Here is a 140065-nt window from a genome sequence, read left to right on the forward strand (position 1 = left end):
AAGTTTTGCCTCACACCAGTCAGAATGGCCACCATTAATAAGTCTGCAAATAACAAATGCTGGAGGGGGTGTGGCAAAAAGGGAACTCTCCTGCACTGTTGGTAACAATGTAAGCTGGTACAACATTTATGGAGAACATTATGGCAGCTCCTTAGAAAACTAAGTGTGGAAATACCATATGACCCAGAAATACTACTCTTGGGCGTATATCCTAACCTTCTTCTAACCATTACCACAGTTTTGACTCTTCCCTACCTTCTACCAGAGCCCTAAACTAATCTAACATTGATCAAATTCTAATCCAGTGGTTAGAATTTTAGGAATGAGCTCATGCATGTTTTGGTGCTGCTTAATATCTGAGAGATGGAATATGTAGTCTAATAGGGATATTTGCCTCACCCAAATCTGTCCCATTCTTTGGCATGAGAGGGTCTGAGGATGTTCTCTTGGGGTCAAGGTGAGTAGGAACAGTCTCACTGGTCATGCAGAACCTTAAAAGAGCAAAAGTATGGAGGCAATTGTAGGCCACAAATCGCTTACCTGGTATATCTTGGAATCAGCCTCTTAGAAGTACAGTTGGTGGGAGTTTCCTTGTGGCACAGTGGGTTAAGGATCTGGGGGTGTCACTGTAAAGGCAGAGGTTGGAACCCTGGCCCCGGAACTTGCCTATGAAGTGGAGGTGGCAAAAAAAGGAAAAAAGGAAAAAAAGATGAAAAATACAAATGGCAAGTAAACTGAGTATTGCACCTGATAACAAGCAGGAACATGCATTTTTTGAACACTGAGGAACCTAAGGCAGCTTAACAGCAAATTAATCTTGGTTCTGTTGCTAGGTCTAGAATCCTTCAGGTTCCTGCCTCCTGTCTGTAAGCTTCAGTTTCTCCCCCTTTTCAGCCCCTCAAACAATTTAAGACACACAGCCAGAGGAACATCCATCTTTATCCACAGTGATGGGGGCCAGGAAGGATGTCCTCATTTCTTCAGGGTCAGTCCTAACCAGCCTGCTGGGATCTCTCACATGTGCACTCACCGTGGATAGCAGCACCAGCTCTGGGACCTTCTGAGTGCCTCCTTGATCTCTATGTTGCAGAGGCTGTAGATGAGTGGGTTGAGGGCTGGGACGACAAGGGTGTAGAACACAGATGCCATCTTGTCGCTATCCAGGACATAGCTGGATCTGGGATGCAGGTAGATGAAAATGAGTGTCCTGTACAGCATGGGCACAGCTGTGAGGTGGGAGCCACAGGTAGAGGCTGTTCACCAGCAGCCCTGGAATGAGCACTTGCACATCACAGCACCAGCGATGAACCTGTAGGACACAGCAATAGCCAACACCATGGCTGTCTGGATGAAGCCACAGATAGGAAAGAGTAGGAGTTCATTGAGACTGGTGTCATTGAAGGAGATGGCCAGCAGTGGAGGGATATTGCAGAAGAAGCTGTTCACCTCCCGGGAGCTGCAGAAGCTCAGGTGAAGGTGAAGGTCGGGTGGACCATGGCACTCAGTGCCTCACCCAGGCCTGATGCTCCCAGCAAGGCCAGGCATAGATGCCATGATATGGCCATGGTGTATAGAAGAGGGTTTCTGATGGCCACATAGCAGCCATAGACCATGACTACCCAAAGGCAACACCCAGCATCTGCCAGCCCTGAAAACACAAACATCTGGAGGGCACAGGCTGCATAGGGGATGGTGGCGAGGGGCAGCAGCAGGTCCACCAGCATCTTGGGGGCGATGGCTGAGGAATAGCAGGCGTCCAGCAGGGAGAGGTTGGCCAGGAAGAAGTACATGGGTGTGTGGAGCTGGGTGTCCATGCAGATCAGTAGGTAGCATCATGCCCATGTTTCCCAGCAGGCTCACCAGGTAGATGGGCAGGAAGACCAGGAAGAGGGTGATGCACAGGTTCCAGCAATCTGTGATGCCCAGAAGGATGAATTTGGCATGAGCACCCCTGGTCCAGGTGAAGTTCTCTGGCCTCATCCTGCTGAACAGAAACGGAGGAGAGACAAAGCGGAGGGAGCTAAGGGAAAGGTCATGACCTTCATGGTGGAGAAAGCATTTTGTACTGGTATCAGGACTTGGGTGTTAGTCCTACCTGGTAACAAGATTGCTGTGTGACCTTGGACAAGCCATATCACCTCTTAAAACCTTTGTTTCTATCACTGAGAAGTCACTTCCATTTAACCTTCATGGGGGAGGAAATCTTGCCTGTTTTTATCAATTTTGTATCCACAGTACTGAGAACATAGCCTGGGACATAGTGCTCAATTGCTTTATTGCACTTTGCTTTATTGAATTTTACTTTATCGTGCTTTACAGATAGAGCTTTTTTTTTAACAAATTAAAGATTTGTGGCACCTTTTTCTTTTTTATATTTAATTAATTTAAAAGATTTTACTGATTTCTGCTACACAACAAAGTGATTCAGTTATACATATACACACATCCATTCCTTTTCAGATTCTTTTCCCATGTAGATTATCACAAACTACTGGGTAGATTTCCCTGTGCTGTATAGGTCCCCACTGGTGTGGCACCATTTTTCCCACAGCAATTGCTTACTTTGGGTCTTCGTGTCACATTTTGGTAATTCTCACACTATTTCATTATTAATTTTGTTCTTGGTGATTTGTGATCAGTGATCTCTACCACCATCAGTGGGTTCCCTGAAGGCTTAGATGATGGTTAATATTTTTTTTAGCAATGAAGTATGTATGTATGTATGTATGTATGTATGTATGTATGTATGTATTTTGCTTTTTAGGGCTGCACGCACAGCATATGGAAGGTCCCAGGTGACAGGTTGAACTGGAGCTACAGCTGCCAGCCTATGTCACAGCCACAGCCACAGCCACATCAGATCTGAGCTATGTCTGCAGCCTACACCACAGCTCATGGCAATGCTAGATCCTTAACTCACTGAGTGAGGCCAGGAATCAAATTTGCATCCTCATGGATACTAGTCAGTTTTGTAACCTGCTGAGCCACAATGGTAATATCCTGACCTATGTTTAAATTGGTTCCTGGTCAGATTCCTTTCCACAGTGCCACAACAGGAAATCTAGCAATGAAGTATATTAAAGTTAAGTTACGTATATTGCCTTCTTTATGCATGATACACTTGCATACTTAATAGACAGCAGTATAGCATAAAAGTAATTTTTATATGCACTGGGAAGCCAAAATATCGGTGTAACTTTCTTGCTATATCACATTTGTCTGGAACTAAACCCACATCTATGAAGTCTGCTTGATTTATTAAATGAATGAATGATGAATAGGGTAGTAGTGTCTAGCCAAGGATTGAAACTTCATGATTCTTTTTTTCTTTACTTTCTTTCTATTTTTTTTTTTGCAGTGCACTTGTGGTATATGGAATTTGCCTGGCTAGAGAGTGAATCTGAGCTGCAGCTGAGGCCTATGCCACAGCCATGGCAACACCAGATCCAAGCCATATGTGTGACCTACCCTGCAGCTGTGGCAATACCAGATCCTAATGCAAAGAGTGAAGCCAGGGATCTAACGTGCATCCTCACAGAGACTATGTTGGGTCCTTAACCTGCTGAGCCACAAGGGGAACTCCCAAACCTCATGATTCTATGTGCCTTCTCCTCTCCATTTTCTCAAGGAGGAAAATAGACAATGAAATGGGCAGAGTCTCCTTAGACAAAAGGTAACTAGCTATGGGTCTGGAGGTTGGCTGGTTGGCCATCATCCCATTGGAATAAGAGCTGGGATGGGATAGTGCAGCAGTGGCTGGCATCTGGGGGAGACAGCCAGGAGGGGAAAGAACAGATTTGAAAGTATTCCAGGGCTGGACTCTTCTTCCCTCCAAGCCTCAATTTTCTCATGTGTTTAATGAGAAAAAAAAAGATGCAAGGATCAATGAAATAATGTATATAGAGCATCTCGCACAAAGCCTGGCACACAGCAGGTTTTTAATGAAGGGTCAGTTAATTGAACTGAATTTAGCTGGATGTCTTACCTTGATCCCGGAAGGAAGCAACTTTATGGCAACCAACTAGTTTCCAGAAAATGTGACATTGCGTCACCCTCCTGTGCCTTTTCATTGTTCCTTTTGCCTGGAACCCATTTCCTCTTTTTGAGTTTGACAAAAAAACTACGACGGATGTAAACCTTCCTTCAAATGACCCAGAGGAAAGTAAATTCTCCCTTCTTTGTGCTGGCTGCACTGGAGCCTATATCTATCACAGTGTTTATTCTATTGCACATATTACTTATGTGACTGTCTTTCCTGTGGGCTTTGAGCTCTTTGGTTCAATATTCATTCAGCAAACATTTATTGAGTCCTTGTCTGTGCTATGTATGGCCCTGTGATTCATTTTTGTGCCCTCCAGGGTCTGGTATGTAATCGGTGCTCATAAATATTAGTTGAGTATATAAAACTGAAAAGAATGTGAATGTTAGTAGCATGCAGACTTGGTTTTAAGACTGGGTTCTACCACTTTCTGGTGTGTAACTTGGGGTAGGTCACCTCACCTTCCACAGGCTCTTTTCTGTTGTCAAGTGGGAGACATAATATCTCTGTAGGAGAAAAGCAATGTGCAGCACCTGGAAGTGAGTAAATGCTTTCTTCTTCCTTTAAGCAGAGTTTAGGAGTTCCTTGGTGGCTCAGAGGGTTAAGAACCTGGTGTTGTCACTGCTTTGGCTTAGGTCACTGCTGTGGCACAGGTTGGATCCCCGGCCTGGGAACTTCCATATGATGTGATTGTGGACAAACAAACAAACAGACTAGTTTAAATGTTTGGGACCTTACCAGTGGCTGGTGAGGATGATGAAGAGCTTCCTCCAGAGCACAGTTTGGATAAAAAATTTGATTATATGGAGCTCCCATTGACTTAGGGGTAACAAACCCAACTAGTATCCATGAGGACTCATGTTTGATCCCTGGCATCCCTCACTGGGTTAAGGATCTGGTCTTGCCTTGAGCTGTGGTGTAAGGCACAGACACAGCTTGGATCCCATGTTGCTTTGGCTGTGGAATAGAGTGGCCTCTGTATTTCTGATTCAACCCCTAGCATGGGATCCTCCATATCCTATGGGTGCAGCCCTAAAAATAGACCAAAAATTGATTATATCACGTGTTAGCGAGGTTGTGATGGTAGAATGTAAACTATGCAATTTGGAGGACAATTTGGCAATGAACTGCCCACAACCATGCATACCCTATGTCTTAGGTTGCTTGGGCTTCTGTCAGAAAGTACCACAGACTGGGTGACTTAAGCAACAGACATTTATTTCTTGCAGTTCTGGATGCTGGGAAATCCAAGGTCAGAGTGCCAGCATGGTTGGATTCTGGTGAGGGTCCAATTTTGGACTTGCTAATGGCTGCCTTCTGACTTTATCTCATATGATCTTGAAAGACAGAGATGGACTTTTCTTCTAAGGGCACTAATTCCATCATTAGGACCCCACCCTTCTGAACCTCATTACCTCCCAAAGACCCCACTTCCAGATACTATCCCATTGGGGTTTAGGGCTTCAACATATGAATTTTGAGGGGTGGTGACATATTCAGTCCATAATATCTAGTAACTCCACTTCTTGGTGTTTTGAAAACTCTCCCACATGTGTACAACTGGAGAAATGCATAAGGATGCCTAGAGTCTTGGACTCTTTGTAATGGCCAAACACTAGCCAAACCTAAATGTTTGTCTGTAGGCTTATGGGAGTTAATTGCAGATTCGATGTCTATGTATCAATATGGAGAGATCTCATAAACATATTGAGATAAAAGCCTAATTTGTGGAGAAATATATATATTGAAGAAAAAGCACAAAATATTGTATGGTTTTCTTTGTACACCAAATGTACTGCTGGTTGCTCCAAGCAGAGACGAGGTCCCAGTTTAAAGGGCCTCAGGACATCTCAAAGGATTTCATCAGCTTTGCCTCATCTCCATATTCATAGGTGATCCTTCTTCTCTGTTTTTCCTTTTTTTGGCCCCATCTGTGGAACACAGAAGTTCCCTGTCCAGGAGAATCATGTCACAGTAGTACCTTGAGCCACAGTACTGACAACACCGAATCCTTAACTGATAGGCTCCCGAGGAACCCCCTTCTTATCTTTTCAAACTCAGCTCAGGGGTCATCATCTTTTCCCAAGAGACTTTATGTGACATCCAACCACCCAGCCTCTCATTCTAGAACCCCCCCCTCCCTGGGATCTCTCTATTATAACCCTACTTCATCATTTTATAATTACCTAAGTGATGTTCTCCCTCACCTAACTGGACAGTTGGGACCATGCCCAATACTTTCCTCTACTCCTCATGATACAGAATTTTAGAAGAAAAGAATTTTAGGGGTCTTCTCCTTCTCCTTGGTGGGGATCACTGATAGAGGTCAGACAGTGTCTGGGGGTAGACAGCTGTGGACCTCCAGGTCCACTCAACCACACATTCTCCACCAATGAGATCAGCTTGGTGGCTGAGGTTCTGCATCCAGAACCCGTCTGGAAGCAAAGCCCTTGCGTGTTTCCATCTACTCACATGGAAGCAAACACTAGTTACCATCACAAAGTGAGGAGCATCTGTAAAATGGGGACCATGAGACTTCAAGGCTTTGAAATTGCTTTCAAATTTGGGGGTGCAATGAGCCCAAAACATTAGTTAAGCAGTTACTATGGAGTGTGTGTGTGTGTTCAGAAAACATAGAGTGAATTCTCCATTAATTTCTCTCTGTTGCCTTACTGCCCATGGGGAGTAATCCTGACATTCAGGGTCATTCATTTCATTCCTTGCAGGAAAGAAGATGGAATTCCAAAGAAGAAGGGAGATAAGACACACAGCTATGAAGGTATGGAGTTGGGGCTTGAACTCAGATCTAGCGCCAAATCCAATTTTCTTTGTCTCTAGGCAGAGACTCTAATTAGCTCTCTTAAAAGATTATGAAGTTAGAGTTGCCACTGACTTGCCTCTATTGTATCATATTTATGAAGCATATTGGGTCAGATTGGGGGTTCCCAGTCTACTCTTTGGACCTCTGTCATTGGAATTACCAGTGGAGCTTTGTGAAAAACTGTATGGCTCTCTGCAGTGGTCAAAAACTCTGATTCAATTCATCTAGAGAAGGGCACAGAAAACTGTACTTGTAAGAAAATATTCCAGGTGATTCTGATATGTATCTTGATTTGGGACCCCTGAGGATCAGAGCTTCTCAATCTTTAATGCACCTAGGAAGCTTGCTAAATGCAGATTCTCCTTCAGAAGGATGGTGAGGGGCCTGAGATTCTCCATTTCTAACAAACTCCCAGGAGACACTGATGCTGCTGGTTCGGGTATCACACTTGGGGTATCGAGAGCCTAGGAGATATTGGACATCATTCCATGTTCTGACATATTTATTTCCTCTTTTTTTTTTAAATTGCACTTGCAGCATATGGAAATTCCCAGGCTAGGGGTTGAATCAAAGCTGTAGCTGCTGGCCTGCACCACAGCCACAGCAACACCAGTCTGAGCTGCATCTGTGACCTATGCTTCAGCTCATGGCAATGCCAGATACTTAACCAGTGAGTGAGGCCAGGGATCAAATCCACATCCTCATGAACCCTATGGTGGGTTCTTAAGCTGCCAAGCCACAATGGGAACTCCCCCACCTCTGACATCTTAAGATTCTAGCAAGCTGGAGGGTTCTCAGCCTCATCCTTCTAGTTCCTGTCTCTCTGCTGATGGCTTTATTTTGACTCCTCCTCTCTTCTCAGGCCCCGCTATACTCATGAACATATTCAGTGTGGTGAGGCTGGACTCCTGTTATTTGTCATGATGTGGCCTCCCCATTTCCTAAGGATCCCCTGTTCTTAGCTCATTCCCCCTCAGCACACAAGCATTTGATATGTCTCAGGCTGCTGTCACCGTGATGGCGCAGGTCTAGGGGGTTGGTAGGACATACCAAGTAGTTGGAGGTGGGTAAGGTGTTCTTCCCACAGAGCAGCTTCAGTCCAGCTGTGGGGTGATGATGGCAGGGGTGGTTGCAGGGACATGCCCCACCTCAGATGTAGGAACTGTGAGACTTATCGTCACCTTGTACCATGATGGCATGGTTTATATTTAGCTCCTGACTCCTCAAGGAGTGGTAATATTGCAGCTGTAACTCTGATTATACCCCTATCCTTGGAACGTCCATATGGCATGGGTGCAGCCCTAAAAGATACTCTCTCTCTACAGCCTTTGGGGATTCCATGAGAGCTGGTGGCAGGGGAAAGTCCAGGATGACACATGCTTTGGAGCCTGTGGAGGTTGGAAAGGTGTGGCTGGGTGGGTCCCCAGGCTCTGTGTGGGGATGACAGTCATGCTGCTTGTTTAGAGTTTTCCCCTGGGCTCCTCTTCCCCATCCATTCTCCCTGTCCCTACCCCAGACTCCAATCCATTCTTGGGACTCTATGTTTTTCTTATGCTTTATGACCTTTTACACAACGCAAATTCTCTTCACATTTTCCTTTTGCCTGGAACACCTAACCTCTTTCTTTTTTTTTCTTTTTCTGTCTTTTTAGGACCACACTGGTGGCATATGTGGCATATGGAAGTTCCCAGGCCAGGGCTCTTAACTGAGCTGTAGCTGCCAGCCTGCACCACAGTCACAGCAATGCTGGATCCTTAACCCACTGAGCAAGGCCTGGGATCCAACCTGAATCCTTATGGATACTAATTGGGTTCATAACCTGCTGAGCTACCATGGGAACTCTGACTTTGTGTTCATTTCCACTGTACAGCAAAGTGATTCATTTATGCATATGTACACCTTCATTTTCATATTCTTTTCCTTTAGTTTATCACAGGATATTGAACCTAGTTCCCTGTGCTATACAGTAGGACCTTGTTCTTTATTTTATGTATAATTGTTTGCATCTGCTAATCCCAAACTCCCAATCCATCTCTCCTCCACACACTTCCCAAATGGCAACCAAATGTCTGTTTTTCTATGTCTGTCAGTCTGTTTCTGGTTTGTAGACGAGTTCATTTATGTCATATTTTAGGTTCCACATATAAGTGATATATGGTTTTTGTCTTTCTCTTTAAGACTACTATTGGTCCCTTTGATACTACATGTACTGATCCAGAATCCTGGCATGGGACACACGTAATCAATAACACTAGGCATGAATATTCTTTTTATGCCAACCCCAGTTTACAGACAACCCACCAAACTGCTGACTGGGGAAATTTCTTGGTCGTTCCTCAGGTTATGCACCTGGCTTTATCACTGTTGTGGCATATTCCTGGCCTGTACCATCCCCAATAAAAATGATGGCCTGTACAATATTACCACTGCCTTGAAAGGAGGCGCCTGTGCCATTACCTAATGAGTGTATGAATGTTTCATTTTATTAAATCACATAAGGGCAGAAGTGGCTATTCTGAGTCCCCAGCCTGTGGGACTTCATAAGTGATTCAGATCATGGGCTTGTGGTGGAAACATTTGTTACTTGCTTTGGAAATCATTATCCTAATCTGTGGTTTTTCTTGCATGAGTTATGCTGTTGCTGTGATACCTGCCTCCAAATGCAGCCATACAGCCACAAAAGGAGCCACCTCCAAGCCAGTGACACCCCTTGCTGACCATTCAGGGCACACTGCAGAAGAGGGGGACATGTAAAATCATAGGAGCTGGTCAGCAGAGTGTTGGTGTCACCAAGTCAAATTTTGGTCTGTTCACCTGTGGACAGCAAAACCTCTCCTGACTCTGGGTTGTGGTGAAGGAAAGGGCAGCATTTGTTGTGGGGTGCCAAGGTGGCTAATGCTCAAAAAACCCAGTGGATGGGAAGTTCCTGTCATTTCTCAGTGGAAATGAATCTGACAAGTAACCATGAGGACGCAGGTTTGCTCCCAGGCTTTGCTCCATGGGTTAAGAATCCAGTTTTGCAGTGAGCTGTGGTGTTGGTCACAGACACACTTGGATCCTGCATTGCAGTGGCTGTGACATAGGCCAGAGGCTACAGCTGCCATTTGAACCCTAGCCTGGGAACTTCCTTATGTCACAGGTGTGGCCCTAAAAACAAAAACAAAACAAAGCAAAACCCAATGGCTTTTAGTGAAAAGTTTTTAAAGACAGAGTGAGGGAGAGGGTTGCAGGTGCATGACCACCTGGGGGACATTCCTCTCATTGGTTGGTGGTGAGGTAATCAGGAGTCAACATCATCAGCCTTGGTTCCACCCAGTCCACATGCTTGTCTTGAGCAAGCAGTTAACTTTTCCCACCTGTTAGGGGTTTCAGTGTCTGCCAAGCAGCTCAAAAGATGCGGCTCAGAATATTACCTGTAGCCCATGAGGAGGAACCAAAAATCCTTGACTTTGTTTCATGGCTAAATTATTCTTTTTTTTTTTGTCTGGCTTGATTGTTTCCCTTTCTTTCTGTATTTTTCTCCCTTCTCTGATTAAATGTATTCTTTGGAACTCGGGAAAGGCCTAGGAGGCTAATGTTTGTCTACAAACCAGCAGAAGGCCAAGGACATGGGGTGGAGCAGGGGAGGGTGGCCTTTTCTAGGAAGACCCCCTAGAGTCCGGTTCAGTTATATCGAGAGAGGACACAGAGAGGACAAAGAAGAGGTGACTACTGATAGACCTGCAAGTTGGGCTTGGCTGATTGGAGGTACATTTACCCCACCTGTGTCCTTGAAATGTACACTCTGCCTGTGGTTCCCAGGCTGGGAGCCACTTTGGAGGAGGCAGGCTTGAAGGAACAGTGTGTTGCTGAGACTCTCTGGACAACATGCGACTCTGAACCCACTGAAAGCCTCTGTAAAAGCTTTCAAGATCCTGGCCAGCAAGGGTGGAGAGCTGATTTTGGCTACCAAGACAAGCCTTGTAGGTAGGTTGCCTTGCTTATGAAGACTGCCTTTTACCATTCTGGGGCAGGGGGATGGTGGCTGGCTCTTTTTCTCAGGGCCCAGTTTGTGAACAGACAGTCTGGTTTTCTTCCCCCTGCCCCCATGGCAACTGAATTATGCTTTATGTGAATGGAGAGGCTTGTGTGTGGGTGTCTTTCCTATCTTCCCTAATGTATTTTTCCCCTAATTATGTTTTGGCATTTGTTTATTGTTGGACTGAACTGATACTAGAGTTAACAGAAAATTTTCAGCAATTGTGTATTTTTTCAGGAGGTTTCCACTCTTTGGTTTTTAAGAACAGTGCTTCTATAAATGTTCATGTACCAGCTTTTATGTGGATTTAGGTTTTCTTAGTTACACACATAGGAATGGAATTCCTGGGTGGTGTGATAACTCTATGTTTGAACATTTTGAGAAACTGCCCATGTTTTCCTAATTGGCTGCATTGTTTTCAGTTCTTACTATAAATATAGAAGGGTTCACTCTCCTCGTATTCCTTGCTACCATTTTGATATTGTCTGGTAATTTTTTTTTTTTTTACAATTTAACCATCCTAGTGGAAATGAAGTGGTATCTCATTGTGATTTTGATTTGTATTCCTTGATGATTAATGATGTTGAGTATTGCTCATGTGATAATTGGCCACTTGTATTTTTTTAATTTGGAAAAAATCTCTTTAAATCCTTTGCACATTTTAAAATTGGGTTATTAGTCTTTTTGTTGAAGTGTAAGAATCCTTCATATAGTCTTATGCAAATGTCTTATCAACTATATGGTTTGCATATATTTTTCTACCTTTCTGTGGGTTGTCTATTCACTCTCCTGATGGTATCTTTTGAAGTACAAAACTTGATTATTTTGATGAATTCCTGTTGGTCCATTTTTTCTTTTACCACTTGTGTGGACAAGCAGTTTGGTGTCATACCTAAGAAACCACAGCCTAATCTAAGGTCACAAAGCATCTCACTCTCATGCTTTTCTCTAAGTGTCTTATAGTTTAAGCTCTTGCACTGTGCCCTATCATCCTTTTGAGTTAACTTTTGCATGAAGTGTGAGGTAAATGTCCAGCTTCATTCTTTTGCTTCTTGCTATTCAGTTGTCTCAGCAGGGTTTGGTTTGCTGAAAGCACTATTCTTTCCCCCTTGAATTTCCCTGGAAGCCTTCTTGAAAATAAATTGCCCATAAATGTGAAGGTTTATTTGTGGATTCACTTGTATTCCTTTGTCTAGCATTATGCTAGTATGGCATTGTCCTTTTTAATTGTAGTTTCCATATGATGATTATATAACTTACAGGCGTACAAGATAGTGATTTGTAATTTTTAAATGTTATACCTCCTTTACTCACATGAATTCTACACAGAGAAGGATTTCCAGTGATAACAGTGGCAGAAGAGTCACAAAGAGGAATTTTTTTTATTGGTTTAATTTTGTAAACTGAAATCCCATTTAGGTCAACAAATCAAAAAGAAAACTGAAGGATGAAATGTGACTGGGTACAGTTTGCACTAGGAGTAGGATAGTGCAAAGTTTAAATCTTTAATATAAAGAGGACCTACACAAGTCTTTAAAAGAGTCAAACAACATGAGGAAATGATTAAGAAGAATAAACAAAATGTATTTATAGGGAGTTCCCATAGTGGCACAGTGGAAATGAACCCGACTAGGAACTGCAAGGTTGTGGGTCTGATCTCTGGCCTCACTAAGTGGGTTAAGGATCTGGCATTGCCATGAGCTGTGGTGTAGGTTGCAGACCTGGCTCAGATCTAGCATTGCTGTGGCTCTGGTGTAGGCCAGAAGCTACAGCTCCCATTGGACCCCTAGCCTGGGAACCTTCATGTGCCACGAGTGCAGCCCTAAAAGGAGAAAAGACAAAAAAAAAAGAAGCAAAAAGAAGAAAAAATTTACAGAGGTACATATGTATCTGCCTGGATACATACCCACACATCAAGTCACCCTTTAGGGACTGCTGGTCACTCCCTCTCTACAGACTGCAGTTCTGACCTTGGTCAGTTGGCCCTGTTTCAGTCCTCAAAAGTCTAGGTGTTCATTTGCTTACACTTGCTTGGAAGGCAAGGCATCCATTCTGTATTGAATGAGGTTTCCACATCTATAGTGGACACATGGATGGAAGAAGGCACTTTGAAAGTTTGGGCCTCTACTTCAGGGAAGGACTTTTTATGGGGTGGAACATCTTCCATACCCAACAAGTCTCCACAAGGCTTCCTTCATGTCCCTGTTCCTCAGGCTGTAGATAAAGGGGTTCAGCATGGGGGTGACCACTGTATATATCACAGAGGCCACCATTCCAGTGTCTGAAGAGTAGGAGGAGGAGGGCTGGACATAGACCAGAAAGAGGGTCCCGTAGAAGAGAGTGATGACTGTCAGTTGAGCGCAACAGATAGAGAAGACTTTGTGCTTTCCCCCCGTAGAGGGGACCCAGAGGATTGTGTGGATAATATGGGCATAAGAGACCAGGATAAAAGTGAGAGGGGCCACACATGACAGTGTTGCCTCTGCAGACATCTGGACCTGAATGATATGGATGTCTAAGCAGGCAAGTTTGAGGAGTGGGAGAAGATCACAGAAGAAGTGTGGGATGGAATGAGGGGCACAGAAGGAGAACATGAGGAGAGTAGGTGAGAAGGCCAGGAGATGGGCACAGAGCCAGGGTGTGGTGACCAGCAGCAGGCAGTGCTGGGGACACATGATCATGGTATAGTGAAGAGGGAGGAAAGTGGCCATGTAGCTGTCATATGGCATCACAGCCAGCAGGAAGTCATCCAGCAGGGTCAATGCTATGAAAAAGTACATCTGCATGAGGCACCCAGTGTAGGAGATGGTGTGGTGCTGTGTCTGGATGTTGACCAGCACCTTTGGGACAATGGTGCAGGAGAAGCAGGTGTCAATGAAGGACAGGTTGGCCAGGAAGAAGTACATGGGGGTGTGGAGGTGAGGGTCAGAGCCAACGGCCAGGATGATGCACATGTTCCCCAGCACAGTGACCAGGTACATGGCTAGGAAGAGCCCAAGCAGGAGAGGCTGCTGGTCTGGGTGTGGAGAGAATCCCAGGAGCAGGAAGTCAGAGATGCTGGTTCAGTTTCTAAATTCCTTCTAAATTAGAGAAATTACAGCAGAATCTTCCTCAAATAAATATAGGCTGTCAAATATACAGAGTCCAAGGCCTTTGATCTATCTTCCTCTATCCCTTGAAAAGGTCACTGATATTCACTAGTACGTATAACTCCTGATTTGCAAAATGTTCAAATAGGAGGATTGTGAACTCTGATGAGGTGTCAGGGTAGAGTGTAATTTGAAGTTATAATTCCTGTAATATGGAAAGTTTTCACCATGGATGTTCTGAATGAGACTGGACTGGGGTTCATCTGGAAAAATGTTTCCAAGTTCAATTCCCTTTAAAAAACTTATAGAACACTCATTTAAATATCTTGTCTTATTGCTATGCTCACCTGTGGTTCATGTATATACTAGGATTTATTGGGCAAAATCAGGAGCTGTGTGTGCACACATACCAAGGGAGATCGAGGAAAGAATAGTTTCTTCAGAGAGGGGCCAGATGGGCCTTAGGGTTCTCTAGCTATGCTGGCAAGGCTCTGGCCTCCTTTCCTTTGAAGACCGTTCCTGTGTATTAGTGTGGCCAGCAGAACACTGAAAACTAAAAAGCACTTTTTTATGAAGGGCACACCATTTTCATTTAAATCATCAACTTCCTCTTCCTCATGTTTTGTTTGAATACCTGGGCTTTGGCCTCTGGAGATGGGGTGGGAATTGGTTGTGTTCCTTATGCTCAGTCTGTCTTTGGTTAATTACTTCCCGCTGAATCTCTGATTCTGGTTTTGTACCATGTGTATCTACCTCATAGACTCATTGCCATCATTCCTGAAATAATGTATGTAGAGGGTAGGCTGCTAGCAAGGGCAGTGATGTTACTGTCATTGTTAGTCACAGGTGAAGAAATGTGAACGTGGGACACAGGATGTGGTGACGAAGCTCTGGGTGACGTGCTTTACTGCTCTGGTCCTCATGTGCCTTTTCAATTGGAATTTTTAGTCCCTTTGAGCTTTGCTTTTCTCTTTTATAAGATATAGATAATACCCCTACCTGAAAGGATTGTTGAAGAGACCAAAGGCTAGAACTTGTGTCAGTTTCTTCATGAATCATGATGTGCAGTTAAGATGTGGAATTCAAGTGACCTGTGTGATGGTGTTGGGGGACAATGTGATCAGTCAGTAGTAGCCGTGTTTGATTAGGGTCATGAGGAAAAATATATATGATACCTCTGAAGTCTTCAAGTTTTCATCCTCTTTACACTTGATGAATCTTGACAAAGTCACAAACTTTTTCAGGTTTAGTTTCTTCATTGGCTCCAGTAGAATAATGCTGGTGTTCACTGTATAGTGTGGTTATGAGGAGTAAATTTGATAATGATGACAATGTTTAGATCAAGACTGACAGATACTAAGTGCTCATTAAATATGATCTGTTATTATTATTGATTATTTACTTTTAAAATTAATATTTAAAAAGTAAATAATTAAAATATTGAATTATTATTATCATTATTAAACATGTTTTAAAAATGAAACTGTTGTGTTGTTTTTGTGGTCCTGGTCACTGCATCATCATCATCATCATCATCATCATCAGCCCAGCAGCACCACACTGGAAAAGTTTGGACCCTACCTGTAACTGTCTGTTGAAAAGGATTTATTTTGGCATCTGGAGATCAAAGTCACATTTACTGGGTTGAATAACTTAATCATAAGAGCCTCCAACTTATTAAGTATATCATAGTAATAAGTAACTCTATCTTAGGGAATTATTTGCTGGATCAAATTTTAAGGAAAAGGAAGGATGTGAATGAGTTTGATGCATGTTAAATAGAAGTAGAGGCCTAAATTAGTGGTGTTTACATGGTGTGGTGGCTGACAGTGATTCTGGGAGGCATGCTCTTTCCAGTGGACTGAGAATGAATTATGTTCTGTGATTGCACAGGTGCTATGTCCTGGTCATTTATAGGGCTCGTGGAAGGGTTGTCTGAGACCCATTTTCCACAAAGCCTTCAGTCTATGCCTTCAGGGATGTGATGAATCCCACACTAGCTGCCCTGCATGGCGATCATAAGATCCAAAAAATGTATGGCAGAGAGGGTTGTAGAAAAGAAGGCAAAAAAGTAAAGGAAGAGGCTCTATGGAGTGTGTGTGTGTGTGTGTGTGTGTGTGCCTGCGTGTGTTCACATGCATGCTATTTGAGTGGACCCACAAACACATGGACTCCTTGTCCCCTTCCCTGTGCCTCTATCCTCACCTGGAGGTGCTGTCCAGCCTCAGTCTGTGACACTTGCCTGAAGGAACTTGTGTTTGCTGTTCCATTGTCTCCCTAGGAAGACATGGCTAGAGTCACAGAGCCCTTCTTTATGTGTAGCAACCACAGAGATGGAAGACTCAGGTCACTGGTGATGCCCCAGGCTCAGGAGCTGGGAGGAGCTGCTGTCTTTTCACAGGCAGTTTCTTTTGGGACCCATTCTCAGACCTGCTAGTTAGAGACCAGATGGGATAATTGGCTAACGTGCCAGCTATCCCCTCTGGACATTGTCTCCCTGTGTCCCAGCAACATCTGTGATAATTCTATTCAGGCAGACCAGGCTGGTGTCCATGGCCACACCCTGGTTTCTCCCCTGGGTGAGGAGCCACTGTGATCCATCCTCCCAGCCTTAACCATGAACAGGTCCACACTCTGTTCATGGCATCCATGCTTCCTACTTAGTCCTGTCCCCATGGGGGATTACTTGATGTCCTAGGAAATAAGTAAAAAATAAGAGGCTAGTTCAGAGGTCACAGTCATTGTTTTAAATGTCATGTCAAAGAGGAAAGATTCTTATTTAATGATCTCAGAGAACCTAGATATGAATAATATTTGATTCTGCCTTGGGCCCAGGGTGCCTAATAATTTATTTATGAAAGTAAAATAATTTCTGGCATGATTCATTTGCTTTTATTTAAATATATGTTACATATAAAAGAGTGTGTGAAACATGTATGGTCTATTAATAATGTTTATAAAATTGATGCCTATTCCATCACTCAGCTTAAATAGTGTAAGTGTCAATCTTTAATTAATAATTAATTTAAATAAGATGGGTTTTAATTTTTTAATTTTTCTTTTTTTGGACTTTATTTATTTATTTGTCTTTCTGTTTTTTTATTTCTAGGGCCACACCCACGGCATATGGACGTTCCCAGGCTTGGGGTCTAATCGGAGCTGTAGCCACAGGCCTATGCCAGAGCCACAGCAACACGGGATCCGAGCCGCATCTGCAACCTACACCACAGCTCATGGCAACGCCAGATACTTAACCCACTGAGCAAGGCCAGGGATTGAACCTGTAACCTTATGGTTACTATTCAAATTGTGTTCTGCTACACCACAAAGGGAACTCCTGGATATCATTTTTTAAAAATTCTATTATAGTTGATTTACAATGTTCTGTCACATTCTGCTGTACAACCAAATGATCCAGTTATACATATATGTACATTATTTTTCTCATAGTATCTTCCATCATGTGATTCATCACAAGTGATTGGATATATCTCCCTGTGCTATACAGCAGGACCTCATTGCTTATCTATTCCAAATGGAATAGTTTGCATGTACTAACCCCAGACTCCCAGTCCATCCTCCCCTCCCGGCACTCCTTGGCAACCACAAGTCTGTTCTCTATGTCCATGAGTTTGTTTCTTTTCTGTAGAAAGATTCATTTGTGCCATGTATTAGATTCCACATAAAAGTGATATCATATGGTATTTGTCTTTCACTCTTCTGACTTATTTCACTTAGTATGGTCTAGTTCCATCCATGTTGCTGCAAATGACATTTTTTTTATGGCTGAGCAGTATTCCATTGTGTATATGTAACAAATCTTCTTAATCCACTTGTATTTTGATGGACATTTAGGTTGTTTCCATGACTTGGCTATTGTGAATAATGCCGCAATGAACATAAGAGTGCATGTATCTTTCTGAATGAAAGTTTTATTGGATATATGCCCAGGAGTGGGATTTCTGGGTCATATTGTAGTTCTATATTTAGTTTTCTGAGGTACATCCATGCTGTTTTCCATGTGGTTGTATCAATTTATATTCCCACCAACAGTGTAGGAGTGTTCCTTTTTCTCTGCACCCTCTCCAGGTTTTGTTATTTGTAGATTTACTAATGAAAGCCATTCTGACATTGTGAGGCAGTACCTCATTGTAAATTTTATTTGCTTTTCTCTAGTAATTAGTCTTGCTGAACATTTTCCCTGTGCCTGTTGGCCATAGGAATGTCTTCTTTGGAGTAATGTCTATTCAGGACCTCTGCCCACTTTTCAATTTTTTTTTCTGTTGAGTTGTATGGATTGCTTATATATTTTGGAGATTAAACCCTTGTTGGTTGCATCATTTGAAACTATCTTCTCCCATTGTGTAGGTTGGTTTTTTTTTTTTGGTGTTTTTAATAATTTCCTTTGCTGTGCAAAAGCTTGTAAGTTTGAGCAGATCCCATTGGTTTATTTTTGTTCTTATTTTGATTGCTTTGGGAGACTGACCTAAGAAAACATCTGCATGGTTGATGTCAGAGAATGTTTTGCCCATGTTCTCTTCTAGGAGTTTTATGGTGTCTTGTCTTATGTTTAAGTCTTCAAGCCATTTAGAATTTATTTTTGTGCATGGTGTGTGGGTGTGTTCCAGTTTCATTGATTTACATGCAGCTGTCCAGAAAAGACTGTCAATTTCCCATTTTATATTCTTGCCTCCTTTGTCAAAGATTAATTGACCATAGGTGTCTAGGTTTATGTCTGGGTTCTCTATTCTGTTCCATTAGTCTGTATGTCTGTTTTGGTATGGGTACCATACTGTCTTGATTCCTGTAGCTTTATTCCTCAGGATTGCCTTGGCAATTCTGGGTCTTTTATGATTCCATATGAATTTTTTAATTAACAAATTTTAACACAATATTTAAAAGTTCCTTTCCATTTACAGTTATCACAAGATATTGGCTATTTCCCTGTGCTGTACAATACATCTTATAGCCTATCTTACACCCCAAAATTTGTATCTCTCATCCCCCCACCTTCCCCCTTCACCCCCTCCTTATCAGTCACCATTAGTTTGTTCTCTGTGTCGGTGAGTCTGAATTTTTTTTATTCAATTGTTTGTTGTATTTTTAGATTCCACATGTAAGTGGTATCATACAGTGTTCATCTTCCTCTGTCTGATATATTTGTCTTAGCATAATGGCCCCCAGATTGTTAGAATCCAATCACCTGTGTATCACTTCCCAGATTTAAAAGGAGAACATTATTACTGAATCTCCTTTTGTGTATCTTGTTAGTCATTCCTCTTCTCTCCATCTCAAAGTAAACTATCCTTATTGTCTTCCAGATATGTTATTTTAGTTTTGCCTGTCCTGGAAGGCTATATTAATGCCCTCAGACCTTATGTATTCTTTTTCTGGATCTTTTGTTCAGTCTTACAGTTGCCTGGTCATCAACATCTGTTCTGCAAAGAAGTTCAGTCTGTCCTTTTTTTCAGATTCCACATGTCAGTGAAAGCATTTGATGTTGGTGTCTCATTGTATGGCTGATTTCACTTAGCATGATAATTTCTAGTCCATCCATGTTGCTAAAAATGCTGGTATTTCATTCCTTTTAATGGCTGAGTAATATTCCATTGTGTATATGTACCACTTCTTCTTGATCCACTCCTCTGTCAATGGACATTTAGGTTGTTTCCATGTTTTGGCTATTGCAAATAGTGCTGCAATGAACATCAGAGTACGTGTGTCTTTGCGAGTCATGGTTTTCTCTGAATAGATGCCCAGGAGTGGGATTGCTGGGTCAAATGGTAGTTCAGTTTTTAGTTTTCTGAGGAATCTCCATACTTCTTTCCACAGTGGTTGCACCCATTTACAATCCCACCAACATTGTACTAGGGTTCCTTTTTCTCCCCACCCTCTCCGGCACTTCTTGTTTGTAGACTTTTGGATGATGGCCATTCTGGCTGGTGTAAGGTGGTACCTCAGAGTGGTTTTGATTTGCATTTCTGTCATAATGAGTGATGCTGAACATCTTTTCCTGTGTTTTTCAGCCATCTGTGTGTCTTCTTTGGAGAACTGTCTGTTTAGATCTTCTGCTCATTTTTTGATGGGATTGTTTGTTTGTTTTTGGTATGGAGCTGAGAAGGTGTTTATAAATTTTGGAGATTAATCCCTTGTCAGTCAATTCATTTGCAAAGATTTTCTCCCATTCTGTGGGTTGTCTTTTCATTTTGTTTAGGGTTTCCTTTGCTGTGCAGAAACTTTGAAGTTTGATATGGTCCCATTTGTTTATTTTTGTTTTTATTGTCAATACTCTAAGAGGTGGATCTGAGAAGAGGTTGCTGTGGTTTATGTCAGAGAGTGTTTGGCCTATGTTTTCCTCTAAGAATTTGATAGTGTCTGGTCATATATCTAGGTCTTGAATCCATTTGGAGTTTATCTTTGTGTATGGTGTTAGGGAGTGTTCTAATTTCATTCTTTTCCATGTGGCTGTCCAGTTTTTCCAGCACCGCTTATTGAACAAGCTGTCCTTTCTCCATTGTATATTTGTGCCTCCTTTGTCATAAATTAGTTGGCTGTAGGTGCATGAGTTGAATTCGGAGCTTTCTATCCTGTTCCACTGATCTATATTTCTGTCTTTGTGCCAGTACCATACAGTTTTGATGACTGTTGCTTTGTAGTAGAGTCTGAAGTCCAGGAGCCTGATTACTCTAGCTCCATTTTTCTTTTTCTGGATGTCTTTGGCTCTTCTGGGTCTTTTGTGCTTCCAAACAAACTTTAAAATGTTTTCTGCGAGTTCTGTGAAGAATGTCCTTGGTAATTTGCTAGGGATTGCATTGAATCTGTAGATTGCCTTGGGTAGTATAGTCATTTTGATAATATTAACTCTTCCAATCCAGGAGTATGGTATGTCTTTCCATCTATTTGTGTCATCTTTGATTTCTTTCATCAGTGTCTTATAGTTTTCACAGTACAGGTCTTTTTGTCTCTTTAGGTAGGTTTACTCCTAGGTATTTTATTCTTTTGGATGCAATGTTAAACGGGATTGCTTCCCTAATTTCTTTTTCCACTGTTTCAGTGTTAGTGTACAGAAATGCCGTCAATTTCTGTGTGTTAATTTTGTATCCTGTGACATTGCCAAATTTGTGGATGAGCTCTAATAATTTTCTGGTAGTGTCTTTAGTATTCTCTAGGTATAGTATCATGTTATCTGCAAATAGCGATAGTTTTACTTCTTCCTTTCCAATTTGGATTCCTTTGATCTCTTTTCCTTCTCTGATTGCCATGGCTAGGACTTCCCAAACTTTGTTGAAGAGTAGTGGCAAGAATGGACATCCTTGTCTTGTTCCTGATCTCAGTGGGAATTCTTTCATCTTTTCACCATTGACAGCGATGTTAGCTGAGGGTTTGTCATATATGGCCATTCTTATGTTGAGGTAGGTTCTCACTATGCCCACTTTCTGAAGGTTTTTTTTTTTTTTATTAGAAATGGGTGTTGGATTTTGTCAAAGGCTTTTTCCACATCTGTGGAGAGAATCATATGGTTTTGATTTTTCATTTTGTTAATGTTCTGTATCACACTGATGGATGTACGGATATTGAAGAACCCTTGCATCCCTGGGATAAATCCCACTTGGTCATGATGTACAATTATTTTGATGTATTGTTGGATGAGGTTTGCTAGTATTTTGTTGAGGATTTTTGCATCAATGTTCATCAGGGAAATTGGCCTGTAGTTTTCTTTTTGTGTGTGGTATCTTTGGTTTGGGTTTCAGGGTGATTATGGGCTCATAAAATGATTTTGGGAGTATCCTTTCCTCTGTGATTTTTTGAAATAGTTTCAGAAGGTGTTAGCTCTTTTCTGAATGTTTGATAGAATACACCTGTGAAGCCATCTGGTCCTGGACTTTTGTTTGGTGGAAGTTTTTAAATCACAGTTTCAATTTCAGTACTTGTGATTGGTCATTCCTCTTTTCTATTTCATCTTGGTTGAGTCTTGGAAGATTGTACGTTTCTAAGACTTTGTCCATTTCTTCTAGGTTTTCCATTTTATTGGCAGATAGTGGCATATAGAAATCTCTCGTGATCCTTTCTATTTCTGTGATGTCCATTGTGACTTCTCCTTTTTCATTTCTAATTTTATTGGTTTGAGTCCTCTCTCTTTTTTTGCTTGATATATCTGGCTAGGGGTTTATCAATTTTTTTGATCTTTTCAAAGAAGCAGCTTTTTGTTCCATTGATCTTTTCTATGGTTTTGTTTCTATTTCATTGATTTGTGCTGTGATCTTTATGATTTCTTTCCTTCTACTAAGTTTAGGTCTTGTCTGTTCTCCCTTGAGTTGCTTTAGATGTAGTTGGCTTGTTCAATTATGCTTTTCCTTGTTTCCTGAGGTAGGCTTGTATTGCTCTGATCTTTCCTCTTAGAATGGATTTTCTGCATGCCATAGATTTTGGAGTGTCGTATCTTTGTTGTCATTTTCTTCTAGGTATTTTTAAATTTCCTCCTTGATTTCTTCAGTGATCCATTGGTTGTTTAGTAGCATGTTGTTTATTCTCCATGTATTTGTGTTTTTTTGCAGTGTTTTTTTTTGGTTGTTGATTTCCAGTCATAAAGCATTGTGGTCGGAAAAGATGCTTGATATGATTTCAATTTTCTTTTTTTTTTATTTTCCCACTGTACAGCAAGGGGATCAAATTATCCTTACATGTATACATTACATTTACATGTTTCCCCACCTTTGTTCTGTTGCAACATGAATATCTAGAGAAAGTTCCCAATGCTATTCAGCAGGATCTCCTTGTAAATCTATTCTCGGTTGTGTCTGAAAAGCCCAAGCTCCCGATCCCTCCCACTCCCTCCCCCTCCCATCAGGCAACCACAAGTCTTTTCTCCAAGTCCATGATTTTTTTTTTTTCTGTGGAGATGTTCATTTGTGTTGGATATTAGATTCCAGTTATAAGTGATATCATATGGTATTTGTCTTTGTCTTTCTGGCTCATTTCACTCAGTATCAGATTCTCTAGTTCCATCCATGTTGCTGCAAATGGCATGATGTCATTATTTTTTATGGCTGAGTAGTATTCCATTGTGTATCTATACCACATCTTCCAAATCCAATCATCTGTCGATGGACATTTGGATTGTTTCCATGTCCTGGCTCTTGCGAATAGTGCTGCAATGAATGTGCAGGTGCACGTGTCTCTTTTAAGTAGAGTTTTTTCCCATAGAAGCCCAAGAGTGGGATTGCGGGGTCATATGGAAGTTCTATGTATGTAGATTTCTAAAGTATCTCCAAACTGTTCTCCATAGTGGCTGTACCAGCTTACATTCCCACCAGCAGTGCAGGAGGGTTCCCTTTTCTCCACAGCCCCTCCAGCACTTGTTATTTGTGGATTTATTAATGGTGGCCATTCTGACTGGTGTGAGGTGATATCTCATGGTAGTTTTGATTTGCATTTCTCCATAATCAACAATGTTGAGCATTTTTTCATGTGTTTGTTTACCATCTGTATATTTTCTTTGGAGAAATATCTATTCAGGTCTTTTGCCCATTTCTCCCTTGATCGATTGGATTTTTTTGCTGTTGGGTTGTATAAGTTTTTTATATATTCTAGAGATTAAGCCCTTGTCGGTTGCATCATTTGAAACTATTTTCTCCCATTCTGAAAGTTGTCTTTTTGGTTTCTGTTTGGTTTCCTTTGCTGTGCAAAAGCTTTTCAGTTGGATGAGGTCCCATGGGTTTATTTTTGCTCTAAATTCTATTGCTTTGGGAGACTGCCCTGAGAAAATATTCATGATGTTGATATCAGAGAGTGTTTTGCCTATGTTTTCTTCTAGGAGGTTGATGGTGTCCTGTCGTATATTTAAGTCTTTCAGCCATTTGGAGTTTATTTGTGTGCATGGTGTGAGGGTGTGTTCTAGTTTCATTGCTTTGCATGCAGCTGTCCAGGTTTCCCAGCAATGCTTGCTGAATAGACTTTCCTTTTCCCATTTGAGGTTCCTGCCTCCCTTGTCAAAGATTAATTGACCATAGGTGTCAGGGTTTATTTCCGGATTCTCTCTTCTGTTCCATTGGTCTGTCTGTCTGTTTTGATACCAGTCCCACACTGTTTTGATGACTGTGGCTTTGCAATATTTCTTGAAGTCTGGGAGAGTTATGCCTCCTGCTTGGTTTTTGTTTCTCAGGATTGCTTTGGCGATTCTGGGTCTTTTGTTGTTCCATATAAATGTTTGGATTGTTTGTTCTAGTTCTGTGAAGAATGTCATGGGTAATTTGATAGGGATTGCATTGAATCTGTAGATTGCTTTGGGTAGGATGGCCATTTTCACAATATTGATTTTTCCAATCCAGGAACATGGAATATCTTTCCATTTCTTTACATCTTCTTTGATTTCTTTGATTAAAGTTTTATAGTTCTTGGCATATAGGTCGTTTACCTCTTTGGTCAGGTGTATTCCGAGGTATTTGATTTTGTGAGGTGCAATTTTAAAAGGTATCGTATTTTTATATTCCTTTTCTAATGTTTCATTGCTGGTATACAGAAATGCAACTGACTTCTGAATGTGAATCTTATATCCTGCTACTTTGCCAAATTTGTTAATCAGTTCAAGTAGTTTTGCGGTTGATTCCTTAGGGTTTTCTAGGTATAGTATCATGTCATCTGCATACAGTGACAGTTTTAGCTCCTCTCTTCCTATATGGATGCCTTTTATTTCTTTTGTTTGTCTAATTGCTGTGGCTAGGGTTTCCAAAACTATGTTGAAGAACAGTGGTGAGAGTGGGCATCCCTGTCTTGTTCCAGATTTGAGTGAGAAGGCTTTCAGTTTTTCCCCATTGAGTATTATATTTGCTGTGGGTTTATCATAAATGGCTTTGATTATGTTCAGGAATGTTCCCTCTATCCCCACTTTGGCAAGGATCTTGATCATGAATGGATGTTGGACTTTGTCAAATGCTTTTTCTGCATCTATTGAGATGATCATATGATTTTTGACCTTTTTTTGTTAAAGTGGTGTGTGATGCTGATGGATTTGTGTATGTTGAACCATCCTTGTGAACCTGCGATGAACCCAACCTGGTCATGGTGTGTAATTTTTTTGATATGTTGTTGGATTCGGATGGCTAAGATTTTGTTGGGAATTTTTGCATTTAAATTCATCAATGAGAGGAGAGAGGACAAGAAGACACGCTCGCCCTCTCCCACAAACACAACAAAAAAAGCACATCTACAGAATAAATGACTCACACAGAACAGCAACCAATCGCTGGCAGAGGAACCTAAACTCCAATAATGGCAAGAAATTTGTGACATTATTGGGCAGAACAGGAGAAAAGAGGAGAGTGAGAGAAGGCGAATCCGAGCTAGACGGGGGCTCCAGAAAGGGAACTGCAGAGGAGAAAGGAATCCCGCACCCTGGAAAGTCACCTACCGGGCGAAAGATCAAACGAACCGGAGGAATCTCCAGATGCAGAGAAGAGTGTAGCAGTAAGTTGGAGTTCGGAAAAGCCGATCATGAACCCAACGGACCATCTGAACTACGGGCAGAGTCACCAAAAATTGAGACGCCTGGGTGGGGGCTGGGCACCGAGACCTCCCCTCTGAAGGTTAGTCCCCGAGAGGGGGCCGGGGGATGCCTGGGTGGGGGCTGGGCACCGAGACCTCGCCGCCGAAGGTTAATCCCTGAGAAAGGGCCGGGGGATGCCTGGGGGGGGGGGCTGGGCACCGAGACCTCGGCTCCAGAGATTAGTCCCCGGGCTAGGGGGGCGGGGCAGAGCGGAAACTGCTTGGGAGGTCTAGAAACCAGTTGATGGGGCAGAGACTGCCTGGGAGACTAGAAAACAAAGCTGTCACAGAGGAAGGGAGCAATACTCCAGGAGTGGGTAAGGGGAAAGCCACATCAGAGGGAACCTGGGAGAAGAGCCTGGTCTGCGCCCTTGCTGGGGAGGGGAGAGAAGAAAGGGTGGGTCCCCATAGAATACCCCCCACACCACAGCAAGCTTACAGGCCCGCTAGCTAGCTGAAAACTCTGCTTCCCAGTGCATCCCCTCCCCCCACCCCCGCCACGCCCTACGTTCTCATGGACCTGGGGCTGTCTGCCATCCGGGAGGGCTGGCCTCAACAATTGCCTGAAGCCTACCACCGCAGGGGCTGTCCCTGCACAGGCCTGCTTGCCCTTTGGAGGGGCTACACTTCCTCAGAGCAGCACCAAACAGCACCAGCCCCAGAGAAAAGGCCTGCAGCCTAGAAAAGCTAGAACAAGCTTAGCCAGGCTGTGAATAGATCGGCCTAATTCTCGGACAGTTTTTTCTGAGTCGGGTTGCCCCGGGGAGGAGCCTCTTCGGTTTCCAACAGCCCTGCTACCCGCCCAAGCCCCCAGGGGATGCTCTAGTGGACCAGCTGCATAGGACTGCCAGCTCCAGGCAGGAGCCCCTGCAGCCCAGAAAAGCTGCAACAAGCTCAGCCAGACTGTGAAAAGATCCGCCTACATTCTCAGGCTGTCCTTCTGAGTTGGGCTGCCCTATGGAAGAGCCTCTCAGGTTCTCAGTGCCCCAGATAGCTTCTCCAGCACCTAGGGGGTGATACACCCCTAAAAAGCAGCTGCCCAAAACCGCCAACCCCCTGCAAGAACCCCACAGCCTAAAAACACCAGAGCAAGCTCTGCATGACCAAGTGAAATCTGCTACCATCGGGGTGTGGACCTCTCAGTCCTGTCGGCCCTCAGGAAGTCCTCCTTTGCTTCAAAGAAACACTGTTAGCCCCATCAACACTCCAGAAAAGCCACACTGCCTCAAAAAGGACTGACCAACAACTCCAGCCCTCAGGAAATATTCCACGGCAGTGACAAGGCAAACACTGCCCAATCACGGAGAGTACAACTCCCTCAGGAGAAAGAAAACAACAAGCAAGATGAAGAAGCTGAGAAACCACTCCCAGTCAAACCAACAGGAGAACTCACCTAAAACAGTCAACAATGAAACAGATCTCTGCAGTCTGACAGACCTGGAGTTCAAAAGAGAAATAGTGAAAATACTGAAGGAATTAAGAGAAGATATGAACAGTAATGCAGATACCCTCAGAAAGGAACTAGAAAATATAAGGAGGAGCCAAGAAAAACTAGAACATTCATTTGCAGAGATGCAAACTGAACTAGGGGCAGTAAAAACCAGAATGAATAATGCAGAAGAACGAATCAGTGATATGGAAGATGGAATAATGGAAATCACTCAATCAGGTCAGCAGACAGAAAACCGAATCAAAAAACTGGAAAGCAATATAAGAGACCTATGGGATAATATGAAGCAGGCCAATCTACGCATAATAGGAATTCCAGAAGGAGTAGAAAAAGATAAGGGAATGGAAAATATACTTGAAGAAATTATTGCTGGAAACTTCCCAAATCTCAAGGATACTGGGTTCAAGATACAAGAAGCACAGAGGGCCCCAAACAAACTGAACCCAAACAGACCCACACCAAGACACATCAGAATAAAAATGGCAAAAGTTAGTGATAAAGAGAGGATCCTACAGGCAGCAAGAGAAAAACAGAATGTTACCTACAAGGGAACCCCCATAAGAATATCAGCTGATTTCTCTACAGAAACACTACAGGCCAGGAGGGAATGGCAAGAGATATTTAAAGTGCTAAAAGGAAAAAATATGCAACCTAGAATACTCTATCCAGCAAGAATATCATTTAAAATAGAAGGGGAAATAAAAATATTTCCCAACAAACAAAAACTTAAAGAATACAGCAACACAAAACCCAGGTTAAAGGAAATATTGAAAGGGCTTCTCTAAACCAAAAAGAAAGGAAGGAAAGGGAAGAAAAAAGAAAAGGAAAAAAAAAAAAGAAGAAGAGGAAGAGGAAGAACTAGGACTGAGGAAACCGCAATCAGAGAGCAGTCACTCAAATAAGCCAGCATACAGACTTCATCATGAACATGCTTCAAACAAAATAAAATTAAAAAGAAAAAAATAAAAAAGAGTCATCAAAACCATAAAATGTGGGCAAGGGATGTCAGGAGGTAAATAACCCTTTTTGTTTATATGTATGTCTCTCTTCTTAATTTTAATATAGTAATGAAGTGTTTGAACTTACAGGACCATCAGGCTAAAACACACATTTATGGGAAGGGGTTAGCATTCTTAAAAAACAGGGCAATCACAAGCCAAAACCAAATATTGCATTTGCAAAAAATGAAAAAAAAAACACTCAAGCAGATAATAACAGGAGACCATCCAACCAAAAAAAAAAAAAAAATGGAGAACCTTAGAATCAACTGGAACACGAGGTTCAAATGGCAGTAAATAATCATCTATCAATTATCACCTTAAATGTCAATGGACTGAATGCCCCAATCAAAAGACACAGAGTGGCTGAGTGGATAAAAAGGCAAAAAACTTCAATATGCTGCCTACAAGAAACTCACCTTAGGACAAAAGATACATATAGATTGAAAGTGAAAGGGTGGGGAAAAATATTTCACGCCAATAGACATGACAGAAAAGCAGGAGTTGCAACGCTCATATCAGACAAAATAGACTTTAAAACAAAGGCATAAAGAAAGACAAAGAAGGACACTATTTAATGATTAAGGGATCCATCCAAGGAGAGGATGTTACTATTGTCAACATATATGCCCCAAATAGAGGAGCACCCAGATACATACAACAAATATTAACAGACATAAAGGGAGATCTGGATGAGAATACAATCATAGTAGGAGACCTAAATACCCCCCTCACATCAATGGACAGATCCTCTAGACAGAAAACCAATAAAGCAACAGAGATCCTAAAGGAAACAATAGAAAAGTTAGACTTCATTATTATCTTCAGGACACTACATCCAAAAAAAGCAGAAGACACATTCTTCTCAAATGCTCATGGAACATTCTCAAGAATCGACCACATATTGGGACACAAAGCGAATCTCAATAAATTTAGGAGCATAGAAATTATCTCAAGTATCTTCTCTGACCACAACACCATGAAATTAGAAATCAACCATGGGAAAAGGAAAGAGAAAAAAACCTACTACATGGAGACTAAAAAACATGATACTAAAAAACCAATGGGTCAATGAGGAAATCAAGAAGGAAATTAAAAACTACCTTGAAACAAATGATAATGAAGACACAACCTCTCAAAATCTGTGGGAGGCTGAGAAAGCAGTGCTCAGAGGGACATTTAGAGCAATACAGGCCTTTCTCAAAAAAGAAGAAAGATCCCAAATGGACAACTTAACCCTCCACCTAAATGAATTAGAAAAAGACGAACAAAAAAGTCCTAAAGTCAGCAGAAGAAAGGAAAGTATAAAGATCAAGGAAGAAATCAATAAAATAGAGACTCAAAATCAATAGAGAAAATTAATAAAACCAAGAGCTGGTTCGTTGAAAAGGTAAACAAAATGGATAAACCCCCGGCCAGACTCACTAAAAAGAGGAGAGAAAGAACCCAAATAACCAAAATTATAAATGAAAAAGGAGAAATCACAACGGATACAGCAGAAATACAAAAAACCATAAGAGAATACTATGAACAACTACATGGCAACAAGTTTGACAATCTGGAAGAAATGGACAATTTTCTAGAATCTTACAGCTTGCCAAATCTGAATCAAGCAGAAACAGACCAACTGAACAGACCCATCGCTAGAAATGAAATTGAAGAGGTCATAAAATCACTCCCTACAAACAAAAGCCCAGGACCAGATGGCTTCACAGTTGAATTCTATCAAACATATAAAGAGGAACTTGTGCCCATCCTCCTTAAACTCTTTCAAAAGGTTGAAGAAGAAGGAATACTCCCAAAGACATTCTATGAGGCCACCATCACCCTCATTCCAAAACCAGGCAGAGATACCACCAAAAAAGAAAACTATCGCCCAATATCATTGATGAATATAGATGCAAAAATTCTCAACAAAATCTTAGCCAACCGAATCCAACAACATATCAAAAAAATTATACACCATGACCAGGTTGGGTTCATCCCAGGTTCACAAGGATGGTTCAACATACACAAATCCATCAGCATCACACACCACATTAACAAAAAAAAAAGGTCAAAAATCATATGATTATCTCAATAGACGCAGAAAAAGCATTTGACAAAGTTCAACATCCATTCATGATCAAGACCCTCGCCAAAGTGGGTATAGAGGGAACATTCCTGAATATAATCAAAGCCATTTATGATAAACCCACAGCAAATATAATCCTCAATGGGGAAAAACTGAAAGCCTTCTCACTCAAATCTGGAACAAGACAGGGATGCCCACTCTCACCACTGCTCTTCAACATAGTTTTGGAAGTCTTAGCCACAGCAATTAGACAAACAAAAGAAATAAAAGGCATCCATATAGGAAGAGAAGAGATCAAACTGTCACTGTATGCAGATGACATGATACTATACCTAGAAAACCCTAAGGACTCTATCCCAAAACACCTTGAACTGATTAATAAATTCAGCAAAGTGGCAGGATATAAGATTCACATTCAGAAGTCAGTTGCATTTCTGTATACCAGCAATGAAACATTAGAAAAGGAACACAAAAAAATGATACCTTTTAAAATTGCACCTCACAAAATCAAATACCTCGGAATACACCTGACCAAAGAGGTAAACGACCTATATGCCAAGAACTATAAAACTTTAATCAAAGAAATCAAAGAAGATGTAAAGAAATGGAAAGATATTCCATGTTCCTGGATTGGAAAAATCAATATTGTGAAAATGGCCATCCTACCCAAAGCAATCTACAGATTCAATGCAATCCCTATCAAATTACCCATGACATTCTTCACAGAACTAGAACAAACAATCCAAACATTTATATGGAACAACAAAAGACCCAGAATCGCCAAAGCAATCCTGAGAAACAGAAACCAAGCAGGAGGCATAACTCTCCCAGACTTCAAGAAATATTGCAAAGCCACAGTCATCAAAACAGTGTGGGACTGGTATCAAAACAGACAGACAGACCAATGGAACAGAATAGAGAATCCGGAAATAAACCCTGACACCTATGGTCAATTAATCTTTGACAAGGGAGGCAAGAACATCAGATGGGAAAAGGAAAGTCTATTCAGCAAGCATTGCTGGGAAACCTGGACAGCTGCATGCAAAGCAATGAAACTAGAACACACCCTCACACCATGCACAAAAATAAACTCCAAATGGCTGAAAGACTTAAATATACGACAGGACACCATCAACCTCCTAGAAGAAAACATAGGCAAAACACTCTCTGATATCAACATCATGAATATTTTCTCAGGGCAGTCTCCCAAAGCAATAGAATTTAGAGCAAAAATAAACCCATGGGACCTCATCCAACTGAAAAGCTTTTGCACAGCAAAGGAAACCAAACAGAAACCAAAAAGACAACTTTCAGAATGGGAGAAAATAGTTTCAAATGATGCAACCGACAAGGGCTTAATCTCTAGAATATACAAGCAACTTATACAACTCAACAGCAAAAAAGCCAATCAATCAATGGAAAAATGGGCAAAAGACCTGAATAGACATTTCTCCAAGGAAGATATACAGATGGTAAACAAACACATGAAAAAATGCCCAACATCGCTGATTATAAGAGAAATGCAAATCAAAACTACCATGAGATACCACCTCACACCAGTCAGAATGGCCATCATTATTAAATCCACAAATAACAAGTGCTGGAGGGGCTGTGGAGAAAAGGGAACCCTCCTGCACTGCTGGTGGGAATGTAAGCTGGTACAGCCACTATGGAGAACAGTTTGGAAATACCTTAGAAATCTATACATAGAACTTCCATATGACCCTGCAATCCCACTCTTGGGCATCTATCCGGACAAAGCTCTACTTAAAAGAGACACATGCACCCGCATGTTCATTGCAGCCCTATTCACAATAGCCAGGACATGGAAACAATCCAAATGTCCATTGACAGATGATTGGATTCGGAAGAAGTGGTATATATACACAATGGAATACTACTCAGCCATAAAAAAGAATGACATCATGCCATTTGCAGCAACATGGATGGAACTAGAGAATCTCATACTGAGTGAAATGAGCCAGAAAGACAAAGACAAATACCATATGATATCACTTATAACTGGAATCTAATATCCAGCACAAATGAACATCTCCTCAGAAAAGAAAATCATGGACTTGGAGAAGAGACTTGTGGTTGCCTGATGGGAGGGGGAGGGAGTGGGAGGGATTGGGAGCTTGGGCTTATCAGACACAACCGAGAATAGATTTATAAGGAGATCCTGCTGAATAGCATTGAGAACTTTGTCTAGATACTCATGTTGCAACAGAAGAAAGGGTGGGGGAAATAACTGTAACTGCAATGTATACATCTAAGGATGACCTGACCCCCTTGCTGTACAGTGGGAAAATAAAAAAAAAAATTCATCAATGATATTGGCCAATAGTTTCCTTTTTTGGTGGTATCTCTGTCTGATTTTGGAATGAGGGTGATGGTGGCATCATAGAATGTCTTTGGGAGTATTCCTTCTTCTTCAACCTTTTGAAAGCGTTTAAGGAGGATGGGCACCAGTTCCTCTTTATATGTTTGATAGAATTCACCTGTGAAGCCATCTGGTCCTGGACTTTTATTTGTAGGGAATGATTTTATGACCTCTTCAATTTCATTTCTAGTGATGGGTCTGTTCAGTTGGTCTGTTTCTGCTTGATTCAGTTTTGGCAGGCTGTAAGATTCTAGAAAATTGTCCATTTCTTCCAGATTGTCAAACTTGTTGCCATGTAGTTGTTCATAGTATTCTCTTATGGTTTTTTGTATTTCTGCTGTATCTGTTGTGATTTCTCCTTTTTCATTTATAATTTTGGTGATTTGGGTTCTTTCTCTCCTCTTTTTAGTGAGTCTGGCCAGGGGTTTGTCCATTTTGTTCACCTTTTCAACGAACCAGCTCTTGGTTTTATTAATTTTCTCTATTGTTTTTTGAGTCTCTATTTTATTGATTTCTTCTTTGATCTTTATAATTTCCTTCCTTCTGCTGACTTTAGGACTTCTTTGTTCTTCTTTTTCTAATTCGTTTAGGTGGAGGGTTAAGTTGTCCATTTGGGATCTTTCTTCTTTTTTGAGAAAGGCCTGTATTGCTCTAAATGTCCCTCTGAGCACTGCTTTCTCAGCCTCCCACAGATTTTGAGAGGTTGTGTCTTCATTATCATTTGTTTCAAGGTAGTTTTTAATTTCCTTCTTGATTTCCTCATTGACCCATTGGTTTTTTAGTATCATGTTTTTTAGTCTCCATGTAGTAGGTTTTTTTCTCTTTCCTTTTCCCATGGTTGATTTCTAATTTCATGGTGTTGTGGTCAGAGAAGATACTTGAGATAATTTCTATGCTCCTAAATTTATTGAGATTCGCTTTGTGTCCCAATATGTGGTCGATTCTTGAGAATGTTCCATGAGCATTTGAGAAGAATGTGTCTTCTGCTTTTTTTGGATGTAGTGTCCTGAAGATAATAATGAAGTCTAACTTTTCTATTGTTTCCTTTAGGATCTCTGTTGCTTTATTGGTTTTCTGTCTAGAGGATCTGTCCATTGATGTGAGGGGGGTATTTAGGTCTCCTACTATGATTGTATTCTCATCCAGATCTCCCTTTATGTCTGTTAATATTTGTTGTATGTATCTGGGTGCTCCTCTATTTGGGGCATATATGTTGATGATAGTAACATCCTCTCCTTGGATGTATCCCTTAGTCATTAAGGAGTGTCCTTTGTCTTTCTTTATGTCTTTTGTTTTAAAGTCTATTTTGTCTGATATGAGTGTTGCGACTCCTGCTTTTCTGTCATGTCTATTGGCGTGAAATATTTTTCCCCACCCTTTCACTTTCAATCTATATGTATCCTTTGTCCTAAGGTGAGTATCTCGTAGGCAGCATATTGAAGGTTTTTGCCCTTTTATCCACTCAGCCACTCTGTGTCTTTTGATTGGGGCGTTCAGTCCATTGACATTTAAGGTGGTGATTGATAGATGCTTATTTTTTGCCATTTTGTACCTCGGGTTCCAGTTGATTCTATGGTTCTCCATTCTTCCTTTCTTTTTTTTTGGTTGGATGTTCTCCTGTTATTATTTGCTTGAGGGTATTTTTTTTTTCATTTTTTGCAAATGCAATATTTGGTTTTGGCTTGTGATTGCCCTGTTTTTGAAGTATGCTAACCCCTTCCCATAAATGTGTGTTTTAGCCTGATGGTCCTGTAAGTTCAAACACTTCATTACTATATTAAAATTAAGAAGAGAAACATACAAACAAACAAAAGGTCTATATTTCCTAACATCCTTTGCCCACATTTTATGGTTTTGATGACTCTTTTTTGTTTTTTTCTTTTTAATTTTATTTTGTTTGAAGCATGTTCATAATTAAATCTGTATGCTGGCTTATTTGAGTGACTGCTCTCTGATTGCAGTTTCCTCAGTCCTAGTTCTTCCTCTTCTTCTTTTTTTTTCTTTTCTTTTTTTTCCCTTTCCTTCCTTTCTTTTTGATTTAGAGAAGCCCTTTCAGTATTTCTTTACCTGGGTTTTTTTTTTTTGCTGTATTCTTTAAGTTTTTGTTTGTTGGAAAAAATTTTATTTCCCCTTCTATTTTAAATGATATTCTTGCTGGATAGAGTATTTTAGGCTGCATAATTTTTTCTGTAACACTTTAAATATCTCTTGCCATTCCCTCCTGGCCTGTAGTGTTTCTGTAGAGAAATCAGCTGATATTCTTATGGGGGTTCCCTTGTAGGTAACATTCTGTTTTTCTCTTGCTGCCTTTAGGATCCTCTCTTTATCACTAACTTTTGCCATTTGTATTCTAATGTGTCTTGGTGTGGGTCTATTTGGGTTCAGTTTGTTTGGGGCCCTCTGTGCTTCCTGTATCTTGAACTCAGTATCCTTTAGATTTGGGAAGTTTCCAGCAATAATTTCTTCAAATATATTTTCCATCCCCTTATCTTTTTCTACTCCTTCTGGAATTCCTATTATGCGTAGATTGGCCTGCTTCATATTATCCCATAGGTCTCTTATATTGCTTTCCAGTTTTTTGATTCGGTTTTCTGTCTGCTGACCTGATTGAGTGATTTCCATTATTCCATCTTCCATATCACTGATTCGTTCTTCTGCATTATTCATTCTGGTTTTTACTGCCCTTAGTTCAGTTTGCATCTCTGCCAATGAATGTTCCACTTTTTCTTGGCTCCTCCTTATATTTTCTAGTTCCTTTCTGAGGGTATCTGCATTGCTGTTCATATCTTCTCTTAATTCCTTCAGTATTTTCACTATTTCTCTTTTGAACTCCAGGTCTGTCAGACTGCAGAGATCTGTTTCATTGTTGACTGCTTTAGGTGAATTCTCCTGTTGGTTTGACTGGGGGTGGTTTCTCAGCTTCTTCATCTTGCTTGTTGTTTTCTTTTTCCTGGGGGAGTTGTACTCTCCATGATCAGTGTTTGCCTTGTCACTGCTGTGGAATATTTCCTGAGGGCTGGCGTTGTTGGTCAGTCCTTTTTGAGGCAGTGTGGCTTTTCTGGGGTGTTGATGGGGCTAACAGTGTTTCTTTGAAGCAAAGGAGGACTTCCTGAGTGCAGACAGGACTGGGAGGTCCACACCAGGATGGTAGCAGATTTCACTTGGTCATGCAGAGCTTGCTCTGGTGTTTTTAGGCTGTGGGGTTCTTGCAGGGGGTTGGTGGTGTTGGGCAGCTGTTCCTCAGGAGTGCAGCTATCTGGGTCACTGAGAACCTAAGAGGCTCTTCCCTAGGGCAGCCCAACTCAGAAGAACGGCCTGCGAATATAGGCGGATATTTTCACAGTCTGGCCAAGCTTGTTGCAGCTTTTCTGGCCTGCATGCGCTCCTCCAGGGGGCTGGCAGTGCTGAGCAGCTATTCTCTGGGAGTTGGGCACACCCCGAATGCTTGAGTGGCTAGCACGGCCGCTTAAAACCCAGGAGGCTCCTCCCCAGGGCAGCCTGACTCAGACAGACAGTCTGAGATCTTTTTACAGCTCAGCCAAGCTTGTTGCAGGTTTTCTGTGCTGCAGGGTGTCCTGCCTGGAGCTGGCAGTCCTATGCAGCTGATCCGCTAGGGCTCAGCACCCCCTGGGGACTTGGGCGGGTAGCAGGGACACTGGAAACCCAAGAAGCTCCTCCCCGGGGCAGCCTGACTCTGAACAACCATCCAAGAATTAGGCAGATCTTTTCATGGCCTGGTTAGGCTTGTTCTAGCTTTTCTGGGCTGCACGCCTTTTCTCGGGGCCTGGTGGTGTTTGGTGCCGCTCTGCGGAAGTGTATCCCCTCCAAAGGGCAAGGAGGCCTGTGCAGGGATAGCCCCTGTGGTGGTAGGCTTCAGGCAATTTTTGAGGCCAGCCCTCCCGGATGGCAGGCAGCCCCAGGTCTGGCGAGAGTAGGGGGTTTTGGGGGTGGGAGGAGGGGATGAACTGGGAAGCACAGCTTTTGCAAGCTAGTGGGCCTGTGAGCTTGCTGTGGCATGGGGAGTATTCTATGGGTACCCACCCCTTCTTCTCTCCCCTCCCCAGCACGGGCGCAGACCAGGCTCTTCTCCCAGGTTCCCTCTGATGCGGCTTTCCACTTCCCCACCCCTAGAGTATTGCTCTCTTCCTCTGAGACAACTTTGTTTTCTAGTCTCCCAGGCAGTCTCTACTGCGTCAATCTTGACAGACTGGTTTCTAGACCTCCCAAGCAGTCTCCACTCTGCCCCACCCCCCCCCAGCCCTTTCCTGGGGTGCCTAGCCCACATCCAGGCATCCCCAGCCCTTTCCCAGCCCCCACCCAGGCGTCTCAATTTTTGGTGACTGTGCCCATAGTTCAGATGGTCTGTTCGGTTCTTGATCGGCTTTTCAGTACTCCAACTTACTGCTACACTCTTCTCTGCATCTGGAGATGCCTCCGGTTCATTTGATCTTTTCCCCGAGTAGGTGACTTTCCAGGGTGTGGGATCGTTTTCTCCTCCTCAGTTCCCTTTTGGGAGCGCTGGTCCTGCTCGGATTCATCTTCTCTCACTCTCCACTTTTCTCTTGTTTTACCTAGTAATATGAACTTCTTGCCATTATTGGAGTTTAGGTTCTTCTGCCAGCGATTGGTTGCTGTTCTGTGTGAGTCATTTATTCTGTAGATGTGCTTTTTTGTTGTGTTTGTGGGAGAGGGCGAGCTGTCCCCCTACTCCTCCGCCATCTTGTCTTCTCCCTCCTGATTTCAATTTTCTTAAACTTACCAAGGTTGGTGTTGTAGCTCAGGGTGTGTTCAATCTTAGAGAATATTTCATGTGCCCTTGAGAATAATGTGCATTCTGTTGCTTTTGGATGGAATATCCTATATATATATATATATATCTATTAAGTGCATCTGGTTTAATGCATCATTCAGGGCCTGTGTTTCCTTTGATTTTATGTCTGGTTGATCTGTCCATTGTTGCTAGTGGGGTGTTTAAGTCCCCCAGTATTGTTGTGTTCTTGTTGATTTGTTCCTTTAAGTTTGTTAGCAATTGCCTTATATATTGTGGTGAACCTATCTTGGGTGCATAGACATTTAAATTTGTTACATCTTCTTCTTGGATTGATCCTTCAATCATTATGTAATGTCCTTCTTTGTCCCTTAAAATATTCTTCATTTTAAAGTCTATTTTGTCTGATATGAGTATTGCTACTCCAGCTTTCTTTTGATTCCCATTTGCATGGAATATTTTCTTCCATCCTCTCACTTGCCATTTGTATGTGTCCCTAGAAGTGAAGTGGGTCACTTGAAGACAGCATGTATATGGGTCTTGTTTTTGTATCCATTCAGCCAGTCTATGTCTTTTGGTTGGGGCATTTAGTCCATTCACATTTAAGGTAATTATTGATATGTATGTTCTCATTGCCATTTTATTAATTGCTTTGGAATGTTTTTGTTGATCTTTTTTCTTTCCTTCTTCTCTTGTTCTTTTCTGCCTAAGAATTTCCTTTATTATTTGTTGCAAGGATGGTTTGATGTTGCTGTAATCTCTCAGCTTTTGCTTATATGTGAAGGTTTTGATTTCTCCTTCAAATCTGAATGAGAGCCTTGCTGGGTGGAGTAATCTTGGTTGGAGGTTTTTCCCTTTCATCACGTTAAGTATATCATGCCACTCCCTTCTTGCCTGCAGAGCTTCTGCTGAAAAATCTGCCGATAACCTTATTAGGTTTCCCTTGTATGTTACATGTTTCTTTGCTCTAGCTGCTTTCAAGATTTTATCCTTATGTTTAATTTTGGTCCATTTGATTAATATGTGTCTTGGTGTATTCCTCCTTGGGTTTATTTTATATGGTACTCGTGCTTCTTGGATTTAAGTGAGTGGTTCCTTTCCCATGTGAGGGAAGTTTTCGGCTATTATTTCTTGGAATATTTTTTCTGTCCCCTTCTCTTTCTCTTCTCCTTCTGGCACCCCTATAATATGGATGTTGGTGCATTTAACATTGTCCCAGAGTTCTCTGAGGCTGTCTTCATTTTTTTAAGTCTTTTTTTCTCTTTTCTGTTCTGCATCCATGATTTACACTCATCTGTCCTCCACCTTGCTTTTTCATTTTTCTGGCTCCTGTATTCTGCTGTTAGCTGCTTCTAGTGAATTTTTTTATTTCAGTTATTGTATTTTGAATCTCTTCTTGTTTAAGTTTTATATCTTGTATTTCTTTGCTCAGTGTTTCCTCTGAGCTATCCTTATTTTCCTCCAGTTTATTTCCCATGTCTTGCTTCATCTTCAGCGTCAACAATCTAAACTCTTTCCTAGAGGCTGAGAATCTTCTCATTTCTTAGCTGATTTTCTTGGGGTTTTCCTTTCTCCCTCATCTGAGTTATAGTTCTCTCTTTTCATTTTTATAGGTTTTTGGTGTGGTGACCTTTTTATAGATAATAGAGCTGTAGCCTCTCTTATTTCTGATGTCTGTGGCTGAAGTCAGTATGGGGGGGGGCTGCTGATGGGAGGGGCTGCTGCCTGCCCCCTGGTAGGTGGGGCTAATTCTAACCCCTCTGGATGGGATTAGAGGCAGCTGTGTGCCTGAGGGGTCTTTAGGTAGCCTGTTTACTGAGGGGAGGGGCTGTGATCCCACATGGATTGTTGTTTGCCCTGGGGCTTCTCAATGCTGACTGATGATTGGGTCCAGAATTCCCAAAATGGCCACCTCCAGAGAAACACACAGCTGCTGAATATTCCTGAGAGCTTTGCTTTCAATGTCCTTCCCTCACAACAAGCCACATTCACCTCTGTTTTCTCAGGATGTCCTCTAGGAACTGCAGTCAGGTTTGACCCAAATTCCTATGGAGACTTTGTTTGCCCTGGGACCCAGTGCACGTGAAAGTCTGTGTGTGCCTTTGAAGAATGGGTTCTCCATTTCCCCTAGCCCCATGGAGTTCCTACACACAAGCCCCAATGACCTTCAATGCCACATGCTCCAGAGACTCTTTCTCTCAGTGCCAGATCCCCACATGTGAGTTTGAAGTGTAGCTCAGAACTCTCACTCCTGTAGGTAAGTCTCTGTGAACCAGTTACTTTCGAGTCCATGGGGCTTCCCACCCAGGAGGTATGGGGTTGTTTATATCTTGAAATTGCCCCTCCTACCTCTTGATGTGGCCTCCTCTTTGTCTTCTGGAGTAGGATACCTTTTTTAAGGTTTCCGGTCCATTTGGGTGAAGATTGCTCAGGCTTTAGTTGTGAATTTTGTTGTTTTTAGGAGAGAAGTTGAGCTCCAGTCCTTCTATTCTGCCATCTTAATCCAGTCTCCCCAAGGGCGAGCATATTCATCCCTATCTCATGAATTACATATTACAGAGAAATTTGCAATTATTTTGAGATGTTGGTTATTTAAATATCCTTGAGCACCACAAAAATCTCTACAGGAAAATACGTATATTATGAAAGTGTTTAAAAATATTTTTTTGATGCAGCATGTTCTTTCACACATTTCATAAAGTGTTTTCTTTCTTTTTTCTTTTTTTTTTATTTTTAAGGCTGTACCTATGGCATATGGAGTTTCCCAGGTGAGGGGCCAAATTGGAGGTGCATTGCTGGCCTATGCCACAGCAAGAGCAATGTCAGATCTGAGCCATGTCTGCATCCTACACCATAGCTCTGGGCAACAACAGATCTTTAACCCACTGAGGAAGTCCAGGGATCAAGCCCACAACCTCAGCATTCCTAGTCAGATTCATTTCTACTGCACCATGATGGGAACTCCTTTTTATTTATTTTTCTTTTTTTTTCTATTTAGGGCCATACCTGTGGCCTGTGGATGTTCCAAGGCTAGTGGTCAAATCAGAGCTGTAGCCAATGGCCAAGCCCACAGCCACAGAAATATGGCATCCTATCCTTGTCAGCAACCTACACCACAGCTCAGAGCAACACAGATTCTTAGCCAACTGAGCAAAGCCAGGAATGGAACCTGGATCCTCATGGATACTAGTCAGATTCATTTTTGCTGGGCCATGATGAGAATTCCTGTTTTCCTCATTTTGATAATTTCCTACATGAATTACCCTTCCATCCCCCTTAACTGACAATATTTCTTCTTCCATTTTTAAATCTCTCCTCGTAGTTGTACGAGATGTGACCTATCTTTCTATGCTGTAGAGATGGTAGAATTTGAACATTTGAATGTGCATGGTAACTGGCCCAAATCAAACAGATGTAATTGGCTGTTCATGGCTGGGGTGTGTGGAGCTGTCGTTATGCAGTGGACACTGCCCTGGAATGAAGATGAAAAGGAGGGGTTGGATTTGTCCTTCATCACCTGCTCCCAAGCTGGTTCCTGATTTTTTTATGAGCAACAAGGAGATGCCATGTCTGTAAAGCAGATTATCACACACAGATCAACATTCAAAGATGAATCATTTGTGAAAGGGCTGCCTGGAGAAGGTGGAATACAAAACTCAGTGGTGATTTGGTAAATTAATTGGAATGGATGCTCCAGGTGGAAGATGTCAGGAGCACCCATGTGGACAAGTAGCAAAAAGGAGGAAGGTTTTGGAGCTGAGAATCAGGAAGAACAGTTCTAAAAGCACAGGGTGGGAGGCCAGGAATACCATATGCATTTTTTTCTTTTCTTTTTTTCTACTGATGGGTTATGCTTCCCTGAAAACATATAGTACAGGTGGCCTAGAAGTCCAGCTGGATGTTCTTAAAACCAAGAGCCACATGGAAATTTTACTTGGACCTTACGACTTCTCAATCCATGAAATATGCGAAAGTATCAAGGAATAAAGATTTAGGTACCAATTGAGTTGGGGAGCCCCTGGGTGGCCAGCTCACTGAAGCTCACCTCCTTGTCCAGATGCTTTTCTTTCCTTGCCAGCCTCCCCAGAAGCTGATGGGCATCACATCCGCTCATCAGGTTCATGTCTCCTTTTCAGCCAAAGCTCAGCTTCTTCCTGTGTCTCCCATGAAATCCTGGGCTGATTGGAAGGAGAGAAGCAGGAAAGGAGGGAGGAGCTGATATCCTCCTCCAAAGGGATAATGCTTATCCCTCCCCTGTACTCAAATGCATATCACTTTCCTGCTGCCTGGTCCCCAGCTCACTGCTGCTTTTTGCATCTCCAGATCTCAGAAGGCAGAGATGCCCTGACTCAGGGGGGAGGGCTCTCCTGGTTGTGGAAGCCCTGCCAGCTTCCCAGGAGTCGAAGGTCTGCTCTGCTGGCCTCTTGGGGCACTTGTTAGGCTGAGGGTGTTGTGGTACAATGACTTCTCAGGGGAGTTTGTCCTGGATCTCTCCAGGCAGAAAAAACAGAATGGGAATCACAGTTAGTACAGCTGACTCCAAGGGGACAAGTGGATCCCTGAGGCTTCTTATTTAGACATTGAGATGAATCTCAGACAGTCTTAACCCCATGGTAACATCTCACAGGCATGCTTCTGTTGCCCCATCTGTGAATTGGCAAGGGTGGACAAATACTTATGTGACTGACTGTTTCCCTTTTAGGGGATTCCAGTGTGGATTGAGGTATATTCCAGAATCAGACAGGTCCTAAGTCCATATGGGGAGGTTGCAGTTTTCAGGGGATTCGGTGGGTGTTGGTCAATGATGTGTATGCACTTTGTAGTGTCTAGGAAGGTTTGTGGACAAGGTATTTTTCTATGTGAGTTGATGTTTATGTTAGTTTATGTAAGTTTAAAGCACAGGATCAGGCCAAGGTTATTGTTGTATTTAGGAAAGGCGCTTTGGAAAAAATAATATGTGTGCTCAGAGTTTAGGCTCAAACAGTGTTTTGAAGTTTAGCATGGAGGTAATGAGATTCCTATTAGAATGCTTGCCTCCTCACTTAGCGGTTGTTTTTATCAAGTTACTGAGCCTCTATGAGCCTCAGTTTCTTCATCTGGTAAATGAGAAAAGCTACTCTTCTTTGCGCTAAGAGCAAACACAGAGATTTCCTTTTGAATTTTATACAGAGTTTATTGTATATTATGGTGCACGTCATCCATGACAATGTTCTGGGAAATCAAATTCTGCTGGTGTCCTCAGAAGAAATCAGTGTCTCACATAACACACGTGTGCCTGTTTCCTAAACCTTGAGTTTAATTTTTAATATTTAATATGTATATTAAGATGAAGTACTATGGAGAGAGAAAGTCCTGTTTGAGACATGCCCCCCCCCAATTACTCTTCATGTGGCCTTGGTGTTTCCACTCATTCAAATGACAATTTAAAATAGAATTAGGAGTTCCTGTCATGGTGCAGTGGAGGCAAATCCGACTAGGAGCCATGGAGCTGTGGGTTCAATCCGTGGCCTCACTTGGTGGGTTGGGTGTCTGGTGTTTCTGTGAGCTATGGTGTGGGTCATGCACATGGCTCTGATCTGGCATTGCTGTGGCTCTGGCATAGGCTGGCAGCTACTCTCTGATTGCACCACTTGTCTGGGCACATCCATGTGCTATTAGTGTGGCCCTAAGACAAAAGACAAAAAATAAAATAAAATAAATAAATAAAATAGAATTATTTCCTAGCTATACTGACACATTATCCTCATATAACATTGTTTAAGGTGTATATCCTAATTTTTTGAGAGATGTATTTATTGCAAAATGATAAGCACTACAATGTCAGTTAACATATGCATTGCTTCTTGTAGCCATAACTTTTTTTTTTGTAGTGACAACTTTTTAAATCTCTGTGGAAATGTTCAAATATACAACATAATCTTGTTACCCTAGTCCCATGAAGCCCCAGAACTTGTATACCATATGTCTGAAAGTTTGTACCCTTTGACTACTGTCATCCATATATCCCACCCAGGACTCCTCTCTCATGGCAATCTACTCCAAATTCTTTTTTTTTTTCACATGCACATATAAATGAGATCACACAGTGTTTTTCTCTCTCTGACTTATTTCACTGACATAATGTTCTCAGGGTTCAATACGTTGGTGCAAGTGGCACGATTTCTTTTTATAGCTAAAGAGTATTCCAGTAGTATTCACATTTTCTTTATCCACTCATCCACTGATGAACACTTAGGTTGTTTCTATATCTTTGCTATTATGAAGCTGAAGTCAATATAGTGGTGCAGCTATCTGTTTGAATAGTGATTTCATTTCCTTACCGTATATACCCAGAAGTAAGATTGCTGGATCATACGGTGCCTCCATATTATTTTCTGTGTTGCCTTTCATTTTCATTTTGTTGATACTATTTTTCTACACAGAAGTTGTTTAGGGGAGTTCCCGTTGTGGCTCCGTGGGTTATGAACCCAAGTAGTACTCGCAAGGACTCAGGTTTGATCCCTGGCCTTGCCCAGTGGGTTAAGGATATGGCATTACTGTGAGCTGTGGTGTAGGTCGCAGATGTGGCTCCAGTCCCTCATTGCTGTGACTGGTGTAGGAGTGCAGCTGCAGCTCCGATTCAGCCCCTATCCTGGGAATATCCATATGGGTATGACCCTGAAAAGTTTGTTTGTTTTGCTTTTGTTGTTTGTGCCTGGGTGTCATATTCATAAAAGTCATTGCTAAGATCAATGCCAAGGAAGTTTTTCCTCTTAGAGTTTTGTGATTTCTGGTTTTATATTTGTCCTAATTTTTATGAGTTGTGTAAGATAGGGGTCCAGTTTCATTGTTTTACTTGTGATATCCAGTTTTCTCAGTACAGTTTACTGAAGAGACTATTTTTCTCCACTGAGAATTCTTTGCTTCTGCATCAAATATTAGTTGACTATATGTGTATGGGTTTTTTTTTTTTTTTGTCTTTTCTAGGGCTGCACCTGTGGCATATGGAGGTTCCCAAGCTAGGGGTCTAATTGGAGCTGTAGCCACCAGCCTAAACCCCAGCGACAGCAACACAGGTTCTAAGCTGTGTCTGAGAACTATACCATAGCTCACAGCAATGCTGGATCCTTGACCCATTGAGCAAGGCCAGGAATCAAACCTGCAACCTCATGGTTCCTAGTCTGATCCATTAACCGCTGAGCCATGACAGAAACTCCTTGTATGGGTTTATTTCTGAGCTCTTAAATCTTTTCATTGGTCTGTGTTTCTCTTTTTATATAGATACCACATATTTTGATTACTATAGCATTATAGTATATTTTGGAATCAGGAAGTGTGATGTTTCCAGCTTTGTTCTTTCTCAGGATTGCTGTGGCTATTTAAAATCTTAGGTTTTTAAGGATCTTTTCTCTTTTTAGGGCCTCTCCCATGGCATATGGAGTTTCCCAGGCTAGGGGTCTAATTGGAGCTACAGCTGCTGGCCTATGCTACAACCACAGCAACAAGAAATCTGAGCCATGTCTGTGACCTACACCACAGCTCGTGGCAAGGCCAGATACTTAACCCAGGTTGGGATTGCTGACTGCTCTGTGGACAGGTGCAGCTACTAGCTGGGCTCTGCATTCACCTCTGGGTCAGGTTACTGGCTGTGATCCCAAGCAAGGTGGTGCCACTGGTTGGACACTTTGATTCAGTAGGGCTATGGGCTTGGCCTCATAGTCCCTCCTGGCCAGGTCGAGTATCATCCGGCTGTGATCCCTGATTAGATGTTCCCTTTGTCTGGACTCTTAAGTTCAGGCAAGGCCACAGCCAGGATTTCATGATGGTATAAGTTCTCAGGCTGCTTTTTGCAGTTAGTCCAGGAAGCGGACTGATTCTCAAAGCAGGACAGGGTGGCAGAATGGGCTTCATGAGCAGGTAGGCCACTGGCTTACTCTGCTGTTGGGAAAGAGCTCTGACAAGGCTTTTTTTTGTTGGGAGGGGCTGCTGGCTGTATCCTGCAGCTGGACAGGGCTAATGACTGTGGGGCAGGCATGGTTGTTGTGTGGGCTCCCTTGTTGGGTGGCCACAGGGTCTGCTCTATGATTGGTCTGGGTCACTGGCTGGACTCCCCATTTGGTTGAGGCCACAGGCTGTGTCCAGCAATGGTACAAGGCCATAGGCTAGGCTCTGCTTCAGGGGAGGGCTTCAGGCTTGGATCCAAGGCTGTGCAGGATCCCTGTACTTAACACTTGGGCAGGACTGGTCTTTTGGCTTCCTGTACAAGCACAGCTCTTGCATAGGCTAAACAGCTGCTCCTGTTCTTTGGCCAGGTTTCCTGGTCCAGCATAGCTCCAAGTCATGTTCAGCCTTATGCACGGCTTCATATTTGCTTTACAGCTTGGCTAGAACAGGCTCCAGTACTGATAATGCTCCTTGGATGGTGACCTTAATCTGGCAGAATTGTCCATGTGCCTCCCTGGTCAGGCACTGCAGATGGTAGGGTCATTGGTTGGGATCTCTGCTTGGGTGCAGCTGCAAGGAAAAATGTGGGCTTCCAAGATCTGAACACTGGTGGCTGTAAGCCACACTCTCCTTCTCTATATGGTGTGAATATATCATGCTTTGTAAGATGAATTTACCCATTCTACCATAGATGACAGCTTAGGTTTTTCCAGGTTATGAGGCTCCATAAGTTTAACCCCTGTTGTCATGTTTTTATACCTATCTCTTGTTGCACAGGTACATGTGTTTGTCTGGAGTGTATACCTAGGAGTGCTATTTATGGAGTACATGTATCTTTACCTGTACTATTTAATAACAATTGTTTTCCAAATCAACAGCACTAATTTATATTCCCACTAGTAGCATAATTTGCTGTGGCTCTACATTTTCTCTAACCCTTGATATTTATCCTCTGAATCCTAACATTTGCCTATTTCTGGATCAAGAGTGGCTTTCCATTATGACTTAATTTGAATGTCTCTGATTATTAACAAAGCTGAGCATCTTTCTATATGATTATTAATCATTTGGATTTCTTTCTATTTTGTGAAATGTTTATTCAGTTCTTTTTCTGAGTTCCTTACATTCCCCCCACTGGCTTTATCTGTTTTTTTTTTTTCTTTCTTATTTATTTCTAGGGATCTTTATGTTCTCTGAATCTGAGTGTTTTGTTGGCTTTGTGAATTTCAAATATCTTTTGCCATTCTGTTACTTGTCTTTTTTTCCTTTTGCTTTTTAAAAACTTTTATGGCCACAGCCATGCCTTATGGAATTGCCCAGGCTGGGGATAGAACCTGAGCCACTGTGGTTGGATGATTCTTAACCCACTAAGCCACAGCAGGAACTCCCTGCTATTCTTTTGAATGATTTTCCCCTTAACTCAATGAAACAGCCTCTCCAGAAAGTGAAGCCAGTGGCCTTTGTCGCAGCTTTTCTTTTTGTCCATCCCTGGACCACAGGCAGGACCATTAGGAAGAATTACCTGGGCTGGGAGATGGCTCCTGGGCCCTCCCTCCCCACTCTATGCTCACCCACCCCTTTCTTGCCAGCTCAGCTGGCCTTGGCAGAGGCAGACAGGCCTGTGAGCAGGCATCGTGGTGCCTCTGTAGGACAGCATGTGGGCAGCAGCTAGAAAATGCCCTGTTCCAGCAGAGAAATTCCCTGACTGTCTCTGCAGCTTGCAGTGTGACTGTGCTGGCCTGCTGCTGTGATGAGGACCTGAAGCCCATCCCAGAGGGGCTGCTAGAAGCTACAGCACCTTGTCTGCACCCTCTGCCTGCTGGACATGCCAGACCTCACCTCTTGAGGGTAGGGGTGCAACAGAACTTTCCGATGGATCTTGAAACCAGCTGTGTGTCCTTGAGGCCACTCCATCTGTGGCCAGGCTGTCCCAGGCTGCCACAGCATGGCTGCCAGTCTTTTTTCTTTTATGATATCTTTTGATAAACAAAATATTTAATTTTAATGCAGTCCAATGTACTATTTTCTTTTATGTTTACTGCTTTCTGTCTGTTTCTTTTTATAAGAAATATTTTCCTATCTAAAAGTAACAAAGATATTCTTCTATATTATTTCCTAAAAACCAATGGCTTTTGGTTTTTCACGTGTCAGTTTGTTATACATCAGGAGTTAATATTTGCATATGGTGTATGTCAGGAATCCAATTGTATTTTCCAACTGTTTTAGCTCCATTCCTGAAAAGATGCTCTTCAGTGCCTCATTCATAAGTCAAGAGTATAACAATGTGTGGGTATGTTTCTGGGTTCTCTGTCTTATGGCAGTTATCCTTTTTGTTTAGCCCAACACCAAAACCACATAGTTTTAATTACCATAGGTCTATAATGTGTCTTAATACCTGGTAGGCTAGTGACTCTCCAGTATCCTTTCTAAATCAGCATGTCAGCATCACCTGAGGATTTAGTAGAAATGAAAATTCCTGGACCTCATGCAGACCGACTCAAGGGATATAGTCATAAGTCCAAGGCCATGCCCAATCTGGGGGAAAGTGTTATGATCAAGATTTTCTCTTCCAGGAGTTCCTGTTGTGGCTCTCTGGAAACACATCTGACTAGTATCCACAAGGATGCAGGTTCAATCCCTGGCCTCGCTCAGTAGGTTAAGGATCCAGCATTGCCAAGAGCTGTGATGTAGGTCATAGATGTGGCTCAGATCCAGTGTTGCTGTGGCTGTGGTGTAGGCTGGCAGTTACAGGGCCCATTTGCCCTGTAGCCTGGGAACCTCCAAATGCTGTGGGTGCCAATCTAGGAAAAAAAAAAAAAGAAAAAGTTCTCATTGGTCAATAGTTGCATATGTAAAGATGTGAATACAACTCAAGTTTCATGACACATGTGAGTTATATACCTGCTGACTTACAAGAGTTTATTGTGTGTATCAGGAGCTAGTAGAAACGGGGTCTGAAAGCATAGTGATGCTTAGGAACATGCCTGCTGATATTCTGACTAGGATTTCCTCCTGCTTATCAGCTTCCCCAGGCCTCTCTTCATGTCTTTGTTTCTCAGACTGCAGATGAAAGCATTTAGCATGGAGGACAGAACTGTTTTGACAGTTGTTTCCATGTGGTCACCAACAGTGTAGCTTGACAAGGGCTTTAAATAGATGTAAAAGATGCTTCCATAAAATAGGATCACCACGGTAAAATGGGAACCACAGGTGGAGAAGGCTTTGTGTTTGCCAGCAGCTGAGGGAGTCCTGATAACAGTGATGAGGATTCATATATAAGAGAAAGCAATGCCTAGGAAGAGGGTCACCAAAACCACCAGTCCTTCTGTCTTTATTGCAACATCATTGACAAATGTGTGTGGAGGAGCAGGACCATTTCAGCAGAGGGTTGATGTCACAGAGGAAGTGGTGGATGACATTGTAGTCACAGAAAGTGAGACAATTCAGCAGAAGTGTGTGTAGCAGTAAGTGGAGGGTAGAAAATGAGTAAGAGAAGGCCACCAAGAGGACACAGATGTGGTGGCTCTTGGTGGTGACATAGTGCAAGGGGTTACAGATGGCCATGTAGTGGTCAAAGGCCATGACTGCCAGAAGGCAGCTGTCAGTGTTGCCCAAACCATACATAAAATACTGTCAGTCAGACACACAGCATAGGAGATGGTCTTCTTCTCTGATAGGATGTTCACCAGCATCCTGGTGACAATGGTTGTTGAGAAGCAAATGTCAATGAAAGACGGGAAACTGAGGAAGAAATACATGGGGGTGTGGAGCTGGGCGTTTGAGCGGATGGCCAGGATGATGAGCAGGTTCCCTGTGATGGTGACCAGGTACATGGTGAGGAAAAGGATAAAGAGTGGCTTCTGGTCCTCAGACCAGGAGGAGAGTCCCAGGAGGATGAAATCGGAGACATTGCTGGTTTGCTTGACTCTTTCCATGGTCATGGAGCCAGGAAAAATAGACAAGGTCGTACAATTTATCACACATCTTTCTTTCATACCTACAACTACACACAATCTAACAAGTTTGTGCTTCTTCCTACCTTTATTTTCCACCCATAGGGTCATGACTTGCTAACACAGGGGCAACTTGTGAGCTTTGCTGTCCCTAAGGCTGCCCTTCCTTCCCACCTTGAAGATGTCCCAAGCTTCTTATACTGATAGTATGAACTTAGGGGAAAATTTTTTGTTTTAGGAGCAGAATTGAACCTTCCTGATTCAGTTTAATACTAAATCTTAGAAATGATTTTTTATTAAGCACCCAGTCTGTGAGAAATATTCTTCTGGGAGTGGTGATACAATTGTGAATGTGACATACAAAGGCCTTTTTTTGAATCTTGCATTCTAATGGAACAAGTGAGCAAGCTATCTATCTATCTATCTATCTATCTATCTATCTATCTATCTATCTATCATCTATCTATCTATCATGTACTTCTACATTTATAAAGAGAAGTAAAGCCTTACAAGGGGTAGATATTGACAGAAGTTGGATGGGGATTATTTCAGCTAAGGTGGCTTTCTTGTTTTCTTTATATCAAAAGGAATTTTTACTGATGGCATGCTGAGACTTACATCTGACCATTCTTGCCCAAGAAAGGGGCTTGATAAAATAATCATCAGGGGAAATTGGCACAACATTGTAAATGTACCATATTTTAATCCAGAAATAAAATAGCATAACCAATAGGGATGTCAAAGGAATAATGGACTTAGGTCAACAAACTGTCATGGGCTTGTTTTATTTTCAGACACATTTATTTGAAAGCTCTTTTTCCTTAGTGAACACCAAATTATACTATCGGTCCATACAAATCTTTATTTTATTTTTCAAGTTTCTTTTTATTCATTTTCCCTCTAATTCCTTAATACCATATTCCCGCTAAGACTTTGCAACCATAAACATTGATTCAAATATCCTCATGCTCACACAGTGTTTTATTTTTAATTTATTTTTTATTTTTTGGTCTTTTAAAGCCCATACCCATTGCATATGCAAATTACCAGACTAGGGGTCAAGCGAGACTTAAATGTTAGGTTGAGCTCTAATATGCAGTGTCCATGTGATTTTTGGAACTAAGTAAAACTCAAAAACCAAATTTTGAGGGTGAAATATGTACCTGACTAAGGTAGATGGTCCAGTGTGTAGCTGGATTACTGATGTTCACTTTCCATGTCCAGATATCTTCTCTGCTTTCCCATTTGGAAAAAAGTCTGTTCTCCATCCTGTACCAAATTGCCTAAGTTCACACATCAAAGATGATCCTTTTGACCTTCTGGCCAGTGGTGATGATGGTAATTGAGAGGAAGGAAGAAAGCACAGCTTGCTATAGACTCTAAAGTGGTGAAACACTTTCTCCACACTGTCTCACATCCATGTCTCTTTATCAACCTCTGCCTCTCAGCATTTTCCTGTTTTTCTCTGCCTCCCATTGAGAAGGCAGAGATTCCCAGACTCACTGTGGCAGGAAGTCTCTTGGTTGGGGAAACCTGTCCTCTTCTCATGGGGCTGAGCTCAGCTCTCTGAGCCTCCTCTGGGTTCCTGCTGATGAGGGATCTATAGTGTGCTTATCCTGATCTGCCCCCCTTAAGAGAGTTTTCTCTGTGGTCTCTCTAGGTACAGAAATCACAATGGGCAGCAAAATTGAGTGCAGCTGCCCTCAAGGGGCCAGGGGACTCCTGAGGTCTTCCTATGAAGATTGAAACTATTTTTGGAGCTTTTTAAACTTACCATAAAATCTTCAGGACACATTTTAGTTTCCTCAGTGATGGATGATCAAGGGTCATAGAACATTGTGTGTGTCTGTGTGTGTGTTTGTGTGTGTTTGGATTAAGGAGTGGGTTCTCTAAGAAGCTGTCTATAAGATGGAAATTAGCACACAGGGTATTCACTAGGGAGTGCTCTTGAGATTAACATCTGTGGAAAGAAGAAGGAAGATTTGGGTAGAGGGGACGTTGGGTTGTGATGAAGTCCCATGGGAAGTCTCAGTTGACCCTACTGGGAGCTTTGAAGCCAAAATGTCAAAGGAGGTGGTTTTTTACATGTCCATGTTGGTCATTGGATGTACACTGTCCATGGAAGGAAGCATGGTTTTTGGTGAAGGAGGTTCCTTCAGCCAAGGCCATCCCTAAAGAGACCTTAAAGCCAGGGACTATCTTACAAGGCAAGCATTGATGAGGTACTGTACAGTCATTGTCCAATGTGTCATGCACTTACAAACCATACTCAGGCTTTTCCCTCCTCTCAGCTGATTATAGGGAATAGTCTATGCAACCATAGTGTTCTTTCTTTTTTTTGAAGGGAGGAGAGGGAATAAATAACTTTTTCTTTCTTTTTTTTTTCAAATGATAAGAATATGTGCCTAGGAAATCCAAAAATAATCTGTAGTCAAAGTACTAGACTTAATTATTGAATTTAGCTATGTCATTGTATACATAGTAGTAAAAATCTGTTATTTTATTTTCTAGAAACGAGTAGGAAATATAATTTTATTTTATATTTTATTTTATTTTATGTTTTAAGTGATTTTTACTTTTTCCATTATATCTGTTTTAGAGTGTTCTGTCAGTTTTCTACTGTACAGCAAGGTGACCCAGTCACTCATGTATACACACACACATTCTTTTTCTTGCATTATCATGCTCCATCATAAGTGATTAGATATAGTTCCCAGTGCCATACAGCAGGATCTCATTGCTTATCCAAAGGCAATAGTTTGCCTCTGTTAACCCCAAATTCCCAACCCATCCCACTCCCTCCCCCTCCCGCTTGGCAACCACAAGTCTATTCTCCAAGTCCATGGATTTTATTGTAGAAAAGTTCCTTTGTGCCATATATTAGATTCCACATATGTTATATGATATGGTATTTGTCTTTCTCTTTCTGACTTCACTCAGTATGAGAGTCTCTAGTTCTATCCATGTTGCTAAAAAATGGTATTTTTTTTTATGGCTGACTGAGTAGGATTCCATTGTGTATATACACCATATCTTCCTAATCCAATCATCTCTCGATGAACATTTGGGTTGTTTCCACATCTTGGCTCTTGTGAATAGTGCTGCAGTGAACATACAGGTGCATGTGTCTTTTTCAAGGAAAGTTTTGTCTGGATAGATGCTCAAGAGTGGACTGCTGGATCCTATGGTAGTTCTACATTTAGTTTTCTAAGGTATCTCCATACTGTCCTCCATAGTGGTTGTACCAGCTTACATTCCCACCAACAGTGCAGGAAGGTTCCTCTTTCTCTATACCTCCTCCAGCATTCGCTATTTGTGGTCTTATTAGTGATGGCCATTCTGCCTGGTGTGAGGTGGTACCTCATAGTTTTGATTTGCAGTTCTCCAATAATCAATGATGTTGAGCACTTTTTCACGTGCTTGTTGGCCCCTTGGGAAGCCGTGCACTGCTCCACCCTAGACTGTGCATCTCAGGTGCAGCCCCTCTTGACCAGAAGTGGCTTGCTAGCCCACTGTAGATCTGGTGTCTCCAGCAGTGGGAAGCCGCTTGCTAGCCCATGGTGGATCAAACCTGGAGGCAGCAGGAGCAAATCACCACAATTATCCCTGACTCCAGAGGTGGGCGTGGCCTACCACAGCTGGGGATATCTGAAGAAAAATCACTTGCAGCCCCATCCACTTCAGAAGGCATCACAGAGAAGGACACTACAAGGGAACACCACCTGATGGTGCTCTTGCTCCCTTGGGTGCACATCCGCCCTGCAGCTGCAACTGCAAAATGTTGTGGGAAGTGCCCACGTGCTTGATCACTGTCCCTTCCTAGGAACCTGCAACTAAGAGCACCTTGTTAGCACATCCTGTGGGTGCTAAGCAGGAGCAGGTACTTGCATGATTTACAGATGGTGGAGGCAAACTGCTACAGTTATCTCTAGCTCCAGAGGTGGCAGTGACCTGACACCACTAGGGGTCAGTGAATAGGCACCACTTACAACCCCATTCACCTCAAGGGATTCACAGAGGAAGACATTGTGACTGAATCAACTATTTGTCTCTTGCACCCTTGGGAACACACCGGCCCTGCTGCTGCCACTGCTGAATGGTCAAGGCAGTACCCATATGACAGATCTCTGTCACTTCCAGGATCCTACAACTAGGCAGCCTGAGCAGAACCTCCTATGTGGGCTAAGTAAGATGGATCACCTCATGCATTGTCTACAGATGGTGGAAGCAAACAATGGCAGTAATCACTGAAGCTGGAGACAATCATGGCCCCCTCCCACTAGGGGTCCCTGAACAGGCACCACCTGCAGTTCCAATCACCTCAGAGGGGGACATTGCAATCAAACACAAGGTGTTGTTTCTCTCACCCCTCTGGGAACTGACACAACATGCTACAGAAAATTCTCTGGTCACCTTGCAGATCCTTCTAGAGGTCATTACCACTTCCCAAGGCTCTGCAAATAGGAATGACCTGTGCCACCTTCCTGCAGGTCTTTGCTTCTGTTGAGAGCCCAAAGAACAGGCACTGAATGCTGGCCCTAAACATTTCCCCCTTCTTCCTGAAAACACACTGAGCATCCCGGGATAACAGACTGCTTACACCAAAGAGAAAGACACCAAAGATTCAAACTCCCACACCAAAAATAAATAGTAACCCTCCCACAATACAAAGGGGTACTCTTGCATAGAAATAGCCTTACAAAACTAGTTTGGCATCCCCAAAGTCACAGAAAAAAAAAAAAAAAACACAAGCAAGGTGAAGAAGCTCAGAAATCATTCCCAGTTAAAGCAACAACAGAACTCCTCCAAAGCAGTCAAAAATGAAACAGACCTCTTCAGTCTGACAGACTTTGAGTTCAAAAGGGAGATAGTGAAAATATGGAAGACATTAAGAGAACATATGAACAATAATGCAGATTCCCTCAGAAAGGACCCAGAAAATATAAGGAGGAGCCAGGAAAAACTAGAAAATTCATTTGCAAAGATGCAAACTGAGCTAAAGGCAATAAAAACCAGAATGAATAATGCAGAGGAATGAATTAGTGATGTGGAAGATAGAATAATGGAAACCACCCAAACGAGACAACATACAGAAAACCAAATGAAAAAACATGAAAGCAATATAAGAGACCTATGGAATAATACATAGTGGGCCACTCTATGCATAATAGGAATTCCAGAAGGAAAAGAAAAAGAAAAGGGGATTGAAAATATATTTGAAGAAATTATGGCTGAAAACTTTCCAAATATAAAGGATACTGATATCAAGATACAGGCAGCACAGAGGGCCCCAAACAAATTGAAACCAAACAGGCCCACACCAAGACATAGTATAATAAAAATGGCAAAAGTTAAAAATAAAGAGAGGATTCTAAAGGCAGCAAGAGAAAAGCAAAGCATTAATGATAAGGCTATAAGCTGATTTCTTTAACGGAAATTCTACAGGCCAGGGGGGAGTAGCAAGAGATATTTAAAGCTCTGAAAGAAAAAAAAAATGCAACCTAGAATACTCTACCATGCAAGAATATCTTTTAAAATAGAAGGGGAAATAAAGAATTTCCCCAATAACCAAAAGCTAAAAGAGCACAGCAATATGAAACCCATTGTAAAAGAAATACTGAAAGGGCTTCTCTAAATCAAAAAAAAGAGGGAGATCTAGGATGGAGGAAACCACAATTGGAAACAAATCACTTAAATAAGCCAGCATACAGCTTTAAACAAGATGTTAAAACAGCAACAACAACAACAAAGCCCCCATCTAAGTCATACAATGAGGGCAAGGGAAGAAAGGAAATAAATAGATTCTCCTTTTTAAAAAATGATGTGTTTGAGCCTATATGACTCTCAGGCAAATGTAAGCAGATATAGGAATGGGGTGACAACTTAAAAAACAGGGCACCACAAATCAAAACTGAACATTACATTCACAAAAACTGCAAATAAAAGTACTCAAGCATAAAATAAATGGAAATCATCCAACCAAAAAAAGAAAAGAATAAAAGAGAAACATATAATCAACTGGACAACAAGGTTTAAAATGGCAATAAATACATATCTATCAATAATCACCTTAAATGTCAATGGACTGAATGCTCCCAGCAAAAGACACAGAGTGGCAGATTGGATGAAAAAGCAAAAACCTTCAATCTGCTGTGTACAAGAGACTCACCTTAGGGCAAAGGACATATATAGACTGAAAGTAAGGGGATGGGAAAAGATATTTCATGCCAATGGGCATGGCAGGAAAGCAGGAGTTGCAATATTGATATCAGACAAAATGACTTTAAAATGAAGGCCATAAAGAAAGACAATGAAGAACACTATTTAATAGTTAAAGATTTCATTCAAGAAGAGGATATTACAAATGTCAACATATATGCCCCTAATATAGGAGCACCCAGATACCTACAACAAATACTAATAGACATGAAAGAAGAAATTGATGGGAATACAGTCATAGGAGGAGAGTTTAACACCCCACTGACATAATGAACAGATCTTCTAGACAGAAAAACCAATAAAGCAACAGAGATCCTAAAGGAAACAATAGAAAAATTAGACTTAATTGATATCTGCAGGACACTACATCCAAAAATATAAGAATACACATTCTTCTCAAGTGCACATGGAACATTCTCAAGAATCAATCACATACTGGGGCACAAAGCTAACCTCAACAAATTTAAGAGTATAGAAATTATTTCAAGTATCTTCTCTGACCACAATGGCATGAAACTAGAAATCAGCCACAGGAAAAGAAGTGAGAAAAAACTGACTACATGAGGACTAAACAACATGCTACTAAAAAAACCAATGGGTCCATGAGGAAATCAAGAAGGAAATTAAAAAATACCTTGAGGCAAATGATAATGAAGACACAACCACTCAAAATCTATGGGATACTGCAAAAGCTGTGCTCAGAAGGAAGATCATAGCAAAACAGGCCTTCCTCAAAAAGAAGAAAAATCTCAAATCGACAATCTAACCCACCACCTAAATGAACTAGGAAAAGAAGAAAAGGAAAACCTAAAGTAAATACAAGGAAGGAAATCATAAAGATCAAAGAGGAAATCAATAAAATAGAGATTAAAAAAATGGAAGAAATCAATCAAACCAAGAGATGGTTCTTTGAAAAGGTAAACAAAAATGACAAACCTCCGGGTAGACTCACCAAGAAGAGGAGAGAAAAAACCCAAAGAACCAAAATAAGAAATGAAAAAGGAGAAGTTACAAAGGATACTACAGAAATACAAAAAACCATAAGAAAATACTATCAACAGTTACATGCCAACAAATTTGACAACCTAGAAGAAACGGATCTTTTTCTAGAGACTTATAGCCTGCCAAAACTGAATCAAGCAGAAATAGATCAACTGAACAGACTGATCACTAGAAATGAAATTGAATGCATCATCAAAACTCCCTACAAATAAAAATCCAGGACCAGATGCCTTCACATGGGAATTCTATCACACATACAAAGAGGAATTTATATCCATCCTCCTTAAACTTTTTCAAAAGTTTAAAGAAGGAACACTCCCAAGACATTCTATGATGCCACCATCACTCTAATTCCAAAACCAGACATAGATAACACCAATAAGAAAACTATTATCCAATATCTTTAATGAATATAGACACAAAACTTCCCAAAAGAATTTTAGCCAACCAAGTCCAAAAACATATCAAAAAGTTTGTACACCCCGACCAGGTGGGATTCATCCTATGCTCACAGGATGGTTCAACCTATGCAAATCAATCAACGTCATACACTGCATTAACAAAAGGAAAGTGAAAAACCTCATGATTACCTCAATAGATGCAGAAAAAGCATTTGACAAACTCCAACATCCATTTATAATAAAAACTCTCACCAAAGTGGGTGGAGAGGGAACATTCCTTAATATAATCAAGGCCATTTATGACAAACCTACAGCAAATATAATACTCAATGGAGAAAAACTAAAAGCCTTCCCACTCTAATCTGGAACAAGACAGGGATGCCCACCCTCACCACTGCTATACAACATAGTACTGGAAGTCCTAGCCACAGCAATTAGACAAACAAAAGGAAAAAAAGGCATCCAAATAGGAAGAGAAGAGATAAAATGATCACTGTATGCAGACATGATACTATACACAGAAAACCCTAAGGATTCAACCCAGAAATGACTTGAACTGATCAACAAATTCAGCAAAGTAGCAGGATATAAGATTAACATTCAGAAATCAGTCGCATTTCTGTATACTAACAATGAAACATTAGAAAAGGAATACAAAAATACAATACCTTTTAAAATTGCACCCCCCAAAATCAAATACCTTGGAATACAGCTGACCAAGGAGGTAAAGGACTTATATGCCAAGAACTATAAAACAGTAATCAAGGAAATTAAAGAAGATGTAAAGAAATGGAACGATATTCCATGCTCCTGGGTTGGAAAAATTAATACTGTAAAAATGGATATAATACCCAAAGCACTCTACAGAAGAATTGCAATCCCTATCAAATTACCCATGACACTTTTCACAGAACTAGAACAAACAATCCAAAATTTTATATGGAACCACAATACTCCCTGAATTGCCAAAGCAATCTGGTGGAACAAAAACCAAGCAGGAGGCATAACTCAATCAGACTTCAGGCAATATTACAAAGCCAGAGTAATCAAAAAAATATGTTACTGGTACGAAAACAGACATACAGACCATTGGAACAGAATAGAGAACCCAGAAATAAACACAGACACCTATGGTCCATTAATCTTTGACAAAGGAAGCAAGAATGTAAAATGAGAAACAGTCTTTTCGGCAAGTATTGCTGGGAAACCTGGACAGCTACATGCAAATCAATGAAACTAGAACACACCCTCACACCATGCACAAAATTATCTCAAAATGGCTGAAAGACTTAAATATAAGACAAGGCACTATCAAACTCCTGGAAGAGACCGTAGGCAAAACATTCTCTGGCATCAACCTTACACATGGTTTCTCAGGTCAGTCTCCCGAGCATCAGAAATAAGAGCAAAAATAAACCAATGGGACCTCATCAAACTGACAAGCTTTTGCACATCAGAGGAAACCAAAAAGAACACAAAAAGACAACTTACAGAATGGGAGAAAACAGTTTCAAAGGCTGCAACTAACAAGGGCTTAATCGCTACAATATACAAGCAACTTATACAACTCAACAGCAAAATAGGCAACAACCCAATTGAGAAATGGGCAATAGTCCTGAAGAGACATTTCTCCAAGGAAGATGTGCAGAGGGCCAACAAGCACATGAAACAATGCTCAACATCCCTGATTATTAGAGAAACACAAATTGAAACTACCCTGAGGTACCACCTCACACCAGTCAGAATGGCCATCATTCATAAGTCCACAAATAACAAATGCTGGAGTGTGTATGTGCAGGAAAGGGAATCCTCCGGCACTGTCGGTGGGAATTTGAGCTGTTACAACCACTGTGGAAAACCTTATGTAGGTAACTTAGAAAACGATGCTTAGAGCTACCATGTGACCCAGCAACCCCACTCTTGGGCATGTATGTAGATAAAACTTTCCTTGAAAAAGCCACATGCACTCTCATGTTCATTGCAGCACTATTCACAAGAGCCAAGACATGGGAACAACACAAATGTCCACTGATAGATGATTGGATTAGGAAGTGTTATATATACATAATGGAGTACTACTCAGCCATTAAAAAGAACAAAATTATGCCATTTGCTGCAACATGGATGGAACTAGAGACTGTCATACTGAGTGAAGCAAGTCAGAAAGAGAATGAGAAATACCATATGATATCACTTATAACTGGAATCTAATATACAGCACAAATGAACCTTTCCACAAAAAAGAAAATCATGGTCTTGGAGAACAGACTTGTGGTTGCCAAGGGGGAGGGGGAAGGAGTGGGATATATGGGGTGCTTGGGGTTAAGAGATGCAGACTATTGCCTTTGGAATGTATTAGCAGTGAGATCCTGCTGTGTAACATTGAGAACTATGTCTAGTCACTTAGGATGGAGCATGATAATGTGAGAAAAAAGAATGTATGCATGTATGTGTAAGTGGGCACCATGCTATTAGTTTTTTTTTAAAGGTATCTATATATATAAAGATAGGAGTCAAGGATTCCTGTATTTTTATTTGAACCAATGGAGTTGTCACTAACTACAGTGCTCATGAAATAAATGGTGTCTGCCTGTGTCAGCAGATGGAGCTGATGAGTCTGTAAACAATAATGGGAAAGTAACCAGTGTTTCTGTAGACTTATGAAATGCCAGGCAATGTTTTGAGCACATTTTGTGTTTTAAACACAAAAGACCCAGCATAGCCAAAGCCATCCTGAGAAAGAAAAATGGAGCTGGAGGAATCGGGCTCCCAGGCTTCAGAGTATACTACAAAGCTACAGTCATCAAAACCATATAGTACGGGCACAAAGACAGAAATGTAGATTGGTGGAACAGGATAGAAAGCCCAGGATTAAATCCACACACCTATAGTAAACTAATCTATGACAAAGGAGGCAAGAATATACAATGGTTAAAAGACAGTCCCTTCAATAAATGGTGCTGGGAAAACTGGACATCTGCTAGTAGTTTTATTTTTTTTTATTTTTAATAATTTATTTTCCCACTGTACAGCAAGGGGGTCAGGTTATCCTTACATGTATACATTACAATTACATTTTTTCCCCCACCCTTTCTTCTGTTGCAACATGAGTATCTAGACAAAATTCTCAATGCTATTCAGCATGAAAAAATGCTCAACCTTGCTGATTATAAGAGAAATGCAAATCAAAACTACCATGAGATATCACCTCACACCAGTCAGAATGGCCATCATTCATAAATCCACAAATAACAAGTGCTGGAGGGGGTGTGGAGAAAAGGGAACCCTCCTGCACTGTTGGTGGGAATGGAAACTGGTACAGCCACTATGGAGAACAGTTTGGAGATACCTTGGAAATCTATACATAGAAATTCCATATGACCCCACAATCCCACTCTTGGGCATCTATCTGGACAAAACTCTCCTTAAAAGAGACACATGCACCCACATGTTCATTGCAGCACTATTCACAATAGCCAGGACATGGAAACAATCCAAATGTCCATCAACAGATGATTGGATTAGGAAGAAGTGTTGTATATATATACACAATGGAATACTACTCAGCCATAAAAAATAATGACATCATGCCATTTGCAGCAACATGGATGGAACTAGAGAATCTCATACTGAGTGAAATGAGCCAGAAAGACAAAGACAAATACCATATGATATCACTTATAACTGGAATCTAATATCCAGCACAAATGAACATCTCCTCAGAAAAGAAAATCATGGACTTGGAGAAGAGACTTGTGGCTGCCTGATGGGAGGGGGAGGGAGTGGGAGGGATCAAGAGCTTGGGCTTATCAGACACAACTTAGAATAGATTTACAAGGAGATCCTGCTAGTAGTTTTAAATTCCATGAGCTATAAATATTATTTGAGCATATTTAGACATTCCAAACATGTGTAAAGAAGTGGAAATTCTCTCCCTCTTTGTCCCTCCGTCCTTCCTTTCCTTCCCAGTAACAATACAGCAAAATATTCATTAAATCTAAAAATTAATCCTCATACTTTTATACTTTGTTCTACATCTTATTTTTCTATTTAATGAATTTTTTAAAGAAGGTCTATTTGATTTTTCAGCCTGCTTCATTTTGTTATGTTCTTTGTATTTAATCATAATTAATTTCTTTATTTCATTTTGGTAGGATTACAGGATTTTTTTGCCAATTTTTATTTGTTATAAAGCTGTGGATTTCCCATTGTGGCGCCATGGACATGAGTCTGACTAGTATCCATGAAGATGCAGATGCAATCCCTGGCCTGGTTCAGTGGGTTGGGAATCCAGCTTTGCTGTGAGCTGTGGTGTAGGTCACAGAGGTGGTTTGGATCCTGCATTGCTGTGGCTGTGGTGTAGGACTGCAGTTGCCACAGCTATGATTCTACTCCTAGCCTGGGAAATCCATATGCTGTAGGTGGGGCCTTAAAAAGTAAAAATATAAAAACAAAAAATTAAAAACCTCGGATTGATTAAAATAAGTTCTCAATACTCAATGTACGTGTATGATAATATTTCTCCAACTTAGACTCTTTTAAGAGTTGGAGTGTTTAGAATAGTGTTAAGTGATATTTTAATCATGTAGCTTCAGGGATAGATTGCAGGAAGAAAGATTTCAACATGTCCACTATGGGATGGATTACTTCTTAGCTCTTGTCCCTTCTGGTCATTAGCAATTTTTAATCGTACAGTTAAAAATGAAGAAATTGAAAAAGAATAAAGCCATAGCAATATAATAAGGGAGGAAGATAAAGCTAAGAGGAAAAGTGAAAACAATTTTCAAACATGAAAAAAATTATTTTTGTCATGCTTGTGGCTTGCAGAGTTTCCTGGGCCAGGGATTGAATGTAAGTCAAAACCATAGCCACAACAGTGATAACAATGGATCCCTAACCTGCTAAGCCACCAGGAAATTCCCAAGGAAAATATTTTATAAAGAAAAATGAGGAATTATAAAAATCACTTAATTAAAAATTAACTAAAATATACTCCTTCTCCTCTTCCCCCTCTCAAATGTTTGCAAAGACATGCAACAACTAAAACTTCAATAATTATTTTCAGTAGTGTACTGAAATGTGAGGGATATTGGAGGATAGGTCTTCACAAAAGAAAGAAATTTGTTCAGGAAATGTCTTTGGGAAAAGTATTAAAGCAGTATCTGGAAGATGAGCAAGTGATGACTCTCCTAGGAAAGAGGAGGAATGGTGAGGGAGTGTATCATGGTCTAAGCAGAAGCACAGCAAATAGATGGGCCCTCAGACATGGAAGCAAGTACCCACAACAGCCTTGTTTCACATGTGGCAACCTCCAAAATTTGATTGTTAGCAAAGAACCTATAGAAAACTGATTCCAGTAGAGAACACTCCATCGTGTGTTAATCAAGGGGATGCTGCCTGGAGTTTCCTGCTGCCCACCAGCTTCCTCAGGCCCTGTTTCAGGTCTTTGTTTCTCAGGCTGTAAATAAAAGGATTTAATGTGGAGGTTAAAACTGTGTAGACAATTGTTGCCATGTGGTCCCTGACAGTGTAGGAGGACACAGGCTGTAAATAGACATAGAAGATGCTTCCATAAAAGAGTGTCACCACAGTGACATGAGAACCACAAGTGGAGAAGGCTTTGTGTTTGCCAGCAGCTGAGGGAATTTTGAGAACTGCAGTAAGGATTCGTATATAAGAGAAAGCAATGCATAGAAAGGGGGTCCCCAGAAAAACAGATCCTTCTATCATCATTACAATTTCATTGACAGATGTGGGTGAACAGGACAATTTCACTAGAGGGCTGAAGTCACAGAGAAAGTGATGAATAATGTTTGAGTCACAAAAGGTGAGTTGATTCAGCAGAAGTGTGTGTAGCAGTGAGTGGAGGTGAGACAATGAGCAGGAGAGGGCCACCATCAGGACACAGCGGTGGTGACTCATGATAGTGGAAGGGATCACAGATGGCCACATAGCGGTCAAAGGCCTTGACTGCTAGAAGCAACTGTCAGTGTTTCCTAAGGCATATAGAAAATACTTCTGAGTCAGTCACACAGCATAGGAGATGGTCTTATGGGACAAGAAATTCACCAGCATCCTGGGGACAATGGTTGTTGTGAAGCAAATGTCAGTGAAAGACTGGGAAGTCAGGAAGAAATACATGGGAGTCTGGAGCTGGGGGTCCGAGCGGATGGCCAGGATGATGAGCAGGTTTCCTGTGATGGTGACCAGGTATATGGTGAGGAAGAGGGTAAAGAGTGGCTTCTGGTCCTCGGGCCGAGAGGAGAGTCCCAGGAGGATGAACTCAGAGACACTGCTGGTTTGGTTGACTCTTTCCATTGACATGGGTCTAGTTATACACAAGAAGTTTTGTTACAAAACATGCTCCAATTCCACAACCCAAACCATGAGAACCCAGCAAGTCTTTGTTTCCTTGATTTAGTCACAAAGAGCAGCTGGGCAGGGAAAGCTTGTCAGCCTCCTGGTGCTTGATGTGGTCCTTCCTTCCCAAATCCATGGGCATCATGTGGGATGAGACCTGGAGAGACAGAGAGGCATTTTCCTTTAGGGACCGTCAGGGGTGGATCTCTCTGATTCAAGATTTTTAGTTCCTATTCTGAGAAAGCTCTGTGTCCCTGCTGAGAACATAGCATAGCACAGAGGAATCTTTGCTTTTGTGGAGTTCATGTTGTACTTTGGGAGCTAGGTCATCAACAAACAAATATGGAATAGAATATCAGGTTGGGATACGTTTGTTAACAAAAGAAAGAAATATAAGAGGATGAAGGTGACTGGGGCATGGAGACGGAAGTATTTTAGGTAGTGAAGTCATAGGACACTCATACCTTATCAGAGCAAATTCAGTTTTTATATCACCAGGGTTTATCGTTGCAGTGTCTTGGATGGAAATCAGCATTGGCCAACATAACCAGCAGGTGAAATCTAACCAGGATGTTCAATCTAGTTCAATAGAGTTTCTTGCCTCATCTGGGCACCAAATGAGAGGTTCATCCTCCTTAGCTTATGGGGTGCTCTCATCCTCAGTCTGGGCATGTCTCTCTTCTTTAATCCCCTGTCCTAAATCATATGTGTACTGAATGTGCATCCATGGGTGACTACTTAAATCATGTTTTTTATTTTTATTTTAAATTTATTTTTTATTGTTATTTCCCCAACACACTTTTTTCCCACTGTACAGCATGAGGACCCAGTTACACATACATGTACACATAATTTTTTCTCCTGTTGTCATGCTATGTCTTAAGTATCTAGACATAGTTTTCAGTGCTATACAGCAGGATCTCACTATAAATCCATTCCATGAGCAATAGTTGCATCCATTGACCCCCAAGCTACCAATTCCTCCCACTCCCTCCCCCTTCCCCCAGGCAACCACAAGTCTTTTCTCCACATCTGTGATTTCTTCTTACTTTTTTTTAGAGGAGCCTTTTCAGTGTTTCTTTTAGAATGGATTTAGTATTTCTGTACTCTTTTAGCTTTTTTGTATTGGAGAAATTCTTTATTTCCCCTTCTATTCTAAAAGACATCCTTGCTGGATAGAGTATTCTATTCTACAATTTTTTTCCTTTCAGCACTTTAAGTATATCTTGCTACTCCCTCCTGGCCTGTAGTGTTTCTGTACAGAAATCAGCTGATAACCTTATGGGGGTTCCCTTTTCATTAATGCTTTTCTTTTCTCTTTCTGCCTTTAGAATCCTCTCTTTAACTTTTGCCACTTTTGTTATAATATGTCTTGGTATGGGCCTATTTGGGTTCAGCTTGTTTGGGGCCCTCTGTGCTTCCTGTATCTTGATATCAGTATCCTTTAGATTTCAGATATGATTTCTTGAAATACATTTTCAACCCCCTTTGCTTTTCTTCTACTTCTGGAATTCCTGTTATGCATAGATTGTCCTCTTTTATACTATCCCATGGATCTCTTATATTGCTTTCATGTTTTTTCATTTGGTTTTCTGTCTGCTGTCCTGTTTGGGTGTTTTCCATTATTCTATTTCCATGTCACTAATTTGTTCCTCTGCATTATTCATTCTGGTTTTTACTGCCTTTAGCTCAGTTTGTATCTCTGCAAATGAATTTTTAAATTTTTCTTGGTTCTTCCTTATATTTTCTAGGCCTTTTATGAGGGAATCTCTGTTAATGTTCATATTCAGTCTTAATTCTTTGATATTCAGCCTTAATACCTTCAGCATTTTCACTACCTCCCATTTGAATTCAGTGTATATCAGGCTGCAGAGGTCTGTTACATTGTTTGCTGCTTCAGGTGAATTCTCCTGTTCTTTTAACTGGAAATGGTTCCTGAGCTCCTTCATATTGCTTATGTTTTTCTTTTTCTGTGAGTTTAGGGAAACCAAGTACTGTAGTCTTGGAGGGCTCCTTCTATGCAAGAGCACCACTTTGTATTTTGTGTGGGGTTACTGTTTTTTTTAGCATGGAAGTTTGAATATCAGCTGTATCTTCAGTGTGAGCAGGCTGTTGTCCACAGCATGCTGAATGTGTTTCCAGGGAGAAGCAGGCAAAGCATAGGGCTGATAGTCAGTGCCTGGTTGCTGGGCTCTTAACAGCAGCAAGGCCCCTTAGGAATGTGATGCAGGCTACTCCTAGTTGCAGGGCCCTGGGAAGTGGTAATAGATTTATGGAGATTTACAAGGTGCCCAGAGCACTTGGGAGTGGCAGCAGCAGGGTGTATGGGTTCCCAGGGGGGCGAGAGCAACAACAGCAGTGTTCAATTGCAATGCCCTCCTCTGAGGTGACTGGAGTCACAAGTGCTGACTGTTCAGGGACCCCTAGGGGTAGTGAGCCATGCCTATGTCTGGTCAGTGATAACTGTGGTGGTTTGCCCCTGCCACCTGCAGACCATGCAAGAAGGCCCTGTCCCACTGGAGGTGCTGCATGAGGTGCTCCTATTTGTAGGGTCTTGGGAAGGGAAACTGATCGAGTGTCTGCATGCTTTCCAGAGCATTCATAGTGGCAGCTGCAGGGCAGGTATGTTCCCATGGGGGTTAGAGCAACAACGTGTGGTGTTTGGTTGCAGTGCCCCATTTTTTGGGCCAACCCCTGAGGTGACTGGGGCCACAGGTGGAGCCCACTCACAGGCCCCCAGTGGTATCAGGCCATACCTCCCTCTGGCCTCTGACAGGACCACCATGGTCCATCCCTGCTGTCTATAGATTATGCAAGAGGCACTGTGATGCACTTAGCCCCTCACTGCCCTTAGCCCACACAAGAGGTACCTGGCCACCTGTAGCCTGCACAAGCAGCACCCAGACTCCTGTAGCCTGAGCTAGTGGTTTCTTGCCACTTGTAGCCTGCACCAGAGGTGCCCCACCCTCTGAGAGCCTTTGTGCATGTGTGCAGGGAGATTCCTATGGTGGTCCACCTCTCCTCCTCTCACCCTCCCCAACAGTGGTTCCTTGCTTCCCCTGCAGGCCCAGACCTTCTCCTGGGTTCCATTTGCTGTAGCATTCCAGTCTTCAGCCCATAGCACACTGCTCCCCAACCCATAAATTCATACATATATAACTGCATCTTAGTCTCTCAGGCTGTTCCCACACAGCCAACCCTCTCCCAGGAACTGACCTCCGGAACCTAAGTCTCAGTTTCCAGCCCCCGCAAGAACATCTCAGGCTGTGGTGTCCAGGGCCATGGTGCAGAAGATCTGTGTGGTTCTCACTCTACTTTGCCCTCCTCAGTCCAGCTTCTGTGACTTTGAGGTCCCTCTGTCTGGCTGATCTCTCTGTCAGTTAGTTGGGTTCCCAGGATATGGGTTCCTTTTCCCTTTCACAGTCCCTCTCAGGAATGCTAGCCCCATCCTGATTCCTTTTGTCTCTCTCTCTCTTTTCTTTGTTCTACTCAGTTATGTCAAGGGTTTCTTGCCCTTTTTGGAGGTTTAACTTCTTTTGCCAGCATTCAGTAGATGTCCCTGTGAGTTTTACATGTAGATGTGTTGTTTTTTTTTTTATGTGTTTGTGGGAGAAGATTAACATGACATCTTACTCCTCTGCCATCTTCATCCACCAGGAAATGGAATTTCATAAGGTAATTTATCATATCAAGACATATAAAGCAGCTAGAAATAAATCTAAAAAAAATGTATATCTATAGTCAAAACTACAATATAACACTGAAAAAATATTACAGTTCCAAAAAGGGAAGGAATATACCATGTTCATAGATTGAAAGTTTTAATATTGGAAAAATGTCAGTTTCCCCAAATTAATCTATAAATTCATCCCAATGCCACTCAAAAGCTACCCCCCCATGAGTGTGTGTGTGTGTGTGTGTGTGTGTGTGTGTGCGTGTGTATCTGGTGAACATAGGTAAGTCATTCTAAAATTCATATGAAAATGCAAAATAGCAAGCCATTGCTTTCTGATTCCTCTTCTATGTCACTGGAACTAAAAATGATTCTGATTTAAATGTTTCCTTGCATCTTTGTAGTGTTTATCCTCCAACCTCAGGAGAAGTTGTCTTGCCATGTCTCCAACTTGCTAGCAATTTCTTGGTTTTTTCGTCTAATTATCATGGTATTGATATATCAGAATAATGTTACATTCTGTGTGATTTCCAGATTGTCTCATCAATTCAAATTATATATATATATATATATACACATATATATATATATACACACACACACACACATACACATATATATACCCACACACTATATATACTATATATATATGTGTGCATTTATGGGTACATACATGCATGTATGTGTGTATGCATGTATATAATAGGATATATCTGTATCTATATATATATATCTACCCCTCATTGGTTCTGTTCTCCATAGAACCCTTACTGGTAACCCCCTTATTACAAAAATTGGATCCATTTGGCTCCTTATGGTTCAAATTTGCCACTTGGACTGTAATTCTCATTGCTACTAGTGAGCTGAGTTTTATGATGGCACATCTTTCCATCAGTCTTACTTATAGAGGAAACAAGCATCACTCTCAAAAGTAAAAAATGAAAAAGATTCCACATATTAATGATCTCATATGATATTTATCTTTCTCTGCCTGAGTTACTTCACTTAATATGATAATTTCTAGGTCCATCCATGTTGCTACTAATGGCATTATTTCATTCTTTTATTTTTTTGTTTTTTTTTTGCCTTTTCTAGGGCTGCTTCCTGCAGCATATGGAGATTTCCAGGCTAGGGGTCTAATTGGAGCTACAGCCACTGGCCTATGCCAGAGCCACAGCAATGTGGGATCCGAGCCATGTCTGTGACCTACACCACAACTCATGGCAATGCCAGATCCTTAACCCACTGAGCAAGGCCAGGTATTGAACTTGCAACCTCATGGTTCCTAGTCGGATTTGTTAACCACTGTGCCATGAGGGGAACTCCTATTTCATTCTTTTTAATGGCTGAGTAATAGTCCATTGTAAGTATGTCCCACATCTTCTTTATTCAGTCCTCTGTTGATGAACATTTAGGTTGCTTCCATGTCTTGGCTATTATAAATATTGCTGTGACAAACTTTGGGGTGCATGTATCTTTTCAAATTATGGTTTTCTCTGGATATATGCCCAGGAGTGGGATTGTTGGATCATACGGTAGTTCTATATTTAGTTTTCAAAGGAATCTCCACACTGTTCTCCATAGTGGTTACATCAGCTTACATTCCCACCAAAAAATGATACAAAGGAACTTAGCAGAAGTTCCTGCCATGGCTCAGTGGTTAATGAATCTGACTAGGAACCATGAGGTTGTGGGTTTGATCCCTGGCCTCATTCAGTGGATTAAGGGTCCAGCATTGCCATGAGCTGTGGTATAGGTCATAGACATGGCTCTGATCCTGCATTGTTGTGGCCATGGTGTAGGCCAGTGGCTACAGCTCCGTTTAGACCCCTAACCTGGGAACTTCCATATGCTGTGGGAGTGGCCCTAGAAAAGGCAAAAAGCCAAAAAAAAAAAAAAAAAGAACTTAGCAAACAGAAGCAGACTCAAAGATTTTGAAAACAAATTTATGGTTGCTAAAGGAGATACGTGGTAGGGGGATATGTTGGGAGGTTGAGGTTGACACATCACACTACTATATAAAAATAGATAGATAACAAGGTCCTACTGTATACCACAGGGTAATCGACTCAATATTGTGTAATAACCTATGTGGGAAAATGATCTGAAAAGAAATAATGTATAACCTGAAACTCACACAACTTTGCAAGTCAACTATACTCCAATAACATTTATTAAAAAATCATCTATCTTGTGTGTATCAGTAAACTTGTGTGTGTGTGTGTTCTGGTATGCATATACCACAGTTTACCTATTTGATGGATGTTTGGGTTGTCTCCAGTTTGGGGTTACTATGAGTAAACTTGCCCTGAACATTTGTCTATGAAAAATGAAAATAAAAATCTTATTATGAGGTACCGCCACATACCAGTCAGAATTGCCATCATTAATAAGTTCACAAATAACTAATACTGGAACGGGTGTGGAGAAAAGGGAACCCTCCTACACTGTTGGTGGGAATGTAAATTGGTACAACCACTATGGAAAACAATATGGAGGTACCTCAGAAAACTAAATATAGCACTACCATAGGACACAGCAATCCCATTGTTGGGTATATATCTGGACAAAACTTTCATTGACTATGATGCATGCACCTGTATGTTCAGTGCAGCACTATTCACAATAGCCAAGACATGGAAACAACATAAATGTCCATCGACAAACTAATGGGTTAAGAAAATGTGGTATATATACACAATGGAATACTACTCAGCCATAAAAAGAACAAAATAATGTCATTTGCAGCAACATGGACAGAACAAGAACTCTCATACTGAGTGAAAAAAGTCAGAAAGAGACAGACAAATACTGTATGATATCACATATATCTGGAATCTAATATATAGCACAAACAAACCTTTCCACAGAAAAGAGACTCATGGACTAGGAGCAGAGACTTGTGGTTGCTAGAGTAGGATGAACTGGGAATCTGGGGTTAATAGATGCAGACTATTGTACTTAGAATGGATAAGCAATGAGATCCTGCTATATAGCACTGGGAATTCTATCTAGTCACTTGTGATGGAACATGATGTAAGAAAAATAATGTATTATGTATATGTGCCTGGGTCACTATGCTATACCATGGAAAACTGACAGAACCATGTAAAATAAGTATAATGGAAAAAATAAACATCATTTAAAAAACCCTGTGTTTCTATCTCCCATCCACAATCTGGTTTTCATTAGTTATCTTCATATTCTAAAATTAAATAAAGACTTGTGTTGATGTGTTATGCAGTGATGGTAACCAGAACAATGATTAAAGTGAATATTTCATTTGGCAAATTGATCAGGATATTCATCCCCTAGGCCAGCTGGTTTTCAGGAAACTGGCTGGCTTTAGTGCTTTATCATACAGTATCTCATTTAACCCTCACAATCACCTCATGAACAAAGTACTATTATCAGACCAGAGGAAATAGGACCTCCTAGAATTCCAGCCCCTTGCTTAGGGCACCCAATGAATAGGTGGGTCTCTGTCTAATGCCCTTGGGATCAATGTCACCACTCCACTGCTTTCTGAACAAGCCTCAGCCCTTGCTCTTCAGGAGTGGAGAGACCTGCAAATGTTCAAGTGCCATGGAAAATGTGCTCTAATGGAGGTGGGGCCCATGATGTGGGCATATGCAAGGGCCAGGATGTACCCTCTCTGGGCCATTCTGTGAAGTATGGAGAGGCTAGCTCCATGCTATGCTTCCTTCAGAAGCCAAGGTGATCCTGGTCACTTCTGCTTTCTAAGATGTCAATAGCAACATCAAGGGCACTTTCTCCTGGGACTCATGGCTTAGCCCTCTGGTCCCTTCACTGGTTACCTCTCAAGGGGAAGGGGGAGAATTGGGTAGTTAGGTCCTTCTCTCATCAGAGCTCAGGGCTGTTTTCCCATTGGTATTAATCTGGTTGGTGAGTGGGGATCTTCCTGCCCATTTTTCTGCTGCTCAGAAACAGGCATCAAACATTCAGAAAATCCTGAGGTCACGGAGAACTTCCTCTTGATCTTTGGTTCCTTGGATACCAATTTCTTGAATAGAAACTAAAGGCTCAGGAATCAGGCTTGAGCAAGGTGTCTGAGGTCAGCAAGGATCGTCACAGGTCAGAGGAAGATGAGGAACCATCGGTTAGTATTGGGCATGTATGTATATGTTTATGCAAGGAAGTGTAGGCACATATGTATTTTTGTATTTGTATAACAGGGTATTTAGTGGGTAACTGAATCACATAGTGACTCTCTTTATGTAGGAAGGGATTAGATTATGGAGGGCTGGAAAAATCTTGGCAGTGTGCGTATGTGTGTCTAGATGCATGTGGTCTTGTGGTTTATGTTTGTGTGCTGCATTTGACTGCACGATTGTGTGTATCTCTGTGTACATATAATATGTACTATTTTGTGTGGATTCTGCTTGTCTTGATGAATGGATGTGATGTTTTCTGTGTTGTGCATGTGTTTTACTAGGTGTGATGTTTATGTATCATGTTATGTGTAAATGTGTTTGAAAGTAACAAATTCTGATTCGTTTTTACCTAGTGTGAGTACAGGTCATAGAGGGAATGTGTGTTGGTCCAAGGTCTTTGCTTTTGTGTGTGGGACTAGATATGTGTTTTCTGTATAAACCACTCATGGGAGTTCCTGTTGTGGCACAGCAGGAATAAATCCGACTAGTATCCATGAGGATGTGGGTTCAATCCCTGGCCTCTCTCAGTGGGTTGGGGGTCCAGTATTGCCATGAGGTGTGGTGCAGGTCACAGATGTGGCTCAAATCCCATGTTGCTGTGTCTGTGGTATAAGCTGGTAGCTCCTATTCAACCCCTAGCCTGGGAACTTCCATGTGCTGTGGGTGCAGGACCAAAAAGAAAAAAATTAAAAATTAAAAAATGAAACACTCCCGCTCTATTGTAACCAAGAATGGGTATAGAAGAGAGGGAACTAGGACCATGATCAGGAAGTGTGTGTGTGTGTGTGTGTGAGAGAGAGAGAGAGAGAGAGAGAGAGAAAGAGGGAGAGAGAGAGAGAGATACACTCCCAGCTACATTTTCTCCTCTGTCTTATCTCCTTTTATTCCAGACAGAAATATGTAATTCTAAGCAGAGTCCTCAAACTAACTTTTAAGCCCTTTGTCCCTGTGATTTGAAGTCCCCATGGTGCTCTGAGGGTACTTTTTCCCACTGGCTTTCAAAAATACCCTATTTCTACTCAAGAATATGGTAGTGGTTAAGTGCTTAGGCTCTGGTGTCACACACATTTTGATTCACATCTCCTATTTTGATCATTCTTAGCTTTATGACTTTGGGCTCAACCTTTGTGAGGCTCAGAAGCCTGAACTGTCAAATGCAAGGAGAGTATTTAACCCAGTATATAAGCATTCACTAAGTTAGTGGTAACAGCATAATTATCCTTTAAATGCACAAGATTCTCAACTTGCTAGTCATTTCTTAACTGCTCAAGGCAGAGTGTTTTGTGCAGAGGCAGAGGACACACCACAAGAGTCCCTGTTGACCTCAGGCTGATTGCTTCCTTTTTTCCTCCCTGAGCATGTATCCAGCTGCCTCTTGCTCAGGGATGGCTTGCATCAGAATTCTATTCCTCCTGATCCAATCATTGAGTGTGAATATTTGGCTTGACACATAACTTCAGGATTCCCCTCCTGGAGATGCTGGAGTGCCAAGGAGAATTCTGATCCAGTAAATGCCAGTAAGCAGCCAAGTATCAGTGGGAGCTGTAAGTCACTGCCTTCCTCCTGGCCCCTACTGATGGAGATTACCTGTGTGACTGAGCCTCTCTGTTCCTGAAGATTCTCCTTGTATACATACCTCTGGCTTAGAGGGATGGTCTCTCAATGAGTTCTCTCTTACTCTGATTTAACACCCAGTGAAAGGGTTTCCAGGCCTGTAGTGCAACGACTCTCAGAAGTCCTATGCTTGTGATCAGGATCCATCAACATCTATGTGCTCTCCAGTATGTGATTTCATACCTGTTTTACCAACAGTAACATAAAAAAATCATTGGAATATATGCTTCATAGGCACTCAATACAAGTTTACTGATTAATGAAATTAAATGCATGTAAAAGTCTTTGGCAAATCGGAAAAGGTAACATCTAGATGACCATACATTCTGAATTGCCCAAGAAAATCTTACTGTAGGCCTGTCATTCTGGTATAATTATTGTATAACTTCTCCTTTTAGTCTTCAAAGCATCCTGTCTCAGATAATATAATATGGGACCATGATATGTAGAAGTATGAATGTTGGTAGATAATCAAGTGTGTGACTGGGGAAATTTTGAAGCCTTGAAACAATTGCAAGAAGTAGGGCCCAGGCTGTTCTGCCAAAGAAATGAAGGTCAGGACCAGTGGAACGGTGAAGAATAGAGTCTCTGATCATACTGATCTATTAGAATTATGAATGAATTAGACATTATTGCCTTTGTAACTTTGGATTAATTATATAACTCTCCTGAGATTTAGTTTCCTCAAACATAAACTTAACATTGTTAATGCCTGTGTCATAGTAGGAACTCATGTAATATGTGTTAATATCAATGTTAAGATAAATTTGGGGAATTAGTCATAGTTAATCAGGTGACTGTGAATTCTAATAGGTATCCCAAATCCTATATCAGCAACATATTCTTAGGTCTCTGGGAAGGTCCCTGGGAAAATTCCCAAGTCTCCCACATCATATGTGTGTTTATATATTAGAGAGAGAGAGAAAGGTGATGATAAGTGAAACTGCAGGGAGAGGGAGATGGAAAATAACAGAGTTGAGTGAAGTGAAGAAGGAAAAATCATGGTTCTCAGGGAAAAAATTCCCAGGGACCATGGTCTACATCTTTGCAGTTTCTCAGGGAATGTTAAAGTCTAGGAGGATAACAGTTTTCTTAGGCCAGCTACCACGTTTCTGTTCTATTGAGTTCAAGGAGTTTGATGCCAAATCTACCATTTTAACACATCCTGCTATAATTAGAGAAAGCATTTTTGAGTACATTCTGCATGCAGAAAACTGTTCTAAATGTATCACATGCATTCACCCCTTTAATCCCCCAACTTTCCGTAACAAGGTATAATATTATTCTCATTTTACGGAGGAGCCAGTGAGGTATCTAAAGTGCCCAAGGCTATGCAGGTAGTCACTTATGGAGGTTGGAATCCATCTTAAGCCTTTGGCTCCAAAGCCCCAGCTCTTAATCAGTACTCCATCTGTGCCCATAGAATGAAAGCTCCAAGAAGGAAGGGGATGGATATTTTATTTTCTGTTCTGTTGCCAGGGCCAAGAACAACAACTGGAACATGGGTGAATAAATGAAGACATTTACACTCATGTCCTTTGAAGGAAATTCTCTTTGGCCCCTCAAAATCTGATGCACTCTGGGACCAGAATGGAGCAGGCTGAAAATTGGAACAGAAAATTTGTCTCAATTTTGACACAGTCTCCAGGACAAAAAAAGGCACATGGCTATAATGTACACATCATACCATATCTCAGTCTCTGCTATTTTTTTATGCCATTTATTCCCAGCTGAGTCAAGTACAGCATGAGGAGGGAGAACCAGAGCAGCGTGTCCGAGTTCCTCCTCCTGGGTCTCCCCATCCAGCCAGAGCAGCAGGCTGTGTTCTTTGCCCTGTTCCTGGGCATGTACCTGACCACGGTGCTGGGGAACCTGCTTACCATCCTGCTCATCAGGCTGGATCCTCGCCTCCACACCCCCATGTACTTCTTCCTCAGCCACTTGGCCTTCTCTGATGTCTCTTTCTCATGTGTCACCCTCCCAAAAATGCTCCTAAACATGCAGACACAGCAACAATCCATCTCCTATGTGGGGTGCATTACTCAGATGTATTTTTTCTTACTTTTCATTTGTCTTGACAATTTCCTTCTTGCGGTGATGGCCTATGACAGGTATGTGGCCATTTGTCAGCCTCTCCACTACAGAACCATCATGAGGGATGGCTTTTGTGTCTTACTGGTGGTTGGATCCTGGTTCTTCTCTTGTGTCCACGCACTGTTGCACACTCTCCTTCTGTCCCGCCTGTCCTTCTGTGCTGACAATGCCATCCCCCACTTCTTTTGTGACTTTACTGCTGTTTTGAAGATGACTTGCTCAGACACCTCCATCAATGAATTAGTTATCTTTATTGAGGGGGGCCTGCTTACCTCCTTGCCACTGAGTGCTATTTTGGGCTCATATGTTCGTATTGGGGCCAGCATCCTTAGGGTCCCCTCCATGAAGAGAATCTGCAAAGCCTTGTCCACCTGTGGCTCCCACCTCTTTGTGGTGTTTTTGTACTATGGGACTATTGCCATGACTTACTTCTTCCCTTCATCATACAATTCCAAAGTCAAAGGCATTATTGCTTCAGTTATTTATACTGTGGTGGCACCCATGTTAAACCCCTTCATCTATAGCCTGAGGAACAGAGACATGAAATTGGCTCTGGGGATACTTTATAGGAGGGCAATTATTTTTGCCAAGTAAGAGCTACCCACTCATGTTTTTAATTTTCTGAGGGATGCTTGCAGAGACATGTCCTTGAAAAATTGTACAGGCAACTGTGTAGATTGAAAATGGCCAATGCTTTGCAGCCTTTCCTTGCAAGTGTGGAGTTTACTTCCCTACCCACTGAATCTGGGTGGGACTTGTGTCTTAAAAATTTTGACTAGAAGATTCAGTGAAAGTGATGTGGTGAGAGTTCCAAGCCTAGGTAGACTGTGTTCCTGCTGCTCTCAGAACTTTGTGACCACCATGTGAACTAGTCCAGGATGGGCTGTGTGAAGCCCTAGTTCCACATGATGAACCAAGCTGCTCCAGCAAACAATCACCAGCTCCAAGATGAGCTGGCAGCTGATTGCAGAGGCATGAGTGGGCCCTTGCCGAGATCATCTGAAGCCAAACCAAAAGCACCATCCACCTGAGCACAGTTCCAGCCCCAATTGCCAGCACATGGAAATGTCAAACAACGAAGGGGTTGTTGTGTAAGTCATGAAGTTTTGGGATGGTTTGTTATGCATCAAAAGCTAACTGATACATTGACTGCCCTTGTCTCTGGTACCCTCTGTCTTTCCTTGATTTTAATGGCCCCTCCCCCCTTTTAGTCTTCTGCTTGGATTGTTTTAGTCCCTGCCTATTTTTCTAGAGCCCACCGACTTTCAAACCTCTAGGTCATGACCTCCATGACCTATTGCCTTAGCTTTAGGTACATCTGTTATCCCTCACTAGTCTCTATTAACACTTGGAATCTGGCATTGCCAGAAACTCTAACTTTTGTGAAGTCAATATCCTACGAAGAAATAATTAATATGTGTTTCCTCTTTAAGAAGAGAAACCATGTTAGACTATGATTAGAGGTCTGAATACTATTGCATTTTGTATCATTTACACATTCTTACTTCTTAGTTTACTGAACCCAAGTTAAAAAGATAAGAATTCTCATATGTGGTATGTTCCTTTTTTAAAAACTATGATTCCTTACAGTTTAGTTAGTATCTAGGTTGGTGGAATATTGTTTTTGATAAATAAAAAGTCCTCAAAGTGGCTAAGGTGTTTAATGATAATCCATGTTATATATCTACCTATGTAATTAAGATAGCAAGAAACTTTTTTGTTTCTTTGTTCCTCATCTATCATTTTCTGTAGCTGTAGAAAGTAAATGTTACTTAAAGTTATGATGTTGAGATTATTTGCATTTTTAATGCAGTTGCTAGTTATATGTTGTATCTGATTGTTTCCTAAAATCTAAATATATTGCAAAGTTTTTGGCTTTATTATTCATTCTTAAGCTTGTTTCTGCCTGTGACAAAAATCCAGTGGAGAAGCATACATCATTGAACCCCATTTCCAAATTCTCTTTTGCAATGTAGGATGTATTTCCAATTGGATCCTTCTTTGTGAGGATGGCCTACTTATGCCTGCTTAATTTTAGATTATTAAAATTAGTTATCTTTCACTTCACACACACACAGCAAGAACTGATTTTCAGAAAAGACAATGCTAAATGTATATATAAATAATTCCTTCTGACAAGCATTTATTATGTGTCTACTGAGTTTATGGAAATTTGTAGAAGTGAACAAATGAGACAAAAATATTTTTCCTTTGTAGAGTATATCAGTAGGGAGAGAATAAAAATAAACACAATATGCATGTAAATGTCATGGTGTTTAATTGCTATAAAAAGCAGCAGTGTGAAGACATCAGGAATGAGGGGGGTAGGTTGCAATTTTAAGTAGTGTGGTGAGGATTGGTCTCTTCGAGAAGGTGATATTTGAAAGAATTGAAGGCACCAAGGAACAGAGCCATAGGGATATTTGCAGGAAAATGATTCCAGGGCCAGGAAACAGCAACTGCAAAACTCCAAGATGTGACATTGTCAGTTATGTTCCAGGAAATAAATAAGCAGGTGTGATGGGAGGGGGGAGGGGAGAAGAGCAGTGTGAATCATTTCACCACCAACAGGGAATGAGGTTCCTAAATCTTTACAATTTGAATCTTACTGTGAATTATGTGTGTAGCCCTTGGTAGCTCTTCATCAGAAGAGGAACATGATTCAGCTTTAGAGGGGGTGACACTGACTGCCTGTAGAGAAGGGGGCTTGGTGGAAGCAGAAAGACCATCTAGGAGCTCTAGCAACTGTGCCATTCAAAGATTGATAAGCTAGGAGAATAATAGCAGAGGAAGTAGTCAGTATTTGGAGAAAATTGTATTTGGTTTTAAGTCTGAACCAACAAGAGTTCCTGATGCATTGAGAGAAATGTGAGAGAAAAGATAGAAGTCAAGGATTCCTATATTTTGATTTGAACCAATGGAGCTGTCACTAACTACAGTGGTCATGAAATAAATGGTGTCTGCCTGTGTGAGCAGCTGAGGGTGATGAGTCTGTAAACAACAATGTGAAAATACCCAGTGTTTAGTGAAGATTTACAAAATGCCAGGCAATATTCTAAGTGCATTATGTGAAGTAATTTATACAGTCATTTCAACTACTTTATGTTTGGGGGGGTTGACTGTTAGTCATACTGAGTAATTTTTTTTCTTTGGCTGCAGCCATGACATAAATAAGTTCCTACGTCAGGGATTGGACCTTCACCACAGCAGTGACAATGCCGGACCCTTAACTGCCAGGCCACCGGGCAACTCCTTCATACTGAAAAATTATTTTTTTATTTTTTATAATTATTTATTTATTTTTATTTTTAATTTATTTTTTATTGTTATTTTCCCCAACGCACTTTTTTTCCCACTGTACAGCATGGGGACCCAGTTACATGTACATGTACACATAATTTTTTCTCCCATTGTTGTGGTGCATTGTAAGTATTTAGACCCAGTTTTCAGTTCAACACAGCAGGATCTCAGTGTAAATCTATTCCATGAGCAATAGTTTGCATCCATTTACCCCAAGCGCCCAATCCCTCACACTCCCTCCCCCTCCCCACAAGTCTATTCTTCAAGTCCAGGATTTTCTTTTCTGTGGAGACGTTCATTAGAGCCGTATATTAAATTCCATATATAAGTGGTATTTGTCTTTCTCTTTCTGACTTGTTTCACTCAGTATGAGAGTCTCTAGTTCCATCCATGTTGCTGCAAATGGCATTATGTCATTCTTTTTTATTGCTGAGTAGTATTCCATTTGTATATATACCACATCTTCCTAATCCAATCGTCTGTCAATGGACATTTGAGTTGATTCCATGTCTTGGCTATTGTGAATAGAGCTGCAATGAACATGTTAGTGCATGTGTCTTTTTTAAATACAGTTTTGTCCAGATATATGCTCAAGAGTGGGATTGCTGGGTCATATGGTAGTTTTATGTATAATTTTTTAAGGTACATCCATACTGTTCTCCATAGTGTCTGTACCAGCTTCCATTCCCACCAACAGTGCAGGAGGGTTCCCTTTTCTTCACAACCCATCCAGCATTTGTTATTGTAGACTTATGAATAATGGCCATTCTGCCTGGTGTGAGGTGGTATCTCATGGTAGTTTTGATTTGCATTTATCTAATAATCAGGAATGTTGAGAATTTTTTCCACGTGCTTATTGGCCATCTGTATCTCTTCCTTGGAGAAATGCATATTCAGGACCTTTGGCCATTTTTCCATTGGGCTTTTGGCCTTTTTGCTGTTGAGTTATATCAGTTGCTTGTATATTGTAGAGATTAAACCCTTGTCAGCTGCAGCCTTTGAAACTATTTTCTCCCATTCTGTAAATTGTCTTTTTGTGTTCTTTTTGGTTTCCTCTGCCATGAAAAAGCTTGTCAGTTCGATGAGGTCCCATTGGTTTATTTTTGCTCTTATTTCTGTTTCCTTGGGAGAATGACCTGAGAAAAACATTCATCAGGTTGCTGTCAGAGAATGTTCTGCCTATGTTCTCTTCCAGGAGTTTGATTGTGTTGTCTCATATTTAAATCTTTCAGCGATTTTGAGTTTATTTGTGTGCATGGTGTGAGGGTGTGTTCTAGTTTCATTTCTTCACATGCAGTTGTCCAGGTTTCCCAGCAATTATTGCTGAAAAGACTTTCTTTTCCCCATTTTATGTTTTTTCCTCCTTTGTCAAAGATTAATTGACCATAGATGTTTGGGTTTATTTTCTGGGTTCTCTATTCTGTTCCATTGGTCTGTATGTCTGTTTTTGTATCAGTACCACACTGTCTTGATGACTATGGCTTTGTAATATTGCTTGAAGTCTGAGAGAGTTATGCCTCCTGTTTGCTTTTTGTTCCACAGGATTGCTTTGGCAATTCAGGGTCTTTTGTGGTTCCATATAAAGTTTTGGATTTTTTCTTCTAGTTCTGTGAAAAATGTCCCAGGTAACTTTATAGGGATTGAATTGCATCTGTAGAGTGCTTTGGGTAATATATACATTTTTACAATTTTAATTTTTCCAACTCAGGAGCATGTAATATCTTTCCATTTCTTTACATTTCTTTAATTTCCTTGATTAATGTTTTATAGTTCTTGGCACATAGGTCCTTCACCTCCTTGGTCAGATATATTCACACTTATTTGATTTTTTTGGGTGTAATTTTAAAAGGTATTATATTTCTGTATTCCTTTTCTAAAGTTTCATTATTGGTATACAGAAATGTGACTGTATTTCTGAATGTTAATCTTATATCTGGCTGAATTTGTTGATCAGTTTAAATAGTTTTGGGGTTGAGTCCTTAGGTTTTTCTATGTATAGTATCATGTCATCTGCATACAGTGACATTTTTACCTCTTCTCTTCCTACGTGGATGCCATTTATGTATTATGTTTGTCTAATTGCCATGGCTAAAACTTCCAATACTATGTTGAATAACAGTGGTTAGGGTGGGCAGTCTTGTCTTGTTCCAGATTTTAGTGGGAAGGGTTTCAGTTATTCTCCATTGAGTATTATATTTCCCGTAGGTTTGTCATAAATGGCTTTGATTATATTCATGAATTTTCCCTCTATACCCACTTTGATGAGAGTTTTTATCACAAATGGATGTTGGACTTTGTCAAATGCTTTTTCTGCATCTAATGAGATGATCATACGGTTTTTGACTTTTCTTTTGTAAATGTGGTGTATGACGTTGATTGATTTGCATATGGCGAACAATCCTTGTGCACCTGGGATGAATCCCACCTGGTCGTGGTTATGATCTTTTTTATGTGTTGTTGGAATCAGATGATGAAAATTCTGTTGAGAATTTTTGCATCTATATTCATCAAAAATATTGGCCAATAGTTTTCTTTTTTCATGGTATCTTTGTCAGTTTTTGGAATTAGGGTGGTGGTAGTGTTATAGAATGTCTTTGGGAGTGTTCTTTCTTCAGCCTTTTGAAAGGTTTAAGGAGGATGGGTATAAATTCCTCTTTGTATGTGTGGTAGAATTCTCCTGTGAAGGCATCTGTCCTGGACTTTGATTTGTAGGGAGTACTTTTATGAAATATCCAATTTCATTTTTAGTGATCAGTCTGTTCAGTTGGTCTATTTCTTCTTGATTCAGTTTTGGCAGGATGTAAGACTCTAGAAAGTTGTCCATTTCTTCCAGATTGTCAAATTTGTTGGCATATAATTGTTCATAGTATTCTTGCATGGTTTTTTTTGTATTTGTGCAGTATCTGTTGTGATTTATCCTTTTTCATTTCTTTTTCTTTTTTTTTTTTTTTGTCTTTTGTCTTTTGTCTTTTTGTTGTTGTTGTTGTTGCTATTTCTTGGGCCGCTCCCGCGGCATATGGAGGTTCCCAGGCTAGGGGTTGAATCGGAGCTGTAGCCACCAGCCTACGCCAGAGCCACAGCAACGCGGGATCCGAGCCGCGTCTGCAACCTACACCACAGCTCACGGCAACGCCGGATCGTTTACCCAATGAGCAAGGGCAGGGACCGAACCCGCAACCTCATGGTTCCTAGTCGGATTCGTTAACCACTGCGCCACGACGGGAACTCCCTTTTTCATTTCTTATGTTGTTTATTTAGGTTCTTTCTCTCCTCTTCTTAGTGAATCTAACCAGAGGTTTGTCAATTTTGTTTAACTTGAAGAACCAGCTCTTGGTTTTATTAATTTTCTCTATTGTTTTTTGAATCTCTATTTTATTGATTTCATCTCAGATATTTATGATTTCCTTCCTTCTGCTGACTTTAGGTCTTTTTCATTCTTTTTCTAATTCATTTAGGTTGTGGGTTAAGTTGTCGATTTTAGATTTTTCTTCTTTTTTGAGGAAGGTCTGTATTGCTATTTATTTCCCTCTGAGCTCTGCTTTTGCGGCATCCCATATATTTTGAGAGGTTGTGTCTTCATTATCACTTGTATTGAGGTATTTTTTAATTTCCTTCTTGATTTCCTCATTGACCCATTGGTTTTTTAGTAACATTATTTTTTAGTCTCCATGTAATAGGTATTTTCTCATTTCTTTCCCTGGGGTTGTTTTCTAGTTTCATGGCATTGCAGACAGAGAAGATACTTGAAATAATTGCTATACTCTTAAATTTGTTGAGGTTAGCTTTGTCCCCAACATGTGGTCAATTCCTGAGCCTATTCCATGAGGACTTGAGAAGAATGTGTATTCTGGTTTTTTTTGGATGTAGTGTACTGAAGATGTCAATGAAGTCTAACTTTTCTATTGTTTCCTTTAGGATCTCTGTTGCTTAATTGGTTTTTTTGTCTAGAGGATCTGTCCACTGATGTGAGTGAGGTTAAATTCTCCTACTATGACTGTATTCCCATCACTTTCTCCTTTTATGTGTGTTAATATTTGTTGTATGTATCTGGGTGCTCATAAATTTGGGGCATGTATATTGATGATTGTAATATCCTCTTCTTGAATGGATCCTTTAACTATTAAATAGTGTTCTTCCTTGTCCTTCTTTATGGCCTTCATTTTAAAGTCTATTTTGTCTGATATGATTGTTGCAACTCCTGCTTTCCTGTCATGTCCATTGGCCTGAAATAATTTTCCCATCCCCTCACTTTCAATCTATATGTGTCCTTTGTCTCAATGTAATTTTCTTGTAGGCATCAGATTGAAGGGTTTTTCTTTTTTATCCCATCTGCCACTCTGTGTCTTTTGAGTGGTGCATTCAGTCCATTGATATTTAAGGTGGTAATTGATAGATGTTTATTGCCATTTTAAACCTCACTTTCCAGTTGATTCTATGATTCTCCATTTATCCTTTCTTTTTTTGGTTGGATAGTCTCCAATTATTTTCTGCTTGAGTACTTTTCTTTTCATTTTTTGGTGAATGTAATGTTCTGTTTTGATTTGTGGTTGCCCTGTTTTTTAAGTATGTTAACCCCTTCCTATTATTGGTGATTTAGTGTGATTTAGCCTGATAGACCTGTAGGTTCAAACACTTCATTACCATAATAAAATTAAAAAAAGAAATAACATGAAGTATTCATTTCCTTACTTCCCATGCTCACATTTTATGATTTTTATGCCTTTTTTAAAATTTCATTTTATTTTAAACATATTCATGCTTAGATCTCTATGCTGGCTTATTTAAGTGACTGCTCTCTGATTATGGTTTCCTCCATCCTAATTCTTCCTCTTTTTTATTTTTTTTTAATTTAGAGGAGCCCTTTCTGTATTTACTTTAGAAAGGGTTTTGTATTGCTGTATTCTTTTAGCTTTTGTTTGTTGGAGAAATTTTTTATTTCCTCTTCTATTCTAAATTATATTCTTGCTTAATAGAGCATTCTAGGTTGCATATTTTTTCCTTTCAGTGCTTTAAATATCTCTTGCCACTCCCTCCTGGCCTGTAGAGTTTCTGTAGAAAAACCACCTGATAGCCTTATTGGGGTTCCCTTATAAGTGATACTTTGCTTTTCTCTTGCTGCCTTTAGGATTCTCTCTTTATTTTTAACTTTTGCCATTTTTATTATAATATGTCTTGGTGTGGGCCTATTTGGGTTCAACTTGTTTGGGGCCCTCTGTGCTTCCTGTATCTTGAAATCAGTATTCTTTAGGTTTGGAAAGTTTCCAGGGATAATTTCTTCAAATATATTTTCAACCCCCTTTTCTTTTTCTTCTCCTTCTGGAATTTCTCTTATGCATAGATTGGCCTGCTTTATATTATCCCATAGGTCTTTTATATTGCTTTCATGTTTTTTCATTTGGTTTTCTGTCTGCTGTCCTGTTTGGGTGATTTCCATTATTCTATCTTCCACATCACTAATTCATTCCTCTGAATTATACATTCTGGTTTTTACTGCCCTTAGCTCCATTTGTATCTCTGCAAATGAATTTTCTAGTTTTTTCTTGCCTCCTCCTTATATTTTCTAGTTCCTTTCTGAGGGAGTCTGCATTACTGTTCATATCTTCTCTTAATTCCTTCTGTATTTTCACTGTCTCCCTTTTGAACTCCAAGTCTGTCAGACTGCAGAGGTCTGTTTCATTGTTGACTGCTTTAGGTAAGTTCTCCTGCTGCTTTAAATGGGAAGGCGAGAATTCTACCACTGAACCACCCATGCAACTGGGAATGGTTTATGAGCTTCTTCATCTTGCTTGTGTTTTTCTTTTTTGTGGTGGAGGTGCAGTCCCCATGGCCGTGCAGGGCTTGCCCTGGTGCTCCTGGGGCATGAAGCGCTTCCTGAGGGTGGCCAGTACTGGGAGGTTTTCTTGGAGGAAGTGCACCATCTCCTGAGGGGTGGTGGGGCTAAATGACTGGCTCTGAGGCAAAGGAGGGCTTCCTGAGGGCAGGCGGGACTGCAAGGTGTGTACCAATGTAGGCACACTTCCCAAGCCTGGGCAGGATTTTCCCTGGTGCTCCTTGGCCATGGAACTCTTCCCAAGGGCTGATGGTGCTGGGCGGTCTGCTCCATGGGAGTTCAGCTCTTTCTGAGGTTGAACAGTGCTGCATGGCTTGCTCCGCAGGAGTGGAATGCTTCCTGTGTGCAGCCAGGCTGACTGGGGAAAGCCGTGGTGGTGGATGGCTTCCCAAGGATGGTGAGGCCAGTCTGCCAGGATGGCAGATGGCTTCTGGCTAGGCATGCATGGGGTGGGGAGGGGGATGTGTTGGGAAGCTCTGCTGTCTGCTAGCTGGATGGAAAGTGCACATGCTGGGGTGCAAGGAGTATTCTATGGCAGCCCAACCCTCCTCCTCTCCCCTCCCCAACACTGGTGCCTTGTTTCTCCTGCAGGTCCAGACCTTCTCCCAGGTTCCCTCTGTTGTGGCTTTCCACTCCCCAGCCCTTAGTGTGTTGTTCCCTACACCCACAACACCCCGCCTCCTAATCCCTCTGGCTGTCTCCACACTGCTAATCCCAGCCCACTCCCAAGGACTAACCTCTGGAGCCTAGCTCTTGGTGCCCAGCTCCACCAGAGCATCTCAGTTTTTGGTGTTTCTGCCAGTGGTTCAGATGATCTGTGCAGCTCTCACTCTGCTTTTTAGATCTCAGACCTGCTGCTGTGCTTCTTGGAGCCTGGATATCCCTCCAACTTGGTTAGGTGACTTTCCAACACATGGGTTCCCTTTCTCCTTCACAGTTCCCTCTCAGGAGTGCTGGTCCAGTCCTGATTCCCCTTCTCTCTCTCTCCTCTTTTCTCTTGTTTTACCCAGTTATGTCAAGAGATTCTTGCCATTTTTGGAGGTTTAAGTTCTTCTGCCAGCATTCAGTTGTTGTTCTGTGTGAGTCATTTTATGTGTAGATGTGTTTTCTTTTGCCGTGTTTGTGGGAAAGGGTGAGCATGTCCCCCTACTCTTCCACCATCTTACCTCCTCTCCCTTTTACAGCCATTTTTAACCTCATTCAACTTTTTAAAAATTTTAACATTTCTTTCTTCTTTCAATATTTTAAATTATTTATTTTTAATTTTTAATCTGTTACTGTTTATCTTTTTTAACTTTCATTTGACTTTATTTTAAATTGAAGTATATAGTTCAATTACAATGTTGTGTTTGTTTCAAGTATACAATAAAATGATTCCATTATACACACGTACATATATATTTTCTTCTCATATTTTTTCTCTGATATGTTATTACCAAATACTAACTATATTTTCTTGTGCTATTAGAGGAAATACATTCACTTAATAAAATAAGTCCATTGATGAACACCTGGGCTATTTCCAGCTTCTGGCTATTAAATAATGCTCTTATGAACATCCTCTAATAAATCTATGTATAACTATATACATTCTTTTTCTTTGGACAAATACCTACTCATGTGCTAGGTATATGATGAACTTTTAAAGAACATTTTCAAACTGTTTTGTATTCCCACCAGGAGTGTATGCGAGTTCCAGTTCCATCATATCTTCAGTGACCCTGAGGGCATCAGTTCTCTCAATTTTAGACATTCTAAAAGGTTTATAAGGGAATAAACCAGTTTACAAACCTGAAGCCACCTGATTGGAGCCCTGTAAAAGATTGGAGTCCTCTGAAAAACAGTCCTGTGACATTGGGTATTTTATGAACTTTTTGAGTCTCCCTTACTCCATGCATGATTTCATTATTCTGCAGCAGTTTTCACTGTTTACCTACCATTCTTTTGCCTTAATAAGTTTTTTTCTGCATCACCTTCCAGTTGGATTGGTGTTCTAAGATATGGATTTCTGATTATATTATTATCTATTATGTCTCTAGAGAATATATCAGAATTGCATTTGTGGGAACCTGAATGATTATTTAAGGGAATGAGTGAATCAATGGACAGATGAAATCATTCAACAGTTACCAATCACAATTGCCTGTTGGGAGCCATAGCTGATCTGTAGTGATACAAAGACATTGACAATAAACTTTAACATTTAGTAAGCTTTCATTAGGTGCTCATTTAACCAATCTTCCAACTCACACAAAGACTATGATCATTATTTCCATTTGAAGAAACTGAGTCTCAGTGGTCTTTGATAAATTGCCCATGTATGCTCTCCTAGCAGGGGATGAACCCAGAATCTTTTTTCCAGAGTTTTATATTCAGTTCCCCTTCTCCTGAACAAAGCATAGACCATGCCCTACAGATCTTCCAGAGGAGTGGGGAGATGTGCACATTTTAAAGAGCTTTGTGTTCTAATGAATGCCTGTGTCAGTGTTGGGGAACCTGGAAAAGCCTTTACATTGTCTGTGTCCTTCACTGCTATTGGGAGAAGCTGTGCTGATGACACAGAGGCCATGGGCAATGGGAGAACTTCTGCTTCTCATCAGAGACTTGACCAGAAGCCCAAAGTACCACTCATATAAGGGACACTTTCTCTTGTGAAACCAGGGGCAGCTCAGTCCCTGTGGACCCTAATCATCCTCCTTCCCGAGAGGCCAGGAAAGAGTTGGTCATTTGCCCCAGTGGACTGCTTCTCTAGTCAGGGACTGGGGTGGATTCTCTCTGGGATCTCTTTAGGAATGAGAAAATCATACCTCCTTGTGCATCATTTTGAAGCTGGAAAACAAACATGAGAGTCTGTACAGTCCTCAGTCCACCGAGGTTTCCTCTTTTTCTTTTAATTCTGGGTCTTCTGAAAAGAAAGTGAGGATTCAGGTAACAGAATGAAGCAGAAGGTATTTGAACTCAGAGCACAGGTATAGCTCAGAAGGGGCCCAGAAACATCCCCAAGTCCTGCATGTGTGTCTATGTGCAAGTGTGTTTGTGACCATCAGAGACATTAGGTATATTGGTGTGTGTCTTGTGTGGTACAGCTCTATGTGTTTATGTGTAACACACAGAATGACATACACACACACTGAATGACACACATTAGGATATACAGAGGTCAGAGAAGCCTGGACATTTCCTCAGTGTGTTCTTATTCTACATGCATCTGCAACTTGTGTGCTTTGTGAAAGACCTTGTGCACTGCTTGTGGTTCAAATATGAATGACTTCTTGTGATGACAATGCATCTGGTCTAGGATGCTTGACAGTTCTGTGTGTGTATCTGTGTTGTGCATGTGTATTTTGTTTGTGAATTTTGCAAAGATTTGTGTGTGAAGCTGACTCACATCCTGATTGTATTTACCTAGTGAGAGTATAAGCCAGAGAAATCTATAAGTCTCCATTTTGCAAGTGCTTGTCTGTGATAGTGTGTGAATACTTTTGTGTAACAATTCCACACCTTGACTTCCTTCACACAAGAAATAAATATCTGTGTGTGTGTGTGTTTCATATTTTCACATTTTTTACTCTCCACTTGTCTAAGACCAGAATTCACACAGGAAGCTCCACAGGAAACCAACTTTGCAGAGTTATTGGCATCCATTTTCCTGTGATTTTTCCACCAGGACCCCTGGAAACTCAGTTTTTGACACCCTGCTTCCATTTTGGTCAAACAGTTTAGAAACAAAATCCTCCTTTCTGGGATCATATATGTGGACAATCAGATCTTTATCTTTTCCCTACTTAATGGGTAGATGGCCTTGGTTTTGGCCATGGTGATTCTCAGCATCCATTGCTGTTACATGGAATCATGCTATTTGCTGACAGATCTTTTCTGTAAGTTGCTTAAGAAGCTAGGAACATTGAAAGCACTCGACTAATTTTATCCTCTTGGAGACCCTAACCCTTGACTCTCCATTTCCTATTGTGCAGGGGACAATATTTGCTAGGAAGACAGAAAATCAGCCCATCCCTTGTCTCTCTCTCTTGCAGTGCCACACCCTTAGGTCACACACTGTCTCCTCTTCACTCCTGAGCATTTTCCCAGCCACCTCTTTGCACATGGTGTTAATGGAATCAAAATACCACATCTGTATTGCTCCCTTCTAATCACATTGCAGCTCCTGGGTGTCATTATGAGCTCTGGTTCCCCTGCAGGAGATCTGTGAGGTCCTGGGCTAAGTCTGACCTAGCAGCTTTCAGTGAGAAGCCTGTGATTGGAAGGAGGGTTAAGTGCCTGGTTCCTCCTTGTGCCTGGTGAACTAAGTCAGTTAATAACCCCAAGCAACTCCCTAGTCTGGAGCAAGCATTTACTGACAGATTCTTAAATAATATCAAGTTCCTACCCCAAGCATATTTTAACATTTAACTTTAACTTTTCACATTTAACATTTGACTTTAGCTTTTCCACCTCCATAAAAAATGGGTGGATTCTTTCTCTAGTGAAAAGATGATCTGAACATCAATCTTGTGACTTGGTAGTGGACCTGAGTAGTATCCGTGAGAGAGTGGTTTCGATCCCTGGCCTTGCTCAGTGGGTTAAAGATCCAACATTACTGTGAGTTCTGGTGTAGGTCACAGATGCTACTTGCATCCCTAGTTTTTGTGGCTGTGGCATAGGTGGGCAGTTGCAGGTCGGATTCACCCCCCCCGGCCTCAGAAATCCCATATGATGCAGGTGCAGCCCTAAAAAGCAATCAAAATAAAGAGAAAGAAAGAAAGAATAAAGGAAAAAAGAAAGAAGGAAGAAAGAAAGGTAATCAACTTTTGAACCAGCATCTATTATGCCATATATATGTGAGATTATTTACATGATTTCACTACTCCTGTTGGTAAAATTCAGGGAAAAAGCACCATTTTCTCTGCTTCCCAGACGCAAATGAAGATTGGTGGATTGAATGAAATTGAAGGCATACGAAACCATTGGTCACCTAAAGGGCTTCAGGAATATGAGTATGGACAGTTATCTGAGCAGGAGCACTCCTTCAAATCCTAAAATACTTCTTTGGGTCCTGCCTATTTGTCTCACTAAAGAGAGGGCAGAACTGTAAGGTCATAGGAGCAAAGATTTCAAAGTATTTTTAATAACACAGGAGAGAATTGTGGCTATAGCAGTTACTAACTCTATAATCATGCTAGTTTTCTACTCATGAGTATATTGTTAATGAATTTTGTTTGTATCTTTTTCTTTTTTTTACAGCCACGTCTAGAAGTTCACAGGCTAGGGATCAAATCCAAGCCACATCTGTAACCTATGGCACCACTTACAGCAATGCTGGATTCTTAACCCACTGAGTGAGGGCTGGGGTCGATCTCACATCCTCACAGAGACAAGGTTGCAGGTCCTTAACCTGCTGAGCCACAGGAGGAACTCCTCCCTCCTTAGACTATTGAAAATTCAGTGAGGCAATCATGCAAAGAAGTACTTGACATAGAGTTTATTAACTGGGAATTATTATCAGTCTGAAGATCAACATTGGGAAAAAGTTCTGGTCAATAAAGGTAACTGAATTTTAATAGACCTCCCAATCCTTCACTATCTCTCAGCTCCCAGGCCCCATCTCAGATCTCAGTTGTCTTCCTACCAATGAGTATCTAGATCTGAGCCAACTAGGAAAATAAGATGTAGAGAGAGATGGATGGAGGTACATTCACTGAAGTAAGGTTTCTTTCTTGACAAGAAGATAAGCATGCATTAAGACAAATTCCACCAGGGAACTTGCTCCAGTGATAGGATATGAGCTCAGAAAGTCACCTTAAGAGTGTAAGAGCTGGATAAGTTAACATAAATTTTAGCCAGTTCTGGCCTTAAAGCTGACCACTTTATAATAATGATTTATTAAATTCCTGAACTTGAAACTATTTTTTGGGTGGGAGGGATGCAGATCCTCTCATAAAAATTATCTATGCAATTTTGGGTGTTTATTTTATGGAGAAATGTGTTCTTAGATATTAATGCCTAATGAATTAGAATCCTTCTTCACTCTATAAATGTGAGATATTGAAATCTTCATGTTATAGAGGGACGGCCTGAGGCCAAGAGAGATTTAGTATTCCAAGTCCTACAGCAAGAGTGTGGTGGGACCAAAATCATAACATGATGCATCTGGGTTCAGGTTCACACCTTTAGTCAGTCATTAGTCAGCTGTGCTCTTGAGGGTTAGTATTGTTAGAAAAGAGGTCCCATAGGTCCTATTTAATCTTGCATGTCCAATTAATAGCTTAGTGTCAGAATCCTGGTTGATTAAAAAGAAAAAAATGAATTCTCTCTGGTTTTCATAGAAAGGAATCATGTTGATGGTGTGTCACTTGCTTTGGCAACACTAGGTCATAAAAGAAATGCAGCCAGTTATACTTTTTCTGCACGAGAAAGTGAGAGACCCTAGGATGGTGGCCACAATTTCAGTTTTAATGTTTCTGATATTTTCTACTCCCTGCCTTCCCCAGAAGACAGGAGAGGAGCATGAGGAGGGAGAACCAGAGCAGCGTGTCTGAATTCCTCCTCCTGGGGCTCCCCATCCAGCAAGAGTATTGGGGCCTGATCTTTGCCCTGTTACTGGGCATATACCTGACCACAGTGCTGGGGAACCTGCTCATCATCCTGCTCATCAGGCTGGACCCTCACCTCCACACCCCCATGTACTTCTTCCTCAGCCACCTGGCCCTCACGGATGTCTCCTTTTCCTCTGTCACTGTCCCTAAGATACTGATGAGTACGCAGACTCAGGATCAATCCATTCCCTATGCAGGGTGTATAACACAGATGTATTTTTTCATATTTTTTTCTTGCATTGATAACCTGCTTCTTGTAGTGATGGCCTATGACAGGTACGTGGCCATTTGTCACCCTCTACGCTACACCATCATCATGATGGAAGAGCTGTGCATATGTCTGCTGGCTGGATCCTGGCTCCTCTCCTGTGCTGATGCCTTGACCCACACCCTCCTCCTAGCTCAACTGTCCTTCTGTTCTGACAACATCATCCCCCACTTCTTCTGTGATCTTGCTTCCCTGCTTAAGTTGTCCTGCTCAGACACCTCTCTCAATGAACTCATCATATTCACTGCAGGGGCTTTTTTTTCCCCACTGAGTGGCATCCTTGTCTTTTATGGCCACATTGGGGTCTCCATCCTGAGGGCCCCCTCTACTAAAGGGATCTTCAAAGCCTGGTCTACTTGTGGTTCCCACCTCTCATTTGTGTCTCTATTCTATGGGACAATGATGGCACTGTACCTTTCCTCCTCATCAGGCCAGTCCCATGACAAAGACATCATTGCTTCTGTGATGTACACAGTGGTCACCCCCATGCTGAAACCTTTCATCTACAGCCTGAGGAACAGAGACATGACATTGGCTCTGGGAATTCTTTTGAGAAACAGTAACCTTTTTGCCAAGTGAGAATTACCTAACCATGTTCTTATTTACTCACTCACCTTGTTAGAAATGCCTTAAAATTTGTTTGTTGGTCACCATGTCTCTAGCACTTTCCTCACTGTCCTTTAAATGGTCATTGTTAGAGGATCAATCTCTTTCCCTTTAGTCATATCTCTTTTCCATTTATTTTCCACAATCCTAAATTTGTCATTGCCCATAGTACACATTCATCTTATGGTCTTCAAAGCACCAAACTCCTTTGTGTGTATATGTAAGTGTGTTTAATTTTTGTTTTTTTTCAATGTGTTATATTATTATTACATTTGGATTTTTAAAGCTTTTTAAAGTGTGTGTATACATATTAAATCTTATTATGGTCATCTATTGGGCATTGCTTTTTAAATTTTAATTGATTAATTAATTAGTTAACTTGAAGTATAGTTGACTTCTCCTTCAAGCTTATTGGGAACGTCTCTTTTCAGCTCCAAAGTCAATGACACCAAGCTTGTGGATTGGAATCAGCCATGACAGGGATAATTACACAACGGAAATTGGCAAATGCCTCAAAGTAAAGCTCTCCTGTGATAGGGAGCATTTTCTTATTCCTTGAACAGCACACCATTGCATTTATAGTGAGGGAAGATTTCTTTTTAGCCATTGCTTCTACCCTCACATCTCATTTACTTCCTCTGATATTTGTTTAGATATACCAGTATTTTTGTTATCATTTACATGTATTTCTCTTCCATCACTTTAAACTTTCTTATATCTTTATATCTGGAAATTGTTAGTTTTTAACAGTGTAAAGTTGGGTTTTGGTCTTTTTATGTAAGTTGACCATCATTGTATATCTGGAGAATTTGTTCTATTAACATCTAATGTAGTCAGAATATATTTGGTTTTTTTTATTCTATTTGTTATTTATTTCCCCAATACATTAATTTTTTCTACTGTACAACATGGTGATCCAGTTACACATACATGTATATATTCTTTTTTCCCCATTATCATGCTCCGTCATAAGTTAATAGACACAGTTCCCAGTGCTACATAGGAGGATCTCACTGCTAATGCATTCCAAATTCAATAGTCCACATCTATTAACACCAAGCTCCTAATCCATCCCACTTCCTCCCCGTCCCCCATGGCAACCACAAGTCTAACCTCCAAGTCCGTGATTTTCTTTTCTGTGGATAGATTCATTTATGCCACATATTAGATTCCAGATATAAGTGATATGATATGGTATTTGTCATTCTCTTTGTGACTTATTTCACTCAGTATGAGAGTCATGACTTCCATACATGTTGCTGCAAATGGCATCATTTTGTTGTCATATTTATTCTCACTTCTTTTTATCCCTTTTGACTAATTAATTATATATTTTGTTATTCCATAGCCACTCCTTTAACTTATTAATCATACATTATTTTATTTTAGGTTTTATTTTTTATTTTTATTTCTTTACATATATATATATATATTTTTTTTTTCTACTGCACAGGATGGTGACCCAGTTACACATACATATATACATTCCTTTTTTTCACATTACATATTCCATCATAATTGTCTAGACAGAGTTCCCAGTCCTACACAGCAGGATCCCATTGCTAATCCATCTCAAAAGGAACATTCTGCATCTATTTACCCCAAGCTCCCAGTCCCTCCCACTCCCTCCTCTTCCTCTTTGGCAAGCACAAGTCTATTCTCCAAGTCCATGATTTTCTTTCCTGTGGAAATTTTCATTTGTGCCTTATATTAGATTCCTGATATAAGTGATATGATATGGTATTTGTCTTTCTCTTTCTGACTTATTTCACTTAGGATGAGAGTCTTTAGTTCCATCCATGTTGTGGCAAATGGCATTATGTCATTCTTTCTTATGGCTGAGTAGTATTCCATTGTGTATATATACCACATCTTCCTAATCCAATCATCTGTCGATGGACATTTGGGTTGTTTCCATGTCTTGGCTATTGTGCAATAGCACAATGAACATGTAGGTGCATGTGTCTTTTTTAAGGAAAGTTTTGTCTAGATAGATGCCTAAGAGTGAGATTGCAGGGTCATATGGTAGTTCTATGTATAGTTTTCTAAGGTACCTCCATACTGTTCTCCATAGTGGTTGTACCAGCTTCCATTCCCACCAACAGTGCAGGAGGGTTCCCTTTTCCCCACACCCCCTCCAGCACTTGTAATTTGTGGACTTATTAAAGGATCGCCATTCTGCCTGGAGTGAGGTGGTATCTCATGGTAGTTTTGATTTGCGTTTCTCTAATAATCAGTGATGTTGAGCATTGTTTCAAGTGCTTCTCGGCCATCTGTATATCTTCCTTGGAGAATGGTCTATTCAGGTCCTTTGCCCATTTTTCCATTGGGTCGTTGGATTTTTTGCTGTTGAGTTGTATCACTTGCTTGTATATTTTAGAGGGAAGCCCTTATCAGTTGCATCCTTTGAAACTATTTTCTCCCATTCTGTAAGTTGTCTTTTTGTGTTCTTTTTGGTTTCCTCTGCTGTGCAGAAGCTTGTCAGTTTGATGAGGTCCCACTGGTTTAGTTTTGCTCTTATTTCTGTTGCCTTGAGAGAATAACCTGAGAAAACATTCATCAGGTTGCTGCCAGAGAATGTTCTGCCTATGTTCTCTTCCAGGAGTTTGATTGTGTTGTCTCATATTTAAATCTTTCAGCGATTTTGAGTTTATTTGTGTGCATGGTGTGAGTGTATGTTCTAGTTTCATTTCTTCACATGCAGTTGTCCAGGTTTCCCAGCAATTCTTGCTGAAAAGGCTCTCTTTCCCCCATTTTATGTTTTTTCCTCCTTTGTCAAAGGTTAATTGACCATAGGTATCTGGGTTTATGTCTCTGTTCTCTATTCTGTTCCATTGGTCTGGCTGTTTTGGTACCAGTACCATAATGTCTTGATTACTGTGGCTTTGTAATATTGCCTTAAGTTTGGGAGAGTGATGCCTCCTGCTTAGTTTTTGTTTCTCAGGATTGCTTTGGCAATTCTGGGTCTTTTGTGATTCCATGTAAAGTTTTGGATTGTTTGTTCTAGTTCTGTGAAAATTGTCTTGGGTAATTTGATAGGGATTGCATTGCATCTGTAGTTTGCTTTGCATAGTATGGCCATTTTTACAATATTAATTTTTCCAACTCAGGAGAATGGACTCTCTTGGAAAGAAAACTTAACATGAGATCTCTTCTTTTAAGGACGTTTTAGGTGGAGAGTACAGTATTTTTGACTCTAGGCATGATGCTGTATAGCGGGTCTCTAGAATGAATTCATCTTGCATAACTGACACTTCATTTAAATTAAATAACCACTCTACATTTCCCCTCCCCCCTCCCCCTTGGTGACTGCCATTTATTCTCTGCTTCTTTGAGTTTCTCAAAGTGAAATTATGCAATATTTTTCCTTGTAGGACAGGCTTATTTTACTTAGTGTAACCTCCTCTTGCTTCATCCTTGTTGTCACAAATGGCAGGATTCCTTTTTTTTAAGGAAAAATGATATTCCATTGTGTATATATGCCACATTTATCCATTCATTTGTTGATGAACATGCAGCTTTTTTCCATAGCTTATTTATTGTGCACAGAGCTGGAATGCACATAGGAGAATAGATACCTTTCTCAGATTGTGATTCCCATCCTTTCTATTGTACACCCTGAAGTGGGATTGCAGGATCATGCAGTAGTTCTATATTTAATGTCTTGGGCAATCTCCATACTGTTTTCCATATTGGCAGCACCATTTTACATTCCCATCAGCAGCATAGAAGTGTTCTTTTTTTGTGGGTTTTTAAAAGATTTCATTGTTTAAAATTTATTTATTTTTGCTTTTTAAGGCCACACCTGTGGCATATGGAGGTTCCCAGGCTAGTCATCTAATCAGAGCTGCAGCTGCTGGCCTGCACCAGAGTCACAGCAATGACAAATACAAACCACATCTGAGATATATACCACAGCTCACGGAAATGCCAGATACTTAACCTGCTGAGCGAGGCACCAGGGATTGAATCTGCAACCTCATGGTTCCTAGTTAGATTCATTTTTGCTGCACCATGACCAGAACTCCAGGTTTCATTTTAAGGTTATACATAAGTTGGTATGAATCTATACCAATCTCCATACTTCTGATTAGGATGAGTATGGGTCAGAGAGAGTCAAAGAGCAGCACCTGGGGTTTTGTTTTTGTGTCACTATGTGTCATGCCGAGTGCCTGTTTGTGTATATAAAACACTCACAATCTCCTTCTCTTCTCCTTGCATGGCTGTAGAGCTGAGAAAGGCACTTGAGAGCCTGAGAAATGTGTCTGCATTTGAGCTGGTCAGACAGCCTCACAGCCTGAGTCTTTCTTTGTCTCAGCTCTGGACATAAACAGGCATCAAAGTCCTCTTTATGCTATGTTGGTGAAACACTTTGTCCAGATGCTTTGAAGGCTATGTAACTTCTTGAAATGTTCCTCATTGATGTTTAATGACTTCCATATTTCCACTCTGGGGAACAGGGTGGGGTCAATTCTGGTAGCTTGTCTAGTTAATCAGATGACTGAGAATTTTTTTTTTGCTTTTACTTTTATTTCCTTGGGAGACTGACCTAAGCAAACACTGGTACAATTTATGTCAGGGAATGTTTTGCCTGTGTTCTCTTCTAGGAGTTTTATTATGTCTTGTCATATATTCATTTTTTCTTTTTTTTCTATTGTGTTTTTAAAATTTTTTATTACCCAAATGAATTTATCATATCTGTAGTTGTATAATGATCATCACAGTCCAATTTCACAGGATTTCCATCCCACAGACCAAGCAGATCCCCCCACCCCCAAACTGTCTCCTCTGGAGACCATAAGTTTTTCAATGTCTGGGAGTCAGCATCTGTTCTGCAAAGAAGTTCAGTCTGTCCTTTTTTCAGGTTCCACATGTCAGTGAAAGCATTAGATGTTGGTGTCTCATTGTATGGCTGACTTGACTTAGCATGATCATTTCTAGGTCCATCCATGTTGCTAAAAATGCTGGTATTTCATTCCTTTTAATGGCTGAGTAATATTCCATTGTGTATATGTACCACTTCTTCTTGATCCACTCCTCTGTCGATGGACATTTAGGTTGTTTCCATGTCTTGGCTACTGCAAATAGTGCTGCAATGAACATTGGAGTAACTGTGTCTTTTTGAGTGATGGTGTTCTCTGGATAGATGCCCAGGAGTGGGATTGCTGGATCAAATGGTGGTTCTATGTTTAGTTTCCTGAGGCATCTTCATCCTATTTTCCACAGTGGCTGCACCAACGTACAATCCCACCAACAGTGTACTAGCGTTCCTTTTTCTCCATACCCTCTCCAGCACTTCTTGTTTGTAGACTTTTGGATGATGGCCATTCTGGCTGGTGTACGGTGGTAACTCATTGTGGTTTTGATGTGCATTTCTCTAATAATGAGTGATATTGAACATCTTTTCATGTGTTTTTTGGCCAACTGTATGTCTTCTTTGGAGAACTGTCTGTTTGGAACTTCTGCCCATTTTTGATGGGGTTGTTTGGTTTTTTGGTATGGAGCTGAGAAGGTGTTTTTAAATTTTGGAGATTAATGCCTTGTCTTTTGATTCACTTGCAAGGATTTTATCCCATTCTGTGGGTTGTCTTTTCATTTTGTTTAGGTTTTCCTGTGCTGTGCAGAAGATTTTCAGTTTGAGTAGGTCCCATTTGTTTATTTTTGGTTTTATTGTCAATACTCTAAGAGGTGGATCTGAGAAGAGGTTGCTGTGGTTTATGTCAGAGAGTGTTTTGCCTAGTTTTCCTCAAAGATTTTTATAGTGTCTGGTCTTATATCTAGGTCTTGAATCCATCTGGAGTTTATTTTTGTATATGGTGTTATGGAGTGTTCTACTTTCATTCTTTTCCATGTGGCTGTCCAGTTTTGCCAGCACCACTTATTGAACAAGCTGTCTTTTCTCCATTGTATATTCTTGCCTCCTTTGTGATAGAAGAGTTGTCTTTCGGTGCGTGAGTTGAATTCTGGGCTTTCTATCCTGTTCCACTGATCTATATTTCTGTCTTTGTGCCAGTACCATACAGTTTTGATGACTGTTGCTTTGTAGTAGAGTCTGAAGTCTGGGAGACTGATTCCTCCAGTTCCATTTTTCTTCTTCAGGATGTCTCTGGTTCTTCTGGGTCTTTTGTGCTTCCAAACAAACTTTAAAATGTTTTGTTCAAGTTCTGTGAAGAATGTCCTTTGTAATTTGCTAGGGATTGCATTGAATCTGTAGATTGTCTTGTGTAGTATAGTCATTTTGATAATATTAACTCTTCCAATCCATGAGCATGGTATGTCTTTCCATCTATTTGTGTCATCTTTGATTTCTTTCATCAGTGTCTTATAGTTTTCAGAATACAGGTCTTTTGTCTCTTTAGGTAGGTTTACTCCTAGGCATTTTATTTTTTTGGATGTGATGGTAAGTGGGATTGCTTCCCTAATTTCTCTTTCTGCTTTTTCATTGTTAGTGTATAAAAATGCCATCAATTTCTGTGTATTAATTTTGTATCTTGCGACTTTGCCAAATTTGTGGATGGGCTCTAATAATTTTCTGGTAGCATCTTTAGGATTCTCTAGGTATAGTATCATGTCACCTGCAAATATGGATAGTTTTACATCTTCCTTTCCAACTTGGATTTCTTTTATCTTTTACTTCTCTGATTGCCATGCTAGGACTTCCAAAACTTTGTTGAATTGGAGTGGTGTGAGTGGACATCCTTGTCTTGTTCCTGATCTCAGTGTGAATTCTTTCAGCTTTTCACCACTGAGAATGATATTAACTGTGTGATTATCATATATGGCCATTCTTATGTTGAGGTAGGTTCACAGCATGCCCACTCTCTGAAGGTTTTTTATTAGAAATGGGTGTTGGATTTTGTCAAAGGCTTTTTCTGTGTCTATTGAGAGGATCATATGGTTTTGCTTCTTCAGTTTGTTAATGTGGTGTATCACACTGATGGATGTATGGATATTGAAGAACCCTTGCATCCCTGGGATAAATCCCACTTGATCATGGTGTACAATCCTTTAAATGTATTGTTGGATGCAGTTTGCTAGTGTTTTGTTGAGGATATTTGCATTGATGTTAATCAGTGAAATTGGCCTGTAGTTTCCTTTTTTGGTGGAATCTTTGTCTGGTTTTGGTACAGGGTGATGGTGGCCTCATAGAATGAGTTTGGGAGTATCCCTTCCTCTGTGATTTTTTGAAATAGTTTCAGAAGGAGAGGTGTTAGCTCTTCTCTGAATGTTTGATAGAATTCACCTGTGAAGCCATCTGGTCCTGGACTTTTGTTTGTTGGGAGTTTTTAATCACAGTTTCAATTTCAGTACTTGTTATTGGTCCATTCCTCTTTTCTATTTCGTCTTGGTTGAGTCTTGTGAGATTGCACTTTTCTAAGACTTTGTCTGTTTCTTCTAGGTTTTCCATTTTATTGGCATATAGTTGCATATAGTAGTCTCTTATGATCCTTTGTATTTCTGTGTTGTGAGTTCTTTTTCATTTCTAATTTTATTGATTTGAGTCCTCTCTCTGTTTTTCTTGATAAGTCTGGCTAAGGGTTAATCAATTTTGTTGATCTTTTCAAAGAACCAGCTTTTTGTTTCATTGATCATTTCTATGGTTTTCTTTGTTTCTATTTCATTGATTTCTGCTCTGGTCTTTATGATTTCTTCCCTTCTACCAACTTTAGGTCTTGTCTGTTCTCTCTCTAGCTGCTTTAGATGTAAAGTTAGCTTGTTTGTTTGAGCTTTTTCTTGTTTCCTGACGTGGGCTTGTATTGCTCTAAACTTTCCTCTTAGAACGGCTTTTTCTGCATCCCATAGGTTTTGGAGTGTCATATCTTTGTTGTCATTTTCTTCTAGGTATTATTTAATTTCCTCTTTGATATTTTAAGTGATCACTTTGTTGTTTAGTAGTATGTTGTTTAGTCTCCACCTGTTTGTGTTTTTCTTTCAGTTTTTTTCTTGTTGTTGATTTCCAGTCATATAGTGTTTTGGTCAGAAAAGATGTTTGATATGATTTCAATTTTCTTAAAGTTACTGAGGTTGGATTTGTAGACCAGGATTTGATCAGTCCTAGAGAATGTTCCATGTGCACTAGGGAAGAATGTGTATTCTGTTGCTTTTGGGTGGAATGTCCTATAAATATCTATTAAGTCCATCTGGTTTAATGCTTCATTCAGGGCCTGTTTTTCCTTGCTGTTTTTCTATTGCTGATCTTTCCATTTCTGTATGTTGGGTGTTAATATCCCCCATCATTGTTTTGTTATTGTCAATTTGTCCTTTTAAAGTCATTTGCAGTTGCCTTATATATTGTGGTGAACCTAGGTTGGGTGCGTAGATATTTAAAATTTTCATTTCCTCTTCTTGGATTGAACCTTTGATCATTATGTAGTGATCGTCTTTGTCCCTTAAAATAGTCTTCATTTTAAAGTCTATTTTTTCTGTTATGAGTATTGCTACTCCAGCATTCTTTTGATCCCCGTTTGCATGGGATGTTGTCTTCCATCCTCTAACTTTCCATTTGTATGTGTCCCTAGAAGTGAAGTGGGTCTCTTGAAGACAGCATATAGATGAGTCTTGTTTTTGTATCCATTCCGCCAGTCTATGTCTTTTGGTTGGGACGTTTAGTCCATTCACATTTAAGGTAATTATTGATATGTATGTTCTTATTGCCATTTTATTAATTGCTTTGGATTTGTTTTTGATGCTCTTTTTATTCCCTTCTCTTGTTCTCTCCTCTTGTGGTTTGATGTCTATCTTTAGTGTTGTATTTGAGTTGATTTTTCTTTTTACCGGTTGCAGATTTTTGGTTTGCAGTTATTCTGAAGTTTTGATATGAGTCTGTGTATATATATATATATATATATATATATATATATATATATGTATATATATATGATTGTTTTAAGTCATTGTTCTCTTAATTGCAAGTTCATCTCCATTGTCCTGCATTTGTACTCACCTCTTTTCATGATTTCTGATTTTGGTGGCATAATTGTGCATGTGTGATTTCATATCTTTACTGTATATATACCTTTACTGGTGAGACTTGTCATTTGTGGTATTTTTGTTTCCTGTTGTTGCCTTTTCTTTTCTGCCTAGAGAAGTTCCTTTAGTATTTGTTGTAATGCTGGTTTCATGTTGCTGAATTCTCTCAGCTTTTGCTTATCTGTGAAGCTTTTGATTTCACCTTCAAATCTGAATGAGAGCCTTGCTGGGTAGAGTAATCTTGGTTGGAGGTTTTTTCATTTCGTCATGTTAAGTATATCATACCACTCCCTTCTAGCCTAGAGAGCTGCTGCTGAAAAATCTGCTAATAACCTTATTGGGGTTCCCTTGTATGTTACTTGTTTCTTTTCCCTAGCTGCTTTCAAGATTTTGTCTTTGTCTTTAATTTTGGTCAGTTTAATTAATATGTGTCATGGTGTATTCCTCCTTGGTTTTATTTTATGTGGTACTCGTTGTGCTTCCTGGATTTGAGTGAGTGGTTCCTTTCCCATATGTGGGAAGTTTTCGGCTTTTATCTTTTGTAATATTTTTTCTGTCCCCTTCTCTCTCTCTTCTCCTTCTGGCACCCCTATAATATGGATATTTGTGCAGTTAATGTTGTCCCAGAGTTCTCTGAGTCTCTCTTCATTTCTTTTAAATCTTTTTTCTTTTCTCTTCTGCATCTACAATTTCCACTAATCTACAATTTCCATCTTGCTTATTTGTTCTTCTTCCTCCTGTGTTCTGCTGTTAGCTGCTTCTAGTGAATTTTTTATTTCAGTTATTATATTTTGCATCTCTTCTTGTTTTGTTTTTTTTTTGTCTTGTATCTTCTTGCTCAGTGTTTCCTGTGAGCTATCCTTCTTTGCCTCCAGTTTATTCCCAATGTCTTGCATCATCTTCAGCATCAACAGTGTAAAGTCTTTTTCTTTGAGGTTGAGAATCTCCTGATCTCTTAGCTGGTTTTCTTTTTTCTTTTTTTTTTTCTTACTCCCTAATCTGAGTTACAGTTCTCTGTCTTTTCATTTTTGTAGGTTTTTGGTGTGGTGACCTTTTACAAATAATAGAGGTGTAGCCTCCCTTACTGATGGTGTCTGACCCCCTTGTGACTGAAATTGGTATGGGGGCTTTCTGTAGGCTTCCTGATGGTAGGTAGAGCTGATTCCTATCCCTTTGGTGGGTGGGGCTTTTTCTCTGGATGGGATTAGAGGTGGCTGTGTGCCCGGGGAGACTTTAGGCAGTCTGTTTACTGAGGGGTGGGGCTGTGATCCCACCTGGATTGTTGTTTGCCCTGGGGCTTCTCAGGACTGGTGGGTGGGGCCAGATTTTTCCCCAAATGGCCACCTCCAGAGAAAGGCATGCTGCTGAATATTCCTGAGAGCTTTGCTTCCAATATCCTTCCCTCACAACAAGCCACATTCACCCCTGTTTTCCCAGGAGGTCCTCAAATAACTTCAGTCAGGTTTGACCCAGATTTCTATGGAGATTTTGCTTTGCCCTGGGACCCAGTGCACATGAAAGTCTTTGTGTGCCTTTGAAGAATGGGGTCTCCATTTCCACTAGTCCCATGGAGCTCCTGCACACAAGCCCCACTGGCCTTCAATGCCAAATTCTCCAGGGGCTCTTTCTCCAGGTGCCAGATCTGCACAGGTGCGAGTTTGATTTGGGGCTCAGAGCTCTCACTCCTGTAGGTGAGTCTCTTTGAACCAGTTAGTTTCCAGTCTGTGGGGCTTCCCACCTGGGAGGTATATTGTTGCTTGTATCACATAATCACCCCTCCTACCTCTTGATGTGGCCTCCTCTTTGTCTTCTGGAGCAGGGAATCTTTTTTAAAGTTTCCAGGCCATTTGGGTGAAAATTGCTCAGGCTTTAGTTGTGATTTTTTTTGTTCTTAGGAGAGCAGTTGAGCTCCAGGCCTTCTCTTCTGCCATCTTAATCCCATCCTAAATTTTTTTTTAGGTTATTCTATTATTGTATCTGGACAAAACTTTCCCTACAAAAGACTCATGAACCCTTATGTTCATTGCAGCTTATTCACAATAGGCACGATCTGGAAACCACCCAAATGTCCAATGACAGACAATTGGATTATGAAGATGTTGTATATATACACATTTGAACACTACTCAGCCATAAAAAAGGATGAAATAATGCCATTTGCAGCAACATGAATGGTACTAGAGAATCTCATACTGAATGAAATAAGTCAGAAAGAGAAAGACAAATTCCATATGGTATTACTCATACCTGGTATCTAATATATAGCACAAATGAAACTTTCCACTGAAAAGAAAACCATGGACTTGGAGAATAGACTTGTTGTTGCCTGGGGGGAGTGGGAGGGACTTGGAGGGGTTGGGAGCTTGGGGTCAAGGGATGCAAACTATTGCTCATGTTATGGATTTACAATGAGATCCTGCTGTGTAGCACTAAGAACTATGTCTAGATACTTACAATGAAGCATGACAATGGGAGAAAAAATTATGTATATGTGTATGTGTAACTGCTCCCCATGCCGTACAGTGTGAAAAAAAATTGTGTTGGGTGAAATAACAATAAAAAATATATTAAAAAATTTTTTTATTATTGTAAAATATTTAATTATTTTTAATTTTAATGTTTGTTCATCTTTTTAAAACTTTCAATAGACTTTATTTTTAATCAAAGCGTAATTCATTTACAATGTTGTGTTGGTTTCAAAGGTACAACAAAGTGATACAGTTATACAAATGTACATACATATATTCTTCTCAGATTCTTTTCTCTGATAGATTATTACAAAATATTGAGTATAGTTTCCTGTGCTACATATCAAGTCCGTTCATTACTAACAGTAAGTCTATTGGTGAACATTTGGGTTGTTTCCAGCTTATGGCTATTAAATAAAGTTCTTATGAACATTCTTGTATAAACCTATGTGTAACTATATAAATTTTTTACCTTGGGCAAATACCTACTCACGTGCTAAGAATATGTTTAACTTTTTAAAGTATTAAACTGTTCTGTACTCCCAGGAGCAGTATATGAGTGTTCCAGTTCCATCTTATCTTCAGCGACACTGAGTGCAATATTGTTTTCAATTTTAGCCAGTGTAATAGGTGTTTAGTGGTGAAACCAGTTTACAGACCTGGAGCCACACGATTGAAGGCTTGTCTGTATTTCTTTGGAAAAGAATCCTGTAGCACTGGGGTATTTTTTAACTTTTTTTTTAATTTTTAAAATTTACTTGATCAGTTGCAACATCTTGTGTTTAAAATGAATGATTGTCACAAACTGCCATAGGCCAGCTCTGGTGGCCAGGGAGCATACACTTCCCGATCAGAGAGGGACGTGCTTTCGGCAAATCTACATACAGAGACAGCCTCTTTGTCCCTTCTTTCAGGGTGCTGGACTGCCCAAATTTTATTGGGATAAGTGGTTGATTATATAGAGAGCTTTTTGCTACAGATTACATCACAGTGTTAGAAGTACATTGGTTAACTATTACATGGTGTAGCAGCTATACATCATGTTTTAAATCTTTGTTTTAACTAAACATAGTGGGTACAATACATCATGTTTTAAGATCTCTATCTTAACTTAGTACAATTTAAGGGCAATTAGGCACAATACATAATGTGGAAAGGAGGAGACAGTACAAATCATCCCATGGCCAGCCAGTCTTTACAATTTGAAGAGTTCACAGACACAAGAATTTGGCATTCACAAACCTTGTTTGTAGACTGGTGCTTATCTTTACAGTGTTATGGCAGGGAGATAGTGTAAGTAAATATAAACCAACTTAACTAAAAAAGCTTTTAAAATAAAGGACAAAACTCACAGCTAGGTTTTTTGGATAATATATGGTTAACTTCTATGGACCTCATTAAAATCCTAACTAAAGTTTACTATATAACTAGTTAATAGATAAACACTATGTTTTAACTAAGTTGGATTTAAGTAGGGTAAAGTCCTTCAGGATGAAATTCTTATTATATTATTGTTGTAACTTTGTTAAATCACAAATCACCACAGGAAAATAAGAATGGGAAATAAGAATAATAAGTAAATAATCAGGAAAGACTGAGGAAAACTGAATAACAAATGAATCACAGAAAAGACTAAAGTTATCCATGGAAAAATCCCCACTCAGCAACACAAAATGGAAATTATTTCCTTGGAAATTTAGCTTTCCACCTATGTCAGCAGGCAAGCCTTATTGTCTTCTGGGGCCTGTCCTCAGAATTGTGCCATACAGGCAGGCAGCCCCTTGTTTAGGAACCTGCCCTCAGAATTGTACCGTTCAGACAGGCCCCTTTTCCTGATTAGGAGCTTGTCCTTGGAACTGCACTGTTCAGGCAGACCTCTTTTACTGATTAGGAGACTGTCCTTGGAATGGCACCAATCAGGCAAGCTCCCTTCCTTGGCTTCTTGTATCTTCTCTGCTCCCTGCAACAAACAACCTGATTTTATCTGGTAAGTTAATATGATAAATGGCTCTGTAATTACTCAGTTTGATAGCACAGTTAGTGAGCCCAGATTTGATAGACCTACAAAATGATTCACTGTTGGAAAATGAGGTTCCAAATTGAGAGTTTTGTTCCTAAGGACAGTAGACAGTTACATTTTTCTCTTAATAATCCTTGTATGTGCTGCTTTGAAACACTGAAAAACATCATAGAACCATAGAATATTAAAACTGGAAGCAAACATAAAATATGTAGTCCAAAAGTTTTATGGCTTGCATTGTGGTTATAGCAACAGGAGGACAGGTGTAGCAATCAACTTCCCCTCCCATGAAACAACACTCTGCTTCAATCTGTCTCTTATGTTAGTCTTCCAAATAAGTTCTTTTTTCAATATAATTAAAAAAATTTTTTACCCAATACATTATTTCTTTTTCTACTGTCCAGCATGGTGACCCAGTCACACATACATGTATATATTCTTTTTTCTCACATTATCATGCTCCATCATAATTGACTAGACAGAGCTCCCAGTGCTACACAAGATGTCATTGCAAATCCATTCCAAAGGTAATAGTCTGCATCTATTAACCCCAAGCACCCCATCCATCCCACACCCTCCCCCTCTCCCTTGTCAACCACAAGTCTATTCTCCATGTCCATGACTTTCTTTTCTGAGGAAAGGTTAATTTGTGCCATATATTAGATTCCAGATATCATATGGTGTTTTTCTTTGTCTTTAGGATTGCTTTACTCAGTATGAGAGTCTCTAGTTCCATCCATGTTGCTGCAAACGCCATTGTTTCATTCTTTTTTTATGGCTAAGTAGTACTCCATTGTTGTGTGTATGTATGTATATATATATATATCACATCTTCCTAAGCTAATCATCTATCAATGGATATTTGGGTTGTTTCCATGTCTGGGCTATTGTGAATAGAGCTGCAATGAACACGTGGGTGCATGTGTCTTTTTTAAGGAAAGTTTTGTTTGGATATATGCCCAAGAGTGAGATTGCCAGGTCATATGGTAGTTCTATATATAGATTTTTAAAGTACTTCCATACTGTTCTCCACAGTGGTTGTACCAGAATCCATTCCTACCAACAGTGCAGGAGGGTTCCCTTTTCTCCACACCCCCTCCAGCATTTGTTCTTTGTGGACTTATTAATGATAGCCATTCTGACTGGTGTGAAGTGGTATCTCATAGGAGTTTTGATTTGAATATCTCTAATAATCAGGGATGCTGATTATTGTTTCTGGTACTTCTTGGCCATCTGTATCTCTTCCTTGGAGAAATGTCTATTCAGGTCTTTTGCCCATTTTCCCATTGGGTTGTTGCCTTTTTTGCTGTTGAGTTGTATAAGTTGCTTGCATATATAGAGATGAAGCCCTTGTCAGTTGCATCCTTTGAAACTATTTTCTCCCATTCTGAAAGTTGTCTTTTGTCTTCTTTTTGGTTTCCTTTGTGGTGCTAAAGCTTGTCAGTCTGATTACATCCCTTTGGTTTATTTTTGCTTTTATTTTGGTTGCTTTGGGAGACAGACCTGAGAAAGTATTCCTAAGAGGATGTTTTCCCTATGGTCTCTTCCAGGAGTTTGATGGTGTATTGTCATATATTTAAGTCTTTTAGCCATTTTGAGTTTATTTTCATGGATGGTGTGATGGTGTGTTCTAGTTTCATTGATTTGTATGCAGCTGTCCTGTTTACCCAGCAATGCTTGCTGAATAGACTTTCTTTTTCCCATTTTATATTCTTGCCTCCTTTGTCAAAGATTAATTGACCATAGGTGTCAGGGTTTATTTTCTGGGTTCTTTATTCTGTTCCATTGGTGTGTATGTCTGTTTTGGTACCAGTCCCACACTGTTTTGATGACTGTGGCTTTGTAATATTGCTTGAAGTCTGGGAGAGTTATGCCTCCTGCTCGGTTTTCATTCCTTGGTATTGCTTTGGCAATTTTCTGGTCTTTTGTGGTTCCATGTAAATGTTTAGATTGTTTGTTCTAGTTCTGTGAAAAATGTCCTGGGTAATTTGCTAGGGACTGCATTGCATCTGTAGATTGCTTCGGGTAGTATGGCCATTTTTACAGTATTAATTTTTCCAACCCAGGAGCATGTAATATCATTCCATTTCTTTACATCTTTAATTTCCTTATTAATATTTTATAGTCCTCAGCATATAATTCTTTTACCTCCTTTGTCAGGTGTATTCCCAGGTATTTGATTTTTTTGGGGTGCGATTTTAAAAGGTATTGTGTTTTTGCATTCCTTTACTACTATTTCATTTTTAGTATACATAAATGTGACCGATTTCTGAATGTTAATCTTCTATCCTGCTACTTTGCTGAATTGGTTGATCAGTTCAAGTAGTTTTTTGGGTTGAGTCCTTAGGGTTTTCTCTTTATAGTATCATGTCAACTGCATACAGTGACATTTTTACCTCTTTTATTCCCATTTTAATGCCTTTCATTTCTTTTCTTTGTCTGATTTTTGTGGAGTCTCCCTAGCTCCATGCATGATTTTCATCATTCCACAGCACTTGTGACCATTTACCTGCCATTCATTTTCCATTAATTTTTTTTTTTTTTCTGTGCCACATCCAGTTTGGATGTGTGTTCTAAATGAGGGATTTTTGTTTGTGTTTTTTGGTGTTATGTCTCTGGACAATATATCAGTGTTACACTTATGAGAACATTCGTGTTTATGTAAGTCAATGAATGAATGATTGAACATATGTATTCAATCAAGAATTACCAATCACACTTGCCTCTTGTGAGCCATAACTGATCTCTAGTGATACAAAACATTGACAATAAACCTTAACATTTAGTAAGCTTGTATTAGGTTCTCATTTAACCATCCCTCAAAGTTACATTAAGAGTATGATTATTATTTCCACTTTGAGTGTTGGTAGTATTTGATAAATTGGTCAAGTATGCTTTCTTAGTAGGGGAAGAATCCACAGTCTTTTATTTTGAGTGTTTTATATTCAACACCCCTTCCCCTGAACAAGATATAAATTATACCTTACAAAACCTTTCAGGGGAGTGGGGAGAGATGCACATTTTAAGGGGCTTTGTGTTCTAATAAGAGCCTGTGTTGGTGTTGGGGAACCTGCAGAAGCCCTTGCACTGCCTGGGAGAAGCTGTGCTCATGATGCAGAGGCCACTGACAATGGGGGCACTCCTACTTCTTGTCAGAGACTTGACCAAAAGCTCAAGGTACCGCTTATATCAGGGACACTTTCTCATGCGAAACCAGGTACAACTTAGCCTTTGTGGACCCTAATCATCCTCCTTCCTGAGAGGCCATGAGGGAATTGGGCAGTTGCCTCTTGGAAGGCTTTTCTAGTCGGGGCCTTGGATGGATTCCCTCTGGGATTTCTTTACAATGGAGAAAGCAGATATACTTGTGCATTGTTCTGAAGCTGGAGAACTGATGTGACAGTGTACAGATCATCATGCCTCCAAGGTTGGCTCCTTTTCTTTGGATCCTGGGTCTTCTGGACAGAAAATGAGGATTCAGGTAACAGAATGTAGGAGAAAGTATTTGAATTCAGAGCGCAGGTATAGCTCAGAAGGAGCCCAGAAACCTCCCCAGTCATGCATATGTGTCTGTGTAATTGTGTGTGACCATCAGAGAAGTTATGTGTATTTGTGTGTGTGTGTTGTACGAGTCTATGTGTGTATGTATAACTGACAAACACACTGAATGACTCATAGTAGGATATACAGAGGTCAGAGAAGCCTGGACATTTCCTCAGTGTGTGCTTATTCTTCTTGCATCTGCTGCTTGTGTGATGTGTGTAAAAGACCTTGTGTATTTCTTGTGATTCGAATAGGAGTGACTACTTTTGATGACAACAACTCTGGTCTAGGATGCTTGATATTTCTGTGCATGCAGCTGTGTTGTATATGAGTATTTTGTTTGTGAGTTTTGCATAGATTTGTGTGAAGCTGACTCACACATTGCCTATATTTACCTAGTGAGAGTATGAGCCAGAGAAATTTATAAATCTCCATTGGGCAAGCATGTGTCTATGATAGTGTGTGAGTCCTTTTGTGTAGCAAACCCACACCTTGAGTCCTACACAGAAGAAATATTTGTTTTTGTGAGTATGTGACATTCTCTGATTTTTTACTCTCCACCTGCCTGAAGACAGAATCCACACACACAGCTCCATAGGAAACTGACTTTGCAGAGCTCTTGACATCCATTTTTCTGTGATTTTACTCCTCCAGCAGGGCCCCTGAAAGCTCAAGACTTTTGACACTCTGCTTCACTTTAGTAAAACTGTTTAGAAATGAAATGCCCATTTCTGGAATCCCATTCTTTGACACTCAGATCTTTTACTTTTCCCCAGTTAATAGCTTGGTGGTCTTGGGTTTGGCCCTGGTGATTCCCAGCATCCAGCACTGTTACATGGGATCATGCTAATTGCTGACAGATCTTGTCTGTAAGGAGCTTAAGAAGTGAGGCACATTGTAAGCACTTGGCAAATTGTAGCCTCTTGGAGACCCAAACACTAGACTCTCCAATTCCTATTGTGCTGGGGACAGTATTTTGTATGAAAACATGAAAATCAAGCCCATCCATAGTCTCTCTCTCAGTGGACCACCCCTAGGTCACACACTGTTTCCTTTTCACTTTTGAGCCATTCCCCAGCTACCTCTTTGCATGCAGCGCTGATGGAATAAAAATACCACATCTGTATTGTTTTCTTTTGATCACATTGCAGCTCCTGGGTGTCATTAGGAGCTCTGATTCTTCTGTAGGATATCTGTGAGATCCTGGGCTAAGTCTGACCTAGCAGCTTTCAGTGAGAAGCCTGTGTTTGTCAGGAGGGTCAAGTACCTTTTTCCTCCTTGTGCTCTATGAACTGAGTCAGCGAATAACCCTAAGAAACTCCCTGGTATGGAGCATGCATCTATTGGCAGATTCTTACACAATGTAAATTTTCTACCCCAAGCAAATTTTAACATTTACCTTTAACTGTTCACACTTGTCATTTGACTTTATCTTCTCTAACCCCCATAAAAAGAAATGTGTGGATTCTCTCTCTAGTGAAAAGATGATCAGAAAATCAATCTTTGAGGGAGTTCCTGTTTTAACTCAGCAGATTATGAACCCGAATAGTATCCATGAAGATGTGGGTTCAACTTCTGGCCTCACTCAGTGGGTTAAGTATCATACATTATTGTGAGCTCTGGTGTAGGTCACAGATGCTGCGTGGATTCCTTGTTGCTGTGGCTGTGAAGTAGGTGGGCAGATGCAACCCCAAATTGATTCCTAGCCTCCAGACCCCCATATTGCACAGGGGCAGCCCTAAAAAGCAAGCCAAAAGAAAGGAAATCAGGCTTTGATCCTGCCTCTTATTAAATATCTATGTGAGATTTTTCTAAGTATTTTTCACTACTCCTGTTGGTAGAAAGCAGGGAAAAAACACAGTCTTCTCTACTCCCCTGACAGAAATAAAGGTTGATGGATTGAATGAAGTTGAAAGCATATGGAAGCCATTGATAAACTAAAGGGCTGCAGGAAAATGAGTGTGGACAGTTATCTGAGCAGGAGCACTCCTTCATGTCCTGAAATGGTTCTTCAGGTCCTGCCTATATGTCTAACTAAAGACAGGCATGAACTGTAAGGTCATAGGAGCAAAGATTCCCATATATTTTAATAACATGGGAGAGAATTGTGACTATAGCAGTTACTAACTCTATAATCAAGCTAGTTTTCTATTCCTTCTGAGTGTGATGTTAATGAAGTTTTGTTTATTTTCTTTTTTACAGCCAAACCTGGAAGTTCTGGGGCTAGGGGTCAAACCTGAGCCGCATCTGTAACCTGTGCCGCTGCTTGTGGTATTGCTGGATGCTTAACCCACTGAGCAAGGGCTGGGGTTGTTCCCACATCCTCACAGGGACAACAACCAGGGTCCTTAACCTGCTGAAACATAATAGGAACTCCTCCTTCCTCAGACTATTGAAAACTTCAGTGAGGCAATCATGCAAAAATGTATTTGTTTTCCATTGTGGTCATTAACTGTGAATTATTATCAGTGTGAAGATCAGTATTGGGAAAGAGTGCTGGTCATTCAGATCACTGAATTCTAATAGACACCCCAATCCTTCAGGATCTCTCAGCTCTCAGATGCCACCTCAGATCTCAGGTGTCTTCCTACTGATGAATATCCAGATGTGAGCCATGTAGATGGAGATAGAATGAGGTTCATGCACTGAAGTAAGGATTCTTTTTTGGCAAAAAGATAAACGTGCATTAAGACAAATTCTACCAGGGAACCTACCCCAGTGATAGGATATGAGCTCAGAACTCACTTTAATCATGTGAGAGCTCAGATAAGTTAACATAAATTTTAGGTCAGCTTCTTGGTCCTTTAAGCTGACCACCTCATAATACTTCTTTATTAAATTCCTGAATTTGATATTGTTTTATTGGGGGGAGGTTATGCGGATTTTCTCATACAATTAAACTATGCAATTTTGATGTTAATTTTATGCAGGACAGTGTTCTTAGAAATTAATGCCAAATGAATGCGTATCCTTCCTGTTAACTCTATGAAGGTGTGATATTGGCATTCTCACAATATAGAGGCACAACCTGAGGCCAAGAGAAATTTAGCATCCTAAGTCCTACAGCGAGAGTGTGGTGGGACCAAAATCATTACACAGCAAGTCTAGCTTCAGGTTCATTTAGCTAGTCCTTTGTCAGGTGTGTTCTCAATTGTTAGTATCATGAGGAAAGAGGTCCCATAAGTCCTATTTAATCTCATGTGTCCATTTAGTAGGATAGCATCAGAAACATGGTTGATTAAAAAGATAAAAGAATGAATTTTCTCTGGTTTTCATCAAAAGGAATCATGTTTATGGTGTGTCACTTGCTTTGGTAACACTATTTGATAAAAGAAATGTAGGCAGTTATTCCATTTCTCCATGAGAAAGAGAGAGGCCCTGTTGTGGTGGCTATGATTGTGGCTTCAGTGTCTCTGATATTTCCCACTCCCCTTCTTCCCCAGCAGATGGGAGAGGAGAATGAGGAGGGAAAACCAGAGCAGCATGTCCAAATTCCTCCTCCTGGGGCTCCCCATCCAGCCAGAGTGGCAGGATGTGTTCTTTGCCTTGTTCCTGGGCATGTACCTGACCATGGCACTGGGGAACCTGCTCATCATCCTGCTCATCAGGCTGGACCCTCACCTCCACACCCCCATGTACTTCTTCCTCAGCCACTTGGCCCTCACGGATGTCTCCTATTCCTCTGTCACTTTCCCTAAGATGCTGATGGACATGCAGGCTCAGGATCAATTCATTCCTTATGCAGAATATATAACACAAATGTATTATTTCATATTTTTCTTGCATTGATAACCTTCTTCTTGTAGTGATGTCCTATGACAGGTATGTGGCCATTTGTCACCTTCTACACTACATCATCATGACAGAAGAGCTGTGTCTTTGTCTGTTGGATGGATGCTGGCTCCTCTCCTGTGCCATCACCCTGACCCACACCCTCTTCCTAGCTCACCTATCCTTCTGTGCTGATAACATCATCCCCCACTTCTGTGACCTTGCTGCCCTGCTTCAGTTGTCCTCCTCAGACACCTCTCGCAATGAGCTGGTCATATTCACTGTATTGTCTGCATTTCTCATTTTGCCACTGAGTGGCATCCTAATATCTATGGTTGCATTGGGGTCTCCATTCTGAGGGTCCCCTCTATTAAAGGGATCTCAAATCCTGGCCCACCTGTGGCTCCCACCTCTCTGTGGAGTCTCTATTCTATGGGACAATGATGGCACTGTACCTTTCCTCCTCATCAGGCCAATCTCATGACAAAGGCATCATTGCTTCCGTGATGTACACCGTGGTCACCCGCATGCTGAAACCTTTCATCTACAGCCTGAGGAACAGAGACATGACATTGGCTCTGGGGATTCTTTTCAGAAACAGTAACCTTTTTGCCAAGTGAGAATTATCTAACCATGTTCTTATTTACTCACTCACCTTGTTAGAAATGCCTTAAAATTTATTTGTTGGTCACCATGTATCTAGCACTTTCCAAACTGTCCTTTAAATGGTCATTGTTAGAAGATCAATCTCTTTCCCTTTAGTCATATCTCTTGTCCATTTATTCTTCCATAACCCTAAATATGACATTACCCACAGCACACATTCAACTTGTGGTATTCAAAACACCAATCTCCTTTGTGTATATGTGTAGTATGTTTGAATTTTTTTTCAATGCGTTGTGTTTTCATTACATTTGGCTTTTTACAGATTTTTAAAAGTATATATGTTTTAACTTTTATTATGGTCATCTATTCTTGGGCTTTGCTTTATAATTTGTTTAATTAATTATTTAGAAGTAGGGTTGTCTTACAATGTTGTGTTAGTTTCAGGTGTAGTGCAAAGTGATTTAGTTTTTTATATAATATATAGTACATTTAAATATATTTCAGGTTGTTTTCCCTTATTTGTTGTTACAAAATATTGAGTACACTTTCATGTGCTATACAATTTGTCCTGTTAGTTCTCTATTGTATATACAGCGGTGTGTATATGTTAATCCCAAACTCATAATTTGTCCATTCCGCCTTTCCCTTTAGCTAATCATGAGTGTGTTTTCTATATTTTTGTCTACTCAAGTTTTGTGTATAAGTTCATTTGTACCTTTTTTTTTTTGCATTTTTAGGGCAGCACCCAAGGCATATGGGAGTTCCCAGGCTAGGGGTCAAATTGGAGCTGCAGCTTCTGGCTTAAACCACAGCCACAGCAATGCCAAATCTGAGCAGCATCTGCAGACTATACTACAGCTCAGGGCAACACTGGATCCCTGACCCACTGAGCAAGGTCAGGGATTGAACCTACATCTTCATGGATACTAGTTGGATTCATTTCAGTTGTGTCACAATGGAAACTCCCCATATCATTTTTTTAAATGCCAAAAATAAGCGACATCATATGATGTACATTTTTCACTGTCTGGTTTACTTCATTTAGTCTGAAAATCTGTAGGTCCACCCATGTTGCTATAAATGGCATTATTTAATTCTTTTTATGGCTGAGTACTATTCTATTATATATATACCACATCTTCTTTATCATTCATCTGTTTATGGGCATTTAGGTGGTTGCTTCCATGTCTTGGTTTCTTGCCTTACAACACTAAAAACATTCAGTTAAGATTCCAATGTTTCATTTTAGTAAAGTCCAAAATGCTTATCTTACCAGTGAAGTATCAAGTTAATGAAGTACTTTTGATGGTTAGCTAAACCTAAATAAACTTTAAATTGATCATGCTTCTGAAAATAGGGACTCACAGAGTTGTCAATCCAATTACCAAATTTTCCCATTTCAGGAAGACTAAATTTTCCACCCTAAAATGGATGTTTGTGTTGAGAACAGACTACAGATATTGGATTAATTTTAGTCTGGGAAGTGAGCATTGTCTTTTCTCCAGAGACCTCACTTCTAATATGAAAAAGCTAAATGCATGTATTTATAATTTATGTAGCCAAAAATATCTAGTGCATGACTACCATGTGCCAGGCAACGTTCTACATTTTGAATATACAGGTTAAAAAAAAAAACGTATCCCCTTGTAGAGTTTATATTCCAGCACTCCTGATCCAGCTCATCGTGCTCCTTTGTTTCCACAGGTGGTTTTAACCTTCTAAGGCACCCTAAACTTAACTTATTTAAAAAATTCTCATTAGGTCTTTCCTAGGATGAAAGTTCTGTGGGAGATGGGTTTCTATGTCTAGGAAATAAATAAATTCTAAGTTTTTGGTAAGTAAAAACTTCTATGAATAAAAGGAGACATAGAATAGTGGGAGCAAGGAGTTCTTGTAATGAACCAGTCAAGTGTCCATGAGGACTACGTGTCGATCCCTGGCCTCTCTTAGCAGGGTAAAGATCCAACATTGCTGTGAGCTGCGGTTTAGGTCACAGACCCAGCTCCAATCCTGCTTTGCTGTGGCTGTGGTGTAGGCCAGAATCTACACCTGATTCCACCCCTAGCTTGGGGTCCCATATGCTAGGGCTTTGGCCCTAAACAAAACAAAACAAAAAAACAAAAAAGAGGTGTGTGGGAGCAAGAGTTCTGGGGTGGGTTCATAATTTCACACCATGTGGTCTAGGTAGAGCTCATTGGGAATGGAACATCCAAAGATGTTAGTGAGGACAGGAAAGTGAGCCATGGTGCTTCTGGGGCAAAAGCATGGAGAGCAGTACCTGCAAATACTCTGAGGGGAGATGGTGCCTGGCCTATCCCTGGGACAATAATGGAGCCTCTGTAGCTGGTCAGAGCTAAGTGGCGGAGGGGTGGTGGGTGATTAGTTTAGAGATATCAGAGGGCCTGATGTTTAGGGCACCTAAGATAATGGAAGGTGTATTAGTCAACATTCTCCAGAGAAGTGAAAAAATGTGTGTGTGTGTGTGTGTGTGTGTGTGTGTGTGTGTGTGTGTAAGAGAGAGTGATTTATAGACTTCCTGTTGTGGCATTATGGGATTGGTGGTGTCTCTGCTGTTAAAGAATCCCATTGCTGTGGCAGTGGCATAGGTGGCTACTGCAGTTCTGATCTGATCCCTGGCCTGGGAACTTCCATATGCTGCAGGGTGTCCAAAAGAGAAGAAACAAAAAAGAGAGTGAGAGGTTTATTTTACAGAATTGGCTAACATAATTGTGGAAGCTAGCAAGGGTAACTTCAGCAAGGTGGGTTGGCAGGCTGGAAACCCAGGGAAAAGTTGCTGTTTGAGTCTGAAGGCAGGCTGCTGACAGAAGTGCCTCTTCTTTGTGGGAGGTTGCTGTTTTTCTTAAGGTCCTTAACTGACTGGATAATGAGCACCCTCATTATGGAGGACAGTCTGCTCTCTTCAGAGTCTGCGGATTGCAATGTTAATCTCACCCACAAAGATACCTTCCTGGAAACATCTAGAATTATGTTTGACCAAATATCTGGGTGCTGTAGCCTCACCAAGTTGAGTAGCCTCACCAAGTTGACATATAAAATTAAGCATTATAGTTGAGTTTTTGGTTCTCAGTCTGATTTGGGAACCTGCTGGAAGGGATTCCATAGAGGAATAACATGGCCATGCTTTATTTTGTTATTGTTTCTTTAAGAATACCCTGATTTTTGGAGGTATAAATGACATAAAATAAGCTTCATATGGCTAAAGTATACCCTTTGACTCACAAAACTGAATATAGAACTACTATATGATCCAGCCATTCCACTCCTGGGCATATATCCAGATAAAACTACAATTCAAAAAGATGCATGCACCAGTATGTTCATAGAGGCATGGCTCACAATAGTCAAGACTTGGAAATAACCTACCTGTCCATCAGGAGATGAATGGAAACAGAAGATGTGTTATATAGAGAGAGTGAAATACTACTCAGCCACAGAAAAGAAAGAAATAATACCATTTGCAGCAACATGATGTAACTAGATATTCTCATGCTAAGTGAGGTAAATCAGAAAGACAAAATTCATATGATACACTTATATGTGGAAACTAAAATATGGCACAAATGAACCTATCTCTACAACAGAAGCAGACTCATAGACATACAGAACAGACTTGTGGTTGCCAAGGGCAGGAGGGAGGAGTGGGAAGGATGGGAGTTTGGGGTTAGATGCAAATTCTTACATTTAGAATGGATAAGCAATGAGGTCCTACTGTAAAACACAGTGAACTATATCCAGTCTCTTGGGATAGACCACGATGGAAGATAATATAAGAAAGGTTAAGTGTATACAAATATATATATGACTGGGTCTCTTTGCAGAAATTCATAAAACATTACTGTTGCCATCTATTTTTTTAAAACTTTTTAAACAATATAGTTGATTTATAATGTTGTGCAAATATCTGCAGTATAGCAAAGTGAAGATGTATGTGTTACCATGCTGCTGTACAGTAGAATAAATAAAGTATTGGGGAAATTAAAAAAAAGTTAAAAATTAAAGTATACCATATGACTAGTTTTGACCTAGGTACACACCCATGAAATTATCACCACAGCCATCAAAATCATGAAGCTCCCTGATGTCTACCCTCCTGTCCTCCCTTTGCTCCTCCCAACTGTCCTCAGGGGAACCACTAAGCTGCTTTTGTCACATGAATTAGTTTGTATCTCCTACAAGCTTATTTTTATGGAATCATACAGTGTATATTCTTTTCTTGATGACTTATTTCACTCAGCATAAGCATTTTGAGATGAATTCATTTTCTACTGTCTATCAATAGTTCATGCTTTTTATTGATGAGTAGCATTCCATTGCATGGATATACCAGGGCTGTTGCATCAAAGTACATTTAAAAATTTTTAAAGTTTTTATTATTGTAAAATTTTTAATTATTTATTTTTAGTCTTTAAAATGTTTCTGTTTATCTCTTTTAAACTTTCATTAGACTTTTTAAAATCAAAGTATAGTTCATTTACAACATTGTGTTTGTTTCAAGTGTACAACAAAGTGAAAACAGTTATACACAAGCACACAAATATATATATTCTTCTCTGATTTTTTCCTGATAGGTTATTACAAACTGTGGAGTATAGTTTCCTGTGCTATGTAGTAAGTCCATGCATTACTAACAGTAAATCCATGGATGAATGTTTGGGGTGTTTCCAGCTTATGGCTATTTCATAAGGCTCTAATGAACATTCTTGTATATACCTGTGTATAACTATATACATTCGTTTTACTTAGACAAATGCCTAGTCATGTGCTAAGTATATGTTTAATGTCTTTTTTAAATGTTCAAACTCTTTTGTATTCCCATGAGCAGTGTATGAGTGTTCCAGTTCCATCATATCTCCAGTGACACTGAGAGCAGCAATCTTTTCAATTTTAGCTAGTCTAATAGGTGTGTAGTGGTTAAAACAGTTTATAGACCTGGAGCCACTTGATTGAAAGGGTGTCTGTGTTTCATTGGAAAAGAATCCTGTAGCACTGGGGTATTTTTTTAACTTCTCGAGTCTCCCTAGCACCATACATGATTCTCCTCATTCTGCAGCACTTGTCACCATTTACCTGCCATTCATTTTACCTGAATTATTTTCCTGCACCACCTTCCACTTGGAGTGTGCTGTAAGAAAGGGATTTCTGTTTATATAATTATCTGTTATGTCTCTAGAGAACATATCAGTATTACATTTGTGGGAACCTTAATGATTATTTAAGGGAATGAGTGAATGAATGAACAGATGAATTCATTCAACATTTGCCAAACACAATTGGCTGTGGTGAGCCATAACTCGTCTCTAGTGATACAAAGATAGACAATAAACTTTAACATTTAGTAAGCTTTCATTCAGTTCTCATTTAACAATCCTTCAAATTCACAGAAAGACTATGATTATTATTTCTACTTTTTAGAAACTGAGTCACAGTTGCCTTGGATAAATTTCTCAAGTATACTCTCTTAGTTGGGGAAAAAACCCAGAGTCTTTCTTTTTTTCCAGAGTTTTATATTCAATCCCCCTTCTCCTGAACAAGGCAGAGACCATGACCTCCAAAACAGTGGGGAGTGGGGAGGGCAGTGTGGAGACTTGGGCATTTTAAGGGGCTTTGTGTTCTAATGAAAGCCTGTGTCAGTGTTGGGGAAATTGCAGAAGGCCTTGCCCTGCCTGTGCTTTTCACTGCTGTTGTGAGAAACTGGGTCAGACACAGAAGCCACAGGCAATGGGAACACTCCTACTTCTCGTCAGAGACTTGACAAGAAGCCACTCATATCATATCACTTTCTCCTGTGAAATCAGGGGCAGCTCAGTGCCTGTGGTGCTGGGAGCCACAAAGTGGCTAAGAAGAATAATCCTGTGTGAGGCCTAACTGTAAGCAAAGCTACAGCAGAGGCTGAAGAAAATGAAGTAGCAAAGCAGTTTCGAAGAATCCCCCAGCTGATCCTGTTTAGTAAAAATTCCTGAAATATGATTTCCTCTTCTATTCTTGCACTTCGTTCCTATCTTAGGTTAATGTGTGTTGTGAGTCATTCTTGGCTCATAAAATAGGAACTTTCTCAAATTCCTGAGGCTCCACCCAAGTATGGGCCGTTACCTACTTATAAACCTAAGCCCTTGCCAAATAGGTTAAATACAATTGAACAAAGTATAAACAACTTTCCTAAGAATGGGAAGTTTCCCCTCAGTGAACTAAAAGTAGATGGTAAATTTTATGCAGAACTGCTATGTAAGCCTGGGGATTTTGTTGGACTTTGGTCCATCCCCATGGAGACAGATTAGGGGGTGGTTTAGGTGTTGCCAATGGCACAATAATTGTGGATACTATAAGGCAAGATATTTTTCTACATTAAATGCTACCTGTTGGGACCCAGCAGGTGTAAATTATTATAATAATTGGCAAGATTCTTTGATATATAGATTTGATAATTAATAAAGATTTCTATAATAGATAAAGTTTATTTAAGACAGTTTATGTTCCCACAACCTGCTAATTTCCTGAGGTCAGCCTGACTTCAAAAGCAAGCCACGTGTGAATGCCCCACTCCCCATTAATGGCTGCTCATGCCTGCTATTGGAGCACAATAGGTAGCTTGAGGCAAGAGTATCTATCACCTTATGCCAAATCATTGTTGAAGCAAAAATTAGATACCTATTATTCTTCTTGCTATTCATTTATTTTCTAAGAATAATGTACAGTTTGTACGTATTTTCTGTGTAATCTTTATTTAAAATCTAAAACTAATAGGACAGTTTGGAATAATAAATTAGCACATGTTGTTTTGTATAATCATGCACAAGAGTAAAATGTATAAAAGCTGATGCTCTCCTTTCAATAAATGGGTCATCTGCAACATTTGCTGAGGGAGTTGGCTCCAATTCCTTCCACACCTTTTGTAGCCCCTCCTCCTGTTCATCATCTTCTGGCTGCTGGGGCTGGACCCTGGCACTGAGGACCCTAACCATCCTCCTTCCTGAGGGGCCAGGAGGGAGTTGGGCAGTTACCCCAGTGGACTGCTTCTCTAGTTGTTACCTGGGGTGGATTCACTCTGGGGTTTCTTTATGGAGCTGGAGAACCAACATGAGAGTCTGTAAGGTCCTCAGGCCACCAAGGTTTGCTCTTTTCCTTTGGATTATGGGTCTTCTGGACATAAAGTGAAGATTCAAGTAACAGAATGAAGCAAAAGGTATTTGAACTCAGAGCACAGGTATAGATCAGAAGGAGCTCAGAAACCTCCCCTGTTGTGCATGTGTGTCTATGTCTAAGTGTGTTTGTGATGATAAGAGACATTAGGTATATTTCCATGTGTGTGTGTTGCATTGTGAGTCTATGTGTGTATGTGTAACTGACAAACACAATGAATGGCACACACTAGGATATACAGAGGTCAGAGAAGCCTGGACATTTCCTCAGTGTGTTCTTTTTTTTTGGTATCCTTTTAAAAAATCTTATATTTATGTGTATATATTTTTTTCTACTGTACAGCATGGTGACTCAGTTACACTTACATGTATACATTCTTTGTTCTCATATTACATGTTCCATCATAAGTGACTGGACAGAGTTCCCAGTGCACACAGCAGTATTTCATTGCTAATCCATCCCAAAAGAAACATTCTGCATCTGTTTACCCCAAGCTCCCAATCCCTCCCAGTCCCTCCCTTTCCCTCTTGGCAACCACAAATCTACTCTCCACATCCATGATTTTCTTTTCCGTGGAAATATTCCTTTGTGCCATATATTATATTCCAGATATAGGTGATATTTTTCTTTCTCTTTCTGACTTACTTCACTCAGGATGAGAGTCTCTGGTTCCATCCATGTTGCAGCAAATGGCATTATTTTGTTCTTTTTTATGGCAGAGTAGTATTCCATTGTGCATATATATACCACTTCTTCCTAATCCAGTCATCGGTCAGTGGACATTTGGGTTGTTTCCATGTCCTGATTATTGTGAATAGAGCTGCAATGAACATGTGGGTGCATGTGTCTTTTTTAAGGGGAGTTTTGTCTGGATATATGTCCAAGAGTGGGACTGCTGGATCATATGGTAGTTCTATGTACAGTTTTCTAAGGTACCTCCATACTGTTCTGTATAGTGATTGTACCAGCTTCCATTCCCACCAACGGTGCAGGAGGGTTCCCTTTTCTCCACACCCCCTCCAGCACTTGTTATGTGTAGACTTCTGAATGATGGCCATTCTGACTGGTGTGAGGTGATAATCTCATGGTAGATTTGATTTGCATTTCTCTAATAATCAGGGATGTTGAGCATTTCTTCACATGCTTGTTGGCCATCTGTATCTCTTCCTTGGAGAAATGTCTCTTCAGGGCTTTAGCCCATTTTTAAGTTGGATTGTTGGCTATTTTGCTGTTGATATATGTGTATCTTCATTATGGAAATGTCTATTCAAGTCCATTTCCCAATTTTGAAATGAGTTTTTTTGAGTTGTTCATTTTTATTTGTTAAGTTTTAGTAGTTCTATATGTATTCAGTTATTAATCTTTTATTAAAGTATAATTTGCAAATTTCTTCTCATTCTGTAAGTTGTCTTTTTACTTTGTTGATATTGTCTTTTAAAAAAATTTGTTTTTCATTTTCATGAAGTTTAATTCATCTGTTTTTTATATCTTTTGTTGCCTGCACATTTGTGTCACACCCAGATATCACTGCCAAACTCAATGCTATAAAAATATTGCCCATATATTCTCCTAAGAATTTTATAATTGCAGGTCTTTTGTTTAAGTCTATGATCTACTTTAAGTTGATTTCTGTATGTGATGTGAGTAAGTATCTAAATTCATTCCTTTTTATCTGGAAACCCAGTTTTCCCAGCACCATTTTGGTCCAAATCTTTCTTTATGCTAGTACCATGCTGTTTATATTACTGTAGCTTTGTAGTAAGTTTGAAATCATGAAATACCAGCCCTCTGGGCTTTTTCTTCTTTTCCAAGATTTTTTTTTTCTTTTGTCTACTGGAGTTTCCCTGAGATTCCATATGAGGTTTATGTTAGTTTTTTCATTTCTGTAAAAAACTTGGGATTTTGATAGTTATTGCATTGAATTTGGATTTCTTTGGGCAGCACTGATACGTTAACAATATTAAATCTTCCAATACATGAATTTGGATGTGTTTCTATTTGTCTTTAATGTTTTATTAAAGTTTTATAGTTTTTTTCTCAGTATTATCATTATACAATTGACATAAAACACTGTGTAAGTTTAAAGTGTAGAGCATAATGCTTTACCTTAAATACATCATGAAATGATTATCATAAGTTTAGTGAACACCCATCATCCCATATAGATACAAAATAAAAAAAAGAAAAAATAATTTTCCTTGTAATGAAAACTTAGGATTTACTCTTTTTTTCTTTCTTTTTTTTAATTGCTCAAATGAATTTATCACATCCGTAGTTGTATAATAATCATAACAATCTGATTTCACAGGATTTCCATCCCACAGACCAAGCACATCCCCCTACCCCCAAACTGTCTCCTCCAGAGACCATAAGTATTTCAATGTCCGTGAGTCAGCATCTGTTCTGCAAAGAAGTTCCGTCTAACCTTTTTTAGATTCCACATGTCAGTGAAAGCATTTGATGTTGGTGTCTCATTGTATGGCTGACTTCACTTAGCATGATAATTTCTAGGTCCATCCATGTTGCAAAAAATGCTGGTATTTCATTCCTTTTAATGACTGAGTAATATTCCATTGTGTATATGTACCATATCTTCTTGATCCACTCCTCTGTCAATGGACATTTAGGTTGTTTCCATGTTTTGGCTACTGTAAATAGTGCTTCAATGAACAGGATTTACTCTTTTAACTTCCACATACAATGTACAGTGTTGAGTGTAAAGTATTAAATAGTGTTAATTATATTAAGCATGTGATACATTATATCCTTAGTACTTATTTACCATTTATTTTTAAACTGGAATTTGTACTTTTTGACCACCTTCATTCATTTACCCTCCCCCATTTCCCACCTCTGGTTATCTAGCATCTTTTTTTAAGAGCTTGTTTGTGTTTTTTGAAGTATAATTGACATATTACATTATGTTAGTTCATAATGCACAATATAGTGATTCAATATTTCAACACATTACAAAATGATTGCTGCAATAAATATGGTTGCCATCTGTCATCATACAAAGTTATTACAATATTATTGACTGTGTTCCCCAAAATTCACTTATTTATTTTGTATCTGGGTACTTGTATTTCTTAGTGCACTTTTACTCTTTCATTCATCCTCCCATCCTTCTTCCTTCTAGCAACAATCCATTTGCCCTGTGACTCTGTTTCTATGTTGTTATGTATGTTCATTTATTTTGCTTCAAAATTCCACATGTAAGTGAATTCATACAGCATTTATCTTTCTCTGTCTGCCTTATTTCATTTATTCATTGTGTGTGTGTGTTTATTTTAAGCTGATAGTTACTTAAGCTTGAGTGTATTCTAAAAGCATTACATTTTGACTCCTGCTACCTTCACCAGGGTTTGTATTTTTAACATCATAATTTGTATCTTTTTATTGTGTACACCATTAACTACTTGTTGTGGTTATAGTTGATTTTATTATTTTTGTCTTTTAAACTTTCTATTAAGCTTTTACGTGGATGATCCACTGCTCTTATGATATATTTGCCCTTGTCAGTGAGATTTTTTTTCTTTATATATTTTCTTATTTCTTTTAATGTTTTTTTTCTGCTTAAAGAAAACCCTTAGATATTTCTTGTAAGGCCATTTTAGTGGTGGTAAATTCCATCAGTTTTTGTTTGTCTGGTAAAATCTTCTCTCTCCTCAATTATGAATGATAACCTTGCTGGGTAGAGGATTTTTGGTTGTAAGTTTCATTTTTTTTTCTTTCAGCACTTTAAATATATCATGCTGCTCCCTTCTGGCCTGAAAATTTTCTGCTGAAAAATCAGCAGGTAGCCTTAGTGCACACTATACTGGGGTCACTTTGATAAGGTAGCTGAAGCCAGAGTGGGCATGGAGTAGGTTTTCCAGGATGCACTGTTCTGGGGCTGCGTTTGTGTGATGGCTGAAGATGGAGCAGGCATACCATGATGGTCCCAGGATACATGCTCCAGGGCTAGAGTGCCAGGATTGTGCTCCCCCTCATGCTGTTGAGGTGTAGGGAGAAGGCAAAATGTCCTCTCTCGTGCCCCAACCCCTAGAGAGAAAGCCAGCAGTTCCCCACACATTTGACAGACATTCTAGTTAATAAAAGGATTTCACATATATATATATGAAATTAGATTTTATGTATATATGTAATATAATTACCCTTTAAATTGCTATTCTTCTGCTGTGGCCCTAAGTGAACACATCTGCAGTTCAACTCCCCAATATTATCCCTTTCTACTGTAAGTTGCTGGTCCAGGGGTGAGGTTCCCATCAATATGGTGTCCCCATCTCTTCTACCCATCTCACTGTAGTTCTTCTTCCATTTGTTGTGAAGAAGCTGTTTGATCATCCCCAGGTTTTCCCTTAAGAGGAATTGCTCTCTATATAGAGGTGTGTTTGATGTTTCTATGGCAGAAGGTGAGTTCAGTGTCTTTCCACACTGCCATCTTGAATTCCTCTTCCAATGTAAGTGGGCTGTTGATTTTCTGTAGTGAAAATTCCTTTCTAATTTCTTAGGTATATTTTATAGCTCTTTTCTTGTGGTTATCATGGAGTTTTTTTTTTTTTTTTTTTTGCTTGTTTGTTTTTCCAGTAAAACTTTATTTTATTTTTATTTAATTATTTTCTTCTATACAGCATGGGGACCAAGGTACATATACATGTATACATACTTTTTTTGTGTTGCGATGTAAGTATCTAGACACAGTTCTCAAAGCTACACAGCAGGATTTCAATATAAATACATTCCAAGAGCAATAGTTTGCATCCATTAACCCCAAGTTGCTTATCCCTCCCTCTCCCTCACTCTCCCCCCTGGACAGCCACAAGTCTATTCCCCAAGTCTGTGATTTTCTTTTCTGTGGAAACATTCATTTGTGCTGCATATTAGATTCCAGACATAAGTGATATCATACGGTATTTGTCTTTCTCTTTCTGACTTACTTCACTCAGGATGAGAGTCTCTAGTTCCATCCATGTTGCAGCAAATGGCATTATTTTGTTCTTTTTTATTGCAGAGTAGTATTCCATTGTGTATATATACACAACTTCTTCCTAATCCAGTCATCTGTCAATGGCCATTTGGGTTGTTTCCATGTCTTGGCTATTGTGAATAGAGCTGCAAAGAACATCTGGGTGCATGTGTCTTTTTTAAGGGGAGTTTTGTCTGGATATATGTCCAAGAGTGGGACTGCTGGATCATATGGTAGTTCTATGTACAGTTTTCTAAGGTACCTCCATACTGTTCTGTATAGTGATTGTACCAGCTTCCATTCCCACCAACGGTGCAGGAGGGTTCCCTTTTCTCCACACCCCCTCCAGCACTTGTTATGTGTAGACTTCTGAATGATGGCCATTCTGACTGGTGTGAGGTGATAATCTCATGGTAGTTTTGATTTGCATTTCTCTAATAATCAGGGATGTTGAGCATTTCTTCACGTGCTTATTGGCCATCTGTATATCTTCCTTGGAGAATTATCTATTCAGGTCTTTTGCCCATTTTTCCATTGGGTTTTTGGCTTTTTTCTGTTGAGTTGTATAAGTTGCTTATATATTCTAGAGATTAAGCCCTTGTCAGTTTCATCCTTTGAAACTAGTTTCTCCCATTCTGTAAATTGTCTTTTTGTTTTCTTTTTGTTTTCCTTTGCCATACAAAAGTTTGTCAGTTTTATGAGGTCCCATTGGTTTATTTTTACCTTTATTTCTGTTACATCCAGGGAATTATCTGAGAAAATATTCATGAGGTTGATGTGGGAGAATATTTTGCCTATGTTCTCTTCCAGGAGTTCAATGGTGTCTTATCTTTTATTTACGTCTTTCAGCCATTTTGAATTGATTTGTGTGCGTGCTGTGAGGGTGTGTTCTAGTTTCATTGATTTGCATGTAGCTGTCCAGGTTTCCCAGCAATGCTTGCTGAATAGACTTTCTTTTTCCCATTTTATGTTCTTGCCTCCTTTGTCAAAGATTAATGGACCATAGGTGTCAGGGTTTATGTCTGGGTTCTCTGTTCTGTTCCATGGGTATCTCTGTCTGTTTTGATACCAGTACCACACTGTTTTGATGACTGTGGCTTTGTAGTTTTTATTGCTTGAAGTCTGGTAGAGTTGTGCCTTCTGCTTGGTTTTCATTCCTCGGAATTGTGTTGGCAATTTTCTGGTGTTTTGTGGTTCCATGTAAATGTTTAGATTGTTTGTTCTAGTTCTGTGAAAAATGTCCTGGGTAATTTGATAGGTATTGCATTGAATCTGCAGATTGCTTTGTGTAGTATGGCCATTTTTACAATATTAATTTTTCCAATCCAGAAACATGGAATATCTTTCCATTTCTTTGACTCCTCTTTAATTTCCTAGATTACTGTTTTATAGTTCTTGGCATATAATTCCTTTACCTCCTTGGTCAGGGGTGTTCCCGGGTATTTAATTTTTTGTGGTGCAATTTTAAAAGTTATTGTATTTTTGTATTCCTTTTCTAATATTTCATTGTTGGTATACAGAAATTCGACTGATTTCTGAATGTTAATCTTCTATCCTGCTACTTTGCTTAATTTGTTAATCAGTTCAAATAGTTTATGGGTTGAGTCCTTAGAGTTTTCTATGTATGGTATCATGTCACCTGCATACAGTGACAGTTTTATTTCTTCTCATTTGGATGAATATTATTTATTTTGTTTGTCTGATTTCTGTGGCTAGACTTCCAAAACTATGTTGAAGAGCAGTGGTGAGAGTGGGCATCCCTGTCTTGTTCCAGATTTGACTGAGAAGTCATTCAAATTTTCTCCATTGAGTATTATATTTGCTGTGGGTTTGTCATAAATGGCTTTGATTATATTAAGGAATGTTCCCTCTCCACCCACTTTGGTAAGAGTTTTGATCATGCATGGATATTGGACTTTGTCAAATGCTTTTTCTGCATCTATTGAGATTATCATATGATTTTTGACTTCTCTTTTGTTAATGTGGTGTATCACATTGAATGATTTGTGTATGTTGAACCATCCTCATGAACCTGGAATGAACCCCACCTGGTCATGGGATATGATCTTTTTGATATGTTGTTGGATTCAGTTGGCTAAAATTTTGTTGAGAATTTTTGTCTCTAAATTCACCAAAGCTATTGGTCTATAGTTTTCTTTTTTGATACTATCTTTGCTTTTGCAATTAGGGTGATGGTGGTGTCATAGAATGACTTTGGGAATGTTGCTTCTTCTTCCACCTTTTGGAAAAGTTTAAGGAAGATGTGTATAAGTTCCTCTTTTTGTGTTTGGTAGAATTCACCTGTGAAGGGTTCTGGTCCTGGACTTTTATTTGTAGGGAGAGTTTTTATGATGTATTCAATTTCATTTCTAGTGATTGGTCTGTTCAGTTTGTCTATTTCTTCTTGATTCAGTTTTGGCAGGCTGTAAGTCTCTAGAAAGTTGTCCATTTCTTCCAGATTGTCAAACTTGTTGCCATATAGTTGTTGCTAGTATTCTCTTATGGTTTTTTGTATTTCTTCAGTATCCATTGTGATTTCTCCCTTTTCCTTTCTAATTTTGTTTATTTGCATTCTTTCTCTCCTCTTCTTAGTGAGTCTAGCCAGAGGTTTGTCATTTTTGTTTACCTTTTCAAAGAACCAGCTCTTGGTTTTATTAATTTTCCCTATTGTTTTTTGAATCTCTGTTTTATAGATTTCCTCTTTGATCTTTATGATTTCCTTCCTTCTGCTGACTTTAGGTCTTTTCTCTTCTTCTTTTTCTAATTCATTTGGGTCGTGGGTTAAGTTGTTAATTTGAGATCTTCTTTTTTGAGAAAAGCCTGTATTGCTATGAACTTTCCACTGAGCACTGCTTTTGTGGCCTCCCATAGATTTTGAGAGAGTGTTCTTCATTATCGTTTGTCTCGAGGTATTTTTTAATTTCCTTCTTGATTTCCTCATGGACCCATTGGTTTTTTAGTAGCACGTTGTTCAGTCTCCATGCAGTAGGCTTTTTCTCATTTATTTCGTGTGGTTGATTTCTAGTTTCATGCCATTGTGTCCAGAGAAGATACTTGAAATAATTTCTATACTCTTAAATTTGTTGAGGTTAGCTTTGTGCCCCAATATGTGATCAATTCTTGGGAATGTTCCATGTGCACTTGAGAAGAATGTATTTTCTGATTTTTTTTTTTATGTAGTGTCTTGAAAATGTCAACTAAATCTAGCTTTTCTATTGTTACCTATAGGATCTGTGTTGCTTACTTGGTTTTCTCTCTAGAGGATCTGTCCATTGATGTGTGTCGTGTGTCAAAGTCTTCTACTATGATTGTATTCCCATATATTTCTCTTATTATGTCTCTTAATATTTGTTGTAAATATCCAGATGTTCCTATATTTGGGGCATATATGTTGATGATATTAATAGCCTCTTCTGGAAAGGATCCTTTAATAGTTAAATAGTTTCCTTCATTGTCTTTCTTTATGGACCTCATTTTAAAGTCTAATTTGTCTGATATGAATTTTGCAACTCCTGCTTTCCTGTCATGTCCATTGGCGTGAAATATTTTTTCCCACCCCCTTACTTTCAATCTATATGTACCCTTGTCCTAAGGTGAGCTTCTTGTAGGCAGAAGATTGAAGGTTTTTGCTTTTTTATCCACTCAGCCACTCTGTTTCTTTTGATTGGAGCATTCAGTCCATTGACCTTTAAGGGGGTAATTGATAGATGATTACTTATTGCCATTTAAAACCTCGTTTTTCTGTTGATTCTATGATTCTTCATTCTTCTTTTCTTTTTTTGTTTGGATGGTCTCCAATTATTTTCTGCTTGAGTGTTTTTCTTTTCATTTTTTTGAATGTAATGTTTGGTTTTGATTTGTGGTTGCCCTGTTTTTTAAGTATGCTAACCCCTTCCTATAATTTTGTGTTTTAACCTGGTAGTCCTGTAAGTTCAAACACTTCATTACCACACTAAAACTAAAAAAAGAAAATTTCAAAGAGAATGTATTTATTTCCTTACTTCCTTTGCCCACGTTTTATCATTTTGATGACTCTTTTTTCTTTTTAATTTTATTTTGTTAAAAACATGCTCATGATTAGATCTGTACACTGAGTTATTTGAGTGACTGCTCTGTGATTGTGGTTCTCTCAATCCTAGTACATCTTTTTTTTTTTTAACTTAGAAAAGCCCTTTCAGTATTTCTTTTAGAATGGATTTTGTATTGCTATATTCTTTTAGCTTTTGTGTGTTGGAATTTTTTTTATTTTCTCTTGTATTTTAAATGATATTCTTGCTGAATAGGGTATTATAGATTGAATATTTTTTCTTTTCAGTGCTTTAAATATCTCTTGCCATTACCTCCTGGCCTGTAGAGTTTCTGTAGAGATATCAGATGATAGCCTTATGGGGTTTCCCTTATAAGTGTCATTTTGCTTTTCCCTTGCTGACTTTAGGATCCTCTTTTTATCATTAACTTTTGCTATTTTTATCATAGTGTGTCTTGCTGTGGGTCTACTTGGGTTCAACTTGTTTGGGACCCTCTGTGCTTCCTATATCTGGAAATCAATATTCTTTAGATTTGGAAAGTTTCCAGTGATAATTTATTCAAATATATTTTCAATCCCCTTATCATTTTCTTCTCCTTCTGGAATTCCTATTGTGCATAGATGGGCCTGCTTTATATTATCCCCTAGGTGTCTTCAATTGCTTTCGTGTTTTTTTTTTTTTTCATTTGCTTTCTGTCTGCTGTCCTGTTTGGGTGATTACCATTATTCCATCTTCCACATCCCTCACTAATTCATTCTTCTATATTATTCACTCTGGTTTTTACTGCTCTTAGCTCCATTTGTATCTTTACAAATGAATTTTCAAGTTTTCTTGGCTTCTCCCTATTTTTTCTAGTTCCTTTCTGAGGGAATCTGCATTAGTGTTCATATATTCTCTTAATTCCTTCAGTATTTTCACTATCTCCCTTTTGAACTTCAAGTCTCTCAGTCTGCAGAATTCTGTTTCACTGTTGACTGCTTTAGGTGAATTCTCCTGTTGGTTTAACTGGGAATGGTTTTTGAGCTTCTTTATCTTGCTTGTTGTTTTCTTTTTCGTGGTGGAGGTGCACTCCCTGTGGCCCAGCAGGGTTTTCCCTGGCACTGCTGTGGAGTGTTTCCCAAGGGCTGGCAGTGTTGGCTGATTTTCTTTGAGGCAGCAGGGTGCTTCCCAAGTGTGGGCAGGACTAGCAGGATGTCTCTGAAGCAAAGAAGGACTTCCCAAGTGCAGGCAGTGCTGGCAGGTCTGCACCATGCTGGAGGCAGACTTCTTGTGGCTGGGCAGAGCTTTCTCTGGTATTTCTGGGTGTGGAGCCCTTCCAGGGGGTGGGAAGTTCTAGGCAGCTGCTCCATGGGAGTACAGCACCTTTAGAGGGAAGGAGAGGCTAGCCAGGATGCTAGGAGACAAAGGAGCACTTCCCCAGTTCAGCCAGTACTGGCAGGACCACCCCGCAATGGAGGCAGACTTCCCATGCCTGGGAAGGTCTTGCCCCAGCACTTCTGGATCACAGAGCTCTTCCAGGGAACAGGCTGTGCTGGGTAGGTGCTCTGTGGGAGTACAGCATCTCCTGAGGGTGCGAGTGGCTAGCTGGGCCACTGGGAGACAAAGGGGCACTTCCCCAGGGTAGCCCAAACTGGCAGGACCACCCCACGGTTGAGGCAGATTTCCTGTGGCTGGGCAGAGCTTGCTCTGGTGTTTCTGGGCTGTTGAGCTCTTCCAGTGGGCAGGCAGTGTAGGCAAACCTCCTGATATTGTTGGCTTCCTGCGTGTGGTGAGGCAAGCCCTCCAGGATGGCAGTCGGCCTCAGGTCAGGTGTGTGCTGGGTAGGGGAGGGGGGATGCACTGGGTAGCACTGCTCTCTTCTAGCTGGCAGGCTATCATGTTCACTGGGGTGCAATGAGTATTCTATTTCAGCCCACTCCTCCTTCTCTCCCCTCCCCAACACTTGCACCTTGTGTCTCCTGTGGGTCTAGCTCTTCTCCCAGGTTCCCTCTGTTGTGGATTTCCACTCCCCAGCCCTTAGAGTATTGCTAACTCCATCCATACCACACTGCTTCCTAGTCCCCCAGGCTGTCTCTGCACCACCAACCCCAGCTCACTCCCAGGGACTAACCTCCAGAGCCGAGGTCTCAGTGCCCAGCCCCCACCTGAGCAGCTCAGTTTTTGGTGACTGTGCCAGTAGTTCAGATGATCTATTTGGCTCTCACTCTGCTTTTCAGATCTCAGACCTGCTGTTGCGCTCTTCTCAGCATCTGGACATCCCTCCGACTCAGTTGATCTTTCTGTCAATTAGGTGACTTTCCAGGGTGTGGGTTTGCTTTCTCCTTCACAGTTCCCTTTTGGGAGCACTTGTCCAGTCCTGATTCCTCTTCTCTCACTTTTCTCTTTTCTCTTCTTTTACCCAGTTATGCCATGAGATTCTTGCCATTATTGGAGGTTTAAGTTCTTCAGCCAGCGTTTAGTTGCTGTTCTGTGTGAGTCATTTAATATGTAGATATGATTTTTTTTTGTGTTTTTGTGGGAGAGGGTGAGTGTGCCCCCCTATTCTTCTGCCATCTTGCCTTCTCTCCCCCACAAAATGTTAAAGAAAGTATTTTGTTATTGGGAAAGGAGAAATTTATACATTAAAACATTTTCCAACCATAATGTTTATATAATCATGCCTTTCTTTTATGAGTAATGAAAATATTAGATAGTTTTGTGAACACATGCTGAATTTCATAGGAAAGAGATGGTCCAGGAAGAAAAGTCCATGGGTTGACAAACTGAAGAAGAGGAAGGTGGATGGCCCTAACAGGCACCATTGCTGTGTCTGATTGCTCTGTTTCTCACCCCCATCCACTCACATAGGACCCTGAGCATCAAGGCATGAAACCATCAAAGGACATGTTCCTGGAGCCTCAGGAAACAGTCCCTCTCCTAAAAATAACTTGCAGCCAGTAAGCAATTGCTTATTGCCACTAGCAAACAGCTTGTATTCTACTGTTATATGGGCCCTCAGCCTTTCTAAATACATGAGCAAAGAGAGAAGAAAGCAAGATCTTTGTCTGATTTATCCCTGAATTTTTATCCATTAGTATCAGGCACATAGAGATCCACTTTTAAAAGTGTGCTCTGAATCATAGTGAAGATGGGAATGCTGTTTCCTAAAAAAGAGTCAGTTATAAGAATCAGTAAATCATAGAAGAATGATTAACTTGCTCTTCCCCAGAGGGCAACCCTGAACCAAGAATTAAGGATAAGTAGTTTATTTGGGGATTGAAGAAAACAGCAATAGGAGAGTGGGAAAGAAAGAAAGATAGGGAGAGGAAGGCTATAGACAAAGGGCAAATATTAACACAATCATCACCTGGGGAATTGAAGCTAATTCCCCTGAGGAAACGCTAGCATCCAGCACAGCTCAGATTTGTCCACTTTGATTTTGCAGAGTTGCCAGTGGTCACTCTTCAGGTGACTTTCTTCTCTGGCTTGTATCTAAAATGCTGTTGGACTTCAACAGGTCTGGGCTGAGAGTCTCTCCAGTCTGCCTGCTCTGATACACATGACATTGTGGCAATAATATAAGGTCATCACAGCTAGAAAGAAGCTGCCCAGATAAAGCTTTGCTCTGCCTACCACCTTTTAAACTCAGATATCAAAAAGGGCAAAATAAACCCTCAAAGAGGATCTCAAGCTATACATACTTCTTGGTCCTGTATATTTCATTCCTAAGAATCACTAGTGCCACATTAATGAGTATTTTCTTCAAAAGGTCAATTTTAACAAAACTGAAGCTTTTAAATTTTGAGTCAATTTTCCTGGATTTTGTGTGTCATCATTTTTTTCCCCTATGTGCAAGTCTGTTTTCTTTGTGGTTTATGTTTCTTCTATTTTTACGTCTTTCTTTCCCTTCTTTATACTTCCTTCCTTGAAACTATTTTCACTCAAGGTATTTTAATTATTTATTGATTTTATTTGATGCAACCAAACCTAATGGTCCAAAGAAATAAAGTGATTATCCTTGTATCTTGTCACTTTGCATTTCATAATGATGACCAGAGAGAAGAAACACAAAATCATTTCCTTTGGGTCACCTGTGGGTATGGCTCAATGAGGGCTTTTGGAGTGGGATACTGTTCTACTTCATTCTCAGAAGGCATTCAGTCCTTTGGCTATTTGGATCTCACTGGAGCTACAAATTTTTTTTTAAAACTCACTGGAGCACATCATATGCTAAAGGGTGAAATTGGCTATGAATCAGAGCCTGGAACAGAAGGAAAACTGATGATGCCTGAGGTCCTTCCTCCATGGGCTTATTCTCTAAGGTCCCCAGCACAAACCTGTCTCCCATGGCACACCTTTCCTTGAGGTATCAAGGGGTAAATGGGTCAATTAATCCAGGTCTGATGGATGTCTTGAACTGGAAATTACAAGTTCATCTCCCTGCCCCCTTGGGCTTTCTCCTTGGCTATTAATACCCAGAAATCCATAGATCTGGGGCTGGTAGACAGGAGTGAGAGTCTAAACTTGTTGCTTTTCTTTTTGATGCTCAAGAGATGATGAGGACCTTGGAAGCTAATATTCAGGTCCCTTAAAAGAGAAACCAGGGGCATATTTACCTACCACATGCTGGATTATAAATGCAAGCAAGTTCAGTATTGGGGATGGAATGGACATTGTTTTCTCAGCAACATATAGGCTTATATGTGGGTCTAGAATAGGAAATATCAGAAAGCTGAATTTGACATGGAAGAGAAGAGAGAATAAAAAAGACAGAGAAAATGAGAGAGGGTGGGGAGCAGTTTTCAAGACATGGAGTGACAAAGAATGAAGATGTAGTGACAGAGAGAATGAATGAGAATGAAAGAGAAGGAGAAAATGAGAGAAGGAAAGACAACGTGAAGGAATAGAGAGGAAAAGAGAAAAAATAGAGATAAAAGTGAACCAAGAGATAAAACATAGATACAGGGAAGCATATTTTTTCAGGAGGAACTTAACCTGCTTTAGATTCTGACACAGTCCAATTACTGAATATAGTAGAGAGGGTGTTTTTGAGTCACCTTTGTGACCAATGGCAAATGCTTCTAATGAGATAGGAACCTTGTTTCCTTCCATGTCACGTAGGTGTTAGTTCTGTGAAGCATTTGATGTTTTATTGTATACAAGGCAGAAGTTGAGGAAGGACACAGGGATTTTTGCTGCATCCTGGTGCCCAGATGCCCAGAGTACTTTAATATATGTGAAACCTTTCCATTACTGGTATATCAGTTTCTTATTGCTGCTCTAACAAAATTGGCACAAATGTAATGGCTTTAAAACCCACAAATTTATTATCTTACTGTTCCAGAGGTCAAAAGTCTAATTGTTGGCATTTCCTCTGAAAGCTCTGAGGGAGAATTGTCCCTGTGCCTTTCCAGCTTCTAGAGGCCACCTGAGGCCACCTTCATTCATTGTGATCTTTTCTCCACCTTCTATGCCAGAAGCATAACACCTTAAAATCTCTGACTGACTCTTCTGCTTCCTTCTACATTTAAGGACACCTGTGATTACATTAGGCTCAATTTGATCATCTAGGATAATCTCATATTGAAGATGACTAATTAGAAGCCTTAATTCCAACTGCACCTTAATTCCCCCTTACCAAGTACAAGACCAGAACCACAGGTTCTGGACATTGGGACATCTGGACATAACATTGGGGGTTATTATTCCTGCTTCTCCTAACTAACCAGCAAGTGTTGTGTTAAATGGAAGGACCACCTGATAGGGACATGAAAACTTGGGATAAAACTAAAATCTCACTTATTTTTATTTTGGCATCTTTTGATCATAGTCTTTATTTTTGTTATGGGATATTATTATGTTGCACAGGGTGGAAAGAAAATGTAGTAAAACCTATGTACTTTGTATAGATAGTTTAAGATGTTCTTATCATTTAACCTTGTATGTGTTGACAATAGAAAATAAGCTAAAAACAAAATCATGTAAAGCATTTGCTGGGGGTCAGATGGGTCTTTGCTTTCCCAATATAACATGAGATCTCAGAGAGCCCAGATCCAGCAAAGGATGAGTCTAAATGACATCAAATGGAAACATAATTTTCCAGGGAAGTTGGAGTGGAGACATCAGCAAGAGTGTGTGTGGTGGGGGTGAGGAGGAAAAGATTGGAAGTGTAGGAAAGACAGATCACTTAGGGTCTTTAAGCCATATTAACGCTGATACACTTCATCTTAATAGCAATGTAAATCCCTTGAGAGTTTTTAGTCAGGGGAAGTTGTTAAGGTTTTTTAAAAGGGAGTATTTTTAAAATCCTTATTTGGCTTCAGGAGGGAGAATGGGTTAACATAATCCAGAATTTCTCAAGGACCCTCTCTGAACTGAAAACAATAGGATGTATGCATATCAATGAGTGTTCTTTGGAAAATACAGTACCATTCTTTGCATCATTTTATTCAAAAAGTCTGCCTCCCATCTTAGATTTAACAGTGAATGTAATGTTCAGTTTTGATTTGTGGTTGCCCTGTTTTTTTAAATATGTTAACCCCCTCCTATATCTGCTTACTTCTGCCTGAGAGTCATATAGGCTCAATTATGTCATTAAAATAAAAAAAAGAATCTATATGTTCTTACTCTTCTTCCCCAGTAAGTATGATTTTTTATTTTCAATTTTTATTTTTTTTTATAATTTATTTTTTTCCCCACTGTACAGCAAGGGGATCAAGTTATCCTTACACATATACATTTTTTTTTTCTTCCCTCACCCTATGTTCTGTTGCAACATGAGTATCTAGACATAGTTATCAATGCTACTTAGCAAGATCTCCTGGTAAATCTATTCTAAGTTGTGTCTGATAAGCCCAAGCTCCCGATCCCTCCCACTCCCTCCCCCTCCCATCAGGCAGCCACAAGTTTATTTTCCAAGTCCATGATTTTTTTTCCCTGTGGAGATGTTCATTTGTGCTGGATATTAGATTCCAGTTATGTGATATAATATGGTATTTGTCTTTGTCTTTCTGGCTCATTTCACTCAGTATGAGAGTTTAGTTCCATCCATGTTGCTGCAAATGGCATAATGTCATTCTTTTTTATGGATGAGTAGTATTCCATTGTGTATATATACCACCTCTTCCTAATCCAATCATCTGTCGATGGACATTTGGGTTGTTTCCATGTCCTGGCTATTGTGAATACTGCGGCAATGAACATGCGGGTGTGTGTGTCTCTTTTAAGTAGAGATTTGTCTGGATATATGCCCAAGAGTGGGATTGCGGGGTCATATGGAAGTTCTATGTATAGATTTCTAAGGTATCTCCAAACTGTTCTCCATAGTGGCTGTACCAGTTTCCATTCCCACCAACAGCGCAGGAGGGTTCCCTTTTCTCCACAGCCCCTCCAGCACTTGTTATTTGTGGGCTTATGAATGATGGCCATTCTGACTGATGTTAGGTGGTATCTCATGGTAGTTTTGATTTGCATTTCTCTTATAATCAGCAATGTTGAGCATTTTTTTTCATGTGTTTATTGGCCGTCTGTATATCTTATTTGGAGAAATGTCTATTCAGGTCTTTTGCCCATTTTTTCCATTGATTGATTGGCTTTTTTGCTGTTGGGTTGTATAAGTTATTTATATATTCTAGAGATTAAGCCCTTGTCATTTTCATCCTTTGAAACTATTTTCTCCCATTCTGCAAGTTGTCCTTTTGTTTTCTTTTTGGTTTCCTTTGCTGTGCAAAAGCTTTTCAGTTTGATGAGGTCCCATGGGTTTATTTTTGCTCTAATTTCTATTGCTTTGGGAGACGGACCTGAGAAAATATTCATGATGTTGATGTCAGAGAGTGTTTTGCCTATGTTTTCTTCTAGGAGGTTGATGGTGTCCTGTCGTATATTTAAGTCTTTCAGCCATTTTGAGTTTATTTGTGTGCATGGTGTGAGGGTGTGTTCTAGTTTCATTGCTTTGCATGCAGCTGTCCAGGTTTCCCAGCAATGCTTGCTGAATAGACTTTCTTTTTCCCATTTTATGTTCTTGCCTCCCTTGTCAAAGATTAATTGACCATAGGTGTCAGGGTTTATTTCCGGGTTCTCTCTTCTGTTCCATTGGTCCGTCTGTCTGTTTTGATATCAGTAACACACTGTTTTGATGATGCCTCCTGCTTGTTTTTTGTTTCTCAGGATTGCTTTGGCGATTCTGGGTCTTTTGTGGTTCCATATAAATGTTTGTATTGTTTGTTCTAGTTCTGTGAAAAATGTCCTGGGTAATTGGATAGGGATTGCATCAAATGTGTAGATTGCTTTGGGTAGTATGGCCATTTTCACAATTTTTCCAACCCAGAAACATGGAATATCTTTCCATTTCTTTGAATCCTCTTTAATTTCCTTATTTAGTGTTTTATAGTTCTCAGAATATAAGTCTTTCACCTCCTTCGCAAGGTTTATTTCTCCAGTTTTTAATTTTTTGGGGTGCAATTTTAAAAGGTATTTTTTTATTCCTTGTCTAATATCTCATTGTTAGTATACTGAAATTTGATGGATTTCTGTAATTTAATCTTGTATCCTTGAAATGGAATTTTAAGGGGCAACTTATACTTGTATCAAAGGTTATCAAGGACCTAGAAATAAATCTCACAAAATTTCTGTAAGAGTTTTATAGTAAAAACTACAAAATTATACTGAGAAAAATGTTCAAGTTCCACAAAAGGGGAAGAATATACCATGTTCATGGATTGAAAGATTTAATATTGGAAAGCAGTCAATTTACCCAAATTAATCTGTAAATTCATCGTAATACCAGTTAAAATTCTTTCTCTCTCTCTTCCCCTGTGTCCCTCTTCCCCTCTTCTCTCTTTCATTTTCTGTGTGTATTAGGTGAACATAGACAAGTTGATTCTAAAATTCATTGGAAAATGAAAAATGGGAAGCCATTGATTTCTGATTCCTCTTCTACATCACTGAAACTAAAAATTATACTGATTTAAAGGCTTCCTTGCATTTTTGTAGCATTTATTTCTCAAATTCAGCAGAAGGTGTCTTGCCAAGTCTCTAACTTGCTAGCAATTTCTTAGTTTTCTGGTCCAATTACCATGGTATCATTGATATAGCAGAACAATGTTACATTCTGTGTGACATCCAGATTGTCTGCATTGTTTCAAAATATATATATGAATGTATGGGTATATACGGACATGTATGAATGTATATGATAGGATGAATGTGTGTGTGTGTATACATATATATATATCTCCCTTTGGTTCTGTTCTCCATAGAACCCTGACTGTTACCCCAATTACTATAAAAATTGAATCCATTTGGCTCCTTATGTTTCAAGGTTGCTACTTTGACTGTTATTCTCATTGCTATTAGTGAGCTTGGTTTTATGATGGCATATCCTTCCATCAGTCTTATTTACAAAGAAATGAAGAACCACTCTCAAAAGTGAAAAATGAAAATAATTCCACATCTTAGTGATCTTATATGATATTTGTTTTTCTCTGCCTGACTTACTTCACTTAGCAAGATAATTTCTAAGTCCTTCCATGTTGTTGCAAGTGGCATTATTTCATTATTTTTAATGGCTGAGTAATAGTCCATTGTAAGTATGTACCATATTTTCTTTATTCAGTCCTCTGTTGATGAACATTTAGGTTGCTTCCATGTCTTAGCTATTGTAAATTGTTCTGTGGTGACTTTGGGGTGCCTGTATCTTTTCTTTTTTTTCAGATTTTTTTTGGTTATTTCCCCAATACAATTTTTTTCTACTGTACAGCATGGTGACCCAGTTACACATACATGTACACATTCTATTTTCTCACATCATCATGCTCCATCATAAGTGACTCAACATAGTTCCCAGTGCTACAAATTATGGTTTTCTATGGATATATGCCCATGAGTGAGATTTCTGGATGATGCGGGCAGTTCTATATTCATATTTTTAAGGAATTTCCATACCTGTTCTTCATAGTGGTTGCATCAGCTTACATTCCCACCAAAAATGATACAGAAGATCTTACAAAACAGAAGCAGACTCAAAGACTTTGAAACCAGATTTATGGTTGTTAAAGGAGATACTTGATGGGGAGATACATTGGGGAGTTGAGATGGACACATACCACTACTATGTATAAAAGAGATAGATAACAAGGTCCTACTGTATAGCACACAGTAATCCACTCAATACTATGCAATAACTTCTGTGGGAAAAGAGTAGAAAAGGAAAGGATATATGTATAACCTGAAACTAACACAGCTTTGTAAGTCAACTATTCGCCAATGAAAATAAAACAAACATCTATATAGCTTGTGTGTATCAGTAATTGTGTGTGTGTGTGTGTGTGTGTGTGTGTGCGTGTGTGTGTGTGGTGTGGATATACCATAATTTATTGACTTCCTTGTTGAGGGACATTTGGATTGTTTCCAGTTTAGGGTTACTATAAATAAACCTTCCCTGAATATTTGTCTACAAAAAAAATGAAAATAAAAATCTTGTATTCCTATCTCCCATCCACAGTCTGCTTTTCATTAGTTACCTTCGTATTTTAAAATTAAATGAAGACTTGTGTTGGTGTGTGAAAGAGTGATGGTATAAGAACAATGATAAAAGTGAATATTTCATTTGGCAAATTAATCAGGATATTCATCCACTAGACAACCTGGTTTTCAGTAAACTGGCTGTGTTTACTGCTTTAACATACAATATCCCATTTAACCCTCCCAATAACCTCATGAGCAGAGTACTATTACCAGACCTGAGGAAATAGGACCTCTCAGGCCATCAGCCCATGCTTAGGGCACCCAGTGAACAGTGCAGGGAGCCAAGGAGATGCAGGGACTCAAAAAATGGCCTTGCCTGATGGCAGAAAAACCTGAAGGCAAGTTCCTAAACCAAGAAAGGGAGCTCCCCTGAACAGTATATGCCAAAGGTGGGCCTCTGGACAGGATAAAAGCTCACCTGAACGGTACAAGCTGAAGGTGGGCTTCTGGTCAGGATAAAAAACCTGCCTGCAGGGTACAAGCCAAGGGCAGGTCTCAGGTTACACAGCTCTCATTTTGATGTTGATGGGGAAGAATTGGGGCTTTCCTGGGAAAGCAATTTCCATGTTTGTGCTGGAGAACATGGATGGTTTCTCAGGTGACCTAGTCTTTCCTGTTGTTTTATTTGTTATTCAGTTTTCCTCAGTCTTTCCTGATTATTTACTTATTACTATTATTTTCCATTTTTATTTTCCCATGGTGATTTGTGATTTAACAAAATTGGAACAATAATATAATAAGAATTTCATCCTGAAGGACTTTTCCTTATTCATATCCAACTTAATTAATATATAGTGTTTATCTACTAATTATTTACAGTAAATTTTAGAGTTAGGA

At 40.1% G+C, this 140065-nt stretch overlaps 3 protein-coding genes and 3 pseudogenes across 3 annotated transcripts; 2 read left to right on the forward strand and 4 right to left on the reverse strand.

Annotated features, from left to right (window-relative positions):
• Positions 1–1026: 1026 nt before the first annotated feature.
• On the reverse strand, positions 1027–1980 carry LOC146407196 (olfactory receptor 5C1-like; annotated as a pseudogene).
• Positions 1981–10699: 8719 nt separating this feature from the next.
• Positions 10700–77625, forward strand: LOC146407197 (olfactory receptor 1J4-like). Its single transcript, XM_084994990.1, has 2 exons — positions 10700–10826; positions 73981–77625. The coding sequence occupies exon 2, from the start codon at positions 74248–74250 to the stop codon at positions 75187–75189; it is 942 nt and encodes a 313-aa protein (XP_084851116.1). The 5' UTR covers positions 10700–10826; positions 73981–74247; the 3' UTR covers positions 75190–77625.
• Positions 13023–16237, reverse strand: LOC110258403 (olfactory receptor-like protein OLF4). The gene is made up of 2 exons (XM_085014263.1): positions 16173–16237; positions 13023–13935 (listed from the first exon to the last, which is right to left on the reverse strand). Exons 1-2 carry the CDS (start codon positions 16235–16237, stop codon positions 13023–13025), a joined length of 978 nt encoding a protein of 325 aa, XP_084870389.1.
• On the reverse strand, positions 48104–49039 carry LOC100518108 (olfactory receptor 1L8-like; annotated as a pseudogene).
• Positions 62062–63003, reverse strand: LOC146407198 (olfactory receptor 1L8-like; annotated as a pseudogene).
• Positions 77626–90229: 12604 nt separating the features above from the next.
• LOC100517746 (olfactory receptor 1J4-like) lies at positions 90230–91165 on the forward strand. The gene has a single exon (XM_085014289.1). It carries the CDS (start codon positions 90230–90232, stop codon positions 91163–91165), a length of 936 nt encoding a protein of 311 aa, XP_084870415.1.
• Positions 91166–140065: the final 48900 nt, after the last annotated feature.

This window comes from Sus scrofa, chromosome 1, assembly GCF_054392235.1.
Source record: "Sus scrofa isolate SSC_HxYL_T2T_F1_AM1 chromosome 1, Sscrofa_HxYL_maternal_Yorkshire_Landrace_v2.0, whole genome shotgun sequence".
NCBI classification, from domain to species: domain Eukaryota; kingdom Metazoa; phylum Chordata; class Mammalia; order Artiodactyla; family Suidae; genus Sus; species Sus scrofa.

Excerpts from the sequence above, each read along its gene's own strand:
- LOC100517746 (XM_085014289.1), top strand. The coding sequence starts at position 90,230 with ATGAGGAGGGAGAACCAGAGCAGCGTGTCTGAATTCCTCCTCCTGGGG.
- LOC146407197 (XM_084994990.1), top strand. The coding sequence starts at position 74,248 with ATGAGGAGGGAGAACCAGAGCAGCGTGTCCGAGTTCCTCCTCCTGGGT.
- LOC110258403 (XM_085014263.1), bottom strand. The coding sequence starts at position 16,237 with ATGGAACAGCAAACACAAGTTCCTTCAGGCAAGTGTCACAGACTGAGG. Across the intron at positions 13,936-16,172 it reads AGGCTGGACAGCACCTCCAG|CATCTCTGACTTCCTGCTCC; the intron begins GTGAGGATAGAG and ends AAACTGAACCAG.